Raw genomic sequence first — 113,921 nt, 5'->3', positions numbered from 1 at the left:
ATGCTAACAGCCATAAAAGAGGAAATCAACAGTAGCACAATCATAGTAGGGGACTTTAACACCCCACTTTCACCAATGACCAGATCATCCAAAAAGAAAATAAATAAGGAAACACAGCTTTAAACGATACATTAAACAAGATGGACTTCATTGATATTTCCAGGACATTCCATCCAAAAGCTACAGAATACACTTTCTTCTCAAGTGCTCATGGAACATTCTCCAGGATACGTCATATCTTGGGTCACAAATCAAGCCTTGGTAAATTTAAGAAAATTGAAATCATATCAAGTATCTTTTCTGACCACAACGCTGTAAGACTAGATATCAATTACAGGAAAAAATCTGTAAAAATACAAACACATGGAGGCTAAACAACACACTACTTAATAACCAAGAGATCACTGAAGAAATCAAAGAGGAAGTCAAAAAATACCTAGAAACAAATGACAATGAAAACACGACGACCCAAAATATATGGGATGCAGCAAAAGCAGTTCTAAGAGGGAAGTTTAGAGCAATACAATCTTACCTCAAGAAGCAAGAAACATCTCAAATAAACAACCTAAACTTACACCTAAAGCAATTAGAGAAAGAAGAACAAAAAAACCCCAAAGTTAGCAGAAAGAAAGAAATCATAAAGATCAGAGCAGAAATAAATGAAAAAGAAATGAAGGAAACAATAGCAAAGATCAATAAAACCAAAAGGTGGTTCTTTAAGAAGATAAACAAAATTGATAAACCATTAGCCAGACTCATCAAGAAAAAAAGGAGAAGACTCAAATCAATAGAATTAGAAATGAAAAAGGAGAAGTAACAGCTGACACTGCAGAAATACAAAGGATCATGAGATCCTTTGTATGCCAATTAAATGGACAACTTGGAAGAAATGGACAAATTCTTAGAAAAGCAGAACCTTCCGAGACTGAACCAGGAAGAAATAGAAAATATAAACAGACCAATCACAAGCACTGATATTGAGACTGTGATTAAAAGTCTTCCAACAAACAAAAAGCCAGGACCAGATGGCTTCACAGGTGAATTCTATCAAACATTTAGAGAAGAGCTAACACCTATCCTTCTCAAACTCTTCCAAAATATAGCAAAGGTAGGAACACTCCCAAACTCATTCTGTGAGGCCACCATCACCCTGATACCAAAACAAGACAAAGATGTCACAAAGAAAGAAAACAACAGGCCAATACCACTGATGAACATAGATGCAAAAATCCTCAACAAAATACTAGCAAACAGAATCCAACAGCACATTAAAAGGATCATACACCATGATCAAGTGGGGTTTATCCCAGGAATGCAAGGATTCTTCAATATATGCAAATCAATCAATGTGATAAACCATATTAACAAACTGAAGGAGAAAAACCATATGATCATCTCAATACATGCAGAAAAAGCTTTCAACAAAATTCAACACCCATTTATGATAAAAACACTCCAGAAAGTAGGCATAGAGAGAACTTACCTCAACATAATAAAGGCCATATATGAAAAACCCACAGCCAACATGATTCTCAATGGTGAAAAACTGAAAGCATTTCCTCTAAGATCAGGAACAAGACAAGGTTGCCCACTCTCACCACTATTATTCAACACAGTTTTGGAAGTTTTTGCCACAGCAATCAGAGAATAAAAAGAAATAAAGGGAATCCAAATTGGAAAAGAAGAAGTAAAACTGTCACTGTTTGCAGATGACATGATACTATACATAGAGAATCCTAAAGATGCCACCAGAAAACTACTAGAGCTAATCAATGAATTTGGTAGAGTTGCAGGATAAAAAATTAATGCACAGAAATCTCTTGCATTCCTATACACTAATGATGAAAAATCTGAAAGAGAAATTAAGGAAACACTCCCATTTACCACTGCAACAAAAAGAATAAAATACCTAGGAATACACCTACCTAAGGAGACAAAAGACCTGTATGCAGAAAACTATGACACTGATGAAAGAAATTAAAGAAGATACAAACAGATGGAGAGATATACCATGTTGTTGGATTGGAAGAATCAACATTGTGAAAATGACTATACTACCCAAAGCAATGTATAGATTCAATGCAATCCCTATCAAACTACCAATGGCATTTTTCACAGAACTAGAACAAAAAATTTCACAATTTTGTATGGAAACACAAAAGACCCCGAATAGCTAAAGCAATCTTGAGAAAGAAAAATGGAGCTGGAGGAATCAGACTGCCTGACTTCAGACTATATTACAAAGCTACAGTAATCAAGACAGTATGGTACTGGCACAAAAACAGAAATATAGATCAATGGAACAAGATAGAAAGCCCAGAGATAAACCCACGCACCTATGGTCACCTTATTTTTGATAAAGGAGGCAAGAATATACAATGGAGAAAAGACAGCCTCTTCAATGAGTGATGCTGGGAAAACTGGACAGCTACATGTAAAAGAATGAAATTAGAACACTCCCTAACACCATACACAAAAATAAACTCAGAATGGATTAAAGACCTAAATGTAAGGAGGCCAGACATATAAAACTCTTAGAGGATTCTCCAAAGAAGATATACAGATAGCCACAAACACATGAAAGAATGCGCAACATCACTAATCATTAGAGAAATGCAAATCAAAACAACAATGAGGTATCACCTCACACCAGTCAGAATGGCCATCACCAAAAAATCTACAAACAATAAATGCTGGAGAGGGTGTGGAGAAAAGGGAACCCTCTTGTACTGTTGGTGGGAATGCAAATTGATACAGCCACTATGGAGAACACTATGGAGGTTCCTTAAAAATCTATAGAGCTACCATACCACCCAGCAATCCCACTACTGGACATATACCCCGAGAAAACCATAATTCAAAAAGAGTCATGTACCACAATGTTCATTGCAGCTCTATTTACAATAGCCAGGACATGGAAGCAACCTAAGTGTCCATCGACTGATGAATGGATAAAGAAGATGTGGCACATATATACAATGGAATATTACTCAGCCATAAAAAGATATGAAATTGAGTTATTTGTAGTGAGGTGGATGGACCTAGAGTCTGTCATACAGAGTGAAGTAGGTCACAAAGAAAAAAAGAAATACCATATGCTAACACATATATATGGAATCTAAAAAAAAAAATGGTTCTGAAGAACCTAGGGGCAGGACAGGAATAAAGACGCAGACGTAGAGAGTGGACTTGAGGACACGGGGAGGGGGAAAGGTAAGCTGGGAGGAAGTGAGAGTTGCATGGACTTATATATACTACCAGATGTAAAATAGCTAGCTAGTGGGAAGCAGCCGCATAGCACAGGGAGATCAGCTCAGTGCTTTGTGACCACCTAGAGGGGTGGGATAGGGAGGGTGGGAGAGAGACCCAAGAGGGAGGAGATATGGGGATATATGTATATGTATAGCTGATTCACTTTGTTATAAAGCAGAAACTAACACACCATTGTGAAGCAATTATACTCCAATGAAGATGTTAAAAAAAAAAGTTAGCCGAGGTACCCAACTAACACACACACACACAAAAGAGAGTCTTGGGAGTGGACAGAATAAAGAATAACAACTGGTAGAGTTAGGCTTGGAAATAAAGTGAGGAACTTCATCTGTGAAGTGGGGGGAGAATTATAGAACATAAAAAGATATTTTTTGGTGGAGAGAAGTTGCGCCTCCATCCAGGGGTGAAATATGAAATATTTAACAACCAGGGCTTGGTGGGCACCAACTGTCCAGACACCCCTATGGAGGCTGTCTCCTTCCGTGTTAACTCTTTAGTTGCTAGTCAAGGCGAAGTCTCAGGGTAGAGGCTGGGGCAGACAGCAGAGTGAGACAACAAAAACTCTAGGGCTGAAGCAACATCTCCTAGCAAGAGCTTTAAAAGACTGGATACAAATGATCTAAATTCCTCAAAAACAGTCACCCGTGACAAAAAGAATATCATACCATAAAATGATTAATCTTTAGCTCTCTGATTTAGGAGGGCTTTTTCTTTCTGTTTTTTTATCAAATAAATAATGGATGCCTTTCATAAACACAGTGCATATTGGCAAAAGGTCCAAAGAGAGGGGATTAATTGAAATAAAAATTGTTCACACTCTTTTGGCTTATTCTCTTGTAGTAAAGGACAGTCTCATAGTTCAAAGGGGGATAATGGGGTTACAGTGAATTTCAGAGCACAGAATCTGGTGTTTATTTGAGGTTCTTCCTCTGAGCACCAGCCACAGACCTCTTTCAGACTCTGCTTTCTCACTGGAGGAGGAGACCGAGATGATAATACCTAGCACTCAGGAGAACACAGTGAAGGGCTCGGGGTTTCCCAGATCACAACTGCCAAGTGCATAATATGGAAACTATCAGCAAGGAAATCATATCAACCTCAACCACACGTTGGTCTCCAAAGGAAGGCACCCCTTTACATGTCCATCTGCATTTCAGAAATATTTCTCCCTTATCACTGCAAAGCACTGCAGTCCTCTAGGACCAGATATGCTGGTCTGAGTGCTGCTGGCCCAGTGGAGCAGACGCTGAAGAATTCATTGGTCCCTGATCTAGGGCAGGCTGTATGTGCTGTAGCCTTGTCAAAACCTAGACTTTTCTGACTAAAAGAGACCTTTTATCTAATCCCAGTCCCCTAGATGGGGAAACCACAGCAAAGATTAAACCAACATATAGATCCATTTGGATCCTTTAATCCAGTATTCTTACTTCTTTCTTGTTGGGAAGCTTAAGTTATAATTTATTACACATGAAGGGAGTTTCTTGACACATTTCACTTATTTGCAACTCAGGTAAGATGCCAGCTTGACACATCCCCAGAGGTTTTAAGGTATAATAAGGAATGCATTATATTTGAATATATAGCTGATATGTTGACCCGGCGGGACTCATGATATAATCAGAAAACAGCTCTATACTCCTCTGTCATGCCTGTTCAAACCTGCTCTGTGGGGTTAGTTGTTTTCCCACCCCTTGAATAAATTAATGTGTAGGTGTTATGACTTTTGGGGTCACTCTGAAATAATAAAAAAGCCTCTGAGCAAGACAAATATCATATGATATCACTTATATGTGGAATCTAAAAAAATGATACAATGAACTTATTTACAAAACAGAAAGAGACTCACAGACATAGAAAACAAACTTATGGTTACCAAAGGGGAAAGGGGGAGAGGAGGGATAAATTAGGGGTTTGGGATTAACATCTGCACACTACCATATATAAAGTAGTATTACTGTATAACACAGGAAACTGTATTCAATATCTTGTAATGACCTATACTGGAAAAGAATCTGAAAAAGATTCATGTATATGTATAACTGAAACTTTACTGTACACCTGAAGCATTGTGAATCAACTATACTTCAATTTCAAAAAGAAACACAAAACAAAACAAAAGGCCTCTGGTTATTGGTAGTCAAAAATAGTCTTATATCAGTAATTAATACGTCTGGTCTAGTGTAATAATAAAAAGCCCACACTTCAGTGGCAAAGGCGCGTAATGGTAGGCTCTCGCTGTATTTCTGCAGCCTGGCTTCTCCCCTCCTTGCAAATCAGGAGGCTGTCTAACTCCTCCAGGACTGAAGTGGGAAAGAGAGAGAGCTAAGGAGGCAAAAAGCTGGCTCTAGGTGGGCCTGGCTTCCTGCGGCCATGGAGCTGACACTTCCTCTCACTGGTGCTCTCGTGGCTTTGCTGGAGCCACCAGCGCCCTGCTGGGCAATTTCTCACCACCCGTCGCCTTGGCCCACGCAAGTTCATTTTGCCTCTGATGGTTGCCTTCGAGTCTTCCGTCCCCGGGGCATCCGGAGGCAAACCTCTGGCTTCTATCTGCTGAGGTCTCTTTGCCCTTCCAAGCAGTCCTCTTGGGTAGATCAAAGTCAAGCCCACACTGTCTGTCTCACTACCTTAGACTTGTCTTCCGTGGGAGTAAATTACTTCCCCTACTAGAGTCCCTACCCCGCTGTGTTCAGGCCACTTTTGCCAACTCTGGCCCTTTAGATTTCTCAGGCATGAACCAGACACTGGTCCATGGCATTTCCCAAACTGCAGGGGACACGTCTCAAGCTCTCCAAGAGACCGGCCTGAAGTCCCTCTCATCAGACTCAAGGTGAGAGAAGAACACCCTTCGCCCTCCCCCTGGGGGCTGCATAGGAGGGGTCTCTTAGAACACCTACAACTTCCACAGAAACCCTTCTTCATCCACAGCACTTCCGGCAGCCTCCACTTCAACCCTTTTATACCTTCAAAGCAAGTGAAAGATCAGGCAACACTCCTTTGCAAGCCCTACTTGGTGGTCCTGCAACTTGTTTGGAACGTGAGAGTGGTTGGCAACCATTATCTGGGGCCCCTGTCAAAATGGAAATAAAATAATAGCTCCCGTTTAACGTCCTGTTAAATGTTCACTTTCCAATTACCCTGTGAGGTTTTCTTTAATAGGTAGGTGTTGGTAGAGATCAAATGCCATTTCAATGAACTTTGTATGGTTTTCCTGCTCACCAGAGATGACTCATCAGTTGGATTGGATAATTCAACTGATAAGCCTTGGTAATGATTGGATACGGCTGGGAATGATTTTGTTATACAGAGATTATTATTACAACGAGATTCACTGCAATTGGACCAGCAGCAGGGATTCCCAGAATCCCAGGAGTGTTATTTATGAGTTGTGCTTCTCAAGTCTGTTTTGCCAGCTGAACAAAGGAACTGACTTGAATCTTAAACAACAATAAAGTGGCTGCAGGGAGAAAGAAAATGAGAGAAGAGAGAATCTCTTTGCGATTCTAAATGTTCTGTAGTGGTTTCAGTTGGGTAACAAGTTCACTTATATCAGAAAAGCCACCACCCCTACTCAGAGGGAGGGATACCTGTGCTGTGAGTTAGGTCAGTGGACTTGGTAGAGCACCATGGTGTCAGAATCATGGCGCCGCATCGTGGTCCTGTGGAATGATTCTATCCCTGCGTACTGATCACCATCCTACCCACCAAGTTTGTGGCTGGCCTCTATTTCCAGGTCTTAAACCCTGTTTGATCTGTACTTGGCCCTTTCCTCAAAGCCTGAAGCATTTTGGAACATTGTCAACAGATCATTTTAGAATACAGGATAGATCTTTATATACATTTTTAAAGAAGAGAACCAGCTCCAGGATAGTATTTTGCTCTTACATCCATACATGATTTAATATATCTAAGATTGTACTGAGTACATCGTGGATGAATTTTAACGGATGGGATACCAAGACCAATAAAAGAAAAATCAAAGCATGGATAAACTTATATTTAGTTTGTCTTCAGTTCTCTTGAAGCTTCACTAGAAGTCTCATGACATTAATGGAATCCGTTTATAACAACCAACTCTCCTTCATGGCTGGGATTTTAACATAATCTTTCAGCTGTCAATATCACTGTCAGGAATGTAATTTATTCCACTCTTTGAGTTTATTTGGATGGACGTTTTAGAGATGAAGGTGGCGATGATTTAGCGCTGCTGACAAATGGCACCGAGCCTGCCACCTTCACAAATTCAAGTTTGTTTCTTAAGCACAAGTGGGCCTGGCTCTGAGTGAAAATGAAAATGTTCAAATAAATTTAACATAGTGCAAGGGTTCTCAATCCTTCCATAAAGACAAGGAAAAGTAAGGACATTTTACAAATAGGGACCCCTTCTCCCAAGAAAGGCAGTGATTTAGTCATGGGCATGTCAGAATCACCTGTGACTCTTTGTAAAAATACCCTTGTTTGGATCGCTCCTCTCTGCTCAACACTCCCTGCCCTCGGGTTCTGACTTAGGGGGTCTGAGGTAGATCCAGGCATTTGTATTTTTTAAAGCTCCCACTGGTGATTCAGATACGCAGAGTTAAGAAGGACTACTAATTGTATGAATCCAGAAGTTTTAAAAGAATGAACTGGAAGCAGGTGTAGCTAGAGGGTGCCTTCAGTCATCACAGAGAGAAATGAATGGTATAGAAGGGATGGAATTGGGGGGGGGTCGGTCCTCACCTCAGAGCTGAGGTTCATTCACCGACTGGCCTCAAGCAATTCTTAACTCTGGGGAGTCACAGATCACTGAGGATCTGATGAAAGCAGTAGTCACTCTCCTCAGAAAGAATGGGCATAGGCTATCCTCCACAAAATTCAGCAGGGGATCTAGATTAAAGTTTTTGTTTTTGCTGTTTCAACCAGATGTTTTAACCTGAAGGGAAGGTAAACAGAAGAGGCCAGGTCCCTGGCCTCAAGAAGCTCGCAGTCTAGTAGCCAGGAGAAAGCAGTAAAAACATATCAATACACACATAATAGTGTATTATGGGGGAATAGTACATCGTGGGGGAAGGAAGAGTTCTGGAATGTTGAATTGGAGAATTTGAACCGTGTGCTTTGAGAGGCAGCAGATGAGAAGAGGCAGGTGTGGTGGTGGTGGGGGGGCGCTAAAAGAATGGAGGTCAGCCTAAGGCAGGTGGATAGAGGCGGTCCTCCCGTGGGAGCCCCGGAAGGCTGCGTTTGGAAGAGAAGTTAACGATGAGCGTGAGATAAAAATAGCCTTGATCCACGCTGCTGCCAGAGGTCACTGACATGGTGCCACTGATAGGCTGCGGTCTGCGGTGGGGAAAGCTATTTAGATGCCGATGAATACAGTTTTATAACAGACTCAGACGAGACACTGACAGGAAGAGAGCAACCTGGCGCTGGGAGGGCGGCCTTGGAGTCTCCGCTCATTGTCAGGGTCAGAAGTTGGCCCTGTGTTTGCTCTTCACGATGAAAGAAAACCGCGGGAGAGCGCTGAGCGGCGGCGAACTGCATTCAGCCAGTGGGCACGAAAATGAGTTTTAGCTGCTCTGTGCAAAAACCCTAGGTGTGTGGACAGAAGGGAGCCGACCAGAAGGTTACAACAGGTCAGGAATAAATAACCACCAGGCGGAGGATCCCAGATTCAGTCCTTCCTTTTGTTGAGTGAGGAGCGAGCGCCAGGCAATCGCGTTCACAAAGGCTTTGGAAAGAAGCGGTTCCACCGTCCCCGCTCGGCTCCAGCCCCGGGTAACTATGCGGGGCCCCGAGGGGTGGTGGAAGCCGGAAACCCGAGGGGAGGGGTGTGGAGGGGGTCACTCTCCCCGGGAGGCCTGGAAGCCGGGACCCCAGAATAAGTCGGGGGCGGGCCGCGGCGCGGCGGGCAGGCAGATCCCACCCCTTCCTGAAGGAAGCGCCCTCCTCGCCGCGACTGCCGCCGCCGCCGCCGCTGCCGCCGCCGCAGGTCACGGCCCCGCCAGGCGACCGCGGCCCCGCCGCACCGGAGCAGGTAGGCGCGGCGCCCCCTCCTCCGCGCGGGGCCGCCGGGCAGCCAGGGGGCATGGGGTTCGGCTCCGCGCCCAGGCCGGAGGCGGAGAACAGGGGACGGCGGGAGCCGCAGCGGGGCTCGGGCGGCGGGGTCCTCCCGGCCGCGGAGCCCTGCTCGGGGGCGGCCCCCGCCCCGGAGCGCCCCGGGCGCGGCGCCGCCTCCCGAGCCCCCGCGGGTGCACTCCCGGAGCGAGGCGCGGTGGCTGGCGGCGTTCCGGAGTCCCCGCCGCCGCCGCAGTGCCGTCAGCCGAGCCCCTGCGCCTCCCGCCCGCTGCGGTTCGGATCCCGTCGTTTGACAGGTGTCCCCCACGCCCCACGCCGCCCCATCCGATACCCAGGCCTTTTGTTGTCGGGGGACTCGGAAACAACCCCAAGTTTGGCCTCCCGGTCTCCCTGCCGTTCGCCGTTCACTTTCCCGTTAGCCGAGGCAGGCTGGCGGGGGCAGCAGGGGAGCCGGGAGGGAGGCACTAACTTGCCTTGCCCTGTGCGCAGCCCTCCGCTCTAAATGAACAATCTCGCTTTCCTCTCCTGGGTGCGCACTTGGGAAGAAATGGGATTTTCGGTTTCTCCGGCGAGATGCCGGTGAGTGGGCGACCGACCGAGGCTGTTTGACCATCCATTGCAATAAAAGAGTGATTAGCTTTGGGTTCTGAAGAGAGCCCTTGTCGAGTGATTTTCTCCTCCTTAAACGAATCAAATGGAGAACGAGAGGGTTTTTCCCATTCTAGATTCATATTCCTTTTCTCTCTACTCACCCCTCTCCTCCGTCCACCCCTACCTCCACAGCACTTTATTATATCCCAAACACTTGCCTGATTTTTTTGGTCAGGTTTATTCCGGTCAGACCGTCTTTCACGGCTGAGCCAAGGACTGTTGACTACAAATGTGAGAACACAGCCCAGTTGGGATGGAAACCCCTCTCCTGGAGTGAACCCGGTCCCACTTCCTGTGGGAGACCAGGAGAGGTCCTGTTAGGCAACCAAATATACTAATAACATGGGTTTTTTAAAAAGTTCTTGGATCTATTACAATAACACAGCCTAAACAGTAATATTAGTTTCTGCTTCTTCATTTCTCTGCTTGAATCAAAGGCAGATTTTTAATAATTCAGGGTTGTAACTCCATTCTGGGCTGCAGTTCATCAAAAAGATAGACAAATGTGGATGTATAAACTCCATGGTAACAGTTAATAAGTTGACCTACTTAAAGTTTTCAAGGAAAAATTGTTAGGTTCATATGTGTGGTATTTGGAGATCATAGACTTTTACATTCTCAGTTCTCGTGCATTAAATAATCCCAAACTTTTTCTTCTGTGCGTCCCAGACACACCATGTTTCTACGATTAACTATAGCTACCATCTCTTAATGAGCTAGAAATGTGAGTTTAATCTTCAAGGCATAAGCATAAGAATTTTAATGGTGTCTTTTATTTATACAGTATTTAATAAATATTTTGCAAGCTCTCCAAGTTGGAAGTTCAAAAACTGGACATGGTAAATAAAAGGATAAAGAAGTTTTGCTAACAATAATGACAGTTGGTAGATGTTATGACGTTGAACAAACATATTAGAGTGTTTGGGAAACGCATGTTTATTATAATCTGCCATTAGCTGAAGGAAATTTGTTTGTATTATTTAAATTGACCTTAAAGTGTCCTTATAGCAATTACTTAACTCATGTATTTCTCATCAAATGCCTTTTACAAGTTGCTTGCTCTCGGGGAGATAGTTTACTCTGTGGAGTAATTTTTTCTTTTTTTTTTTTGCATGAACATAGTAATGCCTTATGTTTAGGCTTTGTTCTAGAAATACCACAATCATGGTTACTATGACCTTGCAGGGTTTTCTTGTACTCACTTTATCTGCTTTGTGGTCATCAAGAGTGACAGCACTTGACTTTACACTCCTGTGTGTCCTCCTGCTTTGTTTCCCCTGTGACCTAGACACACCTCTGCAGTACAGTGGCCAGATTAGCAGGGCAGCCTGGAGTCATGAAGAACGAAAAGCTAGCTGGCCCCTGCAATCCTAGCCATTTGGTTTCAACGTAATCCAGCCACTTGGGATCAGTTCAGTAAACAATTAAGCAAGACAGACGCTGACAAGATAATGTATTACCTCTCAATCTTCCCCTTCACAAGAAGAATCTACAGCATTCAGAATCCGCACTATAACAGTGATTAGGTGCTGTGAGGCTCAAATGATATATATGCGAAATTTCTCAAAATGTGATACAAAGACCAAATGTTACAGAATCTGAGTCTAAGTTCATGAAAAAGCTAGGAAAAGACCCAGGTGTGTAATATATATTTTCTTTATCCTAAGGGCAACAACAGATGTGCATCCCTACTTATTTTAACTGTGAACTTTTATTCCTGGAGCCGATGGTGCCATATATCTTTATGTTGTTTTTTTCATAATTTGCTCTAAGCACTAGCTCATAAATTAGTGGAACTTAAACAAGTTATTATTATCACCAAATATCATTTCCTAGCATGTCTGGATTTTGAAAGATAACTTCTGGCAATGGAAAGTCTTAATGTAAAGAGATTTTACACTGGCCAACTGCAATGATATTTTGAAATAATAATGAAATCTTTGGCAGTAGCCTTCAAATTCAACCCAGCGGTATTCTAAGTCAAACCAGCTCTGCTAGGTAGCACTTGGAACTCTTAGATGTAGGGAGAAAGGAACAATTTTCTTTTTAGCATCTGTGAATGGCCTTTCTCTAGATTAGCGCTGTCCAATGAAACTTCACACAGTGATGGAAATGTTCTATAATCTGCACAACATGGTAGCCACGAGCCACATGTGGCTCTTGAATCCTTGAAATATGTCTAACATAATTGAAGAACTGAATTTGAAATTTTATTTAATTTTAATTAATTTAAATAGCCACATGGGGCTAGTGGCTACCATACTGGCCTGTGCAGCTTTAAATTCTCTCCACCCATTTCCTGCAGAGATAGTACTTAATGGCAATTATCCTTAATTAGAAGAAAGTGGAGATTGGCATTGATAGAACTAGGAATTAAGATTTCACTTTGTAACCCTGTTGTTATGAAAAAATGGTTGCAATTACTCTGAAGAAGGTGTGTTATGCTGAAGTTCAACTCTATTCTAAAAATAGTTTCCCTTTTTAATTTCCATATGTCTGCTAGCCACAAAAATAAGCATCACCCAGAGTTGTTTAGATGCTTGGCCCCATGTGTCTGTGTTCTTGAACTTGTTTTATTATTTGCTCTTTTGCACATTATAGAATCATTCATTCTTAGAGTCAGTTTCTGCACTTTTCAGTATTTCAAAGGGAGGGAGATTTAGAGGGGCAGGAAGTTGATGATGAGGTACAAGCAGCCCCCCTACCTCTCCTGCACTCACAGAGACCCTATGAAAAGTCTGACAAGTGAGTGCCCCTCAAGGAGTGGCTGAAGCCTCTGCCTTCCTTGGGCCCTTCTTGTCTGGTTTCTTTCCCTTAGCCTTCAACCCAGACCCTCCCACCTAGCCCAGCCCCTATGGATGAACAAATCCACTTAAAAAATAACCTACCTTTATTTTAGTAAAACTATTAGAATGGGATTTTATTTAACATCTACTATGTTGTTTCAATTTTTTAGTCAAGTTGGCTTTCATTAAAGCCATCATTTTAACCATTGAGAGGGACACATTTTTTTTTTAACATCTTTATTGGAGTATACTTGCTTTACAATGGTGTGTTAGTTTCTGCTTTATAACAAAGTGAATCAGCTATACATATACATATATCCCCATATCTCCTCCCTCTTGGGTCTATCTCCCACTCTCCCTATCCCACCCCTCTAGGTGGTCAAAAAGCACTGAGCTCATCTCCCTGTGCTATGCGGCTGCTTCCCACTAGCTATCTGTTTTACATCTGGTAGTATATGTAAGTCCATGCCACTCTCTCACTTCGTCCCAGCTTACCCTTCCCCCTCCCCGTGTCCTCAAGTCCATTCTCTGCGTCTGCGTCTTTATTCCTGTCCTGCCCCTAGGTTCTTCATAACCTTTTTTTTTTTTTTTTAGATTCCATATATATGTGTTAACATATGGTATTTGTTTTTCTCTTTCTGACTTACTTCACTCTGTATGACAGACTCTAACTCCATCCACCTCACTACAAATAACTCAATTTCGTTTCTTTTTATGGCTGGGTAATATTCCATTGTATATATGTGCCACATCTTCTTTATCCATTCATCGGTCGATGGACACTTAGGTTGCTTCCATGTCCTGGCTATTGTAAATAGAGCTGCAATGAACATTGTGATACATGACTCTTATTGAATTATGGTTTTCTCAGGGTATATGTCCAGTAGTGGGATTGCTGGGTGATATGGTAGCTCTATAGTTTTTTAAGGAACCTCCATAGTGTTCTCCATAGTGGCTGTATCAATTTGCATTCCCACCAACAGTGCAAGAGGGTTCCCTTTTCTCCACACCCTCTCCAGCATTTATTGTTTGTAGATTTTTTGATGATGGCCATTCTGACTGGTGTGAGGTGATACCTCACTGTAGTTTTGATTTGCATTTCTCTAATGATTAGTGATGTTGAGCATTCTTTCATGTGTTTGTTGGCTATCTGTATATCTTCTTTGGAGGAATGTCTATTTAGGTCTTCTGCCCATTTTTGGATTGGGTTGTTTGTTTTTTTGATATTGAGCTGCATGAGCTGCTTGTAAGAGGGCACATTTTTAATTAGACTTTTTCTCAAGACACTGTCTCTCATATTTCTTGGGTGAGTGACCCTCCTTCACCTACGTATCCCAGCCTAGGTACCTGGGCTACCTCTCCCCAGGCCAGAGCTCGCGGTCCTGGGCGTTCATCTTCTCCGGGAAGGAGTCTCCCTAAATCAGTTATTTGGAAATTTGTCAAAGGTGTTTGTGCACACTAAAATATAAATTAAATTGACCCCCAAATTGTCTCTGCCCTTAAGGTGTTAACACTATAGGGTAACATTTCCCAAATTAGTGTCCATTCCACGAGGGGATGGAGATGCTTGAGTAAATTTAGGAACCATTCCGTTTAACCACCCCCCCCCCGCCTTCTTTTTGAGATTTACGATGCACTATAGCATAGTAAAGTCTCTAAGATGAGATACGTGTACTTATTTCGCTTTTTTATTGTTAATGTTTTTCAAAAAATTTTTCATACAACACTTATAATATTTTTCAAAGCATGTGTCCTGAGTTATGAAATCAATTTAACAGGTTAGCATCAGCATTTTTTTTAATGAGATGGGATATATAATAGAATAGGAGTTATCACTGTGAATCCCTCTTAGTGAGGGTTACTAGTGTTTGATGAAACGTTTGGTTCCCCCACGCATGCAAGTGCAAGGCCACGAGGCAGTGGCGAGTGGTGGTCAAGAGCACTGCAGAAACAGGACCCCTGGGTTCCAATTCTAACTCTCCATATACAATAAGCACTATATAAACTTGGTCATTATTCATTTTTTTATTATATAAATGTGTGTGTATACTGGATCATGATGTAAAATACTGCCTCTGCAACTAGGCTTGAGAATCACTTTGGGAAGCACCGATCTAAGACAGGACTCCATGCTAAATGCTGAACCTGGGCCGTCTGCTGACCGAGCCCACAAGTTCAACAATTTCAGCTCCCATATTGCAATGCAATAGTGATACATAGATGGACATCTGCAGACCCGTGAGACTCAAACATTGTACAGCATTGCAGAAGTGTGGAAATGAGCTGATGACAGTTGTTTTCTGTGTAAGATGAGGCCTGATGAGTGAGAGGGGAGTCATTGCACATTTAGGCTGGAAGAGACCTCACTGCTGCCTGCCTGTGGCCTCTGAAGGTTAATGCCCTTGGACAGGCAGCCTGGGGCCCAAAGAAACCCAAATGTCCCAGAGGCTAAGAGCTCAGTCTTCCTTCCCTCCTGACCACTTCCTAACTTCTGCATACTGGTTTGTAGCAAATAGTCACAAAAGTCTAAATAGATATGTCCGTCCCATAAATCCCCCACTTTTTACTTCATTCTAAATTATTTGTTTTTCAAAATCACTTTCTGCCTGTTAGTGCTTCATGATCTATTTTCAATATGATAAGTGGAAAACAATGTTGCTTCAAGAATTTCATATAAAAGGAGATGTCTTAAAATTGAGGCTGGGAGTCTCCCTGCCCCGACCCAGTGCAATCTGGAAAGTAAAACTAATTTCATTTTGGAAGTAGAGTTCAGTTTTTCTTAAAGGTCAAACTAAATATGAGCAACCACTTGTCCATAGACTTTGTCAGTTAGAATAAAAAAGGCAACAGCTTGTCATCATGGTTACAGAGGCTGTGTCTAACATACTAAAAATTCGTACGATATGCAGATTTTGCTCAAGGCTTCAGAATCATCCATATCCGAGGACAGTGATACAGACTCTATCTGTGGAATGCAAAGGAGTGAGATGAAGTGTCTTTGACAAAACATTGAAAGTCATGTAATACTTTTAGGCTAATGTAGACAAAGCTTAAGAAGTAAAAAAAAAGAAGAAGAAGTAATTGTGGTTAACTATGGCAGTAGTGGAAATTAGCCTGTAGTTTAAATGGTGTTATTTAACAATGAAGTAATTATAATGAATTATAATGGTTTTCAACTGAATGTAAACATAAATGTCTCCAAAAATAGCATAGCCTTATTATTCATCAAATATTTCATTTATTAACAAAGTAGATATCTTCCTGGTTTTTTTTATACTTATGATGACTTAGCTGCCAAAGAAATATTTTAAATGGTAATAATTGGAAGTTTTAAAGCATAAATTAAAATTGACTGTACATAGCTAAAATAGGTGGTGTATTTTTTTAACTGGGCTGGTTAATAAAATAGTCTTCAAATTATTTTTTATTCTATTGATTCGTGAGTGAAAAGGTGTTAATTAAGAGATATTGATACCATTGTAAAGCAATCCAAATAGAAATATAATTTTTTACTTAACTTGGAGTGTTTGTGAATTATAATTAGAATTCTGTAATGTAATTGTCCTGGAGTTTCAATGGGAATATATCTCCTGGAATTTCTAAGTTCTACTTTTCACTAAAACTTAAAGTGTATTTACATAGAAACACTAGTAACTAAAATATATCTCCATGCAGTAGCAGGAATATTAACTTACGGGTGACAGTTTTTCTTCCTTGTGGTATTATGTTCCTGTGTAGCCTAGACTTCAAAAGCATGTCGTTTTGAAAAATTTGCCAGTCTTGTCAATGACAACACAGTGTTTACAAGAACCATATTTATCTCCCTGTAATTTTAGCAGCTAATAGAACTGTTCTTGAGAAAGCTATCTTTTCTATGACATTTTGATTGGCGTTTTTCCATTTTAATTTGAGCTTAAATGTGACATGAAAATTGATTATATGAAAAAGAGTGGGTTGCCATTTGTATAACAAAATTTTGATTGTATAAATAAGAAAAATCTTAAGTAAACAACCTAACGTACCACCTAAAAGAATTAGAAAAAGAAGAATAAACAAAATTTTGATTGTATATGTATGCATGTAAAAATAAAGACAAAAATTTTTCAGTAACTGATTTGGGGGAAGGATACCGTTGTGGTCAAATAGTGGCACATCGTGTTTTTTTTAAGATCAGGCCACTGACCCAAGTGAGTGTTCACTTACAGAGCCATAAATTTGGCAATTCAGAAATGGTATTCTTTATTAGCTATTGGGCAATATTTGTGAAATCCCTAGAATGGTCCCTGGCCCAGAGTAACATTTTTTTCACTGTTACTTCCCCCTTATTCATAACATAGGTTTTAACTCATGTCATCACATGGAAAATTAAAGAGGGTTGTTTTGGATAACTGCTCCCCTACTGAGCATCTACGAGCTAGAAAAAGCCTTTGGAAGTCACATTATTTCTTAGAGTCTTGGCATGACCACAGTCATCACAGAGAGATGATGTGTGGACTCCATTCTACTTTTAGTCCATGAATATTTTACATTAGTTCTTGACATACTGTTTTTCCAGGCTGACTTAACAGGACTCCGATATAGAACCTAGGCTCGCTTCAGTTTCATATAGCTCCTGGTTTGCTTGCTTGTTGCCTATTTACCTTGTTTTTCCAATTAAATCATTGGTTTTTTTGTGTGTAGAAATTACTATGCCATTTTTTTTTTTTTTTTTGGTATCCCACTGGACTATCTGAGAACAGGAGTTAGCAAACTATTTTGAAAATAAAGTTTTATTGGAACACAGCCATGCCCACTGGTTATGTATTACCTGTGACTGTTTCTGCACTCCCACCGCAGAGCTGAGTAGCAATTCAAACAGAATCCATGTGGCCCATAAAGCTGAAAATCTCTACTCTTTGGCCCTTTATAGAAAAAGCTTGTCAACCCCTGTTCATTTGATACTCTTCCTGTGGAATTCTTGAAGAAAATGTGAAAAAAAAATGGTCTATTACAAATTATATATGGCTAATTGCTTTCTGTAGGGACAAATTTCATACCTGAATGACTAAATGAATGACAACTCTCTTCTCTCTTCCTATTTCACTGTCCATTGGCTATGAAAGAAGGTGGTATCAGCCTAGGCTTAGGTGTCATGTAGACCTGGATCACTAGCTGTGTAACCTTAAATAAGTTACTTAATCCTCTTTAAGTCATTGTTTCCTCATGTACAAAATGGGGATAAGTATGGCACCTACTGTTGGGAGACAGTTCTCCATGCGCCTCATGCATTTCAACAGGTTTTTCAAAGAGAGGCACTGACTGCCCTTTCAGTCTAAACTGTCTTTTTAAGGATGTTTGTGTAGTAAATGGTCTTGGATGATAGACATAGTGTTGCCCTCAGAAGCCGAGAGCAGGCATGCTTATATCCAATATAATAGATTTAAGTTCTTGCAGCTGAGTTCCTCTCCAGTAATGCTACTCACTGCATGTGCAGGTGTTACATAGCCCTCTTTTGATGCCCTACAGGAACTGGAGTTGGGGAACTAGTGCAAGGAAATGCTGATACTCTGGCTACTGCTGTTGCTGTGATAAAGTCCTTTGTCTCCGACCCAGAAGTCTTGCGTCTTCTGCCAGCAGCCAGGAAACTGTGGTAGGCTAACTTGTGCAAGTAAAATCTCAGCCCTTTCATAGTTCTTGGACAACTATTTTATGGAGTTACTATGAGAATTGAATAAGGCAGTGAATATAAAACATTTAACACAATGCCTGGCATATAGTAAGTGCCCAATAAATGTTAGCTATTAATTATTATCTAGCTGGCTATTAACTCTACAGTGTGAAATTGAGTCTCAGTTTTGTGTGGGCAACTTCTATCTTAAGGTAGTGGTTTTTCAAGCTATAGGCCACCAGAGCTATGAGAACAGTTAAGTAGGTTTATATTTCTTTAATGAAACAGAAAATAGAATATAATAGAACTATAAAATATCCAAGTGCAAAACATGTAGTAAGGATAAATATTGATGTGTAAAACTTGTAATTTCTGTTATATACGTGTATATCTGTATACAAGGTTGTGATAGAAAATATATTTTTTACTGTCACACACAGTCAAAAAAGTCGGGAAGCCACTGCTGCCCTAATACATAGATGGGACTTTTCAGAAAAACTTTTGTTCATGATAGCATAGAATTCCTTTCTTTGTTCTTTTTCCCGAAAAGGGGTAAAGAGTCACCACCAGTCATCTGAGAAAAAATGACCAGAGATTCAGTGTGTTCACCTTCTGCATACCATGAGGCTCATTTTGCCCATGATTAGCAGAAAATGAATATAAGCACCCAGATTATTTTCAGAAGAAAAGGATATTTTTATATTAGCAGTGTCCAGCAGAACTTTCTATGGTGATGGAAATGTTCTATCTCTGAACTGTTCAGTACAGCGGCCACTAGCTACTGAGCACTTGAATGTGCAGCTGGGGAACTGGACTTTTAATTAAAACAATTTCAAATTTGGATCAGTTTAAGTTTAAATAGCCACGTGTGGTTATTGGACAGCGTGGCTTTTGCTTGAACACCCAGCTATGGTTTTCTCACAGCTAACTGCATGATTTGGCTTTTATTAAGTCCTAAGGGATAGCACCCTCCCCTTGGGTTGTTCAAACAACCGCTGACCTTTGCCCATGGAGGGCTTGGGCAGACATTGGGGTAAAGAAGTGCTTAATGAGCTGTTACCTTGGACAGCGCCACAAGTCAGGGGAAAATGGCAAAGAGCCAGAGGGCAGAGGTTCTCAACCCTAGCTATGCAATAGAATCATCTGAAAATCTGTAAAAATCCAGGCTGCACCCCAGATCAGTTAACTCAGACATTTTCACAAAGCTCACCGGGTATTCTATCATATTCTGTCAGCTGGGCAGCATCGCAGGTGGGCAAGGCAACCCATGCACTTTGATGATGCACTACCAGAGTATCACAGGCATGCCCAGGATCAGCTGCACAGGGGAATGGGCACGTGAAAGACAGTGGACCCCTCTCATTTAAACAGAAAGACTCCAATTTACCTTTGGTTTTGGAAGCTGAGCTTTTTTCCCACCTGATTGCTGTGGCAACAGCGGCCCCCTTGTTCAGTGGTGCCAAAGTACAAATTCGTGTATGGCAGGGTTGAGCTTCAAAGAAGGAAAAGTACAGGCTTTTATTGACCAACTCACACGTCCAGTGTTTTCCATTTGTATATTCGGCACACGTGTATGGAGTCCCTACTGGGTGTTGGAGATACACTGTTCTTGCTCAGTCCAGTTGGGGAGACCAACATGTAAACAGTCATCATACAGTAGGGTGTAAGCATAGTAATAGAAGAATCATAGGGTACCTTGAGAGCACTGCAGAGGAGACACTGGGGGGGCTTCCCAGAGGAGGTGACACCCAAGCTGAGTCTTGGAGAATCGGAAGGAGTAGTCACGGGAAGAGGGGGAAATGAAAAAAAAGAGCAGATACAGCTTGGGAGGAGGCCCTGACCGACATTTTCCATCCCTTCAGGACTGACCACTGTAAGATATCTGCCTCCTGGCGAAGACCCTCCCTGCCGTTTTAGCAAACCTCATGGGATATCCTTATCTTAACTGGCCTTTATCATTTATTCATTCACTCACTCATGCATTCATTCAACAAGTGTGATTTATTGAGTCATTGCTATGTGCAGACATGATGTAGGTGCTGGTGATACAGCAGTGAACAAACAGACAACATTCCTGCCCTCAGGGAGCTTTATATTCTAGTGGAGAAGACCGACCAAAAATATACAGGGAAATAGTATAGTGTATGGCTAATGTGCTAGGGAGGAAAATAAGTTACGGTAAGGAATTTGGAGATACTGGAAAATGTACTCTGTGAACCAGAAGTCTCATTGTGTCCCTCTGCAAACTTAGTAGCAGTTCCTGACACTTTTCTAAGACTGGACTTGGGTTCCGCAGTCATTTTCCCTCCTTTGTTCAAGCCTGGCCATCCACCTATGTCCATAACCCCATGTCCTTCTGCCTCCTGTAGGACCATAACTTGTGCCGACACGACTTCCCATACCCACCTCCCCACCCACATGTGTCATATCTTGTATTTTCACTCCCTCTTAGCGTTTTCACTTCCAGTCCTCTGTTGATTTTCCCCCACTCTTTTCCTCTTCACCCCAGGGGATCCATGGTTAATAAAGTTCTCGACCTTTTGGCTGATTGCTCTGTCACCCTCCTCTATGGGTCACTGCATGAAAAGGCTTGTCATCCTCAACTTTGAGGCTAAATGTGGTAAACCACCTCTCACCCTTTCTCATCACTACTCTCCATCCAGCTCCCAGTCACTTTCGTTTGTTTCTTGAAGAACTGAAGACCTGGTCTTCCCGTACCTCCCTCTCCTGACTCTTGTCATCATAACCCTTGGTCAGATCATCTAGGTGGCATCCTAGATGATCTGACCATGAATCTGGCCTCAAAATCATTAGATACCTTCTCAGTGAGTTCTCTGGCACTAAACCACAGCTACTCACTCTCAACCCTCCACCCAGACCCTCGTCCAGCTGGTACCTTTTCACCTCAGAAATTTTAACCTCAGTGTCTTATTCTCTGAACATAGCTATGTATCCTTCCAACTCTTTCATACCCTACTTCTCTACCACTTTATCTTCATTAAGATGTCATCTCTTGACTTCTTCAATTTCCCAAAGTCTTCTTTACACATGCAAATCTATTCATACCCATCTTCATTTCCTTTCCTCAGAGGATGTGGTATCCATTTTCCCCCGTGTTTCAGGTTAGCCCATTACTTGAACCCCGAATGCCATCTCCTCATGCCTTCTTTGGAACCTTTGCTCTATTAATATCCCTCTCTCTTCTGTGGTCTTGCATCTCTCTCTGCTCTTTACTGGCTCCATGCCATCAGCCAAGTGTCACTGGCTCCTTCCTATCAGCCAAGTGTTTGCAGGTTTCTTCCATCCTAAAAAGTAATTCTCCTGGGTTAAATAAATTAAGGTAGATCTCTGCAATAGAATACTATGCAGTTATCTGAAATATTGATGGCGGAGTATGTATCTCGCATGGAAAGGTGATCACAAAAATAAGTGGAAAAAGTATTAAAATAGCTTTATCAAGTGAATTTCTTTTTTATATTTTATTTACCTATATATTTTATTTTAAGTGTGGTTAAAAAAAAACACACATAACATAAAATTTACCATCTTAGCTATTTTTAAGTATACAGTTCAGGGGTGTTAAGTATATTCACATTGTTGTACAGCCAATCTCCAAAATCTCATCATCTTACAAAACTGAAACTCTGTACCCATTAAACAATAGCTCCCTGTTTCCCCCTCCTCCCCCAGCACTTGGCCACTGCCATTGACTTATGTCTCTATGAATTTGGCTACTCTAGGTACGTCATATAAGTGGACTCATACAGTATTTGTCTTTTTATGATTGGCTTATTTCACTTAGCACAATGTCCTGATGGTTTATCCATGTTGTAGCATGTCAGAATTTTCTCTTTAAGGCTAAATAATATTCCACTGTGGGTATATATCACATTTTAAATGATTTCATTTTTGAAGAAAAATATATTTGTTAGTATAGGTACGTATATATAATATATAAACACACATACATATATATAAAAGATTGTACATGAAATTGTTAACAGTGGTTATCTCTAAACTGTGGGATTTTGAATACTTTTCATCTTCTTTTTCCTGATGTGTACCTTCTACAGTATTTGCAATGAGCACACTTCCCTGGTGTAAATGCGAAACAAGGAACCAGACATTCAGCGGCACTGCATCAGCTACAGTGTAGTCATCCCTGTGCCAGGCACCTGCCCTCCCCCTCAGCCCATCACTCACCACTCACTGCCTTACCCACTGTGCTCTGAGCACCACAAAACTCTGGTTCCTGCACCCACAGGGGTTGGATGCCTTTGTTGCTTGCCCCGCGCATGCCACCACAGCCACATGGGAAGCCTCCACGTCCCTGAAGACTCAGCCCAGGGTCATTTCCTCCTTGCTTGCCCTCCCCCTGCCCTCCGTGCTGGGTTACCTTCCTCCCTTCAAAGCTCCCTAATCCCTGTACCAATCTGGTGCTGCGCTTGTTTCCTGATTGTCTGTGAGCTGCCTGGGGGCAGGGGACTATGTAGTCATCCTTGTATTTGCAGCCCTTAGCGCAGAGCCTGGGTAACAAAGCTGGGCAGCTTGGGGAGCCACTGGTTGTTCAGAGGGGCTGGCTCACTGGATGCTCAGAAATGAGGCTGGAAGAGGAAGTGGAAGACCTCCCCCAAGGCCCTTCATTCCACTACACCCTGCTGCCCCTTGCGTGAGCAGTGTGAAGATGTGAAAATACTTTACATTTTACTAAAAATAAATAAGGTATTAAAATTATTTAAAGCACTACGTTTCTATCTTAATGATACTGGTGAACTCTGGCCCCTATCCTTGGTCACATGGGCCATGCCTGGTCTCCTGTTGTGTTGGGCTCATAACACACATTTGGTAAATACCTGTTAACTTCCTTAATGACCCTAGTAGCTCCCTGTGATCAAACCTCTCTTCCGTAAATTTAGCTACTTTGACAGGCTGGGCTAGGGGTTATTTAGGGGCATGGGAGGCCTTTATTGTCACCCTCCAAGTCATGTGATAGTGACTAGCTACCTACACTACATGTATGGTTGATCCCAATCAGGACCCTTTTGAGAAATAAAAAAGAAGCAAAAAGATCTACTACTGGCATGGCTTGAGTGCTGTGTTTAAGCATCCTGTGGGTAAAAGCAACTAATGAATCCTTGCTGCACTTGATGTTGCCAGTTAAGCCTGGACCAAGAGGGGCTTAAAGTCATATGGTGAGTAATACTAGTTCACTCTGAAAGCTGTAATGGGCCAAGTGTGGTAAAACAAGTTTTGCAGGCCAGTACAGTTAGGTAGTTTGGGACAATTCTCTTACATATAAAAAAAGGATTCTAGGCCTCCTTTAGGGAGCATTAAAAGAGCAGAAGGAAAAATGAAAAATAGTTTTAATTACTGTGGAACTGAATCATTTGGGGTCATCTTCAACATCTCAGACCACAAGGATTTATCTTGGTTTTCCTTGAGAACAGTAGCCCAATGTAAGTGATTCACCCAAAGTATCTGAAATATTTTTAGCAAAAATTATTGATGACAGGACGTTTAATGTTTGGAATGATAGGTTTTTCAGCTGTTGAAATGATATGTAGTTTATTGGCATAGGTGGTCTGTGCTGTTTGCATCAGAATCACAATAGCTTAGTTTAATGTTTCCCACTTACCGAGATCAGACTCCTTTTGTAGAAGTTTGGTTAGACTAGATAGTCCTGGTTATGATATTGTTGTTTTGTTTTCTTTCTTTCTTTTTTTTTTTAATATTCATTTATTTATTTGGTTGCCCTGGGTCTTAGTTGCAGCAGGCAGGCTCCTTAGTTGCGGCTCGCAGACTCCTTAGTTGTGGCATGCGAACTCTTAGTTGCAGCATGCACGTGGGATCTAGTTCCCTGACCAGGGATCGAACCTGGGCCCCCTGCATTGGGAGTGCGGAGTCTTAACCACTGCGCCACCAGGGAGGTCCCTGTTTTGTTTTCTTTTGTTTTTCCCAGTAGGCCAGAAAAGGAAGTAGCAACATTACTCAGAATAAGTATTAGACTTGGAGATGTAAATGTCAGCATTTAAGCCCTGGCCTGACCACCCTCTAGCTGGCTGTGTGCTTGAATAAGTTATTTAATTTATGGAAGCCTAGAGTTTCTGTTGTTCATCAGTAAAATGTGGGTTTGTCTGTCTTGCTCACTAGACTGTAAGCTTCTTCAGAGTAGGGGTGGTGTGGCTCATCCATCATTGGAAACTTGATACATGGGATGTGGCCTGGCAGGTTAGAACTCTATAAATATTTGTCAGGTAAAGCAGATTCATCTTACTTACTTTATAGGTTGTTTGAAAGAGCAGGTAGGATGAGCAGCAGTAGAGTATAGTGCTCAGAGCTCAGCCCCTGGGTCCCAATCCTGGCTCCAGCAAGTGACGGTGGGTGAGTAACTATTCTCTGGGCATCTGTGAAAGTGGATGGTGGTACCTACCTCCTAGGGTTGTATTAGATGTGCCTATGCACAGTAATTGCTATATACATACCAGCTTTTTTTTTTTTTTTAATTCTGCTGCCTTCAGTAACATCGTCTGGGTTTTTTTTTACTTTATTTTTTATTTTTATTTTTTAAATTTATTTATTTATTTATTTATTTATGGCTGTGTTGGGTCTTAGTTTCTGTGCGAGGGCTTTCTCTAGTTGCGGCAAGAGGGGGCCACTCTTCATCGCGGTGCGCGGGCCTCTCACTATCGCGGCCTCTCTTGTTGCGGAGCACAGGCTCCAGACGCGCAGGCTCAGTAGTTGTGGCTCACGGGCCTAGTTGCTCCGCGGCATGTGGGATCTTCCCAGACCAGGGCTCGAACCCGTGTCCCCTGCATTAGCAGGTAGATTCTCAACCACTGCGCCACCAGGGAAGCCCCATACCAGCTATTGATGTAACGTGTGAATGGGTTTTAAAAAGTGCTATTCACATCAAGATAGTACTTTTCAATGATGTCTTACCAAGTGTTGGACACACTGTGAAATACTTCCAGTACTGGGTCTTTTCTTATCTTAACTAGTGGTAATTCAGTTCCGTTTCACATTTTCTAAAGCCCTCTTACAGTGTCTTTCACCTGGGCCCTTTTAGTGACACCCATGACCACCTGAATGCAAAGTATAAGTTCAGGGAAGGCCTGACCTTGGCTGCCCTGGCCTGGCACTGCTGCCTGCTCTCTTTTTCCACTGTTTGCTATGTAGAAATAACTCTGGTCAATTCCCAGGCAGTAAAGATTGTTAAGATTATGCTAAATAATTCTGACTTCATATGTGCAGACACTGTAGTAGTTTCCACTCCGGTTTCCCTGCCTCCTGCCTCTTGGCCACTAGAGCCTCATGTGCTCAGTGCTGTCTGCCTCATCTTGCTGTTATTTCACTCTCGTAAGGTCTCCCCAGCCCAGGAACCCTCTTGAGATAGTATCTTATTATAGGACCAAATCCAAGCTACCGGTGTTGCCTTTCAAGGCCATGCATAATCTGAGCCCTTTTAAAAAAAAATTTATTTATTTTATTTTTTTATTTTTGGCTGTGTTGGGTCTTCGTTGCTGTGCACGGGCTTTCTCTAGTTGAGGCGAGCGGGGGCTACTCTTCGCTGTGGTGCACGGGCTTATTGCTGTGGCTTCTCTTGTTGCGGAGCATGGGCCCTAGGTGCGTGGGCTCAGTAGTTGTGGCTCGCGGGCTCTAGAGCGCAGACTCAGTAGTTGTGGCGCACGGGCTTAGTTGCTCCGCGGCATGTGGGCTCTTCCCGGACCAGGGCTCAAACCCGTGTCCCCTGCATTGGCAGGCAGATTCTTAACCACTGCACCACCAGGGAGGTCCCCTCTGAGCCCATTTTATCTGTCCATGTTTTACTTCCAATTCCTCTCTAATGTAGACTTTTACTGCCCACTCACTGGGGTGTAGTCTTGTCTTTCTTTCATTTTCATGATTCCCCACACTGAAATCACCTCCCTGCCCATTCTATTTATTTACATTTGCCCATGGATTTAAGGCCCCCCTTTTTCATAAACCCTATCTCTTCCTGAACATTAATTGGGTTCTCCTGTATTTTTACATTTGGTTATATTTAATATAGAGCTTTCTTAGGTGCCATTTTGAAAATTAGTATCTTCTCATTAATGACTCAGATGTTAACTTGATAGTATTAAAATTATTATAAGCTTACCAGTCACACATTCAGGAAAATTGTACTAGTTTCTTAGTAGTGTAAGTTTTAAAAAATTTAACTTTTTCCTCTTGGCAGCTGTAATTACACTGCACTGCCTATAAATAAAGCCCTGGAGTCCAGACCATATGCAGTAAAACAAAATAATATAGTTGAGCAAGGCAGGGCTACTATTCCTAGTATGGGACTCATAAGTCTCTATTTCTTGACTTTTATAACACATGAGACTTTGGCTGTTTCCATATATCAACATTTCTTCACTATTAAACCATGGATAGGCGATAGAATTAAGAGCCAGAACCCTGATATCATTTAAGTACACAGTAAGAATTCAATAACTGTTGTGGACAGATTAGTTTGTGGTTTATTTTTGGCTCCTCAGTGATTTAGTCTGATTTGTACATGTCAATTCACTTTTCTGTACTAATTTAGTAGATCCTCTAAAATATTACAATTTTATTAAACTTAAGATATAATGGACTTCCCTGGTGGTGCAGTGGTTAAGAATCCACGTGCCAATGCAGGGGACACGGGTTCGAGCCCTGGTCTGGGAAGACCCCACATGCCGTGGAGCAAGTAAGCCCGTGCACCACAACTACTGAGCCTGCGCTCTAGAGCCTGCGAGCCACGGCTACTGAGCCCGTGTGCCACAACTACTGAAGCCCACGCACTTAGAGCCTGTGCTCCACAACAAGAGAAGCCACCGCAATGAGAAGCCCGCGCACCGCAACAAAGAGTAGCCCCCACTCGCTGCAACTAGAGAAAGCCTGCGTGCAGCAACGAAGACCCAATGCAGCCAAAAATAAATAAATAAATAATAAAATAAAAGATATAATGAAATAAAATTTTATTGCTAGAGTACAAACATACTACATATGTCATGAGAATCAGCTTCATCTTCCTACCTTTCTTCCTCCCTCTCTTCCTTCTTTTTCTTCTTTTCTTTCACATCAATGGGCATCTGAAATGCAGAGAGCATTGGGCTAGAAGGAGCTGTGTGAACAAGTGGATGAGTAAAACATTGCCTTCTCCCACTAAGAAGTCACAGCCTAACACTGGAGACACATGTGAATAACTATGGTCTAACGATAATATGAGATTGAATTAAATAAGCATAAATAATTGCATACTCATACTGGGTAAATACAGAGAAAGAAGGCGAAGCTTAGAAAGTACAATGTATAAACATTGTAAATCACACTTACTAAGTTTCCAGTATGAGCTAAGCTCTGTGCTAGGTCATAATTATGTTACTATATCCTCACAACAAATATTTGAGGTAGGTATTTTAATCTACTTTTCAGAAATAAATAAATGGGAGCACACTGTGAAAGAGGCAGAGCTGTGATTCAAATCTAGCCCACTATTTTACTATACCAGCCTGTCTTTATGCCAGTATAAAAATAAAGTTTAATATGTAAATAAGAAGGTTTTGATGGGTACTTCAAAATAACCACAAAGCTTTGCAGAGGTTGGCATTTCCCCAGAGGAAGTTAGCCAGGACAAAAGGGAATAAAGTACATAACATATGATGCACAAGGGAAAAAAAAAACCATTTAAAGAAAATACCCTTCAGTTTTGAAGCCTCCCAAGTAATGAATGGTAATCTCTTCTTTATTAGTTTGACCACTAAAAGAACAGGTAGAGATATTGAATGATTATTTTGTGAATCTTCAAATAAAACTAACTTTCTTTAGGGTTATTACGTAGATTGCAAAGGGGACTTAGGCACAATTTTTATATGTAGTTAGGTATTACAGCAGTTATTCCAGATGAACGTTAAAAACACTGTCAAATTCCAAATTAATCCCCTTGAGTTTTTTCTGTTGAATTCTTTGATATCTCTAAATTAATTTGGCGAGAGTGGCTTTCTTCACAGCATTCTAATTAACCCTCTAGGAGCATTTATTCAGGTTTTTTTTGTGTCTCTCAGAGTTTCGTGGGTTTTTTCATGTACATTTTTCATTACAGATAGTCCTAGATATTTCATGGGTTTTGTTGCTATTGTAAATCTATTATGTTTCTATTTTTTTCCTGTATAATTAAAAACTGTTTGAATTTTCATCTTTTATCCAACCCTTTATATGAACACTCATTAATTCCAATAATATTTTAATCATCTCTGGTCTTACTGTTGCAGATAATAATTCCATTTCTGTATTTCTTATAACTAGACCCCTTATTTCTGTTTCTTTTTTATTGACTTGGTAAAACCTGCCCGAACAGTGTTAATAGTTGTTAAAAAAAAAAAAATTCAACTGAGTAAAATTTAAAGATCTTACTGGCTTTATTTAACGACTCGTGAATCGGGCAGCGTCCCGTCTAGCAGATAGAAAGGAGTTCCGAGAAGCTGTAGAAAATGGAAGACTTTTATAGGCAGAAGGAGGCGGGGCAAGGAATTTATTCTAGCAAAGAGTGGATTTTTTTCAGGCAGTATCCCCTTCCTTTAGGGGAAGACAGGGGTCTCTCAAGCAGATTACCTCATTAGTGCTGACCAAGTAATTTCAGACCGACTGGTTACATCCTGGGAGAGGCTAAAACAGCAGTTAGGTTAGGTATTAACTCTTGGTTTGGTGATATGGGCTTAGTACAAGTGACTCCATTTGGGGACTGTTGTCTCATTTAACATAATCATGGTAATCTATTCATTCATCTTAGTTTCGTTAAATCAGAAAGCTCTCTTTTTACACCAAAAAAATGATATTGGCTGTTGGTAATAATGAAAGATACTTATTATAAAACCCTTCTATTCCTAGTTTCCCAGATATTTTGCAAGGAATGAGCACTGAATTTGGTCAAATGCCTTTTCAACATCCTCGTAGGGTTTCTTTTATTTGATTTATTATTGCGTTATCTTCATAATAATAATTATATATTTCCTGGGATAAACTCTCCTATGCCATGGTTTATTTTTCTTTTAGTATACTGTTGACTTTATGTGCTGTTTTCTATTTAGGACTTTTTATTCATGTTATTCATCAGCATTATTCATACTCGTAAGTATGCATATTATATACAGTTGCATTTGGGGATCACATTGTACATATGCTTTTGTATCCTGAATTTTATACTTGTATACCATAGCATTTTCCAATGGCATTAGAAATTCTTCAAAACATATTTCAATGGCTGTACAATATATTATGGGTTATTTTAACTTCCTTAATCTTCCTGTTTTTTTATTTGCTTTAAGTTTTTCTAATTTTTTACTGCTATAAATAATGCAGGGATGAACATCTTTACATATAAAAGTTTGTTCATATTGCTGATTGTTTCTGTAGTGTATTAGTTTCCAAGGGCTACCACAACAGATTATACAAACTTAGTAGCTTAACACAGCAGAAGTTTATTCTCTCATAGTTCTGGAGACCAGAAGTTCAAAACCAAGGTGTTGGCAGGGCCATGCTCCCTTTGAAGGCTCTATAGGGAGAGGGAGAATGATTCCTTGCTTCTTCCATCTTCTGGTGGCTCCTGGCATTCCTTGGATTGTGGCAACATCACTCCAATCTCTGCCTGTCTTCACATGGCCTTCTTCTCTATGTGTGGTCTCTCTGTGTCCTCTCCTTTTCTTATAAGGACACCAGTCATTGAATTTAGGGCCTACCTTAAACCCGTGATTATTTGTTTTAAGATACTTTGTTAATTATATCTGCATAGGCCCTGTTTTCAAATATGGTTACGTTCACAGGTAACGAGGGGTCGGACTTGGACATATCTTACTTGAGAGGGACAATATTTAACCCACTACACTTTCTGTGAGTAGAAATACAAAGGCAAAGGATAGGAACCTTCTTAGCCTCTTGATACTTATTACCAAATTGTTTTCCGAAATGTGTAAAAGGCCCTGGTTCATCAGCCGTGTAAAGAGCACTCGTTTATCTACATCTTCACCTGCATTAAGTATTTTTTTTAAACAAATGTTTACTGAGCTCTCACTTTGTGCCCACATTGTTTATCTAAAAATCGCCATGTGCGTCTTTTTTTTTTTTGGCCACTTCACATCATGTGGGATCTAGTTCCCCAACCAGGGATTGAACCCACACCCCCCTGCATTGGAAGTGCGGAGTCTTAACCATTGGACCGCCAGAGAAGTCCCTAAGTATTACCATTTAAAAAAAAAAACACTTTGTCTTTTGGATAGAGTAAAAATGGAAACTGATTTTTAAAATTTCATTTCATCAGTTGCTCGTAAAGTTGACAAAATTCTGTGTACTTAATATGAACATTTGTTTTTCTGTAAAATCTTTATTCATGTCTTTTGCCCATTTTTCTTTTGATGCATTCGTTGTTTTCTTATTGATACAGTCATTATATATGAAGAATATTATCCCTTTGTTGTATTGCTTATAAATGTTTTCCCAGTTTGTCATTTACCTTTTAATTTTACAGAAGTTTAGCCTTATGTGGTCAAGGATATCAATATTTTCTTTGTGGTTTCTTCCTTTGTTTCTAAACTTCAGAAAATGCTTCCCTATCCAGACATTAGCTGAATATTAGCTAATGTTTAATTAATATTAGCTAAGATTTCTAGCCATGTTATAGTTTCAAGTTTTATATTTTACTCTTTATTTCACCTGGATTACGTGTATGATATGAGATAAGGATCTAAATAGATGGAGTTTTTCCCCCCATTTTAAAGTTGATTTTCCCAGCACATGTATTATATAATTTGTGTATTCCCCGTTAATTCCTTAAAAGCTGTGGTTCTCAGCCAGAGGTGATTTTTGCCTCCTAGGGACATTTGACAATGTTGGGAAACCTTTTTGGTTGTCATAGCAGGAATGGGAGTGCTACGGCCATCTAATGGGTGGAGGTAGGGATGATACTAAACCTCTTAGGATGCATAGGGCAGCCCCCTCACAACGAAGATTTATCCAGCTCAAAATGTCAGTGGTGCCACTGTTGAGAAACTTTAAAGTTTATCTTAGACTAGTAGACCTTCCGCATATTAGATATTCGATGTTGTCAAATACAACTATGCTGCTACTCACTCCAGAACCTACTACACAGAGTTGCCCATGTGAGAAATAGCTCAGTCTCAGGTTGGTACGTACCTACATTTCCTGGGGCCTTCCTTTTTTTTTTTTTTTTTTCCAACTCAGAGGCCCTTTCTGATTTTTTTACATGTTTTTACATATGGAACGCATCACCTGACTGGGAATTACATAGCCTCTCCCTGTTCTGATTTCCTGGCACCTCTGAGGTGTACTGTATTTTAAATTTTTAAAACTTCCTATTTTCCTGATGCCTCAACATCCCCACAAACAGGCTGTGGACACCCTGCCCAGATGACCCTGTCAGTGTGATAGGCTGGTCCTGCCACAAGTTCCCCTCTGGACCTCCCCTGATTGTGATCTCATGACGGTCAAACATGCCAATGAAATCCCGTGGCACATTTTGCATGTGCACTTTCCCCTGACCCCGGTAAAGGCACTGCCCCGGGCCCCTCACTTTCTCTGCTCCCACCTGCTTGGTTGAGCCGCTCCCAGGCGCTCCTCCCATGTGGTCCCCTGCGCGTCCCGCAGCGCCTCCCTCTTCTAGGGCCTGTGCATATAGTCAAGCTCTTTCACTTTCATACCCCTCTCCCCGGTGTTATTTCCGTGTCTGCTTCAGACCGATCATCCATAAACAAAAACCGCCCCGAGCAACATTTTAAGTAACATAATTACTCCTTGCAACACAATTGGCGAGGAGGATGGGATGATCTAAGTCACGGACTGCTCGTGGCTGGTGACTGGGCTGTGGCGCCTGGGCTTCAGCATTTGGGAGGCTCTGTGTCTTGGCGTTCAAGCGCGCTGCCTTGTGTCGCCCCTCCGAGTGCCGCCAAGACTCCCCACCCTAAAGGGCGGACCTTGCCTCAAGCCCAGTAGAACTTCCCAGGATCCCATTTCCCAGCCGTGAGCCTCGCAGGAGGGGTCAGGTCGTCCTGGGGCTGCCCGGACACAGAGCCGCTGGGCAGCTTGCCTGTCACTTCGCCTGCGGTCCCGGAGCTTGGACTAACTAGGGAAGAACCCCTGTCTGTGTCTTGGTTAAGGCACCGCAGAGTGGCGCCAAGCGCTGAGTGTTAGCGCCCAAAACGGAGGGGTCGGTGTGTCCCGGAGTACACCGGGCTCGTGACCCGGTCCACACCGCCCTTGTGACTTTGAGTGACACCGTGGAGGAGGAGTACTGCTCCCTTCCCATTCAGTGTCGGGAGATCCCCGCCTCTGAGTGTCGGCCGTGGGGTCCTGTAAGGGTCAGTGCTGCTGGGGTTGGCGACCCCTTGTCTGCTGCATCCCCCTTGTCTGCTGCATCCTCTTGTCTGCTGCATCCCCCTGTCTGCTGCATCCTCTTGTCTGCTGCATCCCCCTCATCTGCTGCATCCTCTTGTCTGCTGCATCCTCTTGTCTGCTGCATCCCTCTTGTCTGCTGCATCCCCCTTGTCTGCTGCATCCCCCTTGTCTGCTGCATTCTCTTGTCTGCTGCATCCCCCTCGTCTGCTGCATCCCCCTCGTCTGCTGCATCCTCTTGTCTGCTGCATCCCCCTGTCTGCTGCATCCTCTTGTCTGCTGCATCCCCCTCGTCTGCTGCATCCCCCTCCTCTGCTGCATCCCTCTCCTCTGCTGCATCCTCTTGTCTGCTGCATCCTCTTGTCTGCTGCATCCCCCTCATCTGCTGCATCCCCCTCGTCTGCTGCATCCCCCTCGTCTGCTGCATCCCCCTCGTCTGCTGCATCCCCCTCGCCTGCTGCATCCCCCTCGCCTGCTGCATCCCCCTCATCTGCTGCATCCCCCTCGCCTGCTGCATCCCCCTCGTCTGCTGCATCCCCCTCGTCTGCTGCATCCCTCTTGTCTGCTGCATCCCCCTTGTCTGCTGCATCCCTCTTGTCTGCTGCATCCCTCTTGCGAATCCCAAGCCCCTGGGTTATCAGGGATCCCATCTATGCAGATGGGTGGCTCAATTAAAAAAAAAAAAGATGAGGGGTGGTGAGGGGGAGGGGCACATTAATCCTGCTCCCCCAAAACACCTCCCCCAAAACACCTGAGGCAGTTTCTCGGTTTGCGTGAGGTGACAAATCTCCCGGTCAATTTTAGCGCTACTGACACACTAACAGTCTCCTTAGAATTAAATTGTCACAAAACAAAGAATTGAGAAGACAAAGTTGAGGCCCTGTTGATCTCCTACTTGGAGACCCCAGCCCCTCTAGAGGGAGGTTGAAGGGGACCCTCTAGAGAGGGAGTCTCCTGCCCCCTCCCTCACAGCAGCCGTCACTGGGGACCACCAGGAATTTGTCCAAAGAAAGGAAAAAAATTTAGCTGCCTAGAGATACAAAACACTCAAAAAGATTTTTAACAAAACAGAGAAAAAGAAGGGCTGGTGGGGGGCTGTCCCAGAGAGAGGCGTCTGCCTAGAGTTATGGTGGTCCTTCCTCTTCGCCCTTCCCTTTTATTAAAACTAAAGACCACTGCTTTCAGGTGGCTAAATGAATAAAGCCGTTGGGTAGAGAAACTGCCCCTTTTGGTGGCTACAAGCCCAAGGATAAAGAAAGGAAGGGAGGGAGGGAGGAAGGAAGGAAGGAACTGTAAACCTCATGAACCCAGCAAAGACCAGGTGTAGCAAACATAATCCTAGTCCTGGAATACTTGCTGATTAAACCAACAATGACAACAAAAAACCCTAAATAGAGGAAAAATTATAAATAACAGGTAATTAAATAAATTATATATGTATATGTGTATATATAACTAAGTTAAAACAAGGGTCCATATTTGATCCAATTGGAAATCCAAAATTTATGTACAATTTTTGTATACTGAAGAATATCTGTAACAAAAAGATGAAAAGGGTGCTGATTGGCATTTGTGCCTCGGCAGCCTAGAGGTTTAACATTTGCTAAAATGCACCAGCTGACAAAACTTCCTGAACCTAAGGATAATACCGGGGCTCAAATTAGAGTTATACCTGGGCATCCCAGTAAATTTAAACATTGTGCCACCTATAACCTTAAAAAGGTAACTAAATATCCATATAAAAGAGAGGAAAATATAGGTATATGCCACACTCTAACTATAACCTTTAACTGTAACCCATTGCACTTTAACTCAATTTAACTGTAATCCCTTGCCCTAAAATATTCCATATTAGCCGTAGATGCTCTAATATCATGAATAATAAATTAAAATCAATGTAAGTTTTGGGCACTTACAAATTGGCTTGATAAATGGAACCCTATGTATCCCAGTTAAAATAGTTAATATGGCCCAAAATAAATTAAGACCTTCAAAGATGAAAACTTATTGTATAAAACCCAATGAGTAAAGGAATGATTATCTCCCCTGCTTCTCTATTTGACAGCCCAATTTTGTCTGTTCTTAAATCTGAAGAATAACTAAGTGAAGGTGCCTTGTGATGGAGTACTACAACCTTGATGCTGTGGTCCCATCCATCAAGGCCCCAAAACCCAGTACCCAATGTTATTGAAATGACCGATTCTATTCAATTAATAACAAGTAAAAACTTTGCTCTTATAGATTGGCTAACATGTCCCATTCAGTGCCTATTTCAGCAGCCTTTCAGCTGCAGTTTGCCCCCACCTCCAAAGGGACACGATACACCTGTACCATGGGGTACCTCAGCTTTGCCATCACACACAGTCTTTGCAGACAAGATCTTGATTACCTTTGCCTTTCTCCAGGAGCACAGGTATGACAGTACATTGATAACAACTTCCTCCAAGGACATTCATAGGACACACATTAGTGTGTGTTAATAACTAAACATCATTTAGTCCTTTTTGGATTCTGGTGACAGCATGTTTCTCATTTATGAATTTTACTTACAAATTGAAATCTATAGGCACTCCTGTTAGTGTCTTCAAAAACTTCACTATAGAGGCTTTGGCAACCTCTTCTCATACCTCCTGGAGTCTCTGGACCACTTATAATAGCCACTGGTTGCCCCAGGGCTTCTGATGCAAGAAACTGCCCCTTGGTCTCGTGCTATACACCATTAAAACAAGTGACTGGCTACTTACTGAGCTCTCCTGGAAATAGAGGTTCTCACAGACCCTGAGCCTGTGACCCTCCATACCCAGGTGTCCCTTATGCTTTGGATCATGAAAATGACACCTCACAAGCTCAGCATGGCTACCAAGGCCTCCTTAAGACAAGATGGAGCCAAACCTGGACCCTCTGGTGTATTCCACCTGCAGGAGGGGGTGGCTTCCCTTGTCCTCAGTCCCTTGCAAGATGCCAAGGTGCTGGAGGAGGTCACCTGTCCCCCAGAACACTTGGCTACCTGGGGAGCATCTTTGGATTGACTGCGTGAAGAGTAGTGGGAGTTCCTGTACTGTGCAGACAGCACTGCTAACCGTCATGCGTGATGGAGCTCTGTGGAATGTTGCTACTTTGCATCCCTGAGCCACATTGTCCCCGGTAAAGGATGGGATCCCAGAAACGACATACTCAGCCAAATTCCAGGCAGTCATCTCAGTGTCTGGAAGTGCTGGCCAACAATGACCCCATTTCATATTGATTATAAACTGTTGGGCCATTGCCTAAAAATGATCCCCTTCAGGGTAAAATATTTTAGAACTCTCTTGCCTCACAGGTACCCAAAATATAAATCACAATTGCGTGTGCCTCTGCATATACTAAGGCCAGGTCACTCCTTATTCCCTTCAGACATTACTGGCAGTAACTAAGACACATATTTTCACTTTTCAAAATACACAAGACTGGACTCTAGGAAGAGGTAGCCAACAGAACTTTTATGTCCCTGATAGGTCCCAAATAACCAACTGAATTGAGGGACATATGGTCTCTCAAACAACCCCTTTTCAAATTCTAGTACAACAAATAGTAAACTCTAAAGTTCTCTATCTTGCCCCAAGCCTTAACTTATTTTTATAAATTTTCAATCTTACCTCTCATCCCTTAGGGCTGGGGATCAGGTCAAGGGCACATACTTTCCTAGGACTCATTAACCACAGATTGTTCCACAGGCCGGGCAGCTGCTCATCTGATACAGGACCCATCTGAACCAAAACTTCCACCAAAACTAAAACAAAAACCTGTCAGGTGCAGCTGTACACCATTCTGTTGACTGTTGGTCTTATTACTACTGGTCTGGGTGTTTTCATTGGTTTACAATCTGGAAGCCCACAACAACTCGAGTGGCTACCAGTTTGGAAAGGATCCCCCAATCCCTCATCCCAGACCACATTGCCTGGCCCAGAATCTCACGGCTAGAGACGACATTGCTCCAACCCCAAGACCTTGCCATTGGAGATGACTTCACCCCCTGTGCCTGAGGTGTCTTCACCTCTCACACTAAAACCTCCACGCAGGGACACTCATGGACCACCTCTCCTATGGCACAAAGTGGACACGGGACATTCTTGCTTTTCTTCCTGAGCCTGTATTCCGCTTAGCCCACAATTCTAGTATACTCCTTGCTCTCTGCCAAAACATACACCCTATGCTTCCTTGCCTAAAGGGAAATCAGATAGAGGTTGCTAAAATTAATGGAGATTATTGCTTTCTCCAGGAGGCACTTGTCTTATGTCAGCCAACCCTTTGACTTCCTGGGGAGAGGACCACCCACTCCCTGATGCCTTTTCCTGTACCGCCCACCACCCTCACCCAGTTTGCCACCACAGTCTCTTGCCTTTTGTCTCTGACCATGACCACCATAACCACTCCCTCCCCTTGGTTAAACACAACACCACATTCTCACCAGTACATTGTGCTCTCAATAATGGCACCTTCAGGTACTATTGTGGCCCAGACTCATAGGCACAGCACCTTATATATTTTTTCTTGTTGGCTCCCCCATCTTTTCCCTAACGAAACCATACCCCAGGGTGCAACGGTTACACTAGGGTTTCCCAGTTCTTTATCCGCCAGGTGCTTCCCGCTTCCGTCAACCCAAGGACAATATTTATTCCTGTCCCAGTAAGACTTGCCATAGACCTCAGGAGCAGCCAGCATCGGCACCAGTATAGCCTTTCTCAAACAAAATCAAATCATAACTGCCAATCAGTGCCTCTCCGTGGCCCTTTCAGATCAATCAGGGGCTGGACAAAATATTGTCCCTTACGCAACAAGCCCATGAGTCTCTAACCCACATGGTGATGTATAACAGGCTGGCTCTTGACTACTTACTAGCCAGGGAGGGAGGGGTTTGTGCCATTCAGGGTGTGTTCCCCCAAACCCTGGAGCTGGTGTATTACATTCAGAATATGCAGATCATGGGGCTTCCCTGGTGGCGCAGTGGTTGAGAATCTGCCTGCTAATGCAGGGGACATGGGTTCGGGCCCTGGTCTGGGAGGATCCCACGTGCCGCGGAGCAGCTAGGCCCGTGAGCCACAAGTACTGAGCCTGCGCGTCTGGAGCCTGTGCTCCGCAACAAGAGAGGCTGCGATAGTGAGAGGCCCGCGCACCGCGATGAAGAGTGGCCCCCGCTTGCCACAACTAGAGAAAGCCCTCGCACAGAAACGAAGACCCAACGCAGCCATAAATTAAAAATTAAAAAAAAAAAAAATTCTTAAAAAAAAAAAAAAGAATATGCAGATCATGACCAGCTGAAAGAGGAGGCACGAGCCATCCACACTGGGTCGGCAGGTGGCTCCCTCAGCATCCGAGCTCCCACTTTGGGGAAGTGAAAACCTAGGTCCTTTTGTTTGAAGGCACAGTTTTAATACAATCACACAAAGAAAGTTAAGTTACAAGATTTATTACTTACAGATCCCAGAAATGGGGGTGCGCAGTGAGCCGGGGGAAGGGCAGCCCTCCATCAGGGGGGAGCAGAAGATAGAGAGCAGGGTAGCAAGCACCTGTGACCTATAAGGCAGTTGGGTCTGAGGTCACTAACTTTTCTGGGGCTCAACTCTAAATGGTTATTTTTAAAGGTGCCCCAGGAAAATCAAAGCAGGAACTTGAGGCAGGAATCCTAAGTTCAGATCCTTGTCTGAATGTCCAGACTCTGGGTGTGAGCAGGGTTATACTGTAAAATGCCTAGTATATAAAATATACTATAAAATGCCTAGGCAGCAACTCAGAATAGCTGTTTTCTCATCACACAGGGTACTTCCTGCTGTACAACATTATTAACTGCACAGGTACAGGCCAAACTACAAGGAATGGGCCAAGAGGTAAAGATCTCTCATACCAGCCAACATCTTCCAACAGATTCACTTAAAATCAGAGATGCTTGGCCTGTTCTCTTCTTGCCTATTGCCCACAAAGTGGGGTGCCTAGTTGTGCGACTGGGTTCCAAACTCTTGTCAGATGCTTCATAGGACTCTTCCTAATTGTCACCTGTATCAAAGTTTCCCTTCCATGGCTAAGTCAAGCTGTCCCACTCACCTTTTTTTTTTTTTTTTTTTATTCTTTCTAACATCAGTTTTATTTATTTATTTATTGTTTTTTTAAATTTTTGGCTGTGTTGGGTCTTCGTTTCTGTGTGAGGGCTTTCTCTAGTTGTGACAAGCGGGGACCACTCTTCATCGCGGTGCGCGGGCCTCTCACTATCGCGGCCTCTCTTGTCGCGGAGCACAGGCTCCAGACGCGCAGGCTCAGCAGCTGTGGCTCACGGGCCCAGTTGCTCCGCGGCATGTGGGGTCTTCCCAGACCAGGGCTCGAACCCGTGTCCCCTGCATTGGCAGGCAGATTCTCAACCGCTGCGCCACCAGGGAAGCCCCCCCACTCACCTTTAACATCTCCACAACCCAGGGAGCAAGTGTCATCCAACCCACTTGGTATTGTCAGCGATGTGGAGGCATCACAGGGCCAATTGTATTATAAATTTTTAAAACTTCATATTTTCCTATTGCCTCAACATCCCCACAAACAGGCTATGTGCACCCTGCCCAGGTGATCAAGTTAGTGTGATAGGCTAGTTCCTACCACAAGTTTCCCTTCTTGACCTCCCCTGATTGTGACCTAGTGACATTCAAAAGCACCAATGAAATCCCCTCCTGTCTTTTGCTTGTGTACACACCCCGACCCCCGTGAAGGCACCTGACTATGGATTCTTTCTCTCCCTCTCCCTGCTCCCCACCCTGCTTGACTGAACCCACTCACTGACTGCTGGTCCCTCCTTCCATGTGGTCCCCTGCCATGCCTCTCCCTTCTAGGACCTGTGAGTCTAATCCATCTCTTTCACTTTCATACACCTCCCCATGGTGTTAAACCAGGTCCGCACCAGACTGATCATCAACAAAAACCCATTTTAAGTGACATAATTATTCCTTACAACGCACGTACCTGTGGCATCCCCAGCCAAATTACTTCTGGTGCATGTAGCCTCAGATCATTCCAAACAAAGCCTCCAAAGTGGGTGAAAAAAGATACAGCAGTTTTCTGGTGATGTAATAATTAACACAGAGAAACAATTATACTTCTGTAACTTAATGTAGGAATTTCTCTTGGGACTACTGTTCAATTGATTTGTTTGCTGTTATTTTGCAAAAGACCACATTATGTTTATTACTGAAGTTTTTGATGTTCCTTATGTGTATATTTAAGTTTATAATATACTTTAACATATGTTAGGGCAGCCCCCTTCTTGGCTCTCATTCCAGATGAAGTTGGAATCTTATTGAAGTTTTATGAAACCTACATAAAACTGTGGTTGGTAAACTGTAATGTGTATTAGAATCACTTGGGGAACTTGGTAAGAAGACAATTTCCTTCAAAACCTACCTTCCCCCTCTTGTGGTTCTGTGAAGTCTGGGCTCAGCCCAGGAATATGAATTTTAATAAGCGTCTGAGGGGTTTTTAAGGCAGTAATCCCTAGACCCCATTTAGAGATACGTTGCTGTGAGTAATTTGCACAGAACTGACAACTTCTTACTGTCTCTCCATTTATTTAGGTCTTCTTTTTATCTTTTAGCAAAGTTTTCCCTCCACATATTACATCTTGCACATTGTGAATGGAGTTTTTTTTCCTGTTATATCTTGTAATTGCTATTGCTAGTACACAGGAAAGCTATTGATTTTTAGATGTTTGTTTTGTATCCAGCCACTTTGCTGAGTTCTCTTGTTAAGTCTAATAGTTTTTCAGTTAAACCTTTTATGAGGATGAGGGGAAGGCGAGATTGGTAAACCAGCCCGGCACCTGGGAATGCTTGATTTTTACTTCCTCCCTTACAACAGTATATTTATTATAGCCCATTATATCTAGTTTATGTGTCACTGCATTGTCCAGAGCTTCCAGAACACTGCTAAATAAACACTCATAGGATTCACCCTTAATTTATTCCTATTTTAAGGGGAATGCCTCTATTATGGTTTCATGGTTTAGGATAGTCATGGTTCTGAATATTGCTTTTCCATACACCTTTACAAATTATGTTAAGGAAATAGCCTTCTATTCCTACTCTTCTTAAAGCTGCCTTAAAAAAGAAAATAAGGAATGGGTGTAGAATACGTACGAAGGAAAAATTCTTTTTCCTTCTACCCTCCTAGGTCTCCAGCTGGGGCCTTATAAATTGGACTGACAAAAGACAGATGAACAGGAGAAAACCAACAAGTTTATTAGCATGTGCATCCTGCTTACACCTGGGAGCCTCCAGAGATGAGTAACTCAAAAGGGTGCTTAGGGACTTCGCTGGTGGCACAGTGGTTGAGAATCCACCTGCCAATGCAGGGGACACGGGTTCGAGTCCTGGTCCGGGATGATCTCACATGCCTCAGAGCAACTAAGCCCATGTGCCACAACTACTGAGCCTGTGCTCTAGAGCCCGCGAGCCACAACTACTGAAGCCCGCACACCTAGAGACCGTGCTCTGCAACAAGAGAAGCCGCCGCAATGAGAAGCCTGCGCACCGCAACGAAGAGTAGCCCCCGCTCGCCACAACTAGAGAAAGCCTGCACGCAGCAACGAAGACCCAACACAGCCAAAAATAAATAAATAAAATAAAATAAATTAAAAAAAAAAAGGTGGTTAGGATTTGGGGCCTAATATATTGTTGTATGTCAATTATACCTCAAATAATAAAAAGAATTTGGGATATATACATAACTTCCTAGGGGAGGGGGAGAAGGGGACCTCAGGGAAAAGCAAATGATTTTTCCTAAGGAAAAATCCTTAGGGAATGGGCCCTTCCTTGGGAGAACAGACGGTGTGACAATATCTGACTTTTCTTCTGTGCAAAGAGATTAGAGTTGCTCCTGAAGGGATTTAGAACAACTGAGTTCCTTTGGGGAAGCTCTTCTTTTAGGCAGATGAGGGATTTCAGGAACTACAACACCTTTACTTCAAAATAGTTCCGTATCAAAGGGGCATGTTTTGGGGTAGCATATCCTGATCCCCTCAAATCTCACACAGTGCCTTTTCAGTGTCTATTTAAGTGATAATTTTTTTTCCTTTTTTTAAAAATGTATGTTAATAAAATTCCCAACCCATCCTCACGCTTCTGAAATAATTCATATACCTAGTTGTAGCTTATTCTTTTCGTACACTCTGAATTTTATTCCTTACAAAAGCAATCTCTCCAACTGTGAGAATTTTAGTTCTAAAAAGTAGCTTGCCTGGCAAAACTACAGTTGTCAAAACCAAGGTTTTAAAGGAGACTGAGGGAAGGAACCAACTTCAGTTTTGAATATGGAACTGAATTCAGTAAAGGGAAAGTTCTAGGTGGTAACCTCTTCCAACACAAACCAAATTTGTTGATACTAAAACCTGTGTTGATAGGTAACTTTTTTCCTGATTCACATTCTTTAGTTGATCAGAAAACATTTCTGTGGTTTTCTAATTCATTGAGAGACTGAATATGCTTTGGACTTGAAGTCTCCCTTTTTTGTTTTTACAAATTTGGCTAAATACTCCTTAAACTATGGTCATTTGAGGGGATTATTAGAGTACTTACTGGAATGTTGGGGGAGGTTCCCTAATGGTCAATCCATCAGGGAGTCAAAGAGATCTTTCTGATCCACTCAGGAGACTCACCCACAAGATCCAGGGACAGAAATGATTGCTGTCCTTTTTTTTTTTTTTTTTTTTTGTATAAGGGCATAAACTGTGGATATGTGAAAAAAAATCAAGAATTTATAATTTTTGATAAAGAATTATAAAATTTCATCAAATCAAAACTGAGAGTTGATGTCTTTTGTTTTTAATCAGAAATGAAATTGGTCTATAGTTTTTTTTTTGGAGATAATGCTTTTCAGTTTTTGGTATCAGAAATATCCTATTTTCAGAAAACTTTGGGTAGCTTCCCATCTTTTTCATGTTCTAATATATTTAGCTTTAAAATTAGCTTTTCCTTAAAATTTTGAAACTGTTAAAAAAATAATATTCAGAAAAAGGAAAATTCATGACTCTCACACAGATATAAAAATGAACATGTGTTATAGACTTTATTGTACTCAGTAGTCAGTGAGGGAACCAGGCAGATGTTATAACCAGTTCAAAGAGAATTTTTTTAAATGGACACACTTACAGATCAACAATACTGAATTATAGATAAGCAATATTGAAATGAATGAATAAATGTGCAAATGAAAACAAAAGCTTTCACAGGGAAGAGGAGAATCAGTTGAACTTCTACCAGACAGAACAGAATTTGCATGTCTATTGATAGATAAGAATTATTTTGCACTGCTCTCAGTTACCTATAATTTACAATTGTAAAATAGCTTTCATAGAATCAGATAACCTGGAAAGTTGTCCTCTAGATGATACAGTTTTCCACTGCACACAACTTTTTTCCTACAAAAAAGACACATTAGTAAAGCTAAAGAAATCATACATTTATTCAACAAAAGTTTGAATTTCTATCCAGTGTCAATTTCTTTCTGAATTTGATCCATTTGGATTGCCTACGTTTAGATTCAGTTTTGGAAATTCGAATATTTCCAGAATATAGTCTATTTCATTGCGATTTTCAAATGTATTAGCATTCAATTGCTTATAATATTCTCTTATGATTAAAAAAAGCTGTATTTTCTAGAACATTCTTTGAAATTATTTTTGAATTCCTATGATTCAAATATCAAAAATTATTAAGTTATATGGTGAAGTATATCTTTCCTATCTTTTCCCCTATCTGCCTAATTCCCACTCCTCCCAACAAGTAACTACTATTTGTTTTATATGTGTGTGTGTATATAAAACCGTACACATATGTACATATATATACATCTATATATATGTATATATATGTAGTAGACTGAAAAAAAAAACCCACACAACATGAGAGCTGTGAGTCCAGTTTTACTGGGGCCTGGCTCAGGACTGTGCCCGGGAGACAGCCCCTTTGATAGCTCTAAGCAACTGCTCTGAAGAGGTGCAGGTGGGGGGAGATCAGTATGCATGTGATTTTGGTGAAGGGGGCACGTGCGTCAAGCGCATGTTTTGGCAGAGGCTTGCTGCTAGTCACGAGGAGCAGATGTCTCCGTTAATGATTTTAGTGCTTTTCTACGTGTGAGAAGGTGAAAGAATTTGTGTTCATAAAATTTCCTCCTGAAAATATCTAACTATCAGAAGGCCCATTCTGCCACTTTTTCCCAGAACACAGAGTGCCTCATTCCTCATCTCTGCCCTGAATTCCTTTCAGGGTGTGTTGGAGGTCAGAGCCTGCAGTGGTAAATGACCTAATCCTTGTAGAGCCAGATGGGAAGCATCGCTCTTTAGCTGGCAGCACCAATCAATGTAAATACACGTTGTAGATATTTTCTAACAGTATTTTTGCATATTTTTATTTTTAAGATATTTGATTTATCAGATTTTCTGTGGTGGAGGTAGCTGGTTTAAGAACCAGCTCTTGGATTTTTCTTTATGTTAATTTGCTCTTTTTTATAATTCGTCGATTGTTGCTCTTAACTTTATTATATTCTCCCTCTTAGTTTCCTTACATTTGTCCTTTTTTCCCCTAAATTCATGAAGAGAATTCTTCTTTTATTCTTCCTTCCTTTTTTTATTATAATGAAAATATTTAAGGTCACCCATTTATTCCTGAGTATAACCTGGGCTGCATCTTCCTACATACAATATTTGACAAATTCAGAAAGATTATGCCGATATGCGTTATCACCAGCACTAATTCTTGTCATTTTTATTAAAATTTTGCTGACTTCGTAAGCAAACATGTTATCTCATTGTCTTATTCATACTCTTTTTTAGGTTCTCCACTGGCTTCTTATTCTCAGCCTATATAAACCATTGTGCTCAGTCTCGCCATAGTTCCCATCCCCAAAGATCTTTGATCCTGGCTCTTCTTTGAACTATTGCTTCATCTGTCTGTTTATAGCCAAAGCCCTTGAAAGAGTACCCAGTGCCTCACCGCTTTCTCAACCCAGTTGTACTCTAGCTTCTGAGCCATACTCTATGAATACCATTCGTGCCAGTGTCACCAACGGTTTCTGAATTGTCAGATCCAATGATTCCACGTTGTTTCTGGTCTTTGCTGAGCTCTCAAAACATTTGATGTTGTTGACCATCTCTTTTCTAACAATATATTCTCTCCTCCTTTTGCTCAACCTCCATGACCACTTTTTCAGCCTCCCTTCCTCCATTGCCCTCTAAACATGAGTGTTCTGCATCCTTTCTTCTGTAAAATAAAATTCATATTATATGGCAAGACAAGAAAAAAAAATTTTTTTAATAAATTTATTTATTTATTTTTGGCTGCATTGGGTCTTTATTGCTGCGCGCGGGCTTTCTCTAGTGGCGGGGAGCGGGGGCTGCTCTTTGTTGCGGTGCACAGGCTTCTCATTGGGTGGCTTCTCTTGTTGCAGAGCATGGGCTCTAGGCGCACGAGCTTCAGTAGTTGTGGCTTGCAGGCTCTGGAACGCAGGCTCAGTAGTTGTGGTGCATGAGCTTAGTTGCTCCACAGCATGTGGGATCTTCCCAGACCAGGGCTCGAACCCGTGTCCCCTGCATTGGCAGGCGGATTCTTAACCACTGCACCACCAGGGAAATCCCCAAGACAAGAAAAATAAAAAATTTTCTCTGCCATTTAGCCTCCTCTCTTCCCTCTACCATGCATTGTGTATCTGCATTATGCATGGACCAAACCTCCCACATCAGCAGAAATACCTGCTCAACCATAAACAGCAACATTCTCCCAGCATCAACAAGACAACTCCTTAAAAGATAACATTCCTCCTTGATCTTGTAAGGGACCACAATGACGGTTAGGTCTGGACTGTGTAAAATATCAATAATATGTCATCTAATGTACAGCCCTTGGTCTCAGAAAACTTATATAACTGTGTTTTGACTTCCAAGGGGCAGAACAGTTCTTGGAGCTTTCTGAGATGCTGTCCCCGGGTTATAATCCTCAAATAAAAACTTTCATTTCTTTCTTAGATTTCTTTCTTAATTTTCCGTCAACTCTTCTCATCCTACACAGTATGTCTGAGTTATTGCAATGGCTTCCTTGGCTTGAATTTTGAATCTTGGCTTGACCCTCTATGCAGCTGACTCCCAAACCTCTGTCTTTAACTTCACCCTCACTTCTGAGATATGTACTTCTTTTCTGAATGTCCCAAAGGCATCTCAAATGCAGCTTGTCCAGACTATCAAATTTGTTTGCTTCCTTGGGCGTCTTGATTCTCCTTTTGCTACTCCTATCTTAGTTAATAAAACCTTACTTGTCACTAAGTCTTTGCCTTTGCTTCCTTGGGTTCTGCTGCAGCTGCCCTGCCTTGGATCCATCAGCTAGCCGGCTTTTACGCTTTTATATATCAGCTGTTGATCACTGATGAAAAAAACTCTAAGGCAGCGGTCTCCAACCTTTTTGGCACCAGGGACCGGTTTCGTGGAAGACTGGACGGGGGTGGAGGATGGTTCAGGCAGTAATGCGAGCGATTGTGCAGGCGGTAATGCACGCGAGCGATGGGGAGCGGCAGGTGAAGCTTCATTAGCTCACCCACCGCTTACCTCCTGCTGTGCAGCGAGACAAATTCAGGATCTCCAGCCTAATTTAGGCCTTCAGGTGTGGAGCTGGATGGTTTTTATAAGTCTGCTCATTGTCCCAAAACCTCAAAGTGATTACCCTCTCCAGGCCCCTTATATCCCACTGCCTTTTTTTTTTTTTTAAGTCTTTATTGAATTTGTTACAATATTCCTTCTGTTTTATGTTTTGGGTTTTTTTTTTTTTTTGGTCGCGAGGCCTGTGGGACCTTAGTCCCCACCCGAACCAGGGATCGAACTGCACCCCCTGCTCTGGAAGGCGAAGTCTTAACCACTGGACCACCAGGGAAGTCCTGCCCACTGCCTTCTCTTTCTGTCTCTCTCAACAGATGTACTTTGCTTTGGCTTTCTACTTTCACAGGAAAAATAGTGGAAATTATCAGGCACGAACTAATGGAGATTTTCACCCTCCTGTCTTTCACCGCCTCCCTCCTGTGGCGGATCATCCTCACCGCACTCTTGAGCCAGTCCCGCCCCTGCAGGATCTGGAGCGACTGTATACTGTGTCTCTACCTCCGAGCGTTTTCAACCTTCTGCTTTTATTCCCCATTGGCCATAAAATATGCTTGAATCTCTGTTTTTTGAAAAACAAGCTTCTCTCTTGACCTCTATCTCGATCTCCTTTACTTATGGTCGCATACCTTTCCTTTCCTAGCCAAGCTTCTCTGCAAGGTAGTCCACATCACTTTATCTACTTCTTCACTTTCCTTTCATTCTACATTGTTGCAATGAGACTTCTCTCTCCACAATTCTGCTGAAACTGCTCAGATAAAGACCATCACTGATTACTAATTGGCAAATCCCTCGGCCTTTCTTCATCCCGCGACTTGACCTCCTTGCCTTTGAGAGAGTTGACCATTCCCTTCTTCTCAAAACCTTTCCCTGGCTTCCGTAACAAAACTCACTCTTCTTCTTCCGTCTGGCTGATTATTCCCACTCACTCTCCTTTGTTCTCCCACTCGTGGTGTGCCTGGGCCCTCTGTCCTTGGCCCTGCTGAGCTCTTCTCTGCTCTGCTCTCTTCCCCTTCCCTCCCCACTCGCTCATCTCCTGCCCTTTGCGCACTCTCCTTAAGTGATATCTCCCCTGCACTTCATGGCTCCCCCTATCACCAGGACGTTTAACTCCCAAATCAATATGTCCAGCCTGACTGCTTTCCTGAACTCCAGCCCTGGATCATCTCTTGCCGTCATGCCTCAAAGACACCGTAAAACTTGACTCATCCAGAATAGTGGGCCAAGAGGACAAAGGAAGTATTATAGGAATAGTAAGAGAGAAGGGAGAACAAGAAGGAGGGTCATGGGAAGGGGAAATAAATTGTCAATGAATTTTTATGTTTCTCCCACTGTGCTTCTGCTGTGTCAAGGATGCTCGCCACCCCATCCCTGCTTTTCCACACTAGAGCCGTAGTTTTCAGAGTGTGGTCCCCAGGCCAGTAGTGGCAGCATCACTTGGAAACTTGTTAGAAATACAGATTCTCAGGCCCCTCCCCAGGCCTACAGACACTCAGAGGTGAGGCCCAGAAATCTGTGTTTTAATGAGCTCTCCAGGTGATTCTTATGCCTGCACTAGTGAATTCCCTATTCATTCTTCATGGCCCAGCATCAGTGTTACCTCATCTGCAGAGCCCTCCCCAGTCCTCTCAGACAAAATTAATGACTTCCTCCTCTGTTTTCCATTATACTTTATCCATGCCAATTATATAGCACTTATTCTATTGTAGTTAGCTCTTTAAGAATCCTTCCTCCCCCACAGATTATAAGGTCCAGGGTTATTATTGATCTTTATATTTCTAGCACCAGGCATGGTGCCTGGTATGAAGTAGACATGTTACATTATCACAAATTACTTTTATTTTTTCTGCTCCCATGACCCCTTGTCACTCCCTTCTTACCTGTTCTTTTTCTTCCTTTCCTTGAAGCTGGCTTCTGGGTATGAATAAATCATCACAGTGAGATCTTACCATTTAAAGGCAATGTTTTCATTGGATTCAAGCACTCAACCCTTTCATATCTATCAGGCAGGGTTCAAAGAGAGAAACAGAACCACAGATAGAGATATTTAAGGGCGTGTGTGTGTGTGTGTGTGTGTGATTGGATGATTGGTTACAGGGATTTGAACTTACACGATTATATGCTAGTTAAACTGTCTGTGCTTCCAAGTTGGAGCTCGAGTCCACTTGGTTAGACATTTGGGAAGGGAAAGATAAATGAAAAAGGGGGGTGTGGGAGAGCAAAGGAAAACTGGATCCCACAGCACCTAGTGGAGCTCATGAGCATGAACTAGAACCCAAGGACAGACTGGAACCAGTCAGTTCTGTCTCCAACCTTGGTGACATGGATGTCCCACCAGTGTAGCGAGTGCCTGTGTCACGGAGCTAGACACGCTCCCCACCCAGCAGTTGGAGGCGCTGACGGAGAATCCGGGAAAGGGGAGCGGCTGCAGGCCCAGCGGCTGCCCCTCACTGAAGAGGGAGCCAGCAGATAAACAACTGCATGTGGGAGCCACAAAAGCGCCTGCCCCAACCTTCTGAGTGTGTAAACAAATGCTTCTGTGCACCTAAAAGTACTCCAAAATAAACTTTTTAAAAAAATGGCTGCTGCTTCACTTTCACCTCCAAATCTCATGTGAAAATATCCCTGTGCCCCATTCTCACCAGGAACATATCGGGAAGGAAATTCTGGAAAACTTAGTTCAGGCTAGCAAGTTGACACCTTACATAGCCACCACAATATCCATGAGTCTGATTCTGAAATAACCTGAGATTTACTCTCTGAACTGAAAAATCTGAGATACGGGCAATATTTTGCAAGAAAACCCAACTATGGGCTGGGTGGCGGAGGAAAACTCTTCTTAGATTGGCTGGCAGTGGAATTGGTTCCAGAAAGATCGATAAGAATTACATGGGGGAAGACTAGGACATCCCAGGGGAGACAAATCATGATTCTCAACAGAAGACCCTCAGTCACCAGTGAAAGGCATAATTATGCTGAGGACATTATCTTTACTGAGGTAAGATAGATTTTAGAAAGATTATCAGTAAGAATTAAAAGCAAAGCCATCTAAATTTAATTAATTAGAATATCCTTCATGCATTATAGTTTATTGATGTCTTTTGTATTAGTGAGTGTAATAAAGGATAATAGAGTTTAGTAGAATGTAGTGGGCAAGAGCCTGGCCTCCCCAATTACTAGCTCTGTGACCCAGAGCAATATATTATACAATACTTCTGCAAGCCTTTGTATTCTCGTTTGTAAATGGGCACTAATAATAGTCTCTACCTCATAGAGTTATTGTGAGGACTTAATGAGAGAATCCATGTAAAGTACTTGGCAGAATACTAGGGACATAGTATGTTACCTGCTGCCATTGTCTCATCATCGGTGCTGTTGATGTTGTTACTGATAATGCTATTATTTCTCTAGGAAATACTTCCCAGGCAGGTTGGTTCCAAAGGTTCAGTCATACCTTTACCACTCTAACTATGAAGCCCATTTAGCAGACAGGATCCAGCATTGTTATCAGAAGAAATTTGCTCTCCTTCTATTTACCTTTTCTTTGGATTCAAATATAGTTGCCCTTATCTCCTCAGCCTCAACTCCAAAATGTATCCCTCCACTTCCCTGTAAAAGTTCTCTTTCCTTTGCCTAAGTAATAGGCTTTGCAGCTTTTCTCCACTACCTGTGCTACCAGGCCTTGGGCAAGGATGGTTTGAGAGCCCAGGGTACAATGGCTGGAGCCCCAGCCCGCCTGCCTTTTCACGAGGGGGGTGGCTGTGTGCACACCACCCATGGTTGGTCACCTGACCCACTCTCAGGTGCTAGCAGGAAAGAATGGGATGTGGTTAAAGCAATTTTATGGTCTCCCTGTAGCAGAGTACAGAGACTTGTTTTGTGGGGACAGGGAGAAACAGACTGAGTCCACCCACAGCCATGGGTATCAATTTATAACCATAATCAGAAGCTGTTAAGCCTTTTTCTGCCTAAGGGAAAGTGCTGCATATCTCTTTATCTTTGTTAAACAATAAAAAACAATGAATGGAATGTTATCCTTTAATTAAAGCCTCTTTTTTAATCTTGATCATTTTTGAGTTTTCATAAATCTCTATCTCTGTCTGTAAATCTTCAGTCTCATCCTCACCCCCCACCCCTCCCCATCTTTAATTAGATTTTCTGGTTTTTGGCCACTTTAACTGGAGAAAAATCACTGAAGTACAATTTGAAAATAACACAGTCCCTTCTGGTTTTATTACTCATTTTCAGTATTGGTTGGATCCCCAGAATGTACTTTCATTTACATACTTCTCTTTTAAAACAAAATCTATGGATCCTATCAAAGCAATACTTTTTTTCTTCTTTACCAAGCCCAAACTGACTGTACTCCAATTACAAAAATTCCGTCAGTAGAATAAATTAAAGGGTTCCTAGTCATTGAAATGTGTATTTTGCAGGCCCTGTCTCAGCTATGTTTCCAAGAATGAAATGCCTCAAGCATTCTTTCTGCTTTCACGTCCCACCTTCAAAGTATTTCTTGAATTCATCTCTTTCATGATGTCTCAACTGCTACTGCTTTGGTTCTGGATATCAGTGTCTCTGCAGGACAGTGCAAGAACTCCCCCAGTACCTCAGCCATACTGAAATCCTCTTCATTGGTAAAACAGGTTCATAATCGAATCGTGTTTCCATGGCTTTGCTCAAGCTGTCCCTCTGCCCAGGATGCCCTTTTAGCTTTGTCTGCCTGGTGAATTCCTTCAAGACCATCTGAAATGTCACCTCCTCTATTCATCTCTCCCCAGCTTCCTCAGTGGGATTATGCATTCCTTACTTTGGACTTGGTAGAGCTTCTTTGCATTACGAAAGTCATTACATTTGCGTTTGTAATTATTTGTGTTCATCTCCTCCTCTAGACACCTTGAGGGCAGAATCCTTGCCTTCTTCATAATTGTAACTTCCCCACTACCTAATACAATACCTGATCCAGGGAAAGCACTTGGTAAATACTTGTTGAGAGAATGAAAATGCAATCTCCTTTTTTAAGGTTGGTATATAAAGAAGAAGAAAAAACATAATAAAGAAGACAATTACTTAGATATTTTTCTGAAGAAACTAGAGAAAGCCACAAGTAATTTGTTTGTAGTTTAAAAGAAATGGGCTATTCCTTCACAGCCAGAAGATAAAAGGCAGGGTTCCCAAGATACTCTTCTCTCTTTTTAGAAATGTATATCTATCTAAATGTACAATGAATGTCTTTGTAGAAAGAAAAAAACAGATTTTTTTGTTCAAAAAAGATCAAAGAATAAAATGGTACATCTGAGATAATCTTAGTCTCTGCAACCCAATTTTGTTTTTGTTTTTTTAATTAATTAATTTTTATTTTTGGCTGCATTGGGTCTTCGTTGCTGCATGCAAGCTTTCTCTAGTTGCGGCGAGCGGGGGCTGCTCTTCGTTGCGGTGCGCGGGCTTCTCATTGCGGTGGGCTCTCTTGTTGCAGAGCAGGGGCTCTAGGCTCACAGGCTTCAGTAGTTGTGACATGCGGGCTCAGTAGTTGTGGCTCACGGACTTCAGTAGTTGTGGCTCGCAGAGGTTCAGTAGTTGTGGCGCACTGGCTTAGTTGCTCCGCGGCATGTGGGATCTTCCCGGACCAGGGCTCAAACCCGTGTCCCCTGCATTGGCAGGCGGATTCTTAACCACTGTGCCACCAGGGAAATCCCCCAATTTTGAAGTATGGTAATGTTTTTAGTTGTTGTATTTTAATGAAGTAGGTTATTTTGACCCTACCTCGTCTTTCTTCTCACTTTTTTATTATCATATAGAGTGCTTCAGGACCCTACAGTTGGCTATCTGATGCCTCTCAGAGCAGTACACTTTTTGATGTCATGCATTAAGGTGCCAAATTTTCTTTGCACCCCAAATAAACCTAGAAGCATCTCTTTATCTTTGTAAATCCACCATTTAACTCAACAGGAAATAAAATTTTGCATGCTACTGACCCCTAACTGATTTTCAGATTATGTTCTGTGATGTTTTGTTGGAGCTTACTTCCATCATGTCAAAACCATTTCAAGAATAGTCAACGTTTTGGTTTCTCCACTTTGTTTCATTTGGTCAGTTGTGGATTTTGGTAACAAGGACGGGGCATGCCCAGGCTAGCTCACCATTCTTAACCAGAGAACTCCCAAGGCAGAGACGTGTGATTAGAACATGGAAATGGCAGGTGGAAAAAAAAAATCCATACCCTCATGGAGCTTACATGTAGCCAAAGAAGAAAGACTGCTAATAAAATGGATAAAATACAGTGCTGGGTACTGTGGAGGAAAATAGAACAAGGTGGTTCAGGGAATTCTGGAGGTGAGGCGTGAGGGTGATTTAAATTGGGTTTTCAGGGAGGGCCTCCCGAGGGAGGTCCCATTTGGGTGAAGATTTGCAGGGGTGAGGGGGCAGTCATGTGCATTTCTGGGGGGCAGCGCAGGGAGGTGCTGGGGGTATCCAAGGTCCGCCTGGAGGCCAGAGTGGCTGGAGCCAGGGGAAAGACATGGACAAAGTCAGAGAGGAGTTAGCCTTCGGAGGTAGGGGTTGGTGTTTACCCTTAGCAGGAGTTGAGCTAAAGAGTGATCTGATCTGACCTGTGTTTTAAAATGATCAGACCACTGTGGTGAGAAGTGGCTAGGCTTAGGATCTCTTTTGGAATGGGATTTCCTGGCACACTGAATGTAGGGTGTGTGAGAAATTGAGCCATTTAGGCGACCCTGAGGATTTCAGCTTGAGAAACAGGAAGGATGGAGCCACCATTAATGAGGAGTGGAGACTCCAGGTTTGGGGCAACAAGGTCAAGAGGACATCTGTGTCTAGTGATGTATAAAGCTGCCCATGGTGTGTTAAGTAAAAAATTTCACACTTATACATATGGTGGGGAAAGCCTGGGAAGATGTATGTTTAAGTGCTAGCAGTTAACTGTTTAGGACGTGGCATTACTGGAGACTTCACCTTCTATTTTTCATGTGTATACAATGCACAAGTCCAGGTGATATGAGGGGTACAAAAATGCATAAGACATGGCCCTGACTGCAGTGCATGTGAGAAGGCAAAGAGCAGAACTGGATAAGGTAGGGTGATCAGACCCGGTGAGTCTACCCAGGTCCAAGCTCTAAGCTCTCAGCTTTGCAGGTTTCCTTCATCATTCTCCAGAAGGTGCTCAAACTCTGAAGGCCAACTCACACCAACAAATTCATAAGACATTTCTAAACCAGAGTAGAAATGTATTCACAATGGGTTTAAAGTAATACTAATTGTTTGCTTAGGAAAATCCTTTCTTGTGAGTAACTCCATTCAGAAAACCATATTATAAGCCAAAATGTGACTTGGTAAATATAGATTTAGAACAATAGAAGTGAGGATATTTCTACCAAGCAAGACTACTTTGGCAAATTGCTATTCTTTTCTGTCGAGTTGTTTCTTTCCGAAAACTAATCATCCTCAGAATCAAAGAAACTTTTCCCCAATCCAACACTATTCAGACACACTAAAAATTCTAATGGATCAACTTGCTCAGTTCACGAATCTGCCCTTAATTCACACCAGGCAAGGTACAATTCAACATATTAAGGGGAGTATAACTGATTTGAGAATCTGAATAATATGCTAGAAATTAGTTATCTACAGAGAGAGAACAGGTTATCTATTTGCTGATGAACTATTTCTAAAAGAAAACTATTTTCTCAATCTGTTTTTTGTAAGGGGACCAATTACTGCAGAGCCACTGAAGGAGAATTTTGCAGATACCATAGCTGGAAGGAAGAGTAACACGGGCAGGTGGCAAGTCTTGAAAAGTAGAACAGTACTAGTCCAGAAACTGGGCAGCCAAATCACAGTCAGAAAGAGACTTGGTCTAGGTATGGTAGAGGGAACTGTCAAAAGTTTAGGAAAAAACAACAGAAGTAAAACCAGTGAATCACTGAAGTAATCATACTAGTTTAAGTTTATTGTGAACACACCAAAAAGATAGTTTGCAAGACAGGAACACTCAAACCAAAACATGAAATGAGGCTCAAAGGTATATTGCTCTAAAGCAGCTGATACAGTAAGGAGGCATTGGTTGTTTATTCTTCACAGTGATTGGTTACAATATTAGAATTTTCTTAAATGAAAGGAATTGGTTCGTGATGACCTCATATCAATTTGAGAGAACAATTTTAGTTTCGCTTATGATTTTCAGAGGCATAAGCAAGAAGTGACCCAGGTCACGTTAGCATCGTTTGGCTTGCAAAATAAGCTAAATTAAGCTTTGCTTTTATAACTACACTGGTTTTGTCTGCTCAAGGAATCTTCAAGTCTAGTCTCCATTTGTGTTTGATTTTAACAGTCCCCCCCTTTGGTCATTTTCTCAGCAAGCTCAGAGTGTGAACAACTTGTATAGCATTACTCTTGGTTACCGTTGTTGCTGTAGCCAGGCTGAAGAATCACATATTCGCTGTATCCAATATTTGTCAGGACAGAGGGTCATGCAATTGCTGTTACCAACAGTTGCATCATCATCATAGACCTGGGAGGTCAGATCATTGAGTTCCTCAAGTTGTCTAATCCTGATGGATATCACTGATGTGTGTGTGGCTGCCAAAAGGTATTTAAAACCCTTAAGAGGAAACAGCACACTGAAAAGGTTAATATGATGACTATGAAGAGACTGATAGCCAAGGACTGAAAAATTCCCCCGAGCAGAGATTTCCAGAGGCCAAGATTTAACCAACCAAACAACTCAAATGGATTATAATCAGATTCAGAGTTTACCTTTCTAATTCAATCTACATTTCTATTTTGAGTGATTTATTAGCACAACATGATGTATTAACAATCACATATTCTCATGATTACTTAGGACAGGATGAATGTGAGGACGTTTTATTTCAGGAGGTGGTGCTGCAGGTGAGTTTTCACCTAAGTTAGGCCTCTATATGATGTGGGCAATCGGGTAATTTAATGAGACATTTCTATGGAAAGAAAAGGAAAACAAAGGGTAATAGTTTCAGCAGATTATACATTCAGTTTCTGAATTTGGAGAACAGCTAGTTGAGAAAATTTCTAGTTTTGAGTTCGGAGCATCTCTAGCAGATGGAATGAGGATGGCAGTCTCAGTCTGATGGATTTCCCTGGTTTGCAGTTTGACTGTCTTTGATGAAGTCATCAGGTGTTCTATTGAACTTGCTTGAGTGTTCCATACAGCAACAGGCATGAAGGTTCCATATGTGATTTACTGTAGTAATTTCTCTGAAGTTTAAAGTAGATAACAAAACCTCAAAGACAATGAACTGGACCAGAATCTGAGAATAGGTATGCTACAGATTTCTATTGAGATACAATTTTTATAGTAACCCATTTTTATCAAAAATATTTACAGTGAAACTAATTTGTAAAACAAAATAATAAGTCTAGTCTTATTATTTACATAAATGTAGTAACAATAGTAATTCTATGCATATTCTCAAATATGACATTTCAGCCGAAGTTTTGGTAATATTCAAGGGGCTTTACTGATAAAGTCAACCTTAGGTCTTTAACGTTGTCTGGTAATAAGGAATCTCAGATTAGATCTTTAAAGTCTATTTAGGATAAGAAGCCAAGCTAAGGACTTGTCTAGTTGTGTCCTGTTACAAGGAGAACAGATTCTTATTGAGCTTATACAAATACATATATTGTCATGAAAAATAAAAATATTTAATAAGGGTTTCTGAATTCTGGAGGGATCGAATAGGGAGAAAAAGAGAAATGTTTCAACTTTTGTTTACAAAAGCATACTTTATCAAATTGCTGTAAGGTATAAATAGCTTGTTTAAAAGAGAGGAGGAAAGAGGCTCTTTAAATCTGGAAAACAAAACATTAAAGAAGCAGCAATGTTTTCAATGAAGTCATAAAAATTGTAGTCATCTTCATCAGTTCATTCAGTCTCCTGTAATTACTTTTTGTTTTGCTTCATCTTGGGTTTGAAGCTTTATGAATCTATCAGTTTTCCATTAGCATTTAGAAATTCTTACTCAGTTCAGTAGTATGATGTTAAAGTTATCAGAAACCTGTACTTGTCAGCGTCTTGGCCTTGAATCTCTTTGAAGATGAAGAGATTTTTGCCTGTAGTTGATTGTAAATGCTTTCAGAGAAGAATGGAGAGTAAAACAATAACTAACTGTGAGTGACAAAAGACTTAAATAGCTATCGTTAAAGATCTGGTGAGAGAAAGTTCACCTAAAATGATGCAATTGAGAAGCAAATTGTTATTTTTGTGATACACAAGATTGTAAAATAATAACTGGAATTAGGACTGATAGCATTATACCAGGACACATCAGATTTTTAGGAATTTTGTATAATTTCTGGAGCACTTATATAACCATGTAAATATAATCTAAGAAGGTTAAACATTACTTTTTATTTGACCTTGTTTCCCATGTAATTTAACATATCAAATAAGCCTAAATAAATTAACATTTTTCTTTTATAAGGAGAGAGAGCAAATCTTTTGAGATCTTCCCTGGGCCCTCTGGAAAATCCCAAATTTAGTTTGAGGTCAAAAAGACTTCATTCAGAATTTGATTTGGGGAAGTTTGTCCAAAATGTCAAACACTTCATCAAATAGGATCACAGGTCACTGTGAAACAATACCTAGTTATCCAGTCAACCAAAGTGACAATTAAAAGATTCCAAAGGCTAATAGAGAAAGTTACATAGTTGTAAAAAACCTTAGCTCTTTTAATACGGAAAACTCAGTTTTCTTAATCAAAGACATGATGAAGACAACGTGAAGCCCCAGAAATTATTTTGATAAAACACAGAGTCTTTGTTTTCTAGGCAGCTTACTTTAAGGGTAAAGAAAAAGCTTGCAGAAGCTTATCAAGAGCAGACCAATGGTCCAATAAGTTTTAGTTTTACGTAAGGACACTACTTATTAAACCTTATTTTTTAAAATCCTTATAAGAAAACCATTCAATTTTAGCCAGCTTTGACTTCACAACATAAAATTTCTTTTCCACAAACTTTCTATATCCATTTAGGTTTTGTCTTATTCTTTTCCTTTCTTAATCTGGAACAACTAGTTATTTTATTTTAGACAGCATTACTCTCTTTTTCCCTGGCAAACTCATTCTATATTCCTTGCATACTCTGCATATAAAAATACATCCCATTTTCTTCCCATATTTTGTATGCAAAGTTGTTTCCCTTCACTCTTATTGTTTCTTATAGTTTTGTTTTTATGTATTGATTATAAATTTTAACCATTAGTAAATTTTACCTTCCAGTGAAAACTGGGAAGCAGGCAATTGTGAACTATCACATATTAGCATCCAGTAGTAGATTAGCAAATTTATAAATATATAATTATGAAAACATTCTTTTTAGAGACATGTTTTTCATAGTATAATTTTTAATGTGGTAAAAGATATTTATTAATAAACCTAAATATATTTTGTCTCTCTGTAAAAATTAAAAAACCAGAAGTAGATAAACTTATGTTTAGCAATCAGTCTCAGTATATTATCTTATTTGAATATCTAGATATCAGTGATATCCATTATTTAGTTTAACTTAGTATAAACTTTTATCTCATTTGTTTATTTAAATTACTTTTTAAATTTACTTTTAACAATCATGCTTAGATTATACATCAAGGAGCTAAACATTATCTTAAGTTATTTTTCTTGTTGACAAATTTTGTAACATAGAGATAGCATGAGCTTATGTGACAAGCAAACCCAGGTAGGAAAAGTTGTACGTTTGTATTACATTTAATGTTGACAATTCTGAAGACATGTCTGTTTTTATTAAACCAACAAACTTAAACTAGTTTTTTTTTCCAAATTAGTTGTTCTTTTATTTAAATTTTTTTTAAAGTTTTTATACAATTTTTCAAAGTTACTTTCCATTTACAGTTATTACAAAATATTGACTATAGTCCCCAAGTTGTACAATACATCCTTGAATCCATCTTACACCTAATAGTTTGTACTTCCCACTTCCCCACCCCTGTGTTGCCCCTCCCCTGCCCACTGGTAACCACTAGTTTGTTCTCTCTAACTGCGTCTCCTTTTTTTTGTTATATTCACTAATTTGTTGTGTTTTTTAAATTCCACATATAAGTGATATAATATAGTATTTGTCTTATTTGGTCTGACTTATTTCACTTAGCATAATGCCCTCCAAGTCCATCCATGTTGCTGAAGATGGTAATATTTCATTTTTTTATAGGTGAGTAGTATTACATTGTATATGTATACCACATCTTTTTTATCCATTCATCTGTTGACGGACACTTAGGTTGCTTCCATATCTTGGCAATTGTAAATCATGCTGCTATGAACATTGGGGTGCATGTATCTTTTCAAGGTAGTGTTTATGGATTTTTTGGATATATACCCAGGAGTGGAAATGCTGGGTCATATGATAGCTCTGTTTTTAGTTTTTTGGAGAAACCTCCATACTGTTTTCCACAGTTGCTGCCATAATTTACATTCCCACCCACAAATGTACGAGGGTTTCCTTTTTTCCACATCCTCGCCAGCATTTGTTATTTGCATCCTTTTTGATGATAGTCATTCTGACAGGTGTGAGGTGATACCTCATTGTGGTTTTGATTTGAATTTCCCTAATAATTAGTGATGTTGAGCATCCTTTCACGTGTCTGCATTTCCTCTTTGGAAAAATGTCTATTCAGTTCTTATGCCCATTTTTTAACCTGGTTGTTTCTTTTTTTGTTGTAGAGTTGTGTGAGCTGTTTATACATGTTGGCTATTAATCCCTTATCAGTCATCTCATTTGCAAATATTTTTTCCCATTCAGTAGATTGGTTTTTTCATTTCGTCAATGGCTTCCTTTGCTATGCAAAAGCTTTTAAGTTTTATTAAGTCCCATTTATTTATTTTTTCTTTTACTTCCTTTAAGAGATGGATCCAAAAACATATTGCTGCGATTTATATCAAAGAGTCTTCTGCCAATGTTTACCTCTAGGAGTTAAACTAGTTTTTATTTATCAAAGATTATCCCATATCATGTGAACTTGAAAAACATTTGGATTAGATTTTACATTTCTGAGAGTTTTAGGAATCAATTTATATGAGCATTTATTTTTCTTTAAGTCAATTAAATAGAACTCTTAAAAATATCACACGTACATAATATACATACATACATACACGTAAACATATAGACAGACACGAAGAGAGATCTTGTAGCCTTCATTTAAAAATTTTAGCCACGTTGGGAATTCCCTGGCGGTCCAGTGTTTAGGACGCCAAGTTTTCACTGCCGAGGGCCCAGGTGCAATCCCTGGTCGGGGAACTAAGATCCCGCAAGCCACATGGCGCGGCCAAAAATAAATAAATAAAAATTTTAACCATGTCTTAGGTACAAGACAAAAAAATAACTGGATCCAAATTGTGTTTTTGGCAGGTGGACTAAGTTAAGATAACCTGCTCAGTTGGACAAAGTTATTTACAAAAGATTTTTTTTTGCATTCTGTAAGGATTCTTTTAGAGAAAATATTTTTGGGGTCATTTTGTCTTTTAGAAGCTTCTGCACGCCAGTCAAAGAATGCATTCCATTATCTCTGAGAGGTTTGGGATCCTCTCTTTTCCAGGGTGTCCCTTAAGGTGGACTTACCTAAGTTAAAATTTCCCCAAAGTGGCCACTGCAATTCCAAATTATTCAAAAGTTCACCCATTTTTCCAGAAAGGCACACGATCCTGGTCCATAGTGGGTATACGTATAAGAAGCAGGAGTCTTTTAAGGGAGAAGGAGGAGCTTTAGATCAGGTAGACCCCCTCTCTGCCTTTAGATTCCCCGAAACCAATAATCTATGGGGAGCCCAGTAATCCTACGGCTGCCTAAACCCCAGGGAATCACGGGTTTCTCCCCTCACAGACAGAAGGGTGACTTAGCAAGAAGCTTCAACAAACAGAAACAGAGAGCAAGTGTGCACAATAAGGTTGGAGAACTCAGAATGCAAAGAGAGGAAAGCTCAGACCCAAGAGAGACTTAACCCCCAAACTCCAGGGTCCGCGAGAAAGCAGTGAGCGCAGTGGGCTGTGGGTCCTGACTCCTGATTGCTCACCAGCCTTGGAGTCATTGGGGGAGTCTTCTTTGGATCCCACTTCTGATGCTATGAACTGTCAAAAGTTCGGAAAAACGCAAAAGTAAAACCAATGAATCACTGAAGTAATCATACTAGTTTAAGTTTATTGTGCACACACCAAAAAAGACAGTTTGCAAGACAGGAGCACTCAAACGAAAACATGGAATGAGGCAGGTGTATTGCTGTATTGCTCTAAAGTGGCTTATATGGTACGGAGGCATTGGTTGTTTATTCTTCACAGCGATTGGTTACAACATTAGAATTTTCTTAAATGAAAGGGAATTGGTTAGTGATGGCCTCATTATCAATTTGGGGGAACGATTAAGTTTCACTTTTGACTTTCCCAGAGGCAGAAGCAAGAAGTGACCCAGGTTGGCCTTGCTTGTCTTGCGAAATAAGCCGAATTAAGTTTTGCTTGTATAACTAAACTGATTTTGCTCAGGGAACTTTCAAGTCTGGTCTCCATTTGTGTTTGATTTTAATGAAACAAGAAAGAGACACTTGGGAGAGACGGCATGTGTGTCCTAGGGGATGATTCCTCCGCCTCCACCCTGCCCCTCCCTTCCACTCTCAGGAACTGGGTATCACGTATGATCACGTATATGATCCATCTTCACAGGGAAGCAGAGATGGGCCGCAGAAGGGAGCTGGCATCTGAGCTGTGAAAGGGGCAATTGGGAGAGCATTGACCTAAAGAAGTAACCCAGGACCAAGGCCAAAGCATCCTGGGTCTGGTGAAGGACACTCGAGCCTTTGGAGAACCACCAAGGGGCACAACGGCTGGGCCCAGCACACTGAGTGGTTCAGAGTTCCAGTTTCACGCCAGTCACTACTTTCTGAGAGTTGGGAAGCATGCCAGTTTCTTAGCAGGATGCTTGTAAGTCTTTGTTCAGATGTGTTACTGCTCAAAGTGCCTAATTTCATTGGTTCACTATGGAGCCACCTTTGTTGGTGATTTTGCTAATTTTGCTCCTAATTCTGCAGGCACACCCTTATGTATACCCTGTAGCCTTCTAAGTGCTTAAAATTAACGTGCAGTGACATCATCTGTGGGAATGAAGATTTGAGGAAGACAGAAGAGGTTGATGATTTATGAGGTCTATTCCAGGTTGTTTTTTGTACAAGGAAACTGTATGAAAGGAGAAACTGCATTAGGTCACCTTTCACAAGGCATGTGGAATGCCAGCTGGGTGTGGAAGACTAGGCATCAGGCAGTAAACTACATTTTATAAATCCCTGCTTTCACTGGATTTTATTCTGGTGATGTAGTGGTTCTGAGTGTTCCGGGGAGTTCAGGTTCTGAGTTGCTGATTAGTTCCTCTGGCCTTGAGAAAGATGCAGGATGATGTACAACCTTCTTCAGTGCACATCTGAGCTCCACAAAGCAACCTCTGGTCTCATATATTTCATGTGGCTTTTTGGTCCTTCCAAAGAAGTCATCAGCATAATTTCTAGGAGACAGTTTGAAGGATTTTTGTACAAGGTCATACCCTGCTTCACCAAGAAAACATTAAAAGCCTACCTTACTTTCTCTTTCAGGTTCCTCACTGAATTCCTAAACTAAGCAGTCACTGTTAAGCTAGAATAAATCTGCACATTTCTACTTTCTTTTTCTGGACCACAGATGGGTGGGCACTAGTGATATTAAGACAGCAATTTATAATAATAGGCTTCCAATTATTGAGCTCTTGCCATATACTTATCAAAGAGCCTTACATGTTTTAACTTCCTTAATCCTCATGGCAGCCCTAGGAAGTAGGTATTATTATGATCCCATTCTATAGATGAGAAAATTGAGGCTTAGAGAGGTTAAGGGATTTGCACAGCATCACCCAGCAACTCTGTGGCAGAGCCTGGATTTAAAACCAGAGACTCTGGATCCAGGACCATGCTCAGGGATCCAGCTCTATTCTGTGTTCCCACTGTAATGGAGAGTGGAAGAATTATCATTTTGACTCTCAGTTTTGGTATATCATATCCACTGAGCAGCTGCCAGTTTGTTGGATGAGGAGATACAGGTTCAGTGCTTGGGGCTTGATGGTCATGTGCAGTAGTAGCCTAGCATTTTTCAGCCACATAAGATTCTACCTGAATTTCCTTCTCAGATCCCCATGTCTTGAACTTACCGAACTTACCTATCCTTTGGGGATTTCTTTTTTGCTCTTGTTTGCTTCACGTTTGTTTCAGGCCTGTGGAGTTGGTGTCAGAGCCCAGCAAGAGAGCGCCAGCATCATGAGGAGCCGTCGTTTGTTTTGGCACTTGGGGCTGTGACTATGGGTCAGAAGGGGTTGTTATGATGCTGTTTCAAAGCTCTGGATGAGGGACTCCCGGGCACAAGGATTTCATTTCCAGTTAGCCTGTGGTCAGATGGCTTTATAGTCTTTTTGTGTGTTTGTTTTTTGCCTTAGGGATAGGAAGGCACATGAAATAATTGCATGTGGCAAAGAGTCTAGAAAAGATTCTTTAGAACTGGTGAATCGGGAATGTTAAAAGCAATGACTTCATTGTCATCTATAAAATAAAATTAATAATATTACCCAACTTTTTTATACCTCCCAGGATGCCCTGAGGATTCATTTGATTCCAGATCTATAAAATACAACTAGCTCTTTAGGAAAAACATATGTTTGTGTATTTGTAAAGCCTTTTTGAAAATTATATGTAAAATATTGGTCACTGCTAAGTGAGGAAGATGTCCCCTGGCCTTAATTATTTCATGTACTTAGAGAAAACACCTAGTCACTTGGAATGCTTGGGTATCATCTGATTCATCAGGGCAGGATTCTCTTAAATTGTTGTCACCTAAGAATCCATGTACTTCTCCAATAGCTCGTGGACAGAGTGGCTTCATCATTTTTATGGGAAATGATGGCAGGTATCAGATAAGATATTTGGTCTGCGGTGAACAGAGTATCGGAATGTATTCGCTGTGGTAAAAGGTTCAGCTGCTGTAAAAAGAAACCCAACAATAGTGTGGCTTAAAAATGAAGTTTGTTTTCTCAAGTATCATTCCCGGGCGGGTGTCCCATATCAGCGGGAGAGGAGAGATTCAAGACAGGCTGTGCTCAACGTAACTTCTTTCTTCTGATCACCACCGTCTCAGCCCATAAGAAATGAGTGTTTGAGAGACGTGTGTGCCGGGACAGGAAGTGGCACCCATCTCTTCTACTCACATTTCATTGGCAGGAATTCAGTCCCGGTGCTACTTCACATGCAGAGGGGGCTGGGCAGCCAAATGATGCCTAGTTATTCTTTTAACACAGTGGAAGAAGGGGAAAGTGGATTTTCATAGACGGCTAGCTAACAATCTTTTTAAATTTTTATTGAAATATAGTTGATTTACAATGTTGTGTTAGTTTCAGGTGTACAACAAAGTGACTCAGATATATATATAGATTCTTTTCCACTATAGGTTATTGTAAGATATTGAATATAGTTCCCTGAGCTATACAATAAGTTATTTATTTTATATATAGTAGTGTGTACATGTTAATCCCAAACTCTTAATTTATGCCTCCCCCACTTCCCCTTTGGTAACCATAAGTTTGTTTTCTATGTCTGTGTGTCTCTTTCTGTTTTGTAAATAAGTTCATTTGAATCATTTATTTAGATTCCACATATAAGTGATATCATATAGTATTTGTCTTTCTCTGTCTTACTTCACTTAGTATGATAATCTCTAGGTCCATTCATGTTGCTGCAAATGGCATAGTTTCATTCTTTTTTATGGATGAATTAATATTCCATTGTATATATATACCACATCTTCTCTATCCATTCATCTGTTGATGGACACTTAGGTTGACAGCTAACAGTCATATGATATTTGTCTCTGTCTGGCTTACTTCACTTAGTATGATAATCTCTAGGTCCCTCCATGTTGCTGCAATGGCATTATTTCATTCTTTTTTATGGCTGAGTAATATTTCATTGTATATATCTATATACCACATCTTCTTTATCCATTCCTCTGTTGATGGACATTTAGGTTGCTTCATGTCTTGACTATTGTAAATATTGCTGCAATGAACACTGGGGTGCATGTATCTTTTTGAATTATGGTTTTCTCTGAATATATGCCCAGGAGTGGGATTGCAAGATCATGTGGTAACTCTATCTTTAGTTTTTTAAGGAACCTCCATACTGTTTTCCATAGAGGCTGCACCAGTTTACACTCCCACCAACAGTGTAAGAGGGTTCACTTTTCTCCACACCCTCTCCAGCAGTTATTATTTGTAGACTTTTTAATGATGGCCATTTTGACCAGAGTGAGGTGATACCTCACTGTAGTTTTGATTTGTATTTCTCTAATAATTAGCAATGTTAAGTATCTTTTCTTGTGTGTGCTTTTTAAAAATTTTTTTTATTTTTAATAGATCTTTATTGGAATATAATTGCTTCACAATACTGTGTTAGTTTCTGTTGCACAACAAAGCAAATCAGCCATATGCACACATGAGTCCCCATATCCCCTCCCTCTTGAGCCTCCCTCCCATCCTCCCTACCCCACCCCTCTAGGTCACTGCAAAGCACTGAGCCGATCTCCCTGTGCTATGCTGCTGCTTCCAACCAGCCAACTATTTTATATTCGGTAGTACATGTCGATGCTACTCTCACTTCGCCCCAGCTTCCCCCTCCCACCCCATGTCCTCAAGTCCATTTTCTATGTCTACCTCTTTATTCCTGCCCTGCAACTAGTTCATCAGTACCTTTTTTTTTTAAGATTCCATATATATGCGTTAGCATATGGTATTTGTTTTTATTTTTTTATAACATCTTTATTGGAGTATAATTGCTTTACAATGGTGTGTTAGTTTCTGCTTTATATCAAAGTGAATCAGCTATACGTATACATATATCCCCATATCCCCTCCCTCTTGCGTCTCCCTCCCACCTTCCCTATCCTACCCCTCTAGGTGGACACAAAGCACCGAGCTGATCTCCCTGTGCTATGCAGGTGCTTCCCACTAGCTATCTGTTTTACATTTGGTAGTGTATATATGTCCATGCCACTCTCTCACTTCGTCCCAGCTTACCCTTCCCCCTCCACGTGTCCTCAAGCCCATTCTCTACATCTGCGTCTTTATTCCTGTCCTGCCCCTAGGTTCTTCAGAACCGTTTTTTTTCTTTAGGTTCCATATTTATGTATTAGCATACGGTATTTGTTTTTCTCTTTCTGACTTACTTCATTCTGTATCACAGTCTCTAGGTCGATCCACCTCACTACAAATAACTCAATTTCATTTCTTTTTATGGCTGAGTAATATACCATTGTATATATGTACCACATCTTTTTTGTCCATTCATCGGTTGATAGACATTTAGGTTACTTCTGTGTCCTGACTATTGTAAATAGTGCTGCAATGAACATTGTGGTACATGTCTCTTTTTCAATTATGGTTTTCTCAGGGTATATGCCCAGTAGTGGGATTGCTGGGTCATATGGTAGTTCTATTTTTAGTTTTTTAAGGAACCTCCATACTGTTTTCCATAGTGGTTGTATCAATTTACATTCCCACCAACAATGCAGGAGGGTTCCCTTTTCACCACACCCTTTCCAGCATTTATTGTTTCTAGACATTTTGATAATGGCCATTCTGACCGGTGTGAGGTGATACCTCATTGTAGTTTTGATTTGCATTTCTCTAATGATTAATGATGTTGAGCATCTTTTCATATGCCTCTTGGCCATCTGTATGTCTTCCTTGGTGAAATATCTATTTAGGTCATCTGCCCATTTTTTAACTGGATTGTTTGTTTTTTTGATATTGAGCTCCATGAGCTGTTTGTATATTTTGGAGATTAATCCTTTGTCTGTTGTTTCATTTGCAAATATTTTCTCCCATTCTGAGGGTTGTCTTTTTGTCTTGTTTATGGTTTCCTTTGCTGTGCAAAAGCTTTTAAGTTTAATTAAGTTCCATTTGTTTATTTTTGTTTTTATTTCCATTACTCTAGGAGCTGGGTCAAAAAAGATCTTGCTGTGGTTTATGTCAAAGGTTTTTCCTATGTTTTCCTCTAAGAGTTTTATAGTGTCTCATCTTACATTTAAGTCTTTAATCCATTTGGAGTTTATTTTTGTGTATAGTGTTAGGTAGTGTTCTAATTTCATTCTTTTACATGTAGCTGTCCAGTTTTCCCAGCACCACTTATTGAAGAGGCTGTCTTTTCTCCATTGTATGTTCTTGCCTCCTTTGTCATAAATTAGGTGCCCATATGTGCGTGGGTTTATCTCTGGGCATTCTATCTTGTACCATTGACTATATTTCTGTTTTTGTGCCAGTACCATACTGTCTTGATTACTGTAGCTTTGTGGTGTAGTTCGAAGTTGGGGAGCCTGATTTCTCCAACTCCGTTTTTCTTTCCCAAGATTGCTTTTGCTATTCAGGGTCTTTTGTGTTTCCATACGAATTGTAAAAATTTTTGTTCTACTTCTGTGAAGAATGCCCTTGGTAGTTTGATAGGGATTGCACTGAATCTGTAGATTGCTTTGGGTAGTATAGTCATTTTCACAATATTGATATTTCCTATCCAAGAGCATGGTATATTTCTCCATCTGTATATGTCATCTTTGATTTCTTTCATCAGTGTTTTATAGTTTTCTGAGTACAAGTCTTTCGCCTCCTTAAGCAGGTTTATTCCAAGGTATTTTATTCTTTTTGTTGCAGTGGTAAATGGGAGTGTTTCCTTAATTTCTCTTTCTGATTTTTCATTGTTGGTGTATAGGAATGCCAGAGATTTCTGTGCATTAATTTTGTATCCTGAAACCTTACCAAATTCATTGATTAGTTCTAGTAGTGTTCTGGTGACATCTTTAGTATTTTCTATACTATGTATAGTATCATGTCATCGGCAAACAGTGACAGTTTTACTTCTTCTTTTCCAATTTGTATTCCTTTTATTTCTTTTTCTTCTCTGATTGCCGTGGCTAGGACTTCCAAAACTATGTTGAATAAGAGTGGTGAGAATGGACATCCTTGTCTTGTTCCTGATCTTAGTGGAAATGCTTTCAGTTTTTCACCATTGAGTATGATGTGTGCTGTGGGTTTGTCATATATGGCCTTTATTATGTTGAGGTAGGTTCCCTCTATGCCCATTTTCTGGAGAGTTTTTATCATAAATGGGTGTTGCATTTTGTGAAAAGCTTTTTCTGCATCTGTTGAGATGATCATATGGTTTTTATTACTTAATTTGTTAATGTGGTGTATCACATTGATTGATTTGCATATATTGAAGAATTCTTGCATCCCTAAGATAAATCCCACTTGATCATGGTGTATGATCCTTTTAATGTGCTGTTGGATTCTGTTTGCTATTATTTTGTTCAGGATTTTTGCATCTATGTTCATCAGTGATATTGGTCTATGATTTTCTTTTTTTGTGATATCTTTTTCTCATTTTGGTATCAGGGTGATGGTGGCTTCACAGAATGAATTTGGGAGTGTTTCTCCCTCTGCAATTTTTTGGAAGAGTTTGAGAAGGATTGGTGTTAGCTCTTCTCTAAATGTTTGATAGAGTTTGCCTGTGAAGCCATCTTGTCCTGGGCTTTTGTTTGTTGGGAGATTTTTCATCACAGTTTCAATTTCATTACTTGTGTTAAGTCTGTTTATATTTTCTAATTCTTCCTGGTTCAGTCTTGGAAAATTATACCTTTCCAAGAATTTATCCATTTCTTCATGGTTGTCCATTTTGTTGGCATATAGTTATTTGTAGTAGTCTCTTACAATCCTTTGTATTTCTGCTGTGTCAGTTGTTATTTCTCCTTTTTCATTTCTAATTTTATTGATTTGCGTCCTCTCCCTTTTTTTCTTGATGAGTCTGGCTAAGGGTTTATCAATTTTGTTTATCTTCTCAAAGAACCAGCTTTTAGTTTTATTGATCTTTGCTACTGTTTTCTTCGTTTCTATTTCATTTACTTCTGCTCTGATCTTTGATTTCTTTCCTTCTACTGACTTTGGGTTTTCTTTGTTCTTCTTTCTCTAGTTGTTTTAAGTGTAGGGTTAGATTGTTTATTTGAGATTTTTCTTGTTTCTTGAGGTGAGATTGTATTGCTATAAACTTCCCTCTTAAAACTGCTTTTGCTGCGTCCCATAGGTTTTGGGTCGTCGTGTTTTTATTGTCATTTGTTTCTATGTATTTTTTAATTTCTTCTTTGATTTCTTCAGTGATCTCTTGGTTATTTAGTAACGCACTGTTTAGCCTCCATGTATTTGTGTTTTTTACAGTTTTTTTTTCCTGTAATTGATTTCCAGTCTCATAGCATTGTGGTCAGAAAAGATGCTTGATACAATTTCAATTTTCTTAATTTTTCTGAGGCTTGATTTGTGACCCAAGATGTGATCTATCCTGGAGAATGTTCCATGTGCACTTGAGATGAAAGTGTATTCTGCCACTTTTGGGTGGAATGTTCTATAAATATCAATTAGATCTATCTGGTCTATTGTGTCATTTAAAGCTTGTGTTTCCTTATTTATTTTCTGTTTGGATGATCTGTCCATTGGTGTAAGTGGGGTGTTAAAGTTCCCTACTATTATTGTGTTACTGTTGATTTCTCCTTTCATGGTTTTTAGCATTTGCCTTATGTATTAAGGTGCTCCTATGTTGGGTGCATAAACATTTATAATTGTTATATCTTCTTCTTGGATTGATCCTTTGATCATTACGTAGTGTCCTTCTTTGTCTCTTTTAACAGTCTTTATTTTAAAGTCTGTTTTATCTGATACAAGTCTTGCTACTCCAGCTTTCTTTTGATTTCCATTTGCATGGAATATCTTTTTCTATCCCTTCACTTTCAGTCTGTAAGTGTCCCTAGGTCTGAAGTGGGTCTCTTGTAGGTAGCATATATATGGGTCTTGTTTTTGTATCCATTCAGCCAGTCTGTGTCTTTTGGTTGGGGCATTTAATCCATTTACATTCAAGGTTATTATCGTATATATGTTCCTATTACCATTTTCTTAATTATTTTGGGTTTGTTTTTGTGGGTCTTTTTCTTCTCTTGTGTTTCCTGCCTAGAGAACTTTCTTTAGCATTTGTTGTAAAGCTGGTTTGGTGGTGCTTAGCTTTTGTTTGTCTGAAAAGCTTTTGACTTCTCCATCAGATCTGAATGAGATCCTTGCTGGGTAGAGTAATCTTGGCTGTAGATTTTTCTCTTTCATCACTTTAAGTATATCCTGCCACTCCCTTCTGGCCTGCAGAGTTTCTGCTGAAAAATCAGCTGATAACCTTATGGGGATTCCTTTGTATGTTCTTTTTGGTTTTTCCCTTGCTGCTTTTAATATTTTTTTCTTTGAATTTAATTTTTGTTAGTTTGATTAATATGTGTCTTGGTGTTTTTTTCCTAGGGTTTATCCTGTATGGGACTCTCTGTGCTTCCTGGACTTGGGTGACTATTTCCTTTCCCATGTTAGGAAAGTTTTCAACTATAATCTCTTCAAATGTTTTCTCAGACCCTTTCTTTTTCTCTTCTTCTTCTGGGACCCCTATAATTTGAATGTTGGTGCATTTAGTGTTATCCCAGAGGTCTCTGAGATTTTCTTCAATTCTTTTCATTCTTTTTTCTTTATCCTGTTCCTTGGCAGTTATTTCCACCATTTTGTCCTCAAGCTCACTTATTCATTCTTCTGCTTCAGTTATTCTGTTATTGATCCCTTCTAGTGTATTTTTCATTTCAGTTATTGTGTTGTTCATCTCTGTTTGTTCTTTAGTTCTTCTATATTTTTAAGTATCTTTTCATGTGTCTTTTGGCCTGTATGTCTTCTTTGGAGAAATGTCTGTTTAGATCTTCTGTGACATTTTTCTTGTGTCTGTTCTTTTTTTTTTAATTGTGGTAAAATATCATATAAGAGTTACCATTTTAAGTGTATAATTTAGTGGCATTAAGTACATTCACATTGTTTTGCAACCATCACCTTCATCCATCTCCAGAACTCTTCTCATCTAGCAAACTCTGTAGCCATTAAACACTAACTCCCTATCCCCTTTTTCCCCCAGCCCCTAACAACCACCATTCTACTTTCCAACTCAATAAAGTTGATTACTCTAGGTACCTCATATAAGTGGAATCACACAGTATTTGTCCTTCTGTGACTGGCTTATTTCACCTAGCATTATGTCCTCAAAATGTCCATGTTGTATAGTATGTCAGAATTTCCTTCCTCCTTAGGCTGAATAATACTCCATTGTATGTTTACACCACATTTTGTTTATCCATCCATTGATGAACACTGGTTGCTTCCACCTTTTAGCTACCTTGAAAAATGCTGCTGTGAACATGGGTGTGCAAATATCTCTGAGTCTCTGCTTTCAGTCCTTATGGGTGTGTATCCAGAAATGTGTTACTGGCCCATATGGTAATTCTATGTTTAATTTTTTGAGGGACTACCACACTGTTTTCCATAGCAGCTGCCCTATTTTACATTCCTGCCAATACTACACAAGGGTTCCAGTTTCTCTCCATCCTCACCAACATTTGTTATTTTCTGGGTTTTTTTGGTTTTGGTTTTGATTTTGATAATAGACATCCTAATCAGTGTGATGTGGTACATCTTTTTTTGATGATGTAGGTTTTTAAAATTATTTTTCTATTATGGTAAAATATATATAACGTAAAATGTACCATTTTAACCATTTTTAAGTATACAATTCAGTGGCATTGATTAGATTGACAATGTTTTATAACCATCACCACTCTATTTCTAAAATTCTTTCATCACTCCATGAATGAAGTTTTTAAAAGTGAATTTTAGACACTCTGACAGTTAATCCCCAAATACTTCAGTGTGCATCTCTAGAAAATAGATACTTTTTCCTATATAATACAATATTTTTATTGTAAGAGCCTTCACTCACATTCCATTGGACAGAACTTACACACAGGGCCACACTCACTTGAAAGGGAGGCTGCTAATTATAGTGTAGTTGAGCAGCCACTTGCCCAGTTATAATGGAAGAAGGGAGAGGGGATTTTGATGCTATACCAACCTACAGTAATAAAGCAATGAAGACTTAATTGGTTCACATTACAAGAAGTTTGGGAGCTGGTGATATCGGGAATTTAGTACAGTGTCTAATGATATTATCAAGGAGTCAGTTCTTTCCATCTGCTACTCTGCCATCCTTAGTATTTTGGCTTTGGGTCCTTGTGATTGTTGTCTCATGGTTACATGATGGCTGCCATAGCACTAGGTATCATACTTTCACAACAGCATCCCAAGTGGGAAAGGAGAAGAGTGGGCAGAAAAGAGGCTTTCCATTGCATCTCATTGGCCAGGTGCAAGGGAGTCTGGAAAGATATTTGTCTAAGGAAAATGAGATAGCTGTGATTGGCTTATACTGGCCATGACTTATACTCTTGGGCTGAACACATTGCTGTCCTGGGTAAAACTAGATTCTGTTAGCTAAGAAAAAGAGGAGAAATGATTGTTGAGTTGGCAATTATATCTGCCATATGTGGGAAATATTTTTATTATTGAAGATATAAATGGACTCTGAGGAGGATCTCGGCATAGAAATTCTAAGAGGTTATTACTGAATTGAAATACTGGAAGAAGGGACTTCCTTCTGGGATTATTCCATGAATGGTGTGAGGACAGTATGTTCCATCTATTTCTGAGAAAAAGAATCATTTGGGCCAGTAGCATGAATGGATCCCTATAAGTCATTTGTCAACTGAATGAAAGTGATTGATTTTAGAAATCAAGAACCCATTGAAGAAAAACCAGTCACCATTCGTTCTACATAGAAACTATCATATTCTTTTGGAGATGGCAATATTTTAAAGAATTCCATTATTAATTAATATATTGTTTCTTTCCAGTGCTTGTAGAAATTATTTTGGCTCAAAATCGACCTCATAGCTTGAATAGTATTGTTTATATCTGTATGATTAAAGGAAGTCATATATTTTTATATGACACCAAGTCACTCAAGCTATCATGCTTTCCCAAACTTAGGATTTTGAAAGCAAAAATTTAACCATCAGCATATTGAGTTTGCTGTATTGCAGATCTCTATGCTGACTTACATCTGGGACCCTGTAAACATTCTGGGATGAAACAAAACAAAACAAATAGTCCTTGTCATTACCATCTATAATTGTAATTGAATTACAAAATAACACACGCTCTCCACATTTGTCTATGATACACGTAGAAAATAACTCGAGATTCCCAGAAGGTTAAAAAAAAATCAAGGATGCTCTTGGTCCATAGACACTGCAACAATCCTGGTCATTAGTGGGTGACTCGTTAATCTTTCCTGCTCCATGCCAGCTGGCCCTGGGAGCAGAATGAAAAATTGCTTTGGCAGAGAGCTTCTTTCCTGATAAATTACAAAATTTTAAGAAAGATAACTGAAGACCCCGAAGATCACTTGCAGTGGCATATAGTTAAGACTTATTGAAAAGCCATCAAATGTTAGGCACTGTTATCAGAGCCTTAAATGTATTTTCAACCCTCATAAAAACCCGATGAGTAGATACTATTATTGTTCCCACTTTACTGATGAAGAAACTGAGGCACAGAGAGGACCGAACAACCGAGATCACAGAACCACTATAGTAAGTGGCAGAGCTGGGATTCCAAGACCTGGTAAGCTGGCTCCTGAGTCCATGAACTCTAGCTGCCTCTCACCACTACCCTAGGTTATACAAAATCCTTCCAATTCATAACAAGCAAATCGTTTCCAGCCCCAAAAGATATTATCTTAACTTTTGAGACATTTCACTGTCATAAGTAGTTTCTTATTAATAAAGTTTTAAAATCTGTAGATCAAGATGATCCAATGGGCTTTCCTTTTCCATTTGTGGCTTGGAGGAGTTTTACCACCACCTGAAAGAACGGAAAGTTTTTCTTCAAGGATTATCATTGGTAACAGTATGCTATATTCTTTGACTTGAGTAGCTTCATTAGATTATACTATAAGAATCATCTGTTTGGAATTTCGTGATTAAAATTATGAATATATGACCTCAACTTTATCAAGACCCGTTCATGTAGTTGGAGTCAAATCACGTTTTTCAAATCACGTTCATGTAGTTGGAGTCTTGGGTGCTGAGCAAATGTGGGCTTAAGTAACACTTTGTTTCTTTCCATGAGATTGTAAATTTTCAAATGACCAAGTGTTCTCTTGAGCATTAAAGCTAGAAGACTTACAGAGGAACGAAAGTGTCGACAGCAGAGCCACTGCAAACGTTTGACAGTTCATTTTTCTCTCTGAGGAAGAAGGAGCGCTCAGGGAAGCAGGGAGCAAGCAGATCGAGATTTTCATCCTTTGACTCTGAGTGCTCAGCAGTCCCCACTGTGCAGTCCCACTCCTACCACAGATTCCATGAAAGAGACTGAAGATCGCTCAAACTTTGAGAATGCTATTTACTGGAAGAAAAGAACATGCAAGAGAAATGTACAGGGAATTAGCAGTACTGGCATTCGAGGAGGATTTGACCATCTGGATAACAGCTTTGCAAATCATTTGGGTACATGACACCATTTGGAGGGGAGTCTTCCAAACTGAGTCTAAATGCCAGAACCCTTTCTAGAAGGTTTATGCAATTCTGGCTCTTTTCCTCCTTTTGTCAGAAACGCATTAGGTGACATTGTTCCAGATATAGTTTACCATTTGGGACATGGAAGCAATTATCCTAAGTTTTTTCCTATGAGGTATTATTGGAAGATCAATATCAATGGAGTAAATATTACACAAAAATTTTTAAAAGTATAATTCAGAATGCACAGAGAAAACTATCTTAGGAGTATGGAGTAGTCCTTCCTTCTTCCCCTCTTTCTTTAAAAAGGCAAGGAAAAATGTATCTTCATAGCTGGTAGGTACCATGTTGATGCAGCTCAGGGAAAGAGTGGAGCTTGACCTTGCTTGGAAATATAAGTAAAGTTTGTGTGACACTTTCTACTGTGATAGGAAACATTGGGCCAGTTTATTTTAATGGTGTCTGGAAGGATGGGAGAAAGAGAACCATCTCTCAGTTTTAACTTTTAATTCTTAGATAACATTGAGGCAATGAAGAGAGTTGATTGAATAGATCTATTCGTTTTTTTCTTTTAGAAGTACTTCCAGTCAAACATCTGAACTTGTCAAGCCAGAACACCTTATGAACCAAACCAAATCAAACATTTATCTCCTGGCATCTCCAGAAATCCTCCTCCAGCACAGAAAGTAGAGAGCATATGAGTGTTTTTTCTATTGCAGGTTCTTTGGTTACATTATCAGCTGGGTATGCGCTAAGGAAAAACAAATAGATTATTTTGGACAAGAAAAGTATATGTAGCAGAGTCCCCTTCTTTGGTTAACACAGTCCCACCAGGGAGGGAGAAGGAAATAAAAGCATCAAGATATGTCAGATGGGGTATTGGTAGGTTAACAAAACCAGAAGCTGGTCCTGAAAGAGCATTTTACTTTGATTTTCTGGTCTCCATGATAACTCAAAGGTGGGTAGGGAGGTGAAGTAAGTAAGGGAACTTCCCCCATCTACACACATACACCTCACTGTTCTGTTCTTAACCTCATACTCGTCAGTTGACAAAAGAACCTGGCATGGTAGGGTGTATTATGGCTTAAATATATGTTCTTCATTATAAGAATCTTCTTTACTACTTATTACTAAGTCAGAAGACTGACTTAGCTCATCACCTATTTCCTGATCCTTATTAAAGTGATTTATAAATGGTCTAGGGTCTAATCCAATTGAATAAGACAACAGAAATCTATTGTTTAAAAAGACATAACCAGATCACAGATTTAAATGTAAAATTATACATCTTTTAGGGAAAAAAATACAGACAGAAATCTTCGATATTAAGGGCTAGGCAAAGAGTTCTTAGGCTTGACATCAAAATCATGATCCACAAGAGGAAAACTTGGTAAGTTAGAACTCATCAAAATTTAAAAAGACAGTCTTTTAAACAAATAGTTCTGGATACTATCAAGAAACCAGAAAATAGGGAATTCCCTGGCGGTCCAGTGGTTAGGACCCCACGCTTTCACTGCCAAAGGCCCGGATTCAATCCCTGGTAAGGGAACTAACATTCCGCAAGCTGCACAGTGTGGTCAAATAAATAAATAAATAAAATCTGACACAATCCCTGTTTAAATAAAAAAGAAAAAAAAGAAACCAGAAAATAACAAGTGTTGGTGAGAATGTGGAGAAACTGGAACCCTTGTATATCACTGGTGGGAATGTAAAATGGTGCAGCTACCATGGGGGTTCCTCAAAAAATTAAACATAAAATTACCATGTGACCACCAAGTACCAGCAATTTAATTCCTAGGTATATACCCAAAAGAACTGAAAGCAGGGACATGAATAGATATTTGTGTATGTCGTATATATGTTTATAGCAGCATTATTCACAATAGCCAAAAGGTGGAAACAACCCAAGTGTCCATTTACAGATGAATGGGTAAACAAAATATGGCATATACATACAGTGGTATATTATTCAGCCTTAAAAAGAAATGAAGGGCTTCCCTGGTGGCGCAGTGGTTAAGAATCTACCTGCCAATGCAGGAGACACGGGTTTGAGCCCTGGTCCGGGAAGATCCCACATGCCGTGGAGCAACTAAGCCCGTGCGCCACAATTACTGAGCCTGTGCTCTAGAGCCCGCGAGCCACAACTACTGAGCCCGCGTGCCTAGAACCCGGGCTCCGCAACAAGAGAAGCCACCACAATGAGAAGCCCGCGCATGGCAACGAGGAGTAGCCCCTGCTCTCCGCAACTAGAGAAAGCCCGTGCACAGCAACAAAGAACCAAAGCAGCCAAAAATAAATAAATAAAATTAATTAATTTTAAAAAAAAAGAAATGAAGTTCTGGGACTTCCCTGGTGGTCCAGTGATAAAGAATCGGCCTTCCAATGCAGGGGACACGGGTTTGATCCCTGGTCAGGGAACTAAGATTCCACATGCTGCGGGGCAACTAAGCCCGCACGCCACAACTACTGAGCTTGTGCACCTCAACTACAGAAGAGAAAACCACCTGCAGGCCACAACTAGAGAGAAACCCGCGCACTGCAAAGAAAGATCCCGCATGCCTCAACAAATATCCCGCGTGCCGCAGCTAAGACCCAACACAGCCCAAAATAAATTAAATAAATAATAAATAAATAAATCTTAAAAAAAGGAAAAGAAATGAAGTTCTGATACATGCTACATCATGGTTGAACCTCAATAACTTTATAATAAATGAAATAAGCCAGACACAGAAAGACAAATACTGTATGATTCCACTTACATGAGGTAGCTAGAGTAGTCAAAATCATAGAAATAGAGAGTAGAATGGTGGATACGAGGGGCTGGGGGAGGAGGGAATAGAGTTATTGTTTAATGGGTATAGAGTTTCAGTTTGAGAAGATGAAAAGGTTCTGGAGATGAATAGTGGTGATGGTTGCACAACAATACGAAGGTACTTAATGCCACTGAATTGTACACTTACAGTGGTTAAAATGGTAAAAATCTTACATTATGTATATTTTATCACACATACACAAAAATAATTTTTAAAAAGACCCTGTATAAGAGGATAGAGATGCTACAGACTTGAAGAAAATAATTTGCAAACTACATGTCCAAAAACAGACTAGTATCTAGAATATATGAAGAAATTTCAAACTGTTTTTTTATTCTCAACTGTAAAAAAAAAAAAGAAAGAAATCCAAGTTGAAAATGGGTAAAAGACAAGAATAGACATTTCACTGAAGAGAGCATACAGATGGCAAATAAGCACAGGAAAAAATATTCAATATCACCAGCCACCAGGGAAATGCAAATTAAAACCATAATGAGATATCACTATATGACTATCAGAATGGCTAACATAAAAAATTGTGATAGCACCAATTAACACCGATTATTTAACGATAACACCAAATAGTGATATCATCGATAGTGATAATGATGTGAAGAAACTACATCAATCATACATTGCGGGTAGGAAAATAAAATGGTACAACTGCTCTAGAAACAGTTTGACCGAATCTTTAAAAACTAAACATGTACTAACTTTGCGCAGTGGCAGTATTGTAGCCAATGAGGTTTATCCAAGGTGTGATTATTGCTAACTGAAAACTTTTCCCAATACCCCACCATAACGACTTGAAATATAGTCCGCAATGGCAATTTTTGACAGTCTCTATGGAGATTGAATAAAAAAAGAAAAAAACTAAACATGTATTAGCAAATGACCCAGCAATTGCAATCTTGGGTGTTTATTCCAGAGAAATAAAAACTTATGTTCCGGGACTTCCCTGGTGACGCAGTGGTTGAGAATCCGCCTGCCAATGCAGGGGACATGGGTTCGATCCCTGGTCCAGGAAGATCCCACATGCCATGGAGAAACGAGGCCCGCGTGCCACAACTACTGAGCCTGCGCTCTAGAGCCTGCGAGCCACAACTACTGAGCCCACGCGCAGCAACTATTAAAGCCCATGCACCTAGAGCCTGTGCTCCACAACTAGAGAAAGCCCGCACGCAGCAGCGGAGACCCAACGCAGCCTAAATAAATAAATAAATATTTTAAAAATAATAATAATCAATCAAAAACAACTTATGTTCCCACATAAACCTGTACACTAATGTTCATAGCTTCTTGATTTGCAATGGCCAAAATCTTGAAACAAACCAGATATCTTGTAAGAGGTAAATCAACACACTTGGTCCATCCATACCATGGAATACTACCCAGCAATGAAAGGTACCAAACTATTGATCAACACAAACCTTAGATGGTCTCCAGGGAATTATGATGAGTGAAAAAAAGTCAATCCTAAAGGTTGCATACTACATGATTTCATTTGTATATCATTCTTGAAATGGTAAAATTATAGAAATGGAGAACAGATTAATGGGTGCTAGAGATCATTAAGGAGGGTGCAGGGGAGGGAAGTGGGTGTTGTTATAAAAGGGCAACATTAGGGATCTTTGAGGTGTTGGAACTGTCCTGTACCTTGACTGTAGTGGTGGCCACATGAATCTACACATGTAGTAAAATTGCATAAACTAAATACACGTGCACACACACGCACACACACACACACACACACAGAGAAAGGAGAGCATGTAAAGCTGGTGGAATCTGAATAAGGTGAAAGGATTATATCAATGTCAGTATCTTGGTGTTGACATTGTACTGTGGTTATACAGGATGGGAAGACAGAGTGAAGGATGTACAGGATCTGTTTTCTTTCTTACAACTGCCCATGAATTTGCAGTTTTCTCTAAGGGAAAAAAAAAAAAAAGCATAACCAATGTAAACTTCCTGAAGAAGCACCAAAGTAGTTCCATTAGAAGCTAAATAATACAATTATCCATAGACTTATTCTTATCACCTCCCAAGGCATCCTTTTAGGTTAAAAAAGGGAAATTTCGGGCTTCCCTGGTGGCGCAGTGGTTGAGAATCTGCCTGCCAATGCAGGGGACACGGGTTCGAGCCCTGGCCTGGGAAGATCCCACATGCCGCGGAGCGGCTGGGCCCGTGAGCCACAATTACTGAGCCTGCGCGTCTGGAGCCTGTGCTCCGCAACAGGAGAGGCCGTGATAGTGAGAGGCCCGCGCATCGCGATGAGGAGTGGCCCCCACTTGCCGCAATTGGAGAAAGCCCTACGCGCAGAAACGAGGACCCGGCACAGCCATAAATAAATAAATAAATAAATAAATAAAATAATTTAAAAAAAGGGAAATTTCATCTATCATTAGGCAAGGGATACAGTATGGTTTTCTCATAATTTGGATATAAGGTTTCCCTATGAGAATTAAACTAGTAAAAATAAAACAATTTAGGAGAGTAGCCATTAGCCACCTTAGCTTCTTCCAAAACAAAACAAGAAAAGCCATGCATACTTAATGATAACCAGAGGGTAGAAACTTAAGAAGGTGGGCCTTCAATATATGTGTAAGAAAAAGGTATTAATTAATTTTTTGGAGAGTCATCTGAAGAAAGAGACTATTTTTAATACTATCAGGAAGGGAGTCTGCCTTGTTCTAGAAAAGCAAGAGCCCAGAGAAGAAAGTGTTAAGCTGTCGTGAGGCCCTGCCCTTGTCCTAACAGGTGTATTGATCTGCTTGGCAGTTAGAGTTGGCAGGGATGCCACTTACAGAACATGTATTTATGTGTGAGGTACTTTACCTGCCTTGTCATTAATCCTCAGCACAACTCTACAAAATAGAAGTTATCTCCATCATTAAACTAAGGCTTAAGAGATGAAGTAACTTGCCAGAGATCACACAGCTAGTGAGTGGCAGGACTGGGCTTCAGTCCTATGCCTGGCCATACCATTTCCAGTCCTCCATACTGCCTCTCTGTAAAGGAAATTAGCACACAAAGCTATTGTGCTTGATGCCTTGGTCTTAGAATTATCTCATTAACTCTCTTCACTCTAACTTCCTGCTTCAAAATTTTGATTTTCCATACAGACATTCCTAAAAGGGAAGCCCATGTGAATATTTAACCTTTTGGCAGTTGTGTTTTTCACTGTATACCAGTAAGTTGACACTGTGATTTACTCACCAGCCTAGTGTGAAAATGGTTCATAGGCATGAGTTCTTCTGCAGCTGATAACTCTGGGTATATGGGAGCATTCTGTTACTGTAAAAATATAAGATACTGAACTTGGGTTCACTTCCAAGGTACCACCACCCTGTGAGGCTTCAGTCTTTGATGCCCTTCTCCCTCTCTTAGAATTCAGTCTTCATGCGGCAAGATGGGGAAATGGTGTTGCTGATTTAAGTAACTGGCTCAGGCTTACGGAGTCAGTTACAGGCAAAGCGAAAGATGAGAACTAGGTCCCCTAACTCTTACTCCAGTGGAACCCTTTTGGCTGTACTCATCTTGTCAGAGCGCCCTATTTCAGGGGCAGATCCAGAAAAATTGGTTTACATGCTCAGTGAACATCCCTATTTTCTGTACTCCCTCTGCATCTTGGCTACTGGTGGAATTATTTTTGTTAGCATTATTGATAGCTCTATTATGAACCCACAATTTTCTGGACATAAATAAATGAATAGACACTGAAAAGTCATATTGTATACGTTTAAAATGTTCATCATTTTCGACATCGTATAAACTGGGCAGCCATGCACCACTGGCTCAGATAATAGCTTTTATATATTGCATAGACTATTACATACAAAGAGTTATGCTCATTAGACCTCAGTATTTCCACCGCCCGGTACAGTACCTGGCACAAGTAGGTTGTCAATACCTGTGAACTGGATCAGATTGGATTAGACTGAATTAAATTGATTGAAAGTGGCTCTAATGTGTTTCGACTCCTAGATTCTGTAATTTATTTAACACCCCTACCCAAGTAGGTGTTTACACTACAGCATGTCTGTTCAGAGACACATTATTAGGTCCAGTTGTCTGTCCCCTGATCTGAAAGATCTACCTAATCAGGTAGGTCAGTTCTGGGAACTAAGACCTTCCTGAGACCTCACAGATTACCAGCCTGGAAGGGAAGGCTGTGTTCTCTCTCTGTTCTCAACACTCGGAAGGGCCAGGGAGTCTCAGGACATGAAAGCAGATATTGCAGAGGTGCTCAGAAATGTGGCAGCGCTGGTTCAAACCCAGTAAGCGACTTTTTGCAGTTAATTGTAAAACCCCAAACAATGAGCAGTGATATTTCCTTAGAGGTGCCATTTAATCACTTTACCCTTCTCTTTGTCAGGTCACCTGCGGAAGTCACTAGGGCACTTTATTTTCTTGAAACAGGTTTTTTCTTTTGCCTTAAGGATTGTTGGCATCCAGAGTCTCAAATAGATTTTGTCTGATGGCTTTGCGCAAAGAAGGAAAGTGATAATTAGTTGTTTCCTTCTGTTCTGTACCAATAACTTTTCACAGACACTTCCGAAGCTTCTGGTTTTCACTTCATTTTTGTGGAGAACTTCTTATTCATATGTTTTTATGTTAAAATATAGTATACAAAATGCCTGACATCTGTATCCTTTTTGATTGTGTTGGTTGGAGCGAATTTAAAGTTATACACAGTACATTGTTTTCTAGAGCATTCGTCTTTAGAGTCTTCTGAGATTGTTGCTCGATAACATGCCATGAGGAAAGTTCGGATTTCCAAAGCATTTGTCATTTCTTCCTGTGCTGCTAATTTGTATAGTAACCATTTGTTTCTCACACTCTTGTCTGCCAAGCTGTAGACATAGGTACATGCCAGATCCATAGATCCATAATCCATAAATGTTAATAATACCACTAAAAGTAGGTTGGAGTATGCCTTTGATATCTAGCTTTTCTCCTGAAAGTCCTAAACCAAACTCTCTGGTCTTTTCTTAAATACACTGATGCTTGTATAATGATACATGTCTTTAGGAGAAATTTTCCATCAGTTCTCAACTAATACTCTGGAATATTTAAACTAATGATAGAAAACAGTCTTCCATGTTACTTCCTCAAGGGATTTCCTACCTGTGTAGGTAACAGTAGTGACACTGATTTGAATCATGGAGTCATAAAATACACTTTTTTAGGTTAAAGTAAACTTCCATTCCATCTTGAAATAGTGAGATCAATTTTTGCCTTAGTTATTAACACCTGTTCATTTTATTTCAGGGGTACAGGCATGGATGGGAAGAAATGCAGCATATGGATGTTTTTACCCCTTGTATTTACCTTGTTTACTTCAGCTGGATTGTGGATAGTGTGAGTATTCACTTATTTAAGGACTCAGGTGCAATGTAGATAAAAATGTCAAGTGCTGATAGTATGGTTGCCCCTTTGTATCTGCAGACTGCACATCCTTGGAGTCAACCAACTGCAGATCAAAATTATTTGGGGAAAAAGAATTCCAGAAAGTTCCAAAAGACAAAACTTGAATTTGCTGCTCACTGGCAACTATTTACACAGCATTTACATTGTATTTACAACTATTTATATTTTATTAGGTATCATAAATAACTTAGAGATGAAAGTATACAGGAGGATGTGCGTAGGTTACAGTTGACCCTTGAACAACAGGAGTTTGAACTGCGAGGGCCCACTTATATGTGGATTTTTTTCAATAAATACTACAGTACTATATGGTCCATGGTTGGTTGAGTTCGAGGATATGGACTCTTGGATGATGTGGAGCTGACTATGGGACTTGATTATCCACAGAATCTGGTGTCCACTGCTGGTCCTGGGACCAATCCCCCACAGATACAGAGGGACAACTGTTCATATTCATATGAATGTATTTGTAAATACTTTAAAATAATGTTTACTAATCCAATCATGCTAAATTCCCCATTTATCTTCCCTTCTTGTTTCACCCAAAGTAAATAATAAGAGCAAGTAATAAATTATGCAAAGCAGACGGTGAAGAATACTGGTGATGTGGACTCATTATTTGCAAGATTTGCTAATTTGACACTAACATGCTATAAAGATTCCATTCACAGCCCCGTTCATAGTCCAGTTTTTTGGTGTGTGTGACTGGGTCTGATACGTTTATAAAATGGATATCATTACATTAGAAGTCTTGCTTATCACAAAACATTCCCACACTTGCTTATTTCAAGTACTGTTTACTTCTAGAAAATTATTTTAGTTCCTTGCAGTTCATTAAGAAAGGTGGACACGTATTCCTGAGAAATTAAAAACTTTGAATCCTAATTTTAGTTTGCCCAAAGTTGTATGGTCTTATTTCTTTGTTTCCCAGTTTCCAGATTATAATGATTGCCATTAATTAATTGCCATTAATTTTCTTTTGAAAATTAAAGAAATACTATTAATGACATTTACGGTTCAGAGGGCTAGGTGAGCTATAGGTAAAACATTGTAGTAAAACAACATTTTCCCAGTTAGAAAAAAATGAATATGATTTAATGTGGTTAGTCCAATAAAAGTGGGAAACAAATGATTCTTGGGTTTTTTTACATTTCTTTGTTTTATTTTTTTGTTTTGTTTTTTCTTCATAGATACTTTATAGCTGTGGAAGATGACAAAATTTTCCCATTAAACTCAGCTGAAAGGTAAAATTTATCTCTGGGTAATTCTTTGTTCATCAGTAGATTTAACAAAAACTTTGCCACTGATGAAGTTAAACTATGCACAAGTGACCATGCTTTAACCTGAGCTTCTGGGTTTTCTTTTGTTATCCAGGAAATCTGGTGTGAAGCATGCACCATATATAAGGTAACTTGATAATTCTCTTCTGATCTGTTGGATCTTAGGAAAATTTAGGGTGTATTAGTTCTGGCTACTAGGACAAAGTAGCATAGACTGGGTGGCTTATAAACATGAGAAACTTATTTCTCACATCTCTAGAGGCTGGAAGTCCAAGATCAGGGTGCCAGCATGGTCAGGTTCTGATGAGAGCCTTCTTCCAGGTTGCAGACTGCCATTCTCTCATTGTGTCCTCACATGGCAGAAAGAGGGCAAGAGAGCTCTCTAGGGTCCCTTTTATAAGGGCACTAATCCCATTCACCAGGACTCCACCCTCATGATCTAATCACCTCCCAAAGGCCCCACCTCCTAATGCCATCCCATTGGGGGTTAGGATTTCAGCATATGAATTTTTAGGGGACACAGACATTCAGTCAATGGCAGAGAGTTATCGATTTTACTATAGTAATAATAAAACACTTCCTGTTTTTCAAGTATTGCAGGTGATGAACCTCCTGCAAGCTGTGTGTTTAGTCAAGTTATGAACATGGCAGCATTCCTAGGTAAGAAGAGCATAAAGAATGCTTTATGTGCTTTGGTATGTTTCTTTTTTATTTTAAATTCTCCCAAACCCATATCAAAAGCATGGTGGGCTTAGTTGGTAATTCAGTATCATATCATGTCAATATGCTGAAGAGAGCTTTTTGTTTTGAGGGTCTTTTTTTCTCATAAATCCTTTTACATTCACCTGCTTACCTTACGTTTTCTTTTCCCTTTACCACTTTAATCATTTCAGCCAATTCTTGACTTTATTTCTTTTGCTGCATGAAATAATATATTTCATGAGCCATAAAATCCTGCATGAGAATGTAATATTGTGCAATATGTTTGCTTTAAAAAGAATGCCTTATTTTTTCCTTCACTGGCAAGGATGAAAAAATGCTTAGGCTCTGTGATAAATATTGATGTGTGTAGATATTGTCTTTAAATCTAAAGGTCAGCCTTAACATTAGGGTGATGCTCTCCCCTGTGCCTATACACATATCAAGCTGGCAAATGGAAACATAGGTTAAAAAAAGAAAGAAAGAAACCTTTTGTACTCATGTCTGGCCCCAATTCCCCACTTTTCCTTTAGGGACCAAGGCCCTCATTTAATATCCTGTCCCCTTTGTACTGTTCCCTGGGGATCATGGGAACCAGCCATGCTCTCTGTCTTCCTCCAAATTGACCTTATAGCCCATCTCCTCCAGGCCAGGACTCCTCGGTGTCCTTCAAAGGGTCAGCCAGCTACCACCACTGGCATATTGTTGGGTCGGCCAGTGACAGCTAAATTTTTCAACAGTGGTTTTCTGGAAGTGGTTCTTTTGCATAGTGAGACTTTCACTCCAAGTAAGAGAGAATGATGATGTTATTACCGAGGGAGTATTGGCACCTGTCCCCCAGAGAGGTGCCCTGTTATTTCATCTATTTATAAACGCCCCACAAAGAAATTTCTATTCACTCTTACATGTTCCTTTTTAATGTTTGCTGTAGGAAAAGGGAAGACCTGTAGAATTCCCTGGAAAATCAAGGGAGACGGTTGGTCCAACATGCAACACAGGCAGAATCTTAGTTGGTTCAGAAGGCTGATAATGTGAGAAACATGGAGAATGTTCCCTGTGAGGCACCAGGGGAAGTGCTAGTGGGTCCGGTTTTGTCCTCACTGCCTTTAGCCTCAAAGTTGCCAGGAGCTGTAGACTCACTCTTTTTTCCTAGTCTTGACACTACTCTTCTGAAGAGCTCTAATAAACATATTCATGCTAAGGCATAAATGACCTCTAAGGAGATATTTGCATTTAATAGAACACAAAGTCCCAAGGGTGAATCTGGACTTGCAGGGTCAGGGACCCTTCCCAGCCCCTCTGCAATCACACCACATAGGCCTGCATGTTGGTACAGACTCATATGATCATCCCCACGGAGCACAATAATAACAATAATTAATGACAGTCACTTAATATTCCAGGCATAATGCTAAGTGCTTTGCAAATACTACCTCTTCTAATCATGATACACAGGAGACTGCCTTTATGAGGAAGCTGTCACAGGCTGTCTGTCCTCCACTGGGCTTTAAAGAAACCAATGAACATGTTGGAAACAATATATTATCCTTTATATTCTTAAGACAAATTGATATGTCCCAATAGTCTTTAGTGTAAAATCTAAAATATGCCAGTTTGCACAGCTCACAAATTTATCCAGTTATAAAGCTGATGATTAACTCATTATAAAAGCATTTCCAAAAACACAGTCATGAAAACAAGTTCCCCTCTTGCAGATGACATTCGTCATCATCTGACTCTCCAGTCCTCCCCTGCTCCACCAAGAAGCAATTAAGTTTTTACTAGCTTTTGCTCTAAGGTATTACAGCATCCAATATTTATACTTTATTATCTTTGATCATTTTTAGTGCCATCTGGTAGACACAGAACTGATTAAGATTAGTGTTCAGTGGGAGTGAACCAACAATTATTTATCTAGGAATGAAAAAGAATCAGTTTACTAATGATTCTTGCTCTAAACTGTGGTTGCTTTTGTCTCCCCAGGCCTATCCCTCTTAGACCTCAGGCTGTTACTTTAGACGACATCACTGACTATAAGAAACAACATAGACAACCTATAAATCACTGCTTGTTGGCAGCTGTATAGATTATAATTTACAACCTACAAATGAGTTGGTGTAACATTTATTAAAATCAGTTAGCAAAGATCTTATATCTTTTTGATGGACTAATCAAAGATCAAATGCTCAGTGATTTCCTTATAGAATTAGTTATGCTTTTTGTCCTGAATCCACACTTTCGTTTCTCCTGGGGGGGTGGGGTGTAAAGACCTAAGACAAATTTCTTTTTTTTTTTAGGTAAGAAGTGGATTTACTTAGAGAGAAACACCCTCCACAGACAGTGTGGGCCAGCTCAGAAGTCAAAAGGCCCCAGGTTACAGGGTGGTTAGTTTTTATGGGCTGGGTAATTTCTTTTTTTTTTTTACTTCCTAAATTTTATTTATTTGTTTTATTTCTTTTTATACAGCAGGTTCTTATTAGTCGTCCATTTTATACACATCAGTGTATACATGTCAACCCCAATCTCCCAATTCATCACACCACCACCACCCCTCCCCCACCTTCCCCCCTTGGTGTCCATACGTTTGTTCTCTACATCTGTGTCTCTATTTCTGCCTTGCAAACTGGTACATCTGTACCATTTTTCCAGATTCCACATATATGCGTTAATATACGATATTTGTTTTTCTCTTTCTGACTTACTTCACTCTGTATGACAGTCTCCAGATCTATCCACATCTCTACAAATGACCCAATTTTGTTTCTTTTTATGGCTGAGTACTATTCCATTGTATACATGTACCACATCTTCTTTATCCATTCATCTGTCGATGGGCATTTAGGTTGCTTCCATGACCTGGCCATTGTAAATAGTGCTGCAATGCACATTGGGATGCATGTGTCTTTTTGAATTATGGTTTTCTCAGGGTATATGCCCGGTAGTGGGATTGCTGGGTCATATGGTAATTCTGTCTTTAGTTTTTTAAGGAACATCCATACTGTTCTCCATAGAGGCTGTATCAATTTACATTCCCACCAACACTGCAAGAGGATTCCCTTTTCTCCACACCCTCTCCAGCATTTGTTGTTCGTAGATTTTCTGATGATGCCCATTCTGACTGGTGTGAGGTGATACCTCATTGTAGTTTTGATTTGCATTTCTCTAATAATTAATGATGTTGAGCAGCTTTTCATGTGCCTCGGCCATCTGTATGTCTTCTTTGTAGACCAAGACAAATTTCTTAAAAGGAATATTATTTTCTGCCCTGGAGGGGTTGTGAGGATAAACTAATAGCTGAATGATTTTGGTCCTAATAGCGGCATCTTTCCCTCCTTCAGCCAAGACATATTGATTGTCATGTTCTACTGCTGTCATAAATAAGAATTATTGATGCATAAACAGTAAAACTAAACAAAATGAAAAAGAATTTGGCCAGACACCAGTCTAGAACTGCAGTGAAGAGCTACTATTTTGAGTTTGAACTTTAAAAACTCGATCAGCTTCAAAATAGAAGAATTTAACAAAGAAAATAAGGAATTACTCTAACATTTATATTTTTTAACAGACAGATAAATTAAATAAGGGACACTTGTATAGCAAAGGACTGCTGGAAATATCAAAAACAACAAAAGGGTGGGTTTTAAAAATCTTTTCTAAAACTGTAAGTAAAATTTTAAATTTTTAAATGAAACAAAAAATATATCTATTGAGCAGAACGTTAATGTGGTAAAAATCGGTTGACGTATATACAGATGGCTTTGAAATTGCCCTACTGCCCAAGAAAACTTTTTCAATAAGGTATAATTAAATCATTACTTGGTTGTAAATGGACCTCATAACAGATAGTCTGAATCTGTCTGTATTTAAACCTGTTAATAAAACTGTTAATGGATCAGAAGCTTTATTATTTCCACAACCGTAAAATTTCAACTAGACACTATTTTGGAGAGTAGGCCTAGTCTCAGCTGATTAATCATGGAGTTAATAGGTTAAAAGGGCCAAGTGTGGTGTTTGGAATGCAGTTCTGGAAGTTGGGAATGTTGGGTTGGTTCCTGTCTTCAGGGAGGTTTCTGTTTCCTGCTTAATGTCATCATCTGTTCTTGATGAAGTGATTTACCATCCATATTACAAATGAGAAGGCTAGCAATGCTGGAGCCAGGAGAATGGTACACGTCCAGAGTTCACTGGCGAGAAATGAGTAACACAGACAGTGGCACTGACTGTGTCCCTTTGGGTAGAGTGGCACAAACTACCCGGATGGTCAACGTGAAGAGCCATTTCGGTGTCTGCTTTGGCAGTGGGTTAGGGCTTCGGCCAGAGTTCCAGCACCATCCTAGCCCTCCAAACTGGGTGACAACCAGAAAGTTCCCAGAGTCATACTCTCCACTAGTCATTTTTAAAAGAAATTAAATGTGCTGCCTTGGTATTCTGTCATTATGTCCTGATTAATATCCACACACAATTAATTAGCAAATGTCTCCCCTGGTGCCTTGTGGGGAGATTTCTGGTCTAAATCTAATGGCTTCTTTATCTGAAGATCACTTTGTGTCAGGGCGCTTATGTTGAATTTCTCGTCTCCCCACTTCTTCCTCCTATTCGTATCCCCAAAAGTATTAGAAATTGTGCTTATTTTTTCATCCTCTAGGATAGTTATTGTCAACATTAATAGACTTCTGATAATATGATAACTCCTAACTGGATCCCTCAAACCATTAGGTTGAAAAACTATTATCAAAAAAATGGTTCTGAAGAACCTAGGGGCAGGACAGGAATAAAGACGCAGATGTAGAGAATGGACTTGAGGACACGGGGAGGGGGAAGAGTAAGCTGGGACGAAGTGAGAGAGTGGCATGGACATATATACACTACCAAATGTAAAATAGCTAGTGGGAAGCAGCCGCATAGCACAGGGAGATCAGCTCGGTGCTTTGTGACCACCTAGAGAGGTGGGATAGAGAGGATGGGAGGGAGATGCAAGAGGGAGGAGATATGGAGATATATGTATATGTATAGCTGATTCACTTTGTTATAAAGCAGAAACTAACACACCACTGTAAAGCAATTATACTCCAATAAAGATGTTAAAAAAAAAAACTATTATCAACTCAAGTATAATCTATTAATTTGATGATGAATCATGGGCATTAGCTTTAACATAAATATACTAAAAGCTAAATCAGATCCAAACAATTTAAGATTTCATAGATTGCAGTTTATTTCTATTTTGTTTCCAAAATCCAACTATTAACCAAGTTGTATACCACTCTTTGACCAGAGGTACTTCGAACTGAAAGTCAACTCACTGAACTAACTTTGTAGCTTGAAACTATGAAATTCGTCATACTTGGGAAATGCAAACTTGTGAATGGGTTTCTTTGTTAACGCCTACTAATAATGGCCTGAAATCAAGACAGACTTATAGCAAATAATTACCTACTAATTGCTGTATAAATAGGATAATTCTTGAATTCCTAATCGTCTTCCCTGCTAAACCTTAATGTCAAAATAAATTGCCTTAGGAAGTAGTAAGTGCATTTCTTTATACTAGATATAACATATTAATTGCAAGTTCTTTTTAAAAATCATTTGTAGACTGACCTCTCTAGCTTTTTGTATAAATATGAAAATATCCCTGCACTAAGCAATTAATAAAAGGAGATTCTTAGATTAGTGACTTGAGTATGGACTGGCCTCAAGGTTACTATTAGAAGTCAGATTTGAAATCTAAGTAACTTCCTTTTTCCCTCTGCAGATTCTCCGATGACAATTTGATTCAAAAGAGTGGGATTTTAAAATAAGTAATTAACATCATTTGGAAGAATTGAGCTTTCTTAATATAATCAATATGATTTTCAGTACATACCAAACCCCCAAATCTGCTATGTTAAAATACAGGTTCCATGATTTGATAGCTGTAACTGCTCTAATTTGAATGAGCTACCTTTGTCCTTTGACAATGAACACCTGAAGGTAGAATCAGAAGGCAGAGGGAATAAACCAGTAATAAAGGGATTTGTACATGTGCCTTTATCTTCCTTCCTATCCCCGGGCATGATTTCTGGCACAGGGACCCGCAGGTTTGTCTAGATTGGTAACCTTGTCTTCTTCCCCGTGTTTTCTTGCCCTATCTGTTCTAACACGGTTCTAAACTAAAGGCTGATTGAATCAGTGAATTCCCATGCCACGGGCTGTCTCTCTGTGTCTGATCTGTTGCGTGCCAAGCCTCTGTGATGTCCTCCTAAGCCAGTCTGTCTTGTGCTGACCTTGTTTTTGAAAACTCTGAGACCAACACTAGTTGTTACCAGTCTATCGTCTTGCGTCACCCAAATAACATATAGCACGCTGCTTCAATTCCTCTCTGCTTTCCCCAGGTTAGCTAGAATAAAACATCTCAATAATCAGAAACATCACATGGAAAACTTCTTTTAAAAATGCATCTGTCGTTTTAGAGATTTAAAGATGTACTGTGGCAAAAAGTTTACTTCTGCACATTGTGGCTTTAGAACGCTGCTTCCTAGTCTGACTGTGTGATTTAACTTTTTCAATTATAACATTTTGTTTTATTCCCAGCTCTGGTGGTAGCTGTTCTGCGCTTCATACAACTGAAACCAAAGGTTTTAAATCCGTGGCTGAATATTAGTGGATTGGTGGCACTCTGTCTGGCTTCCTTCGGAATGACCTTACTTGGTAATTTTCAGGTACTTCATTTGGCCTTTTTCACCTCCATCTCACACTTCACCTATATGATGATCACAGCCACTGAGGTATAGTCACTACGTGGCCCATAGAATTCTCCATGAATCTTTAAAAAAATGCTAACAGTGGTTCCTGATATGCACAGTTTCTCCAGCAGTCAGCCCATCTGTTCTTTGAGCCTCGCCTACGTAAGTCTGAATTAAACGTGAGAAACTCCTCCCTATGCATTGGAAATACAGCACAGCTATTGGGAAATGTATCTTCTAAAATAGGGCTTTCAAACCGCTGTATACTTTTTTTCATAACGAATTGTATCCTAATGTACCTTTCTAGAAAACTAATAGGATCATTGCCTTTCTGTAATTAAACATTGAACATCCTTATTGGATGAAACCTTGCATTTTAGATTAGCAAGCTCACGTGGGAGTCAGTTTGAAAACCCAGAATTTCTCTAGAACACCTGTGACTTGTATAAAGAGGTACTAACCCTAACTCTTCTTCCCAGAGATGTAGAAGCCCAAGGTCACTTAAGCATAATTTCCCTTGCGAATACCCTCACACAACTCTTGACCTAAATGACTTCATTTGTAAAATAGACATGGAGACCCTGCCCAGTTACAGTGGTTTTCTGTTTTCCCTGCCTCCATTCCCTCCCCAGCATCCTCCGGCCTCTGCGATATACTGCTGCTAGAAACTTCCTCCTTGCAGTCAAACACCGATCCTGACACTTCTCCCCCATCTGTTGAGTGAAATCCAAATGGTGCAGGCATTCCAGACACTCAGCATTCTAGTGAGTGTTTAGGAATGTTCTTACTGAAAATATGGTAGTGGATTTTCTAAGACTGTCTCTCGTCCTTGACCTTCAGTGCTGATAATTCATTAAATTAGGATAATTCATTCCCCAAGACGTCCCCTGGCACACAGAAGCAACTCAATAAGTATTTTTTTTAATAAATAAATGTATTTATTTTATTTATTTTTATTTTTGTGGCTGCATTGGGTCTTCGTTGCTGTGCCCGGGCTTTCTCTAGTTGTGGCGAGTAGGGGCTATTCTTTGTTGCGGTGCGCGGGCTTCTCATTGCGGTGTCGTCTCTTGTTGCGGAGCATGGGCTCTAGGCGCGTGGGCTTCAGTAGTTGTGGCTCACGGGCTCAGTAGTTGTGGCACGCAGGCTTAGTTGCCCCACAGCATGTGGGATCTTCCCAGGCCAGGGCTTGAACCTGTGTCCCCTGCATTGGCAGATCGATTCTTAACCACTGAGCCACCAGGGAAGCCCTCAATAAGTATTTTTTACTTAGTGGGTTGTCTGATAGATAGGCAGGCAATCCCACCAATTCCTCTAACTATTCTAGATCTCATTCCATATCAACCTAGATAATGAGAAAGCTGCATTCTTAGAACATATTGGCTAGGACGATGAATTATCAGGAGAATATTTGAGAGTTTATCTGTTAAGCTCCAAAATGTTAGGGCACAGAGCATTTTTTGTTGAGATTTCAGTGGTAGTCTTTCCTCCACTTATCCGTCTGTGCTACAGGGGCTGGCATGTTGTAAAATGCTCAGTAACTATCATTGCTCTCAACCAGGTCTTAGATGGAAGTTACTGAGTAGACATTTTGTTTTTCACTAAAGTTCCCTGAAGAATCCCAGTGATTGGGTTGTTTGGGTGAACCACAGATATTCAAAACTGTAAATGATGATGCTATATGTGAAGAACATTTTCTGGAATATCTACAGAGATTACACAGGAAACAACACATTAGTTGCCTGTGGAGAAACCAGGTGGCTAGTATACGAGATAAGAGACAGGCTTTTCAATCTATACTCTTTTTACAATTTTTTAAAGTTTGACCCATGTAACTGTATCATCTACTTTTAAAATTAGAATTAAAAAATAAATGAACAGACTATGTAGAGCATGGAAAACCAATTTCCTAGAAGTAAAATTTGATTTGGGGAATCATTACTTGAAGTGTTTCAGGACTTCCCTGGCGGTCCAGTTGTTTTAGACTCCACGCTTCCAATGCAGGGGGTGTGGGTTCGATCCCTGGTCAGGGAACTAAGATCCCACATGCTGCACAGCCAAAAAATAAATAAATAACAATAAAATAAAATAAAATGTTTCAAAAATATGTGTTTTGAACTGTGAGGGGGGAAAATGGCTTCTTCAAAGAAGAAAAAAGTCCTACAGCCAAAACAATAGAAAAAAATTGTAAAGGGGGCTTCTCTGGTGGCGCAGTGGTTGAGAATCTGCCTGCCAATGCAGGGGACACGGGTTCGAGCCCTGGTCTGGGAAGATCCCACATGCCACGGAGCAGCTGGGCCCGTGAGCCACAATTACTGAGCCTGCGCGTCTGGAGCCTATGCTCCGCAGCAAGAGAGGCCGCGATAGTGAGAGGCCCGCGCACCGCGATGAAGAGTGGCCCCCGCTTGCCACAACTAGAGAAAGCCCTCGCACAGAAACGAAGACCCAACACAGCCATAAATAAAATAAATAAATAAATAAATATTTAAAAAAAAAAAAAATTGTAAAGGGAAAGTAATATTGATTTGATACAACCATTATTCGTAGCAACGCTAAACAATAAAACACCTGAAGGCAATGGCGATTCAAAAGGATATTTTCACCATGTTTTTAAAGCCATCTCTTCAACAGTAGATTTTATTTCCTGTATGTTTCCTATATATGTGGGGTACTATATGTGTAGTTAAAAATATATGCAATTAATAAAGGTGTTTTAAGTGACAGATATATTTTTTAAATCAGTGGGTAATGATTTGGGCAGTTTACATCTCTAACCCCCAATTGAAATAACCCAGATGGGTCTCCTTTAACCTATTAACTGTATAAAAGCCTTGACCAGGAATCTTCAAACACTGTTGCCTTTTAATGGGTCTCCAGATATGGCAAAAGCTCATAAGTGCAGTTTTCTTATTATAATAGGAAAACAAAACAAAAGCCCATTAACAATGAATTGGCCGCATTACATAGACTGGCCAGTTTTGTAAGAGTAAAGAACAGCTCAAGTGTTATTAGTTGTCCAGGCCAGTGAAATCTTGACCTGCTTAGAATTGGCCATCCTCAATCAGTAAATACACAGCTGGATTCTGGTCTCATTTCTTAGTCTAGAAAACAGAGTTTGGGGTTTATGTCTGTAGAAACTTTGACGTTTCTCTTTTTTGTGTAACTCTCCTGCTTTTTACTTTTACTTTTCTACAAAGCTTTTCTGTAAAATAAATTCAAAGAATAAATTACCACTGCCTGTATGGTTCTTCCAAACGTTTTGAGGTGTGGGCATACTATTCATTTCTCTACTTCCCCTCAGAGTTGGAACTAATGGAGAATAGACACAAAGAGCCAGTGGAGATGAAGGATTCTACTCTTTCTACAACCTATCATCCCATTATTGGGACATCTCTTTACCTATTTTTTTCTCCTTCACGTATTCCATTGGCTTGTATGTATTTTCTAAATGGGCCTCCACAGGTCATTATCTGTTCATCCCTTAGCTCACAAGTGATGAAGAAATCCATAATGTCGGAACTTCCTTGACTTTTGGATTTGGCACGTTGGCCTGCTGGATCCAGGCTGCATTGACACTCAAAGTAAACATCAAGAATGAAGGACGGAAAGTTGGAATTCCACGAGTTATTCTCTCAGCATCTGTCACTCTCTGCGTGGTCCTCTGTATCCTTTGAATGTGAAAACGTTCTTTGCCAGTGAGATTAAAACACAGATAAGTTGTCCATGTAGAAGATGAGAAGATTGCCTTTCTCAGTTGGTTAGGATATACTGTCGTATCAACTCAGAATATTAGACAAAAAAGAAAAATAAATGGGTATAAAAACGAAAACTTTCAGACCTATTTTTCATGCCAAAGAGGAGATGGAGAGCTAAAGATAAAACAAGCTCTGCCTTCTCAAAACTGTTTCAATCTGTAGGAATGGTGCCATGCATTCTCCTTTTGATGTAAAGTTTCCTTTTGTGAAAAACATAGAATGCATAACCAAAAGAGAATTGTGGGGATTTTTTCCTTCCATCTTGAACATTTTTTTTTCATTTGCGACTTTATTAGTGGCTCTGTTATTTCATTTAATCTATTAACTCTAAAATGAATTTCTAGGGACAAAAATACATTTACATCTTTCAGGAAAACAAGTAAGCTTTTCTGGAAAAGAAATTCAAGAACTAGATTACCACTGCATGTACTGTTGTCCTAAACAAATAATTTTGAGGTGCTATTTATTTCCCTTCCTCCCTCGGAGTTTGAACCAATGGAGAACAGTCACAAGGAGCCAGATGGGGATGAAGAAACCAGCCTTCATTCCTAGTAAACTTGGAAAGGAAAATCGTGCAGGCCTCCTATCTCACACCCTGGAATTCAATCTATCCACGCAGTAAGAAGCAGAGAAATCAGGGAAAGGCAGAGGAGAGCATTACACTCAGCTGAAGCCCAAACAGATCGCAGAGGGCCTGGTCTAGGGTGGAGCACAGTGGCCCCACCTAGTGTAGCAGGGCCCAGTGGAAGTCGGCCAGGAACGAGCCCACCAATCAGATCAGTCACTCAGTCCTAAGTGTTCACTCCATTAGGTCCTCTGGAAACTGGAGAAGGGAGTTCCTAGACGGCAAACGGTATAGCTAACACAGTTACAATCATCAACGTAATAGCCAATATTTATTGGGTCCTTATAATGTGCTAGGCAGCACTCTAATCACTTTAAATGTGTCAGCCCTTTCAATCCTCACTTAACAAGTAAGAATAGTGAAGAACGGAGGTTAATTACCCAAGATCACACATGGTATGTGTTGATTTGTTCTAAACTCAGGCTCACTTCTTATACTCTTAACCACTATGCCATCCCTCCTTAGAGTGGCTTTAAAATACGAAAACATTTAGCGCTCAGAGATGGTCGTTAGTGGAGTATTCGGAGCCATTTATTTCTTCTTCCTTCACAAACTGCCATTCAGTCATTTTAGCGGTTTTCTTAAGTCACATTAGATTGAGAACATTTAAATTCAAGCCAAAAAACTGGCTTATTACTAGCAACCTGATAAAATATTTTATGAGTAAACGGGTCAGAATTCTGCCAGTGTGAGATTTGAAGATGTATCCCTCCCCTATAAGTTAATATTGCTTTGGCAACATTTTGAACCCTCGGTCAGAAGAGTATGTACAGATTTTAAATCATTCTGAATTTTGAGCTTATACCAAACAATTCTGATCCATGATATTTCCGAAGACTTGGAACCATTTCGTGGTTCCCAGGTGAATGAATCCAGGCCTAGTCAGGAGAGCGAAGTTTGGCTGAAGTAGTTGTCATGGACTTTTTCACTCTCTGAAAATTTCCCAAGATTTTAAGGCTAAGTTCTGAAGGTAGAACTAATTCTAAGGGAGCATTTCTGATTTTTCTAAATAACTTTATTTAGTCCTTGGCCTCTTAGCTTTTCACTATAGAACGTTATGAACCTTTCTCCTTCCCAGCTCCTACCTTCATATATACTGATGTGTGTGTGTGTGTGTCTGTGTGTACACATACATACACTCTGTGTATATTCAGGCATATACATCTCGTCTGTTCTTTGGTTTTTTAATTGCCTGCTTTCATTTGGGCACAAGTTTAAATGTAACACCGGGAATGAAACCAGCCCATAGAATATTGTCTGAAAGGCAATAGTGAAAACTAGAGAGAAGAAGAGGGGCCACTTAGACCTTATTCGTAACACTGCAGAGACAAACACAGCTTACATGGAGGTAGTTAGCTATTTGATATGTTCACATTGTTCCATCATCATTTGCAGTGTCTTTTAAAAATACAGCGTTATTTTCCTGGCCAACTAATTACTTTGGAATTGTGATTCTTTAGCTAGTCTCACAGCTCATTAGGCAGCCGTAGAGCATAGTGGTCGAATGCGTGGCCAGGGAGTCAGAGTGCTTGTGTTTGAATCCCACTTCCACCAGTTAATACCCGTGTTACCCATTTGGCCTCCGTTTCCCTATTTTAAACGAACTGCTGATAACAGGATGTTGTGATGAGTAAGTTAGGTTTTCCATGAAAGCACCTAGAAGCATGTCTGGCACGAAGTAAGGGCTCAGTAATGTTACCTTGTGTTATTTATGTAGATGATGTTCAGCTGGCTCTGTGACGCTCTTCTGCTAGTGAGGGGGAGAGCCAGGCTTTTCCTGTAACCTGTCTCTGCCCAGAAAACAGCCCCGTCTTAATGTGGCCGATGGAGGAACTTGCCTTGACTACTTCTCCCCAGACTTCATCCTCATGGCCCAAGGCATCCACCTGTACGCAGCCAGGGTCCAGTGGGGCCTGGTCATGTGCTTCCTGTCTTACTTTGGCACCTTTGCTGTGGAGTTCCGGCATTATCGTTACGAGATTGTCTGTTCCGAATACCAGGAGACTTTCCTAAGCTTCTCAGAAAGCCTGTCTGAAGCTTCTGAATATCAAACCGACCAGGTGTAACCCATCAGTTTTTCCTTGCTGGTGAGGTGGGTGTAGCAGCAGGGGAGGGGCCAAGGCACACCCACAGGACTTGACACACAGCCTCATGACACATCGTAAACACAGGCACGTGCACGCGCGCGCACACACACACACACACACACACACACACACACATTCATGGCCATGTTTGCCAAACGAGCGTTTCAGGGCAAGTTATTTAACGAAAAAGCACAAGCCCTATGTGTCGAAATACACGCTGTTACACTGAAAATATAATGCACGACAGACCAAGAAGCTTGTGCATGATCACCTCTCTTTTCCCCTCTCTCCCAACACCCCCTGCTCTTCTTGTCATCTTCACATATTCCAGACATCCTGATCACCCTACCTTGGGCAGGCCAACTGTAACATGGGAATAACGCCAACTCCCAAAGTTGCCTTCAGATCCAGAGGGCTTGGAACCAGCTCATGAGGACATTGTGAATCTGGCACTAGAGCTCTTGAATGGACAGAGTATCATTTGGTTGGGTGGAAACTGTACAGAGATGTGACCCCGTGTAACCTGTGGATGATGTTGGATCAAGGATAGAACTTTCCCACAAAAACTCCCTTCATCATCGTTCAGTGGTTGGCTGAGCAGGTTCGACAAAAGAAATACGCTACGAGCTGTGGGGGGGAAGCCCACCACCATGATGTGGACTTTACTGTGACTGAGAAAATATTTCCAAATGTGAATATTTGTAGGGCCATGGTCTGCCAGGCATGGAAAGATGGGGGCAGCGAGGGTGTGGTTTCAGTTTTGCTTCCATAGTATACTATGTTCAGTTTTTATTTTCTGTTTCATAGTTTGCTCTGTTTTTTTTGTTTTTTTTTTTAAGTGACTACCATGGTTCTCTTGAGGCCTCGTGGACAGAGAAGATGTAGGCCAAACGCAAGAACTGAGCTTGTTTGGGGTTCAACATGATAAAAGAAAAAAAAAGAAAGGTCACCTGCAGGCTTAATTTGCTGCTTTTATGTTTGAAGCTAAGAAAATGTTCACAGAAAAGCACAAAGAAATATGTGTGGAGGTAATAAAAAGAGCTCCTGCTGGACGTTTGTAAAAGAGAGGAGTTTCAGAGGATCGTGTTGTAAATCCAAATCAAGGAGGAGTTTCTTAATATGTATCTATTGCTCAAATTTAGTATTTTGGGGGGCGGGGGATTAAGGGCTTTTCATACTCAGAATTTGTAGAAGCCAATTAAAAGGTTACCCTCCCCCAGAAACAAATTGGTTCAGTTCGTCCCCTACAACCCATCATGTAGTTCCCACCTGTGAAGAGTTTAGAACTCAGACTCTATTCCTGGGCTTTAGAGGCTGTGCTTCATAAAAAAGGGCAGAATTCTAAATCAAAATGCATTGGAGTGGGCAAAGCTGATAGACCCTCCGTGAGTGCACTTTGTTTCAAGAAATCCCCAAACTTACTTCATAGGGGCTTGGGATTTCATGGAATATAATGTGAAAAATGTTTTTTTAATCCAACCCAAACTCTGAGCTTCTTGAGGAGGGAGTTCAATGACTTTTCATCTCTGTATTTATCCCCACCTCTTAGCACAGTGCCTGGCACATATTAGGTGCTCAACAAACATCTGTTGAATAGAATTACTGGTAATTTACAGTAGGAAAAAGGAGTATCAGAGAAAGACTCAAAGATGTGTGAGAGAATAGAAGATGACCGTTTCATGCAAGACGGGAATGGAAGAAATCACGAGTAAGGGTTAGATGGGGGAGGCAGAACACCTCTAAGGGACAAGTAAAATGTGAGAAAAAGAGACAAGCAGAGAGTGTTCTATTAGAAAGTCATCTTACTGTAAATAGTCCAAGGTGACATTTATTATTTTTGAATACTGCTTTTGGGGATATTTTTTTTCATTTTTATATTTTAAAAATTTTATCAGAGAACAAAGATTTATGAAGTTTTCTTTTACTCTACACAATCCAAATTCAATAGCTTTTGGTGATGCACCGTACACTTTCTTAAGAGTATATCTAATAGCGCATTTTAACAGAATCAAGCAATGACTGGCATTATTCATCGGGATCTGACCACTAAATAAAATTCTTTTGTGCAGAATTGTGATTTTTCTTTTGTCTCTTACAAGAACATTTCTTCTCTAATATTAAAGCATGTGTAAACTGACTCAGACATTATGTTGAAAACTTCAGTGTTACATTGGCAGCATATTTCTAGGGTGTTTTCCAACACTAACAACCAATTCTCTGATTCTCTGGACACCAACTGGGTGTCCTACAATTCAGTTCAATTTTGACACTACCCAAAGTTATCCTCAGACCCCATGGGTTTAAAGGCTTGGTCCCGCAAGACCTCCTTCGCTTCAAACGCCGGTCGCAAGTATCATGTCCCCAGATTACCCACACTTCGGTCCAACCTGGTCATAAAATTGGAGGGTTCCCACAATTCCCTTCCCTTCTGGGTTCAATAATTTCCTAGAACAGCTCGCAGAACTTGGGAAAACACTTTACTTCCATTTGCTGGTTTATTATAAAAGATATAACTTGAGAGCAGCCAAATGGAAGAGATGCATGGGGCAAGGAAGGGGAGGGATGCAGGGGCACAGCATCCTCCCGGGGTTCAATGTGCTCATCAACCTAGAAGCTCTCTGAATCTCACTGTTGCTGAGTTTATAGAGCTTCCTCTCCAGCCCCCTCTGCCACCCATGCCTGGAGGTCGGTCAGGAGGTCTAGCCACTTGGTCTTTCTGGTGACCAGCTCTATCCTGAGGCCATCTAGTGGCCTCACCCTTAGTGATCTCATTAGCATAAACTCAAGTGTGATCAAAGGGCCTCATTACAAAAAAAAAAAAGCCATTCCTATCACTGAGAAAATTCCAAGAGTTTTAGCAGCTCTTGGCAGGAACCGGAAGACAAAGACCAAATAAATTTTTGTATTAGGCCACACAGACACATAAAGATCAAGATTACAGAACCTCCTAGGAGTTAAGGACCACAGCATTCATCTAGGAGGACAGGACCAGGGAATCTGCATTTGGAGTGAGCATTCCTGGAGGAGCGAACGCAGACGACCCAGAGAACAAAATAGTAAATATACTACACTATGTTTCTGGTAGTCTAGCTAAGTCTCTTGAAGAAAAGTTGCCTTCCTGGTTCGGAGAGAAATATTTTAAGAACAATGTTAACATTTTCAAGGTTCAATAGTTTTTGATTTAATGGAGAACTGACAGTGAGGTCAAGTTTTATTACCTGTGTTATTTATTGGGTTTTCTTTGCCCCTGGTATGGGAAAGTAAAACTTGCGTACCCTGAAATTTGCAATCTGCTGGTTATTGTGGAGACTGGTACATCACTGTTTATTTTGGTCCTTAGGCATTGTGTCAGGATGGATTGGGTTTTGCTATCCCAAAATAAAACTAACGAAACTAAAGTTTATTACTCATACTAGGTGTCTATCCCGGCTTAGCAAAGGGGCTCTGCTCATCAGTATGGCTCAGACCCTGGCTGGTAGATGCTTTGTCTTAACACTGCTTCCACAGTTGCTGTCAGCCAAGGCAATGTGGGAGACTACTCACTGGTCTTAAAGCTGCTGTGAAGTGACAAACAAAACCACATGGCCATACCCAAGAGTGGCTCTCCTGCCATGTGCCCAGAAAGGGAGAAACATTTGTGAACAGCCTAGTAACTTACTGGCCACAGTAAGTGGACTCCTGGCCACATGTGTTATGTCCCCCAAAGTAGTGGGAAGTTGGGGAAAGAGAATTCCACATATGAAATAAGTTGATTTTCACAATCCTCAGTTCCATATCAGTTCAGATTCCCTATTAACATTCCTCAAAGTGAGGGTTCCAAGAAACAGCAAATATCCAAATCTGAAGTCCAAGGAAGAGAGGGTGGGCGAGAAAGCTAGGTTCCTCACTGGAAAAGCAAAGATCTTTCCATTAGTGTAACTATTCTTTTATTTCTCCTATCTTAAAAAAAAAAAAAAAAAAAAAAGTCCATATTTGCTCTCTCCAGCCCCTCTCTCCCAAGTCTTTCTTCTTTTTTTTTTTAAATTTATTTATTATTTATTTTTTGGTTGCATTCGGTCTTTGTTGCTGCGCACGGGCTTTCTCTAGTTGCGGCGAGCAGAGGCTACTCTTTGTTGTGGTGCGTGGGCTTCTCACTGCGGTGGCTTCTCTTGTTGCGGAGCATGGGCTCTAGGTGCACAGGCTTCAAGAGTTGTGGCATGTGGGCTGAGTAGTTGTGGCTCGCGGGCTCTAGAGTGCAGGATCAGTAGTTGTGGCACATGGGCTTAATTGCTCTGCGGCATGTGGGATCTTCCCGGACCAGAGCTCGAACCTGTATCCCCTGCATTGGCAGGCGGGTTCTCAACAACTGCATCATCAGGGAAGCCCCCAATTCTTTCTTTTTTTAAAAATTTTGTTGAAGTATAGTTGATTTACAATGTTGTGTTAATTTCTGCTGTACAGCAAAGTGACTCAGTTACACATATATATTTTTTCCATATTCTTTTCCATTATGGTTTATCACAGGATATTGAATATGTTCCTTGTGCTATACAGTAGGATCAATTCTTTCTTGAACCCACTCCAGTCTTGCTTGTACCACTTCACTGGACCTGCTCTACTCAAGTTCTCCAAAGACCTTGTCATGGTATATACACAGTTCATTCTTTTCATACCTTACCTAGCAACACTTCACAACTGGATCACCTACCTGCTTAAACATTTTCTTCACGTGGCTTCCAGAACACCATGCTCTTTTAGTTTTCCTCCTGCTTCTGTCCCCTCCTCACTCTCCTTTGCTGGGCCTTCTTCTCCCTGACATCTTTGAATGTTGAAGTCCCCCATGGCTCAGGCCTTGGAACTCTTCCTTCCCATCTACACTCACTCTCTTGGTGACCTCATACAGTCTTCTAGTTTGAACAATTGCCATATACTGACCTCTCCCAACTTCTCCAGCCCAGACCTCTATCCTAAATGCCAGACCTCTATCCTAAATGCCAGACCTGTATATTCAACTACCGTTGTGACATCTCCCCTTGAAGGGCACCTAAAGTTTAACAGTCCTGATCTGATCTCTTTAAACTCACTCCTCCAGGAGTCTTCCCATCTAAGTTAAGGGCAACTCATCTTTCAGTTACCAGACAGAAACCTTGAAGTAATCCTTATCTCTTCTTTCTATCATGCCCCACCCACATCTGTCAGCAAATTTGGTTTGCTCTATCTTCAAATTATAATAGAATTCGTCCACTGCTACCATCTAATCCAAGCCACTTCCATCTCTCCTGGACTTTTATAATAACCTACAAAAACTAGTTTCTCTGCTTTTTCATTTGCTCCCTTCAGACTGTCCTCAACACAGCAGTCACAATGATCTCAGATCATCACTCCTCTGCTTAAAATCCTCCAATGGCTTCTCTTGTACTCCTACTAAAAAACCCCATTCACTAAAATGCCCTACAAGCCCCAACAGGACCTGCGTCACCACCTTTCATTTCGCCTGGTCCACTCCCTCTGCCTCCTTGTGTTCCTCCAACAGCCAGCCATGCTCTGACCTCAGGACTTTTGCACTTGCTAAAACCTCTGGCTTGGACAATCTTCCCCCCGATATTTAAATCTCTCACCTTCTTCACCTACTCAAGTGTTACCTTCTCACTAAGGCCTCCTTGGCCTCTAAAATTCACCCCCCTCAAGCCCATCCCAACACTGTCACTCTTTCCAGCTTTATTTTGCTCCATAGCATTTTAAAAAACATGGTCCTGGGCTTCCCTGGTGGCGCAGTGGTTAAGAATCCACCTGCCAATGCAGGGGACATGGGTTCGAGCCCTGGTCCGGGAAGATCCCACACAGAGCAACTAAGCCCATGCGCCACAACTACTGAGCTTGCGCTGTAGAGCCCGCGAGCCACAACTACTGAGCCCACCTGCCACAACTACTGAAGCCTGTGCGCCTAGAGCCCGTGCTCTGCAACAAGAGAGACCACTGCAGTGAGAAGCCCGAGCACCGCAACAAAGAGTAGCCCCTGCTCGCCGCAGCTAGAGAGTCTGCGCACAGCAACAAAGACCCAACGCAGCCAAAAATAAATAAATAAATCAAAAAAAAAAAAAAAACCACATGGTCCTGTGATTACTTAAAAGTCTGACGTGCGTAACACTCTCTAACACCTTTTACTTATTTTATTATCTCATTCTCTCTACCCCTCAAATGCAAGCTCCACAAGGGCAGGGATTTTTGCACCTAGAACAGTGCCCAGCACATAGTTAAGTGCTTAGTAAATTTTTTTTTAAACATCTTTATTGGAGTATAATTGCTTTACAATGGTGTGTTAGTTTCTGCTTTATAACAAAGTGAATCGGCTATACATATACATATATCCCCATATTTCTTCCCTCTTGCATCTCCCTCCCTCCCACCCTCCCTATCCCACCCCTCTAGGTGGTCACAGAGCACCGAGCTGATCTCCCTGTGCTATGCGGCTGCTTCCCACTAGCTATTTTACATTTGGTAGTGTATATAAGCCCATGCCACTCTCTCACTTCGCCCCAGCTTACCCTTCCCCCTCCCTGTGTCCTCAAGTCCATTCTCTACATCTGCGTCTTTATTCCTGTCCTGCCCCTAGGTTCTTCATAACCATTTTTTTTTTTTAGATTCCATATATGTGTGTTAGCATACAGTATTTTTCTCTTTCTGACTTTGGTAAATATTTTTTAAAATAAATGAATGACTGGTAGCTACTATCCCCCTCTTTTTCTTTTTCTTTTCTTTTTTAAAATTTAGTCTCTTAAATATGAGCTGCTCAGTGTTCAAGGCACTTAGGAAACAATGGTAACAGGGTCAGATTTCAGAGGATGCAACTGTCCCCCTGCTTCTCATAGCAAACAGCTTTCTGGGTCGTAAAGAGGAAATTCTAGATTATAAAAAGGGTTTTTTCTTATGATGTCTGCAGCAACTAGTACACATTAAATACCCAAGTTCTAAATAGGACCTGAAATAATCCTTATGCAAACTCTGTGTCAGTATCTGATTTTCTCTCACGGAGCTTCAAAAATAAAATCATTATTTTTGGATAACTGGGTCCTTACCTGAGGAAAATTGCATCTATTTCATGGTTTTAAGACAGGAAGCTGAGATGACTCTGCAGGTCATACTCAGATTTTTAAAATTTAACTCGTCAAAAACTCTCCTTACAAATACTGTTTGGATTAGGATAAAGAAAATGGTGTAAGTTATTGAATGAATATTTTTGTAGAAAGTAGAACTAAGGGATTTATTTAACAGTCAATATTGGAATAACATCTAACACCTCTAGATTTTTGTAAACCAAGTTTAGATTTGTAGCCCGGGATCGTTCAGAGGGGCTGGAGCAAAAGAGCTTTGACTAAACACAGGAACAAAGTGGATCCAGGGATTAGAAGCACTCCAGGGAATTCCCTGGCGGTCCAGTGGTTAGGACACCGTGCTTCCACTGCAGGGGGTCAGGGTTCGATCCCTGGTCGGGAAGCTAAAATCCCACAAGCCGTGCAGTGCGGCCAAAAAAAATAAAAATAAAATTTAAAAAAAACAACAACAACAAAAAAATTAAAATTAAAGAAGTACTCCAGAGACTACCCAGTGATTTGCTTCTTGAATGGAGGCGCCTTCTCAAAATACAGCAGACTTCTCAAAATACAGCAGACTTCCATATCATATCTATAAGCATTATCATTTCTTACCCTTGGAAAGCTTTAAATGCTACCTTTTGCTAGTATGAAACCTGAGAGCATGATGCCTATTATTACTGGCAGTCTTTTTCTACCCCATTGCATTGTATTCTGTAAGTAATAATGAACTCCTAGAATTTCAAGCACAGGCTGTTAGGAATGGGAAGTAAAGAGCATATTTGTGAGGCTGTGAAAAAGACAGTGGGTGTCACTTGCTACCCATGTGAGGAGGGTGAAGGGGAAGGAAAAATCAGAGACATTCTGAGGTTTCAAGCCTGGATGATTGGGAAGGTGGAGACACTCACAAAATCTAGGAAGACAAGAGATGCCACTGTTTGGAGGGAGGAAAAGGGAGCACATGAGACAATCTTGATGCTCCTCACTTGCACTCTCCAGCACGGGCCCTTTAAATCCATCTGTGCTGAAAGGGATGAGAAGTCTGTCCACTGCTTGGTACCATATGACACACTTGGTGACTTTCCAGTTACTGTGGCTGCCTAGCAAATTACCACAAAATATAGCAGCATAAAAACAACTATGCAATATGCTCACAGATTCTGTGAGTCAGGAATTCAGACAGGGCACAGCAGGGACAGCTTATTTCTGCTCCACGATGTCTGAGGTCTCAGCTGGAAGACTTGAGGGCTGGAGGCTGGAAGCATCTGAAGGCTAGTTTATTCACATGTCTGCAGATGGAGGCTGGCGTCTGCTTGGGGCCTCCTTTCCTCTCCCCAGGGGCCTCTCCACCTGGTCTCTCCACATGGGCTAATTTGGGCCCTCATAGCCATGGTAGCTGGCTTCCCCAGGGCAAGTGTCCGAAGCCTAGCTCCTGAAAAAAAGGATATAGAAGCTGTATCCTTTTCATAACCTACCCTGGAAAGTCACAGAGCATCACTTCTGCGGGCCTCTTTTGGTCGGAGCAGTCATAAGCTCCCACCTAGATTCAAGGGACGGGAACAAAGGCCCCCACCTCTTAGTGGGAGGAGTGTCAGTGTCACAATGTTAAAAGAGCACGTGGGGTGACATCAGTGAAAGTGGAGGAATAAGGAACATCAAAAGTCCTTCCCTCCAAAAAAGCAACGAAGAGACTGGCAAAAACTGTCAGAATCAACTTTTTCAAAATTCTGGAAAATAAGTAAAAGCTTACAGCAGCCCAGGGGAATGCTTAATCAAGGCAAAAACAGCTGAATCTCGGTAAAGACAGAGAGCTTGGTGGTGTTTTAACTCATCTTGGTCCCATCCCTGCTCCCCAGCTCAGGGGTAGCCTAGACAATAACAGCCTGTATTTCTGGAACGGGTAAGAGTGCCAGAGGGAGCAGAAAAATGGACCTCATTTGCCAAGAACTGTGGTTGTTTGTTTTGAGCTGTGTATTAGCTCAAGCTGCGGGCACAAAATACCACAGGCTGGTTGTTTGAAACAGCAGAAGTTTACTTTCTCACAGTTCTGGAGGCTGGGAAGTCCAAGATCAAGGTTCTGGCCGATTCAGTTTTTGGTGAGCGCTCTCTGGTGTCTCTTCCTCCTCCTGTGAGGACCTCAAACCCATCGGATTAGGGCCCCACCCTGATGACTTGCTTTAACCTTAACTATCTCCTGAAGGTCCTATCTCCAAGTAGAGTCACACTGGAGGTCAGGACTTCAACATATGAATCTGAGAGGGGCCGGGGAGGGGGTGGGCGAGCCCTAGAAACACAATTCAGTCCATAACCATCTGCCTGGTGGTTCCTTGGAGGACTGGCTCAAAGCGTTTACCTTTATCTTGCCAAACTAAGAATTCTGCCAGTGTTGAGGCAGCTGCCCAGGGGCATTTGTCAAAAAATGTTTAAAAGCAATGTATTAGTCACAGCTACCGGGAGCACTGGATAACAAATGGGACAAACGACAGACTAACCAAAAAGCTTGAGAGGAAAGAGTGGAGAATGAGATGCTTCGGCAAATAAAGGCTTTGAAAAGCTCTGACATATTCCTGGTGTTACGGGTTGAATTGTGTCTCCCCAAAAAGATTTGTTGAAGTCCTAATCTCCAATAGCTCAGAATGTGACCTTATCTGGAAATAGAATTGTTGCAGATGCAGTTGGTTAAGATGAGGTCATGCTGGAGTAAGGTAGGCCCCTAATCCAATACTACTGGTGTGCTTGTAAGACAGCATGTGAAGACACAGACACACAGGGAGAATGCCATGTGAGATGGAGATGGAGATTAGAGTAATACATCTGCACGCCAAGCACTGCTAAGGGTTGTCAGCTGTCATGAGAAGCTAGGAGGCAAGGGACAGATTCTCCTTTGGTGCTTCCAGAAGGAACCAGCTCTGCTGACACCTTCATTTCAGATTTTTGGCATCCAGAACTGCGAGAGAATAAATTTCTATTGCTTTAAGCCACCCAATTTGTGGTACTTTGCAGCCCTAGGAAACTAATACAACAGGTAAATATTAAAAGAAAATATAAATATGTTTGTTGTTTGTCACTCCTTTTTTTTCCTCCTATCTGGTTTAGAAGACAACTGCATAAAGAAATAATTATAAATCTATGTTGATAGGCACACAATAAAGATGTAATTTGTGACAACAACATAAGTGTGGGGGGGATGGAGTTACATATGAGCCAAGTTTTATATCCTATTAAAATTAAGGTAGTAATAATTAGAGCTGGATTGGTATAAACTAAGATGTTAATTATAACCCCCAGAGAAACCACTAGGAAAATAACTCAAGAATATAGTGTAAAAGAAACAACAAGCAAACTAAAACAGCATACTAGAAAATACCTATTTAACACAAAAGAAGTCAGTAATGGAAGACTGAGGAACAAAAAAGATATAAGAAATATAGAAATCAATTTTGAAGTATATAATGCAGTATTGTTGACTATAATCACAATGTTGTGCATTAGATCTCCAGAACTTATTCATCTTCTAGTTACAAGTTTGTACCCAATAGCAAAATGACAGAAGTAGGTCCTTATCAGTAATTATGTGAAATGTGGTGGATTAATCTTCAATTAAAAGGCAGAGGGGCTTCCCTGGTGGCGCAGTGGTTGAGAATCTGCTTGCCAATGCAGGGGACACAGGTTCGAGTCCTGGTCTGGGAAGATCCCACATGCCGTGGAGCAACTAGGCCCGTGAGCCACAACTACTGAGCCTGCGCATCTGGATCCTGTGCTCCGCAACAAGAGAGGCCGTGATAGTGAGAGGCCCGCACACCGCGATGAAGAGTGGCCCCTGCTTGCCGCAACTAGAGAAAGCCCTCGCACAGAAACAAAGACCCAACACAGCCAAAAATAAATAATTAATTAATTAATTAATTTAAAAAATAATAATAATAAAAAATAAAAGGCAGAGACTGACAGAATGGATTTTTAAAACATAATCCGCTATACACTGTCTCCATGAAACGTATTTTCAATTTAAAGGTAAAAATAGGTTGAAAATAAAAAAATGAAAAAAGATATGCCATGTAAACAGTAACCAAAACAGGGCTGGAGTGGTCATATTAACATTAGGCAAAATAGACTTTTAAGACAGAAACTGTTACAAGACACAAAAAGTTTATTCATGAAAATGTTAAAGGTCCAATCCATCAAGAAGATATGACAATTATAGACATATATACACCTAAAACAAAGCACCAAAGTAAATGAAGCAAAAGCAGACAAGAATTAAAGAGAGAAATAGTTCAACAATAATAGATTGAGAATTCAGTACCCCACATTTAACAATGGAAAAAACAACTAGACAGAAGACTCAATACTATAAACCAACTACACCTAGTGAACATCTACAGAGCACTCCACCTAACAGCAGAATACAATGTTCTTCTCCATGGCATAGAGGACATTCTCCAGGACAGACCATATGTTAGGCCACAAAACAGGTCTCAAAAAATTTTTAAAGATCAAAATCATACAAAGTATGTTCTCCAAGTACAATGGAATGAAATTAGAAACCAATAACAGAAGGAAATTTAGAAAATTCACAAATATGTGGAAACTCAACAACACACTCTTAAACAACCAATTGGTCAAAGAAGAAATCACAAAGAAACTAGAAAATACTTCAAGATGAATGAAAATGAAAACACAAGATACCAAAATCTACAGGATGCAGTGAAAGCAGTACTCAGAGGGAAATTCACAGCTATAAATGACCATATTTAAAAAAATAAGAAAGATCTCAAAGCAATAACCTAACCACCCACCTTAAGGAACTAGAAAAAGAGCAAACTAAACCCAACACAAGCAGAAGGAAGGAAATAATGAAGATTAGAGACAAATAAAATACAGAACCTTAAGGAACTAGAAAAAGAAGAGCAAACTAAACCCAACACAAGCTGAAGGACAGAAATAATGAAGATTAGAGACAAGTAAAATAGAGAAGAAAAAAACCCAAACGTTGCTTCTTTGAAAAGATCCACAAAATTGATAAATCTTTAGTTAGACCTCATATTGTCTCAACTTAAACTAATCTTACTTTTGTTCCCACCACTCCACTGAGACTGCATTTGTCCAATCCAAGGGCCACTGCTATTCTCAAATGACTTGAATTCTTACCAGCACTTGACACATTTGAGCACCCCCTTCTTCATTTGGCTCTCATGCTTCTCTCCTGATTTTCCTTCCTCCAGGCCCAATCCTTTTCCATCTCCTTTGCTGGCTTCTCTCCTTAGCTTGATCTCTAACGTTGGAGCCTAAGGGCTCTGTCTAGGCTTTCTATCAACAGTCTCTTCTTATGTGCCCACATCCCACGGCTTCTAATAGCATCTCCAGGCCAATGAACTCACAAATCTGATCTCCAGCTGGGGCAAGACCCTCAGCTCTAGACTTAAATTCAACTGCTTGTTGGTCACGTTTACACTGGCCTTTCACACTTTACGTGCTATGTCAGTGGCACCACCCATCCAACTACTCAAGCTAAAAGTCTAGAAGTTATCCTTCCAAATCCAATCAATAAACAAGTGCTATCATTGTCACCTCTAAAACATACTCTGAATGTGTCCACTTCCATATATTTCCACTTCTGCCACCCGAAGCCAAGCCACCACCATCCTTTACCTTTATTACTGCAATAGCCTTCTATCTTCAATGTAGCAAACTGTCTCTCTGAAGCACCATTTTATTCATGAACTGGAGATGTTATAAACCTAAAAACATGTCCCAGACACCCTAACATGTAGAGTTCTGGGTTAGAATCAGATACTGCCAGTTAAAAGCACTAGCACAATATCTGTAAAGAAAAGCAAGACAGAGGCAATCTTCCTATTGGTATTGCTGTTGGAGAGCGAGGTCACAGAGTACCAGGGCTTGGAGGAAGTTGTAAGGGTTAATTTGGTATTCCAGTATCTGGCCAGCTTTGTGGATATGAGGAGCAGTGTCAGTGGTGGCAGGATTCCTGAACTCTGGATTCAACTACTGTGGGAGCCCTTCAGCTCCGTAGTCCAGCAGTAGCCCCCCACTACTACTACTCCAGTCCTTCCCATTGATTTTGTAAATATCTCGCTTTTTGTTTTAAATCCCTCTCTGAATAAAATACCTAAAGCGGTTTCTGCCTTGGCATTCAACCCTGATATATCTAACTGGTTTTCCTGCATCCACTCTTGCCCACCTACAATCCATTCTCCATCCAACAGAGAATTCCCTGAAAAATGTAAATCACATCACGCCATCTTCCATTTAAAATTCTCCAGTGGCTTCCCACCACACCCAGAAAACAACCCAAACTCCTTACTGTGGTACCAAGCCCTAACGATCTGGCTCTGCCCACCTCTCTGATGGCATCCAGCCACTGGCCTTCTCTCAATTCCTGGAATAGGCCAAGCTTTGCCCTAGATCTTTACTACATGCTCTTCCATCTTCATGGAATGCTCTTCCTTCTAGTTTCTCAAATATCTAGTCTTTCATGTTCAGATTAGATGTCACCTTCTTAGCATCCCCTTTGTAAAAAGCCACTCTACCCTAGTTTCTCTGCAGAGCACTTACTGGTGTCTAATTTTTTGTTGCTGTTTATTATTGACTGCTCCCTCCAAAAATGGATGTACCATGAGAGTAGGGAGGGACTTTGTCCCCGTTATAGCATACTGTAGATGCTTGATAAATATTTGCATGAATGACTTAGGTAAAATCTGCAAGCAGAGTGAATTTTACTTCTGTTAGATAGAGTTACTCCAATGTTTCAACAAAAACTACAAATTATTCTTAAATATTAAGTTGAGGATAACAGCAGTTTACCATCTAGGCTTGGGTGCTGGGAATTACAAATTCTTTTGGCACACATTACATTCAACTTTGTACTCCAATGGGTTTTTTTTTAAACCCCAAAACAAGTCCATTTTAACACTGCAGCTGGAAAAACCAGCTATCCAAAAATCACTGATTTTTTTTAAAATGTGACTTAGGGAACAAGGGGGGGAAAGAGAAATATTAGTGGGTAGATTTCATTCAGGATTACTGCCATTTTTTCAAAACTACTCTGACTTTTGCAATATCATGTTATGGTGTTTTTTGTTTGTTTTTTTTTTTGGCTGCACTGAGTCTTTGTTGCTGCATGCGGGCTTTCTCTAGTTGCAGCGAGTGGGGCTACTCTTCGTTGCGGTGCGCGGGCTTCTCATTGCGGTGGCTTCTCTTGTTGTGGAGCACGGGCTCTAGGAACACAGGCTTCGGTGGTTGTGGCATGGGGGCTCAGTAGCTGTGGCGCACGGGCTTAGTTGCTCCGCGGCATGTGGGATCTTCCTGGAGCAGGGCTCGAACCCGTGTCCCCTGCACTGGCAGGAAGATTCTTAACCACTGCGCCACCGGAGAAGCCCCATGTTATGGTTTTTAAGAATAAATATACTCATTTTCCTCTCTTAATGCTACCTCCTAGCTCCCATCTGCTGTGTGTGGGGAGGCCTCACACTTGCTAGTCTCTAGAGAAACAGCACCATCTGCTGGGCAAAGGCTGCTGTGCACCTGTCTTGGTGATAAACGCTGGGCTCTCAACTTCTTGTGCCACCATAAACTGGACACCCGTTAGGCTTAGCAACTCAAGCCAGCCTTGCAGAAGGCCAAACAGGAAGCCCTGCTACCCCAGAAGTGCTGATAAGATTAGAGACTCCTGAGGCTTCTCTTCTAAGAAACCAACCTGGGTTTTGACCCAAGATTGGAAATCAGTGCCCCTGAGGGAAAGAGCACAACTAAGGCAGATCTGGATTAACAAATAGGAATAAAAAGAGCCACAACTTTAAGAGGCCTTTGTCCCCTGCATTCTCTGTGGACAAGATGCTGAGAAAATTTAGTAACTTTGTCTGTTTCTGGAAATTGCAGAGGTGAGAATTTTTTCCCCTTTCCCTTACTAAGGCTCATGATTTGATCTGGACTCACCTCCTAGCTCACTACCCACTCTCTAGGCATTTTCCCCTTCCTCATGACCAGCCTACTTTATGACTCAAGTTCTTCCTAAGATCCTTTTCCATCACGTTAATTATGAATGCGTTTCCTAAGACCTCAGAAATATTCCACTCACCTTCTTTTTCCCTTCCTTCACACCCCACTCTGAGAAACTGAATCTGATATTACAACTTTCCCTTAATTTTTTAATCTATTTCCATCTTCAGCTACTCAGTATAAACTACACAGTTTTTCTGGTACCCTTTTTATCATGGATAGTAAATGTCTCTTGCTGTAGACTGAATGTTAGTGTCCCCCCAAGGTGATGTATGGGTGGTGGGGCCTTTTGGGGGCCATGAATGGGATTAGTGTCCATATAAGAGAGGCCCAAGAACGCTGCTTTACCCCTTCTGCCATGTGAGGTTACTGCGAAAAAGACAGCCATGTGTGAGGAAACAGGCTCTCACCAGACACTGAATTTGCCAGCACCTTGATCTCGGACTTCCCGGCCTCCAGGACTGTGAAAAATAAAGTTTTGTTGTTTGTAACCCACCCAGTGTCTGAAATTCTGTTACAGCAGCCTTGATGGACTAAGATACTTCTCCAGCTCAATTCTCTGCTGGCCAGATACTGAGCATCCTCCTTTTCCTTTAATTCCTTTCTCATCTAGTCCCCGGTGCATAATTTTCTTTCTTTCCTTCCTTAATTTTCCAACTGTTCATTTACTATCATCAAGAGACCCCTTTTCTTTCGCCTTCTCGTAAACTTTTTCAGAAACTATATGAAGTTCATCCTTTAATTACCATTTGTGGCTTTCCCATCGCTTACAAATTACTCCCATTTCTAAGATTTACTTAAATTCATTCCCCTTTCACTACTCTTCTATATCTTTATAGTCCTTAGATTTCTTAATTAGCTACTAGAAGATAAAAACTGTCAACATAAAATCTTTTATATTCCTTGTCCTCTCATATTTGCAAGGCTACTTCCTTTTCCTTATTCAAAGCATCCCCAAAATTATTCCTCCAGGATTCATTAGTTTTTCTTGATTAATTAGGAGAATAATTGCCTCCTTCAAGCATTATCTTATATACCTCAAATATAAGATTCTCAAAAATCTAAGAAATCTACTCATATCTTGAATGTTTACTATCCAAATGAAATAATAACCACTAAGGTTAGCCATATATGTATATGTAACTCAAATGATAGTCAGTGATTTTCTACTGGCATTCCATTAAAACACACACATGCATATTCACACATATCACAAACACACACAAGATTAAGGCAAAAAACTAAACTAAAATTCTTATTTGTCCAATCTCTCTTCAGTTTCTCTTCTGCTTATGGCAGTAAGCAAACCTACATAAAACTGACTGAAGGAACTTCCCTGGTGAAGCAGTGGTTAAGAATCTGCCTGCCAACGCAGGGGACACAGGTTCAATCCCTG

At 40.7% G+C, this 113,921-nt stretch overlaps 1 protein-coding gene and 1 non-coding gene across 4 annotated transcripts; both read left to right on the top strand.

Annotated features, from left to right (window-relative positions):
• The first annotated feature begins 8,941 nt into the window (after positions 1 to 8,941).
• TMEM150C (transmembrane protein 150C) lies at positions 8,942 to 99,457 on the top strand. 3 transcript variants are annotated; one of them, XM_061191529.1, is made up of 9 exons: positions 9,210 to 9,280; positions 18,264 to 18,387; positions 82,116 to 82,205; positions 83,465 to 83,518; positions 83,649 to 83,681; positions 84,147 to 84,214; positions 90,824 to 90,951; positions 94,458 to 94,635; positions 97,210 to 99,457. In XM_061191529.1, the coding sequence occupies exons 3-9, from the start codon at positions 82,126 to 82,128 to the stop codon at positions 97,416 to 97,418; spliced, it is 750 nt and encodes a 249-aa protein (XP_061047512.1). In that variant the 5' UTR covers positions 9,210 to 9,280; positions 18,264 to 18,387; positions 82,116 to 82,125; the 3' UTR covers positions 97,419 to 99,457. The 3 variants fall into 3 exon arrangements, with proteins under 3 accessions (XP_061047513.1, XP_061047512.1, XP_061047511.1); XM_061191528.1 differs by lacking the exon at positions 9,210 to 9,280 and having other exon boundaries at positions 18,307 to 18,387; positions 97,210 to 97,444; positions 98,279 to 99,457; XM_061191530.1 differs by lacking the exons at positions 9,210 to 9,280; positions 18,264 to 18,387 and adding an exon at positions 8,942 to 9,021.
• LOC133092822 (U4 spliceosomal RNA) lies at positions 77,556 to 77,696 on the top strand. The gene has a single exon (XR_009701177.1). It is a non-coding gene; the product is annotated as a U4 spliceosomal RNA (small nuclear RNA).
• Positions 99,458 to 113,921: the final 14,464 nt, after the last annotated feature.

This window comes from Eubalaena glacialis, chromosome 5 (genome assembly GCF_028564815.1).
Source record: "Eubalaena glacialis isolate mEubGla1 chromosome 5, mEubGla1.1.hap2.+ XY, whole genome shotgun sequence".
NCBI lineage: Eukaryota > Metazoa > Chordata > Mammalia > Artiodactyla > Balaenidae > Eubalaena > Eubalaena glacialis.
Note: the sequence above shows the minus strand (reverse complement) of the source record. Positions and strands in the feature narration are given on the sequence as shown.

Bases quoted from the DNA above. Each gene is read 5' to 3' on its own strand.
- TMEM150C (XM_061191530.1), top strand. From the start codon at position 82,126: ATGGATGGGAAGAAATGCAGCATATGGATGTTTTTACCCCTTGTATTT. The intron at 84,215-90,823 runs GTAAGAAGAGCA...TTTTATTCCCAG, and splicing joins GAACATGGCAGCATTCCTAG to CTCTGGTGGTAGCTGTTCTG. The intron at 90,952-94,457 runs GTACTTCATTTG...TTCATCCCTTAG, and splicing joins CCTTACTTGGTAATTTTCAG to CTCACAAGTGATGAAGAAAT.